Source organism: Capsicum annuum, chromosome 4, assembly GCF_002878395.1.
Source record: "Capsicum annuum cultivar UCD-10X-F1 chromosome 4, UCD10Xv1.1, whole genome shotgun sequence".
Lineage (NCBI taxonomy): Eukaryota > Viridiplantae > Streptophyta > Magnoliopsida > Solanales > Solanaceae > Capsicum > Capsicum annuum.
In genome coordinates this window covers 90,888,845-90,993,857 of record NC_061114.1, presented here as the reverse complement: position 1 = coordinate 90,993,857, position 105,013 = coordinate 90,888,845, and the positions used below count along the sequence as shown (strand labels likewise).

At 35.1% G+C, this 105,013-nt stretch overlaps 1 protein-coding gene across 1 annotated transcript; it reads right to left on the bottom strand.

The window, feature by feature from the left end:
* Window positions 1-7,568: 7,568 nt before the first annotated feature.
* On the bottom strand, window positions 7,569-76,698 carry LOC107867875 (protein PIR). Its single transcript, XM_016714342.2, has 30 exons — window positions 76,437-76,698; window positions 76,265-76,337; window positions 75,666-75,730; window positions 75,506-75,583; window positions 71,711-71,830; window positions 71,547-71,617; window positions 70,712-70,804; window positions 69,581-69,650; window positions 69,423-69,487; window positions 65,422-65,617; window positions 65,117-65,268; window positions 64,189-64,282; window positions 55,065-55,280; window positions 54,641-54,852; window positions 48,779-48,926; window positions 47,948-48,116; window positions 47,584-47,660; window positions 47,101-47,271; window positions 46,701-46,777; window positions 46,517-46,619; window positions 40,280-40,399; window positions 40,042-40,185; window positions 37,806-37,955; window positions 34,968-35,111; window positions 34,647-34,734; window positions 27,828-27,958; window positions 23,042-23,249; window positions 17,897-18,069; window positions 17,306-17,512; window positions 7,569-7,995 (listed from the first exon to the last, which is right to left on the bottom strand). Exons 1-30 carry the CDS (start codon window positions 76,488-76,490, stop codon window positions 7,801-7,803), a joined length of 3,864 nt encoding a protein of 1,287 aa, XP_016569828.1. The 5' UTR covers window positions 76,491-76,698; the 3' UTR covers window positions 7,569-7,800.
* Window positions 76,699-105,013: the final 28,315 nt, after the last annotated feature.

The window sequence follows — 105,013 nt, the reverse complement described above, 5'->3', positions numbered from 1 at the left end:
TCATCTCAAAATATAAAAAAAATGATTATAGGATAAGTAGATCAATGTGGTATAATTTAAACAATTAAGAAATAAACTTACTAACACACATTTTTAGGATGATTCTCATTTTCTTGCATTAGTAAATATGATTTATCTTAATTAGTAAATCAGAATTTTTCATACGCCTGAAAAAGTTATTTATATTTCGACATCAAGCAATATTTAAGACTAATATATATTTTCACTAGAAGATTACTGCCTACTCTTTACATAATTATTGCTTTAACTTAACAAAAGTTGCAGAGATATAACGGATCAAAACTTCAAAGGTGTTATTTTCTTTAAAACTATTTTAATTTATAATTCAACATCGCATGCAAGTTTAAATGCATTTTTGTGTAGTCTATTCAAGTCATCAATCTCGTCATCTTCAAATGTAGTCATAAATACAAAGAAAATGTAACAAAAATAAATTAACTTATTAATATAAGTATATTTTTCTTAAGAAAAAACTTAATATGATAAGAATTAAAGAGATCAAATATACGTAATCATCTTCCCATACGGAATAAAAGATGAAAATGGATGATTTATAATTTTGAAAAAGAATGATAAAGTTTTGAAATTATTAATTTTGTACGAATTGATCTTAATTAATTTTTAAAATTTTAAAAGGTATAGTTTTTAAAATATTAAGTTAATGAGAACTCATTTCAACTCAGAGTGATCGATCGATGACTCGGGTTGGGACCAACATCATGCAATTGCAAAGACTCAATTGAAGTTGTAGTTGACCCTATGAGCTCATTCATCCCTAGTTACACCTAAATCAATTAAGGTACTATCTTAACATTAAGTTAATGAGAACTCATTTCAACTCAGAGTGATCGATCGACGATTCGAATCGGGATGAACGCAATACCAACACCATGCAATTGCAAAGACTCAATTGAAGTTGTAGTTGACCCTGTGAACTCATTCATCCCTAGTTCCACCTAAATCAATTAAGGTTCTATCTTAACATTAAGTTAATGAAAACTCATTTCAACTCAGAGTGATCAATTGATGACTCAGGTCGGGATGAACACAATACCAACACCATGCAATTGCAAAGACTTAATTGAAGTTGTAGTTGACCCTATGAACTCATTCATTCATCCCTAGTTCCACCTAAATCAATTGCAATGAAGTCTATTGCAACAAACGACTGAGTTGTTGGAAATTTTCAAACAGATATTCATATTTGTTGCAACAGATGACATATCTGATTTAATTATCAAATAGACATTTGCATCTGTTGTGACAAATGACTGAGCTGTTGGGATTTTTCAAACAAATATTTCTATCTGTTGCAATAGATGACATATCTGTTTGAATTTTTTTTCCTTTTAATTTTAAAGCAAGCTTCTGTCCGAGTAGATAAAATAGTACTACTAAAGGCGGTAAAAACGTTTCTTGGATAACTCAAAAATGAGTTCATTGAGTAGTCTTATCTTGTCTTTTCAATGTCACCCGTCTTCCTCGTGCCCCTCAAATTATTAATGATTATTCATTAATGGATATTGAAACCCATGTCTACGTACACATACATCTAGAATTATCTCATCTCTCTTTCATCTTCAGCCTTAAATTTATTTTGTTCATCTCTCTTTTTTCTTCTCTTTCTTATAAAGATCCTTTCGGATCTAAACTGGTCCATATCTTTTTTCGACTGAAATTGTTGTTTTGATCCCCTTTTGACATTGAGGTATGGTTCACTATTGCTCTTTCATTCTCGTCTTCTTCTTTGCAAGTTATTTACATCTGTTTTTTATTTAATTATCATTTACACATATCATATTTATTTAAAAAATTTGAAGGAACCTTTAAGTGTTGAATAAATGAACTGAGAATTTTTATTACAATATGTGAAAAAAGTTATTTGTTGGGAGAAGTTTAAAAGCCTTGTTGGCAATATCATTTTTTTTGTATGTATTTTATTTGTTTCTTAGTTGTTGATGTTGTTGGTGGGTTTGGCGTTGTTGAAACTTGTGGTGTGGTGTTGTTGATGGTGTTGGAATAAATGATATTACTTCTTTGTTGTTGATGTTGTTGGAACAAATGATGTTGTTTCATTGTTGTTAACGTTTTTTATTTGTTGTTTCTTTGTAGTTTATGCTGTTGTTGAGGTTGCAACAGATGGAGCAACTGTTGGAATAAATCAAACCATTAGCAAGGCTGGTTTGATGTATTCTAACAAACTCCATATATGTTGCAACAGACGCCACATCTGTTGCAACAAATTTCACATCTTTTGCAACAGACTTCAAATTTGATGCAACAGACTCTACATCTGATGCAACAGATGGATAATGTTCTTTCTGTGACAACGATTTTTTCTTTTTTTTTTTTTGTAGATATAAGGAACTGAAAGTTGATCAACCTTTGCCCGACCAACATAAGAAGCTGCAGTAAAGATGAGTTTGGAGGAATAAGCTGTATGCAGATGGAACCACTTCATATGTGGGAGGTATGTATTACTGATAATGTTTTCGTGGAAACACACATAGAGTACACTGATTTTGTAATGCTGTTTTTACCGATTAATCATTGATCATTCAAACAAAATACCTGCAATTTTACAGTTAAGTTTGGTAGGTCCGAACTGATAAGGCTGAGGGACCATGAATATGATTTTGATACCCTGTTAAGATTTAATGTTGGTTGTTGCTCGTGTTTATGTGTCAAGCATTGTGAAGGGATCTAGTTTTGGTGGCATTGTAAAGAGATTCAATAGCGATTGTACTAACTTTTAGGGTGCATTGGACCCTTAGAGGGACTTCGAAGCCTCCCACTGCTTCAACCAAGAACGAAATCAGTATAGTTATTGCCCTAGTCCAAATTTATATTGTTGAGTTATTCGGGGTGATGATTATACGCCAGAAAATGCGGTAGGAGAATGCCTTCGAGGAAAAATGGGTGGTTGATGAAAGACTATATCATCTGAGAGCTAAATGAAGAGGATACATAGGGTAGAAAATAACCTCTAGCGATCTGACCGATGAAACTATCTTAGAACATGAGAAATCTGTATCAAGTGCAAATATGAAATAGTATCCGGTAATGAAAAATCCGTCTGTTATTTCTCTAAAAGAAAAATAGTGCAGATGATCTCTTTGCTAGGGAGCTGTATCTAGGTAGCGTGGTTGGAATTATCACCTAGATAGAAAATAGTAGAAGACCAAGAAAGCAGTCTTACGGGTATCGAGGGTTGCAATGGTGTACAGTAAGTCTAGAAAACTTGCGCCAACAGCAACTGCAGTTAAAATAAGGAATCTAAACGAAGGGGACAATTTTTGAATTTTAAATTGCAGCCCATGCCTTTTTGCCTTCTTGTTTGTGGTTCCAATTAGGTCCACTGTTGTTGACCTGATTGGAACTACAAACGAGATTGAAAGACAGTTTGAGTGTCATTACTTCCTTAGCAATATAGTTATAGTTGATTGTGTTTTCTAGCCTTAGCATGCTTTCAACATATCTTAGAGAAGATTAAAGACTTGCTGTAGTATGTGAATTTCGATAATTTTCAAGCTTGCCTCCAGCTTGCTGATTTGGTATTCAAGCTTGTCGTTGCCGTCTTTGAAGTTGGTATAAAGTTCTTGATCTTTTGTGAGCTCGACCACAAACACTATCTTCGAAGTTGTGGCATTCAAGAAGCCCTTCAAAATACTTTCTTCAGAAGCCTTAAATGATACATGTGAGGTCGATGCGTATGTTTTTAGGTCAAAATGTGTTGATGCACAGTCAAGATGTGGAACCAACCATTGAATAGCTCATGTTTATCGAGTGTTGCTCAATGTATCTTACTCAACCAACCTTCAAGGGATTTGATAAATTAATAAGCAAGGAGTTACGTAATGTTTAATCTAAACTGACTCTACCAAGTCTATCAAACTTAACGTAACTCCAGGCTCATTGCCTTATAAAAAACTTTGCCCGAGTTAGTACACAAATCAAACGAGCTCAATCTCTCAACCTTTTTGCTGATCGTTCTTCTCCTATATAGAGGACAAGATATCCGTCATGCAAAAGTCTACATCATCTCCAGAAATTCTTGACAGGGCGCAAGTCTTCAGAAGACATCAATAGATTATCTCTCAATATCAAGTGATATTGAGAGATTCCTTGTCATGTCTTCTAAAGACTTTCGCTATGGAAAGAATTTCTGCTGATGACAAGATATCCGCCATGCAAAAATCTATACCGTCATCAGAAATTCTTGTCAGTCCAAAAGTATTTACTTTTGTTTTTACGTTTTTTGTCAATTCATATGTGTTCTAGATATGGTTGATTCAGTGTGGGACATTGCTTTTCTTTAAGACACCGTGAATGAACTTTGGATGCAGGTTCGTGACCTGCAATGGAATCTGAAAGCAGTTAGAGCAAGGACGCTTCGTGAGATTCGCAGTCTGAGGAGGGTTTTGCTGCTACCGATTGAAGATTGGCCAGTTGACAATAATAATAATAATGCTAATGATAATAATTATTAGATTATTTTTTTATTTTAGTCTATATATATGTATTTTTATTTATTTTTGTTTGATAAAAAAATTATGTTTGATCAACTTTGACGTTTTAATTCATATTTAATTGTTATTATGTCTATTATCTTCTCAACAAATAAGTCGACGATTGGACATAAGGAATACTTTTGAATCTAGTAGCAATAGCAAGAGTTGAACATATTGGTTATCTATTGGATTTGTGGCAGGGGCTAATTTGTGTTGTTCCAAATAGATTACTCATATGTTACAATAGATAACCAGTCTGATGCAATAGATAATCAGTCTAATGCAATAGATAACTAGTCTGTTGCATGATTTTGACGTTTTAAGTCATACTCCCTCCGTCTCAAATTACCCGTCCTAAATTGAGATTACACGTCGATTAAGAAAAATAATTAATAACATGCCTAGTTTGCCATGATATCCCTATTAAATGATATTTATATTTTAATTTGAAGAAAAAGTAATTAATGCAAAGGGTAAAACATAAAATTTTTTTATCTCTTCTTGATTAATGAAAAAAGACAAGTAAAATGAGAAATCAAATTAGAAAATTTGGGATGGTTAATTTGATACAGAAGGAGTATTTAATTTTCATTCTGTCTATTATCTTCTCAACAAACATGTCGACCATTAGATGTAAGGAATAATTTTATCCAATAGCAATAGCAAGAGTTTAAACAATATTGGTTATCTGTTGGGTTTGTGGCAGGGGCTGATTTGTGTTGTTCCAAATAGATTAATCATCTGTTTCAATAGATAACTAGTCGGATGCAATAGATAATCAGTTTGATACAACAAATAACTAGTATGTTGCAACAGATAAATCTTCTGTTGCAACAGATTACTCATCTGTTCGATTCATGTTACGGGCACTATAGAAGAATAAACATAAATCCAACATATGAATCTTTCGTTGCAACAAATTACTCATCTGATGCACCAGATGAGTGATCTGTTTAAATTGTGGACACTTATGTTAGATTCATGATCGGGTTCTATCCATTTTTGAAAAAAACAACAGTAACTGTGTACCCAGATGACAAATTCAAATAAAAATCATAATTTTACTTACCAAAGTCGCTTATGAAGTAATGCCAAAGTGGAAAGTGATGTAGGAAACAAAATTTGACCTCAGAAATTGGTCAGATAGCAGCAGCAACAGTAACAACAACAACAATGATCGACAAGAAGAAGATGAAGATGATAATGAAGTAGAAGATGATGAATAAAGCAGCATCAACAATGAACAACAATAATCGTGAATAGAGAGAAAATAGCAACGGATGAGAAGAGAAAGAGACACGTCTTTTTTTCTCTCTCTTTCCTATTATATTAACTAACATTTAGATCAAAGTATAAATTAAAAAACTTGTGAGTTATTTTCAAACTTCCCCAACTTTCTTAATCCATAATAAAGTAATTGTCATCCCCACTCAATAATTAAGACTTGTGTCACCTATACCTCATTTTAAAACTCTTTTGTCACCTACAGCCCAAACCCCCCACTAACTTCTTGCAAACACACATGCACGATTATACAATTAATACAAATATATAGGATTAATTTTACATTTTAAATCATTCAAATACTAATTCAACAATTAAAATATTATTCAAATTTAAGAAAATAAGTAGATTACCTATAAAATAAAATGTTGAGTATTAATTTGAAGATAAAAGTACAAAAGAATAAGATACATCAATTTAAATTATTTTCTTTCTTATAGTTATTTTTGCATTATCATTTCTTTATTGAAAATAACAATTATATTTCCATATCTCAAAATAGTAGAAAAATGTAAAATATCTAATTAAAACTTAAAATGTAAATGTAAAATTATAAGTAGAACTCCTAACTCACCCCAAAAAGAAGTTTTTTAAAATTAATAGATTGAATTTAAAAAATAACTATTTGAATTTGATTTTTATGCATCCTAATTAGTAAAACAATTATATAATTCCAAGGATAAAAATATTTGGATAGTAAAATAAATTATTTGAGTTTTGATTGAAAAATAAACATATTTATTAAACACAAGTTTACAACCCTATTTTATCTTTAACGCGGGGGATAAGAAGAGCAAAAATAAGACACGTTCTTACCCTTTTCCCCACTAAACATACATATACACGGCTTTACCCAAAAATAAGAACTTGGCTCCTTATTTGTAGCAAAATACTAGCTACAAGTTTCTCTCTCTTTTCACTTTATTTTAAAATTTTAGCTTATTTTAAATTTTTTAATGTATCTATCTATCAAATTAATATTGTAAGAACCAAAAAAACTAAAATTAAAAATATAAAAATAGCAGATACATGAGTTTTTGAATTTAATTTAAAAAAAGAATTGAAAATCAACTGGATGACCAACTTATATCCTATTTCTTATGATATAGAGGTTAAAGGATTCAAAAACTGTCAAAAAATTAAAATTAATTTTTTTAATATTTATTTAAGAAAACTGCCATAAAGAACTCATTATAATAATTTATTTTACTTTGTATATTATTTATTTCTTGATCAAATCATATCACAAATGACATATTGAATTAGATAGTTCATTGATAAATACATGAAACTTTGAATATACAATTATTTTAAATAGCAATCAAAAAAAAATTGCAGATGGTTAACATCATTTTTTGGGATAAATTAGCACATAACATTATGCTTTTTTTTTTGTTGTTTTTGTACGAAGTAAGTTTCTTATGTTTGGCATGTTTTTTTATACAATTTTTAATTTTTAATAAGAAATTAATAAGGACACAAATTGACTAATATAACTTTATTAAATTTACATTAAATATTATCATTATTTATTAAAGTTAATTATTCTTTAATTAAATTATTAAGGAAAACTTTAAAAAAATGTTTAATTAGTTCTTAATTATTTAAACATTTCAATTATTTTGAATACAAAACTTCTTAACAAATATGTCACTAATATGAGAGATTTTATACTAATATTTAAACTAACTTCCCACAATTACTCCTATATTTTATACTAAACTAGGAAACTAACTCCCCACACGTGAATCATTAGATAAAGTTCAGTTCTTATTTGAATTAGCTGGATTTACCATTCTGTTGCCTGCCTCAACATCTATTTCAATGAACTCGTTTTACTTAATGTTACAATGTGTATATTTATACCACCACTGAACAAGTAGTGTTTTCATTGTCCGTGTAATAAGTACAACAAACACATATTACATGCACAATAACATGGGTCGTACATGCAAGCTCCTGCAATAAAAATAGAAGCAAGATCTCAGGCACCTTTCTGTGGCAATGTTTCAAAAGCGGACACAGTATTCTCAAATTTTGCCCGATGCAATGGTGCACCACTTTGCTTGATGGCACAAGCCTGTTTATCTTCCAATGGGCAGCGCGCTTTCAACATTGAAAACACGTGATTGTTTAGTCTCCGTGCTTTTTTCATAGCTTCCAGCAAACCTTCAATCCCCTATAGATAGAAAGTAACGTTAGATGTCAAATACATGATATTCTACTATCAACGGAGAGTAACCAATAGTGATAAAGAGAACTGAAGAGGATGTGAAATGGACATTAGTTTGTTGAAATAAGCAATAGGCATTATTAAGATCTGTTCCTTGTTGATGAACTTACATAAGATTTGGTGAATTGTGTTATTTTCAATGTTTTCGGGTACAAGAGTATTTAGGCACATCAACTTCAACACAAGTTCAAGTGTAAAACCAAGAACACCTATGAAGTTACTTAACACCTTCAACACAAGATTAGGAATAATCTATCCAAGAAGTGTGTTAAACTTCAGAAATAAGATGGAAAAGAAATTTAAAGCTAAGTCCCCCAACTTCACGGAGTGTCCTTAAGGAATAATTTCCCTCACTGTACTCGAGGTTATAGAATTTTTCACTCATTAAAATGGTTTTCAATCCAACAATAGCGGTACCTCAAATTGTTTGATTCGTTGAACTCACTCAACAGCTAATGATCACAACAAGTTTTTGAAGATATGAAGAGTGTTTTTGCTGTCAAAAATCATGTTAATACCTGAGGAATATGTCAGGTATTTATAGCCTTAATGTGTCCTTTTGGAAATGATGCATTGATTCAGCAAAAAGGTACCTATTTAGTATAGTCGCATCACCTGCGCCTTGCTGGATCTGCTGCCGCAGGTGACACTATCCGAATTCCAATAAGTACTTGCGCTTCACCTGTGCCCAATCTGTGCTGGATCTGCGGCCGCAGGTGACACTGTCTGAATTCCAATAAGTACCTGCGCTTCACCTACGCCCGCAGGTTATCGAAGTGCGCGCGCAGATCGCCCAACAGCGCGAAACAGTGTGCCTTTTACCTCGAAGGGAGTATGCGTTTGCATGGCGGCATCCGAAATGCACCCGCACATGGAGAAAAATCCAAATCCAAATCCGAGCTGAGCACCGCCGCCCCGAGGCACCACCTTGTTCTTGCCTCACTATCCAAGGGGAGTAAGTGTTCCTTATTATAAACACTTAAAAGTTTCTTTCTCCCACCAATGTGGGAGAATTAGTGAATTTTCCATTAAAAGAGTATACTTTTCATTTTAATGACTCTATTTGGCAAAATGACCTTTTGGATCCCTGTACTATGTCGGTTTTGTAAGTTGGACACTTCTACTTACATGTTTGTCATCTGGACCCCTGAACCCACTAAAAAGCAACATTTTAAACACTTTTTGGGTAAGTGTAACACACTCTGCCACATCAGCTGTCATGTGTGCCACGTCATCTTCCATGTCATTTTTATATATAAAAAATATTACATATTAAAATAAATAAATAAAAAGAACCCCCTCCCCTCTTCTTCCTCTCTCCTCCCCCATTTCTTTCTATTTGTTGTTCATCTTTCTCCATTCCCTTTCCCCATTTCTTTCTTTTTGCTGTTTTTCTTTCTTCATTTCTTCTTCGTTTTTTTTTTCTTACAAACGAACTTTTTCCATGGTCACTCTCAATACACACCATCACACACACTCACAATGAGCTTCCAACAATCATCTTCCACAGATTTTACACCCATACAATAAAAACGCACACACATAGAGATCCATGGCTTCCTGATATAAAGAAAACAATACAAACACACCCAGCTACCGAGAAAAACACACATACTCAACTCACACACACCACACACTCTTCACTGATATCACGCACACACACAGATCTGAGAGATTGAGCAAGAGAGAGCTGAACAACGAGAGAGAGAACGAAGCAGAGGGGGGCGTGAGAGTTGAGGAAACGACCAAACGAACAGTCATTTGATAACCAAAATGGAAATGGGACAAATTCTCAAACCAACTAGACAACTCAAATGAAATGGATTATGTTGGCGGCTCACTCGTAGCTCACCGGTGATGGTATTTCGCGAGTGATTTCGACTGCTGGTGACAGGTTTTCCTACGATGGCAAGTTCTGAGTCGTTTTTCGGTGGATATGGTCGATTCTTGTGCAGAGCTTGGTCACCGGTTTTAATGGGTTATCTTCGCACCTCGTTGGAATTCGATCACACTCTCTCCGCTTTTCTCTCAATCTCTCCCGTTCTTGCGCTTTCCTTTATTATTTTCTTACTCTCAATTTCTCCCTTGATCTCTCTCCGTGTGTGTCTTTTTCAGTAAGGGGTAGTTGCGGAACAAAGGAAGATGGTGAGTGTATCGTATATTGATGATGACGGGTGGAGAATTGTTGTTATGTAGTTGCTAATCCATAAATAAAAGAGGTTTTGTGTGGGTGTGTGTTAAGTGAATATGATGTGCGATTGTGTTTTGGTGTATGAGAATGGTGAGGGTGGGGGGCGTTAATGGTGGTGGTGGACGGGGGGTGGGGTGAGGGGGTTGGGGTCGACGGGGGAGGGGAGGGGATGGATGGCTGGATGGGGGAGGGGGCTGGGGAAGGGGGGATTTTTAATTTTTTTTTTCTAAATTTATTATTTTTTAATTTTTAAAAATATTTTTAAATTTAAAAAATTGAAAAAAAAGTTGAGTGGCCTTTTTAATTTTTTTTAAATTATTTTAATATAAAATTGACTAAAAATTGATCCCCACTCGCACCTTAGGCGAGTGCCTTCACGCTCTTCGTCCTACTCAGCAATTTCAATGGCACGTAGGCTCAGTCAACGGTCAAAGGATGCAAAATATAGCTTTTTAATGGGTTCATGGGTCCAGATGACAAACATGTAAGTAAAAGTGTCCAACTTACAAAACCGACATAGTACAAAGGTCCATTGAACCATTTTGCCACACTATTTCCCTCCACTATTTTTTTTCCCTCCATTTTCCATTCATACATACACCTTGAACCCAACAGAATGTTGGTAGTCTTTTTAGTAGACTTACATATGCCACGTCTAAAGAAGTATAAATTTTAGATAACCCTTAATTAGTCTTGAAAGAAAGATTATCAAAAACTGGAATGAATCAGGCAAATAGAGTCGAATACATATAGAAGATTCATCATGTGCGTAGCCACAACTAGCTCAGGATTAAAGTATAGTTGTTGTCGTTGTTTTATATCTTACATAAACAGCTTTCAGGAGCATAACTGCATCCCTTACACATATATCTTTCTTAAGATCTTTGATTCTGCTTAATCTCATTTGATAGGTTTACCAACGTTCCTATAGTGATTGCTTCAAATGTATACAGATCAAAGCTAAGGTCCTGGCACTATTGAGTTATATAATGGTTTTATATGAGTTGTGCAGGACTTCAAAAAGGGTTTATCAAGACCTTGGTTATTACACCAATTTCCCTTAGGCTTACAGTTATATGCTCTGATTTTTCACATGATATCGAAGCACATAGATTCTAAGTTCAAGTCTTACTATCATCAATCAACATAAATATTTCTTTTGGATATGTGACCAGTCCCATCTTAAAGCGTAGGCTTCAGTCGTGGCTGTTGTACTCAGCTTAAAGCTTACACTGTTAGAGATGAGAGATTTTATTTAATTGATTTTAGGCTTGCAACACGCTCATTAAATGTTGGTTCAACTCTTTTTCATGGTCAACTATGTGAAAATTATTTCTTATAATAGTGACCGAGACTTGAACCCAGGACATGTTCGCTCTAATCCCATGTGTCTAAAAACTTAAAATAAGTAAATAAGTAAATAAAAGATTGTCCCCTATCAAACAGTTAGTAAATAAAAGCTCATTAAATGTTGGTTCAACTCTTTTTCATGGCCAACTATGTGAAAATTATTTCTTATAATAGTGACCGAGACTTGAACCCAGGACCTGTTCGCTCTAATCCCATGTGTGACGATTTTATCTAAAAACTTAAAATATTGGAGAGGAGAGAATTTATTTATTTTTATCTTAGGTTTGCAACAATTTTTCTATATCTTTTAAGCCTTGGCCCAAAAAAAGAAACAAGTCTGACCTAAAATAAGTAAATAAAAGATTGTCCCCTATCAAACAGTTAGCTAATTGCGACAATCAACATAGGATCTGAGTTAATCTTTTTCATCAGCTCTGTTAGAATATGAGTAGGAATAGGAATAATATATATAATCCTACTTGGAAAAGGATTGCAATGTAGTGTCTTATTACGAAAAGGATTGGAATATAGTGTCCATAAATACGGTTTCAATGTAATAATGTAGTTGTAACAATTCAATAATATTCTTCTCATACTTACCTTCTCAAAAAAAAAAAAAATATTCTTCTCATACTTCTCGCATGGTATCAGAGCCTCTACGATCTTGGTAGAGAATCAAAGAGCTTCCAATGCCGGCGGACGGCTATAACCCATATACGCCGGCCGTCCAGCCAATGATCATGTTAGCAAAACTTAGGCCACCACACTTCTTTTCCCTACTTTCCCATATCTAATTTGCGTAGTACCGTGCATCTTTTCGGACTACTTTCGCATATCTGAGTTGTATAGCACCGTGCGTCTTTTCGGTGACTCCTTAGATCTAATTTGTGTAGTTCCATGCGTCTTTATAGTGACTCCTCATATCTGATTTGCATAGGGTCATGCCATTATTCCGACCCTACCCATATAAGTTCTCGTTTTCAGTAGGATTGTGTTGTCATTCTGACCCTACCTATATAATTTCCCTTTTTCAAGGTCGTGTCGTTATTCCGACCATACCCATATAATTTCTATTTTTCAATAGGATCATGTCATCATTCAGACTCTACCCATATAATTTTTATTCCTCAGTAGGGTCGTGTCATCATTCCGACCCTACTATATAAATTTTTGTCAAATGGTGACCACTTTTCAGCGATCAAATCTAATAATCCGGCGCGTGAGTATGTTCCGGCCAGTTCTTCGGTGACTATCTTGTTCAAGATCTACTCATCTCTTAATTTCAAGATGACCCTTATATTTTATACCAGTTTCTGGCAATTTTCCAATGATACATTCTTTCCGGCGATGTTTACTACTTTTCAGATCACTTTTTCAGTTTGTTCCGTTTTAGTTGAGGTCTCCCAGACGTCCAAAGCAGTCCTTATCAGTTTTCTTGCAGATATCTTTACCAAGTCCCTCATCAATCCTCGTATTAGTTACATCCATAATAAGTTTGGTACATATGTCTTCTATACACCAGCTTGGGGAGAGTGTTAGAATATGAGTAGGAATAGGAATAACATATATAATCCTACTTGAAAAGGGATTGCAATGTAGTATCCTATTAGAAAAAGGATTGAAATGTAGTGTCTATAAATATAGTCTCAATGTAATAATGTAGTTATAACAATTCAATAATATTCTTCTCATACTTCTCACAAGCTCATTTTCACTCATAAGTTCGAATTGACGTTCATACGGGAATCCCAAAATTGGTTTACATGTGCGAGAGGAAGTTGAGTTATATAGTTATCACATATAAGTAATATAAGGGTTCCACAACATGTGCACATAAGTTGACATTAAGTTTACGTGTGGACTCCATAATCCGACTCCACGTACGAAGATGTGTAGAGTCATAAAGTTATCATACGAGTTATGTAAGAGTTTCCAGGTGAATGAATTTACAATATCACTGACTAATTCATCCACTTCCTTAAGGTTTCGATTTGAAGGGGAGCCTTGGAGCATCTAGTAAAGTTGTTGCTGTGTGAACAAGAGGTCACAAATTCAAGCCTTGAAAACAGCTCCTTGTAGAAACGCAAGGTAAGGCTGCATGCAATAGACCCTTGTGGTCGGGCCATTCCCCAGATCCTGAGCTTTAGTGCTCTGAGATACCCTTTTTATGACCCAAGTTCAAGTCTTACCGTCGGCATTTCTACCTGTTTCACAAAAGAGATCCAATCGTCTATGCAAATGGGACCTCGTATGTACACCAAAAGGAAACTAGAGCCAACATTACTCCCCAATTTTACAAAATCTTGCTCCACCCCTTCAAATGCCCTCCTATTTCTCTTTCGAAATAACCCACATGATTGCTAAAGGGGCAACACTCTATGCCTTTGAGCTTCTCTTCCCTCTCGTATATACACCAAAAGGAAACTAGAGACAACATTACTCCCCAATTTTAAAAAATCTTGCTCCACCCCTTCAAATGCCCTCTTATTTCTCTTCCAAATTGACCCACATGATCGCTAAATGCGCACATTTTATGCCATTGAGCTTCTCTTCCCTCTCCTATGAGTCCAACTTTGTAAAGCCTCCTTCACTGTGCCCAACATCACCCATTGCGTAACAAGTTGAGGGTCGCCCTTCAGAACTGATTAGCCACATTACAGTGCAATAGAGATTATCTACATTTTCACCTGCACTCTTACACCTAAAGCACCAACTAACATAGGTGATCTTCATCAACCTCAGATTTTCTGTTGTTAAGATCACACCCCTCGCCACCAACCATACACAGAAACAAACTTTCGTCGGAGCTTTACGAATCCAAATAAAACCATGGGGAAAGCACCTTCCCCTCTCACTAGTTATCTCTTGGGGTCTGTTTGGAAAGCTACATGATAATTGAAATTGGTGCAGTTACTAGTATGATGACCTGTTTGTTTGCCGCAATGCAATTACAAGTGTATTGTTTGGTTGTACAAGTGTAATTATATGGTTATATTAATTTTAAAATAAAAGTTAATTATCAAAAACTAAAAATTTATAGTAGACAAATAAGGGCCTTTATAAATGATATTAAATTAAATATTTAAGATATATATATTGCCTATTGAAATATATTAATTAATAAACATATGTTCTTAACTAATACTATAGAAAACAATTAATTTATATTTTTCAAATTAGTATATTTTAATCAAATAAATCATAAAAACTAAAAGTACATGATTTTTAAGAACATCATGAAATGCATGTATGACAAAAAAATTAATATTATAAATATAATTTCATAAAATTATTATAACATTTGACAAAAAGATAATCTATCAATTCTAACTAAAAAATGAATGACTTGCAATGTGAAATATTAAGTCAATACTAGTAAAACGAATAAATTGACACTGAAAATATAATACAAGTTCAAAATTCAAAACAAAAAAGTTAATACTCTTATGTCAAATATCAACATAACTTACATAAATATGACTCAAAAGAAAAGAAAAACACAAGTCTATAACCTTATTCAACAATGAATTCTACATTAATTTAAAAATCAGAATACTAACAACATTATGCTAAATGAAAAAAATAAACATAAAATAAATAAAAGACAGATAGTATGAACAGGTGTCCATAGGTAGGGGCAGCTAGTCAGGGAGTTTGGGTATGGAGGGTGTCTTTGGTCTATGAGTGTATGTTTACTACTATGTGGGTGTCTTATTTCTTATTTCTTATTTATCTTATTTCTTATTTCTCTTATTTCTATTTTTGTTATTTCTTATTTCTTATCTTTGTTATGCGATCCATCCTGTTTCAATGTTCCATTACGACCTTGTTTACTATTTTTTATCTTAAGCCGGGGGTCTATCGGAAATATCCTCTCTACTTCTTCGTAGATAGAGGTATGAACTGCGTACATTTTACCCTCCCTAGACCCCACTTTGAGCAATACACTGGGTTTTTTGTTGTTGTAAATAGTATGAACAACGGCATGGAATCACAAGAAGTAAAGGTTGAAAAATGAGAAGGAAATGAAGTATAAATAATATAAAATAAAAAATATATATTTTTTAAAATACTAAAATAATAAAAATAAAAAATAACTTAAAATAATAGAAATGGAAAAAAATAAAACGAAAAAAGATAAAAATAGAAATAAAAGGAAGTTATTAAAAAGTAACCAACTTGTAATTTCACAACTTCCCCCGGTGAATTGGAGAGTGTAATTAATTGGAGTGTAATTACCCCTTTCCAATTACACCCATTACCTCATGACCAAGTAATTACATGGCCAACCAAATATGTCAAACTGTGAAATTACACCCAATTACACCAAATCCAATTTTCAGGGTGGCTTTCCAAACAGACCCTTATAATAAGAGCTAACAGTGAATAGTTCATCTCCACTTTCTCGCCAACTCCATACACCCGATAAATTATTAGGAATGGCTAGCCCACACAAAAGCACAAACCGATTGTGAGTTTCTTCCATCTCCCAATCTTGTAGGTTTCTTTTTAATCTTGAGTCTCAGCGAATAAGCCCTCGTGAGACCCATGAATTTGTTGGACTATCATCCCTCTTTCGCAAGGTACACGTTCTATATTAGGGAAGACTTCCCTCAACTCGTTCTTCCACACTACTTATGCACCCAGAAACTAATTATGCTTTCGTCCCTAACCTTTAAGGAAATATGTCCGCAAAAATTTGTTCACTCCTTCATAATACTCCACAAACCACACCTACAGGGAGTACTAATGTTTCTAGTCCTCCATCCCACTTCCAAAGTACCATATTTTCCCACTACCACCCACAAAAATTTATTGAACACCTTGAGGTCTTTCACATCGAGTCCTCACCAATCCCTTGGAGAAGTGACAACTTCCTAGTTTACGAGATGATGCTTCCTAGTGCCGTCTGTTGTTTCCCATAAAAAGTTGTGTCTGACGCTCAACCTTTCAGTTAATTTGTCAGGGCCTACAAAAGTCACATGAAATACGTAAGAATGTTGGACAGAGTGCCTTACACACACACACACACACACACCGACAAGTACCTCTTTTTCCATCCCGCTAGCCGTTTCTCCACTCTCTCGATCACCGGATTCCACACTGCTTTGCTAGAAGCACCCAAAGGTAGACCCAGATAAGAAATAGGTAGAGTACCAACCCACCTTGCAATTCAGCGACCATGCTATCTCCTCAATATTATTCATTACTCCCACTGGACTGTTTCCTTTTCCCGAACAGTACTGTATTTACTCTTTTGGGCGCTCATGACTCATCTCACCATTTCTTGGGGGTTGTTTATTTCTGCACATTTGACTTTATAACTCTGCTTTGGTTAAATATCTGCTTTCAAAGCTTATCATTGTCTTTCATAATTGCAAAAGGACTTTGCATGATAATGGGTTCACCAAACGGGTTGGGGTTAGATGTCATTGTGGCTCAGGCAAAATAGATCGTGACAAAAGCATGATGCAGAAAACCCATTTAAATGTCTTTCAGCATATCACCTAAAAGCACAACTCCCAGTTTGCTTTCTCAAAATTACATGAAACGAGAAGTCGGTGTGCGTGTGTGTTTAAGGGGGGGGATTATACTCTTAAGTGAACTGAGCCATCATGAAGAGGAGTACATGCAGTAGAGTTTTCTTACAGATGCAGTTCCACAAGTTCAGAATAACTCAAAACATTATTTATTTGGTTAATTTGCAAATCATACCTGGAGGAAATTAGGATTCTTCTGGGTTGGGGATATTGCTACAGACTCCACCTCAGCAACATTGAGGACTTGATGGGAAAAATCAAACAATTCAAAATGCAATTGTTGGCCAAGCAGGTAGATTATTGTACATCCACCCCAGGCAACTGAATCACCCAGCATTTCATATGTGTTGGATTGTAGCTGAACAGATTCCTCCAGGTATTCCTACGGTCGACAACTAAATCAGATCAACAGTTTACACCAAAGATGACTCAACTATCTCTGACTATCAGATTGCTAAACAAAGTTATATAACATACGAACATTTTTCCAACATTCAACACTTGACTCTCTAATAGACGAAAGCAGGAAAAAGGTCAAACAAAAGGGACAGAGATATTCTTTTCTCAATCAGAAAGAGGTACACAGTTCAGCTGATAGTTCTTGCTGATGTATTAATCAGGTAAATTTGTAACCACAGACAACATGACATGTCCACAACAAATTTGCTATATTGAAGACATCATTAGTGTTCAAAACAATGAAAATGGCAGTAAAAAATGAAATGAAAACTTAAAAAATAAATGAAGCAAATGTTTTGTATCTTACAATTTGGAGTCCACTGAAAATTCGGTAGAAGTCCTTTGAAGTAGTAATATCAATAAAACCCGTCTTTGGGGCTGTACTCCATTTACTGCAGTATTTATCTAATGCAGCACTTGTAAAAGCAAGGGCATATTCCAACACACTTCCAGTGTTAATATTGGCTTTGTACAACAAATCTGAAACAAAATGGAAAATGGAAATGCTTAAATTAAATGATACTACAAGAAAAAAGCTGAAGCATATGCCACAGAAGAGAAGACTTCTTTATATTTCTATATATTTTTACATCCCATGAGAAGGGGTAGTTATACAATGAATCCTATAACAATATGGAAAGACAATCAATTACAATAAAGAAAAATTATCTTTCTACTATAATTATGCTAGAAAAGTCTCTAGATTAACACAAACAACACTCCCCCATAATCACTCAGGGATCGTTTGGTTGGTTCGAGATGAGTTATTCATGTATTAAAATTAGCATAACTTTTATACTAGTTTATGCATCACTCTCTTCAGCCTCTCTATGAGAATCTTGGATATCAGCTTGCATATGCTCCCTATTAAGCTAATAGGTTTGAAGTCTTTCAATTCCTTGGCCCCATTCTTTTTAGAAATAAGAGTTATATAAGTTGCATTGAAACTCTTCTCAAAAACTTCCTAGGAATGAAAGTTATGTATTGTATCCATCACATCACCCTTTAGGACCTCTTAACACTGGACAAAGAATCCCATAGTGTATCCATACTGCACATGCCTTAAGCCCTTCCAAAACTTCTCTTTCCTCAAAAGGTCTTTGTAATTCCAGATGGTCTTCTGTGTTGATGCTGGGACATTGATTTGTGTTATACAAGGGTCTCCACTTCTCAATTTCAAAATAAAGCTTCTGATAGAAGAAAATGATCTGCTTTTTGATATTCTCTGCCTCCTCAATTACCTCTCCTTCCACTAGCAGCTGATCAATATGATTATTCCTTTTGTGAGCATTGGCAATTCTCTGAAAAAACTATGTATTTTTATCTCCCTGTTTGATCCACAATGCTCTTGACCTTTGCCTCCATGCCATCTCTTCTTTTCTTGTAAAATCCTCAAATTCCATGTATAGATCAACTTTCTAGATGGCCTTTTCTTCAGTCAAGGATTTGGTCTGTTGAATACTGTCGATAAATGCAATCTTGCTCAAGATCAAATCTTTGTTTTTCTCCAAGCTCCCAAAAGTACTTGAATTCCATTCTTCCACCTTGGTCTTCAGAGCTATTAGTTTTGCTGCAAGGATAAAGTCAGGCCTGCCTACTATTTCAAAAGAGCCCCACCAATCCTTTATTTTGTCATTGAAGCCTTCGGCTTCCAGCCACCATGCTTGAAACTTGAAATAGGACTTCGTGTACTCCCAACTGACACTCTGAAGTAAAACGGGCGTATGATCACTGATTAGAACATATTCTAGGTAGAATCTTTTACTTGACATTGTTAAATTTTTCTTCCCACTCATTAAGAGTATAAAATCCTATCAATTCTGGAGGAGGTTTCCAGATTGTTCCCTCTGGTCTCCAAGTATAATTTCCCATGCAATTGTGGATCAATCAGCTCCATATCCTCAATAAAATTAGAGAACTCAGCCATGTATCCAGAATGTTTAGAACAATTCTTCCTCTCCGAAGCTTATTTGACTATGTTGAAATCTCCCCCAACTACCAATGGCCCTGTGAATAGACCCCTCCTAGCTCCCATTTCCCACCACGCTTCTTGTCTTTCCTTATTGCAGCTTGGTGCATAAACCCCTGTCATGTGCCAACTAAAATCGTTGGTGTTGAACTTGAAGCTACACGTCCAACACCAAGCTACATGTAACAAGCTAGGTACATATGATTTGTATGCATTAGCTTGAGGGAGAGTGTTACAATATGAGTAGGAATAGGAATAGTATACAAAATCCTACATGAAAAAGGATAGTAATGTAGTGTCTATAAATAGGATCTTAATGTAATAATTTAGATACACAATTCAATAATATTTTTCTCCATTATTTCTCACAAGTACGATGATGACTGTTCTGCTGAGCCCGAGCCCTTTAATTGTAACAACTAAGATGTACCTACCATACTTATTGAACTTTTCAGTGCAATATATATGGGTGGTTATGTCTTTACATCTCCAAGTCTTAAAACTCTTTCCTCTGTTTGTTGAAGCTTCATGAAATCTTTTGCATTATCACCCTGCTCAAGGAGAGTTTACAACTCTCCACCCTATCAAACCATACCCCCGACGCCATAGAAGAAGCTGCAATGTCGTAGGACTTCCCACTAGACACCTACGTAACAAAGCATTGTCAGCCGAGTGCAATTTCTTGTGCGGTCGAGGTTATTATCTCTACCTCGATCACCTCGTGGCTCCACTTGCTTTTTGAGAAAGCTTCTTTGTAGTTTCCTTCCCCTATAAATGGTTTACTACATTCCCATGATGTAATAAATGCACTCTGTGTGCTTGAGAATGTATTAATGAAATCTTCAATTCTAACTACTAACCCCTTCCATCCTTCATTAAATTTATTCTTCGATACGATGATGACTGTTCTGCTGAGCCCTTCAACTGTAATAACTGAGATGTATTGACCATACTTGTTGAACTTTTGAGCGCATTGTATATGGGTGGTGATGTCTTTGCATCTCAAGTCTTAAAACTCTTTCCTCTGTTTGCTGAAGCTTCATGAAATCTTCTGCATAGCCAAAGCAAAGCTCCTCTGCTGAGAATTGCCCTGCTCAAAAAGATTTTAGAACTCTCCACCCAATCAAACCATACCCCCGGTCTCAGACTAGGAAAAAAACAAGGAAAAAAACAAGGAAAAAAGGAGAAAGGAATGGAAGGCGGATCTCCGATGGTGTAAGACCACCGGATGAGATTTAGAAACCCGAAAGGGACTGCTAACTTTCAACCTTGGAAATCGTGCCTGAGAGCATTCTCATTTGTTTTCTCTCTTGGATTTTAAAGTATCCCATTTCTTTATTCATATATTTATCCTTCATACTTAGAATTATTAATCTTGGACTAAAAATACATACTTGAATTTTTTCTTCCTTTGCACCGTTTTTCATTAAATCCTGCATTTTATTTGTGACTTGTGCTTCAAGCTTCAGCGAACCTTAGAGCTTTTCTGCAGTTTTTGCTTCTGATAACACTGCACAGAACCTCCATGAGGACTTTGTCGTGAGCACCTTTTCTAGGTCACCATGTGCAAGTCCTTCCTCTCCCTATACTGCTCCACCAATCTCCTTATAAGATGAATGGCTAATGTAGTCGAGCGTCCCATCCAAACTAGTTCTCGGAAATAGTCATGCCCCTCCCCTCCCTCATCTCCATTACCCTCTCTCAAACCTTCATAGTGTGGTTTAACAACTTGATACTCCTATAGTTGTTGCAATTCTGAATATCACCCTTGTTCTTGTACAATAGAATCATCGTACTCTATCTCCATACTTTGGCATCTTTGCTGTGTTGAAAACAATATTAAACAACACAGTCAACCACTCCATGCCCGACTCACTTGTATTACCTGTATTCTTCCAATAAGGGAGAAAATATTTCTTTTTAAGTATGGAACTTCAACTTGTTTCCTACTTTTAAATAGGTATATGTACTATTCAAATACCCAAAATCTTAAAGGTAATGATCAACCAATACATTCTCTAGTCTTCCTCGTTTGTACTTCTCATTTCTAACATGGTATCAAAGAAGAAAGAGGTCCTAGGTTTGAGACTCCCCAACATTATTATCAAAAAATATTTCAATGTGGTTGGGACAGGAAAAAGAATCAAGCTCGTATGTGAGGGTTCATGTTAAAGACATAATTAAATAAACAAAAGTATGGTATCTTTAACAACTTCGGCTTTTAGATGAGATGGTTACACTTCAACACAATTGATGATCTCCATCACAATACCATTTCCATCTGCAATCTTCTAGGAAATCCATAGTTACATGTTGCCAAATCACGTTAGTGACGCATAAAGGTTGGACAAAGTCGGAATATGGCACATTCTCTGTATTGTATTGCAGACATGCCATTCTATTACCTCACCATCTTTTTCATTATATCTTGGTGATACCAAGAAAACTATGATAAACCTCTGTTATATTGCTTGGATATGGAGTAACCCCCAAGAGATGACGAATAGATCACATTAACTAGTAGCCACATCCTTAGTCCACCCTTACTCCCTATCCATATTTTATCACGGTAATACGATAGCGTTTAAAGAGTACTATTTCCCCTTATGTCATAATTGTCTATTGCCTCATTCACCTAATCAGGTTGTAGAAGAGTGATGGAAGTGCATTAGCACTGGTGTTCAAATTTCTTTGACAAAGCCTCGGCTGCCAAATCGCTGGTCCCTTTTCTATATTGAACTTTATAGATCAAAACTAGCAAATCAAATATTTGTACTGTGAAGCATTTGTAATCCTCTTCTCCTTGTGGAACTTGAATGCATCAAAATTTTCCATTCTTAAGTCCTAAAAAAAATTGGAAGCGACAAAAGATACAATACAAGGGAGTATATCTACCAACTATAGAGTTTGCAACTTGACTATATTTAATATTTTACCTAGAGACACTACGAGAATCAATCCAGTTTTCTCCTTTAATCTTAAAAGCAAATGGCTTCAAACTAGTGAAGTATGGCAATGGAAATGATACCAAAATACTAATAAAGACAAGGTATGGCAAGTTTGTAGCGTCTTTCTGGGTCCATCTTTGGCTCCCAATAATCTAATAAACCTTTTAGAAAGTCGCAAATATTCTAGGATGTAATACTAAAATAGAGAAACATGGGCGGTGAGTATTCATCTAGATGAACCTAACTTGTTTGGTACTGAGGCATTATTATTGTTGATTCTTGAACGTCTATCTACTAGACTTTCTTGTGCATTAAGTTAAATTCCTCTTCTTCAACAGGAAAAGGAGGACACTGCAAGCATCATGGTACTATGCATCACAATGACATAGTCCAATGAGAAATGTGCCAGAGAGACTTGGACCAACGAAGATTTCTACGATGTCAGACTTTAGATGCGATAACAAGTTGTCTAACATTTCTGAAATCAATATATTGACGAGTTTATTAAAAGGTTGGATATTGAACAGGTACCTACCAGCAGCTTCTGCTTGTCTTGATATAGTGTGAAATGATGTTGGACTTGTGCAGTTAGGGTCGGACATGGTTGCAGTAGTTGCAGATTTAAACAAAGTGACCATAGGGCTATCTCCCTCTTCTTGAGAGTGCAATATTTGCCCGTCAGCACCAGGAATCAAGCCCAACCAAGGAGCAGTTTGCATAAAATGGCGGGTATCAACTTCTCTCTGTTAAATGCATAATAAAATAGATATTAAAAATTCCTCTTTATGGAATATTGTGTCACTATCTCAACAGTAAATACAATCATGTTCATGCAAAATAAGGTAATAACTGAAAAGAATCTTAAGATCATTGTAATTCAATGGTCCAAGATAATTTACTTCATTACACAGAAGGAAATAAATGGAGGACACGATGTCAAAAAAAAGGGGGCAACAATGGGAAACAGTTATTTAGGCATTCCAATTCCCTTTTGCAGGAATCCTCCTTTAGGGCACATAGGAAGAGATCGAATATTGGAGAAACTTCTGCCTTCAGGGAATTGCAAGCACAAGCTCCAAGTAAAAAACTTTTATCCGGGTGAGCAGCAGGATTAGAAACATTAGAGCATCCACTTCAGAGAAGGAAACTTTGTGGAAAGAAGTAATCAGTGAGAAATACAGATGAGAGTGCTTTTGTACTACTAGGACAGTGACTATCACATATGGGGTGGGTGTATGGAGAAACATTAGAGGGTTATGGCAATAGTTTGCGTGCAACATTGAGTTCAAAGTAGGAGATGGAAGGAAAATAGTTTTTTGGAATAATAATTGAATAGGGCATGCTGCTTTGAAAGAGCAATTTCCAGCTCTTTATACACTTGGGGTTTGGTATGGAGGAAATGTTTCAAATTTTCCAACGTTTGGTTGGACAAAATGTTTTGCAACACATATTCTCTTGGAAAACAAGTTCATTAAAAATCAGGAAAAAGACTTCTTTCATGAGAGTAGGGAAAACAAGTTCCATAAGTAACATTTCAAACCGACTGTCCCCTCCCCACTCCTGAACACCCCATCAACCCCCACACCACCCCCCGCCTACTCCTCCCTAGTGTTTTCCTGGATGATATATAAATGCTCTTGGGATCATATTTCTGATTACTTACCAAACACCAGAAATAAGTAAGAAAATCACTTATTTTGTAGGAAAAATTTTCTGTCATACCAAACGCACCTTAGTTTGTTGCCAGAGTCCAATGTGGCATCCGTTAGAATGAGGATTGGAATTTTAACTTTCAAAGACACTTGAACTACTGGCAGTTGGAGATACTTTTGAGTTTTTAATGGTCCTGGAACCTTTTCAAGGTCTGGTACATGGTCAGGAAAGATTATTTGGAAAGCTCACAGTTAAAGGTGTTTTCACAGTAAATTCATCTTGTGTTTCTATGGATCTGGGGACCAACGGGGTAAATGTTGGCCTTGGAAACAAGACCGGAAAACAAGTGATCCCTACAAAGTGATGTGCTTTCGTGGCTGATGGCCATAAATGCTTGCTTAACCCAGGATAGTTTATAAAGAAGAGAGATCCAATTGTGTTATAGGCGCTTCTTGTGTGGGGATAAACCTGAAACTGTGAATCACCTTTTTCTTTTTACATGTACTGGTCTATTTAGGCAGACTCCTCAAAATGGAAGGACTCAAATATGTCATGCTAGAGGCACTGGTGACCTACAAAAGTGCTGGAATATCAGAGGAGAGACAACAGGGCATAAAAAAATGATGGCAGCACTTTCTTGGTGCTATTTAATTAAACACTTGCCATTTTTAAAAAAAATTAGTTTTCACATTTGTTGTAAAATTAAAAACTATTGTCCTGATATGCATCAAAATTTTCATTTTTAATACAATTATCTGTTTCGCCATTATTCCTTATCCATGTATTTTACAAATAAAAATTTAAGTTGCAAAGAAGAGAGATCCAGTTGTGTTATAAGGTATTCTTATGTGGGATAAACCTGAGGGTGTGAATCGCCTTTTTTTTTCATCATCACCTACTGATCAAATATGGAGCTATTCCTCAACATGTTGGGACTCAAATTCATCATGCAATGAGACACTGCTGATCCACCGAAATGCTGGAATATCAGAGGAAGAGAGGCAAAAGAACTGGTGGTACACCATTCCAGTGCATTTAGCTAGCTCATGATGGGAGGATCTCCCAATCCCAAATCCATATAAGGAGACCAATTACCCACTCCTTTTCCGATGTGGGACTCTTAACAAGTCGCTTTGAAGAAAGAGGCGACTCCATATGGTGGAATGTCTGGAGGAAGAGAAAAGTAAGATGTATAAAGAAATGGATCTTGGGCCCAACTCAACCCCAAAAGCTAGCTCATGAGGGGAGGATTGCCCAAGTCTATATAAGGAGACCAATTACCCATTCCTTTTCCGATGTGGGACTCTTAACAAGATGCTTTGAAGAAAGAGGCGACTCCATTCAGAAGATCAAATGAACTACTTACCTTTTATTTTAATTTTTATTTTTTGTAGGGAGGTGGGGGTGATAAAACTTTTTAGGTGATACTGAAGCAGTATAGAAGTGAAAGACTCCCTGAAAGATTACCAGGACTGTACTTTTGGTTTATGACTTTTACATTTATTGCAAGGATAGAGAGCTTTTGTCCGGATATTCATCAATTTTCATCTTTTAATAAAAATTTTGTTTACCTAGTATTCCTTATCCATGTATACTACAAAATGAAATATTAAGGTTCAGATCAATGATAACATACAAATAAAAGGAAATGAAAAGAACTTTAGGAAGAAATAATTTAACGAAGAAAAGAACTTCAAACAAAGTTGTTGAACCTTAATAGAAGGAAAACTAAGAAGTGGTTGATGATAGAAGAGGCCGACCACAACATGGGGAAAAGGGAGGAAGTCATAACACGGGATGGTTAGGGAACTTGGAGGACTATGCTGGAGTATGTGGGAGAGAAGAGCAACACATTTGTTGAGAGGTGAGAGCAACAACTTGGTCATGGAAGGTGGAGTTCATAGTTTGGAACCTGGGGAAGTCAAAAAGATGAGAAAGTGTAAAATCCTGTAGCACCCCATACTTTCGAGCTAGGATTGAGTTCACTTAATGTGGGTAATTAGGCCCAAACCCTGGATTATTAGGATGTGCCAAGGAAAAAAAAAAAATCAAAATCCTAGCATGAACTGGTTGTGATTAGACAGGACAGGACATGACTCACTTGCAACTTTTTTTTTTCTTTTTGATAAAGGTAACGTTGTATTCCTCAGCATTAAGGAGATGCTGGCTACCATCAGAACAGCTGGCTCAAAGCTAGAACTAAAACTTGCTACACCAAATAAAAACTATAGGGATTTTACAAAATCTAAAATTTGTCGAGCATCCTCTATGCCCTCCTCTTTACACCAAAAAAAGAAAGTCCTCATGCAGTTCCATTTATTTTTCTGAACTGATTCAGCAGTATTCTCCACGCATCTCTTATTTCTTTCTTTCCAAATTGTCCACCATATGCAAGGGGGATCATATTCCACCATTTCTTCTGACTTTAACTCCACCCTCTCCTAATCTAGCAGCTTAGAAGATCAGTAGTATGTTCTGGCATGGTCCACCTAGTTTATGTCAAGTCCAAGAATAATCCCCACAACTGGGAAGTTATTTTGAAATGTAGAAACAAATGACTATTTGTCTCATTTGTTTCATTACAAAGGGAGCACCAAGAGACTATATGGAAGCCTCTTCTTTGGAGCTTTTCATGGGTGAGACAGGCCCTTCTAGCGACTAGCCATGAAAAACATCTAACCTTAAATGGTACCTTGTTCTTCCAAATCTTCCCCCAAGGGCCACTTGCAACTTACCAAGGACATAACCCTAGATAGGAGGATATGGAGGTCGTGTACTGTCTAGTTTTCCTTATCAGTATTGTTTTTATTATTACTCTCTAGTGTCTTATTCTTTGAATCTATAATTTCCTGTTGTTTCCTTGGCTTCGGTTATCGTAGTATTTGTTGTTGCTACTGTTCTCTGCTCCATTATGTTTTAGTATGACTGCTTCACTATTGTGTTTCCTTTCCGCACTTGATGTTGTCTTTAACTGAGCCGAGGGTCAATCAGCAACAGTCTCTCTACCTTCACAATACCTTCACAAGGACGGAGTAAGACTGCGTACACACCACCGTCCCCATACCCACTTTTAGGATTGCACTAGGTATGTTGTTGTATAGCAGTTTTCTGAAACCTAATCACATCTTCACATTATTTTCAGACTTCAGTACAATGGCAGATCACTAATCCAACATGCATCCTGTCTCAACATGTAAGCTTTTCCTGCATTGACCCTTAACCTTATCCCTTATTTGGCTAACCAACTACCTGTTACTTTGTCCGAGAGGATAATTTACTTAGTGATCCAGACATGTCTTCAATAGTGTTAGAATATGAGTAGGAATAGGAATAGCATATAGAATCCTACTTGGAAAGGAATTATAATGTAGTGTCCTATTAGGAAAAGGATTGGAATGTAGTGTTTATAAATAGGGCCTCAATGTAATAATGTAGTTACAACAATTCAATAATATTTTTCTCTTATATTTTCTCACAAATAGCAATTACAGAGTTGTCAAAGAGGATATAAGGAAAACAAAAGTAATAAGGCTATACGAAATATATTTGTTTGAAGAGTGTCAGACTCAGATCAACATGTCCAGTCGGTGCTTCCACCAACCAATACTGTAATCTGTCATTACTCATTTCTCCCTGTATATTTAGAGTTAGTAGCTCACGGAACTTACCAATACAATATCAAGAAGTCCCATCCAATACAATACACTACCAATCTCCTTGATTCCACAAAGGACTTCAGCTTTGAGTTCAGACTTTGAATGCCAGCAGCTAAGATGCTCCTTGGCAAGCCTCATGCAGCCTAAGCATCAGAAAAAACAGTCACATTACCTTTAGATCTTGAACAACAATAACCACTTAACAAGGGGGAAAGCAGAGATTACAAGATATTATATTTTTTGGGATGTTTTAATTATTTATTGATGTGATTGGAATTCCTTGGTATGGTAGACCAGTTCAGTGGTTTAGAGACAGGGCATGACAAACTACAATGATTGGGGAATAGCAAAGCGACTTTCAAAGTGAAGGCAGCTACAGTATGATGAACCACCCAAATATCAGCCACTTAAATGGCTTTGGGAACACGTCTGAAAAAACAGAATTCCATACAAAGTGGCCTGTTTTGTATGTGTTAGAAGCTTATGAATATTCTAGAGCATATTTAAATATAGTAAGTAGCTTGATTTACTGCTATTATAATTAGGTATTAATTAGATATTGATTAGTATTGATTAGGTATTTATTTGTATTGATTTCCTTTCCTTTTAGGACATGTAAACTTAGCTATTTAAACCCCAATAGCTTGAGGGAATAATCAAACTGAGCTCCCTCTTATTTCTGTACCATTTCACATGGTATCAAGAGACTGGTTACTGCCAGCAACATTGGGAGAGAAATTTCAAACTCATTTTTTTCCATCTATTTTTCATGGTTGTCCGAGCAGATCTCTATTTTCGGAGGAGTTGTGATCAAACCAAAACCACCACGAGACTCGGATCACTGGCGTGAGAAAAACACAGTCAGCTCCGCCACCACCAGCCATCTCACGCACCAATCGGAGTTGTCAAATTCCGATAGACAAATCTGATTTTTTTCAGATTCCTGTAGACAGACTGTCCAGTCAATTGTTTGCTTCAAGATTCCTACGCTTGCAGTTTTTTTTGTTCCCACATTCGGATTCCAGTCAACTTTTTGCTTCCAGATTCCTGTGACTGCAGATTTTTCCAGATTTGGGTAACATCTAACATCTACGTTATGTCCCTCAATTCATGTATTTTCAATAAACGTGTGGTTTCCAGCAACCTAACCACTCCATCACCATCGAACCCTCGATAGGTAGTGCGAACTACTTATCTTGGTCTTCCTCTGTTCAGCTATGGTGCAAAGGACAAGGGGTTCAGGACCACTTGGTTAAACAGATTAAAAAGAGAAAGGCGAGCAGGAGAAGATTAACGCTCAATTGTGTAGTCTATTAAGAAAATCTATTGATTCAAAGTTGATGCCGTTGTTCCAGTCATTCCAAACTTGCTTCTTGGCTTGGGAAAAGGCTCGTGGGCTATATACAAATGACGTCTCTCGTTTTTGTAATGTTATTTCTCGGTTGACTAATCTTAAAAAGCAAGATTTGGATATGTCTACGTATCTTGGACAGGTTCAGGAGATTATGGAAGAGTTCACTGAGTTGATGCCCGCAACTCCAAGTGTTGACAAACAATTGGAACAACGTGCGAAAATGTTTTAGTTGTTACACTTGTTGGACTTCCATTTGATCTTGACTTGGTGCGAATTTTGGCAAGCACCACTATTCCTGCAATGGATGACCTATTAGCTCAATTGTTGCAATTGGCGCACCACCTATGTCGTCTAGTCACCCCGTGACACCTGCAGAGTCTTCTGTTCTAGCATGTCAAACTGGAAATCGGCATGGAAGCCGCTCCGTGAAACCTCAACCAAGGTGTAGCTATTGTAACAAATTGGGTCATACCCGTGATCTTTGTTATTTTCTCCATGGTAGACCAAAGAATGTTCATGTTGCACAGATTAAACCCCCGGTAATCCAACTAATCAACTTTCCTCAATATGTGAAGTAGAGTACAATGACTTTCTTCAGTAAGCAGACATCTCCATAAATAGTTTTTGCTGCTCAGACTGGCATATTGTTGCTTGTATCTCACAATCCACCACACTTGGCCCTTGGGTAATGGACTCGGGCACTCCTGACCACATTTCTAATAACAAACCTTTGTTGACTAATATTATTAATTCTCGATCCATTCCCATTGTTACCTTAGCTAATGGTTCTCAGACTACGGCAATTGGAGTTGGTCGAGCCAATCCCTTACTTCCATTGACTCTAAATAATGTTCTTTTTGTCCCTAGTTATCCTTTAGCCTTCTGTCAATCAGTCGTCTGGCTAAGCCTTTAAATTGTTTTGTCTCATTCTTTAGTGACTTCTTTGATATACAGGACTTCAATACGAGAAGGATAATTGGCGAAGGGCGTGAGTTTGATAGGCTTTATTACCCTAATTTCCACAAGTCAACTACAGTATGTTTGGTCTCCGACTCTCTAATAGATCGAGACTTGTAGCTTGATTCTTTACTCATTCCATACTGTAAAGAATTGCAGGAAATCATTCGATAACACTTCTTCTTATTTCTTTCTCAATGATATCCAACGATCAACATAATTCCCGTGAAACTCTTTCAAAAAGAAGAGAAAAGAGAAAAGGGGCAAGGGCGGCAAGACCAGAGAAGGAGCTAAGACTGCTTAGGCCTTTTACTAATGCCCCCACACCTCTTTCTATTGATATTGACTTGATGTGATGCTCTCTTCTTTCGCCCGTAAACCATAGGAAACATCCACAGTAGACATCTTCAAAAAAGCTGGTTGGAGTTTGGGCAGTTGGCCGGAAAGTACCTAGTTCAGTAACGCCTATTGCCTTCGTCTTATTCAAACGTTATTGGCAGAATGCCTTCAATCTAACAGACAATTGGGACATCCTAGTTTATCCAAACTTCATAAGATGGTACCTACCTTGTCTAAATTGTCTAAGCTAGATTGTGAGTCATGTCAATTAGGGAAGCACACCCAAGCTACTTTTCCCGACAGCCCTATAATTGTGCAATCTTTTATTCATTTAGTTCATTTTGATATTTGGGGTCATAGTAGAGTTAGCTCTACACGAGGTTTTAAGTATTTTGTTACTTTCATTGATGACTACTCAAGGTGTACTTGGAATTTCTTTATGAAAGATTGTTCTGAATTATTTTCCATATTTCAAAATTTGTGCTGAAATATAAAAGTAGTTTGGTGTTTCTATTCACATTTTTCGTAGTGATAATGCAAGTGAATATTTATCATATTTATCATCTCAATTTCAACAGTTCGTGTCTTCCCTTGGCATTTTTCATCAGATATCTTGTTGTCCTTATATTGCACAACAAAATGGGGTAGCGGAAAGAAAAAATAGGCATATTGTTGAGACTGGGCGCACCCTTCTCATATAAGCAAATGTTCCATTGCGTTTTTGGAAAGATGCAGTGCTCAGCTCTAGTTATCTCTTGTTATCTGATTAACCGTATGTCTTTCTCTGCTATTCAAAATCAGGTTCCACACTCTGATTTGTTTCCCAAGTCAACCCTATTATCTCTTCCAGCACATGTCTTTAGAAGCACATGCTTTGTCCATATCCTCACTCCAGGAAATAACATATTGGCTACTCGTGCTTTTAAATGTGTCTTTCTCGATTATTCAAAGGTATAGAAGGGATATCAATGCTTCTCACCTCCAGCAATACCTTATACCTTATGTCCGCTGATGTTACTTTCTTTGAAGGTCAACCCTACTTTACATCCTCTCCTGGTGAACAATTAGGCATTTCTGAGGTTCTACCAGTTCCATCTTTTGGGGATTCTGTCATAGTCTATCCTTCTGCAGCTCCATCTTCCACCGTTTTTGACTTATCATCGTCGTCCACATCCAAATGATTCACGCCCACCACCAGAATCCTTGCTTGTTGAGGACTTGTCTACACAGAGTCCTTCCATCGCCACTCGAAAAGGCAATAGCTTTACTCGTGACTCTCACCAATCCTATCTATACTAGTTTGAGTTATCATTGTTTGTCACCGACCCATTCTGCTTTTGTATCATCAGTATCATTTGTGTCTATTCCTAAGACTACAGGAGAAGCTCTTTCTCATCCAGGCTGGCTATATATGGCAACAAGCTTATTGAGGAGATTTGCCTTGCACTCTAGTGGTACTTGAGATCTTGTTCCTCTACCTCCTGGTAAGTCTACAGTTAGTTGTCGTTGGATATACACAATAAAGGTTGGTCCAAATAGAAAGATTGAACGCCTAAAGGCTCGACTAATGGCCAAGGGTTACCCAGATTTTTGGTTCAGTTCATCTCTTTTTATCCATGGTTGTTGTTCGCCATTGTCACTCTACCAGTTGGATATTAAAAATGACTTTGCTCATGGAGACCTCGAAGATGAGGTATATATGGAGCAACCGCCTCGTTTTGTTGCTCAGGGAGAGTCTAGTAACAAAGTGTGCAAGCTACGACGAGCACTCTATGGCCTGAAGCAGTCTCCTCGAGCATAGTTAGGAAAGTTTAGTATGGTTATTTAGGAGTTTAGCCTGGTGCAAAGTGAAGCTGATCATTCTTTTTTTTTATTATCACTCTGCACCAGGTTTATATTTGTATTTGGTAGTGTACATTGATGACATAGTTATTATAAGTAATGATGATGAGGGAATTACCAAATTGAAACATCACCTTTTCCAGCACTTTCAGATTAAGGATTTTGATTGATTAAAGTACTTCTTGGGCATTGATCGCTCAATTTAAATCAGGAATTGTCATTTCATAGAGAAAGTATGCACTTGATATTCTTGAGGAGATAGGGATGACAGATTGTAAGCCTATTGATTCTTCAATGGATTCAAATGTTAAGCTCCTACCAGGTCAGGGAGAGCCTCTTAGCGATCCTAGAAGATATAAAAGACTAGTAGGAAAGTTGAATTATTTGGCAGTGACTCAACCAGATATTACCTTCACGGTTAGTGTTGTAAGTCAGTTTTTGAATTCTCCTACTGACAATCACTGGAATGCAGTTATTCACATTCTTCAATACATAAAATCTTCTCCGAGGAAAGGACTACTTTACGAAGATAGAGGACATGAGAAAATTGTTGGATATTCAGATGCAGATTTAGCAAGGTCACCCCCGACAGACGATCCACATCAGGATATGTGTTCTAGTTAGGGAAATTTGCTCTCTTGGAAAAGTAAGAAACAAAGTGTGGTTGCTAGATCTAGTGCAGAAGCAGAATATCGAGTTGTGCAGGTAGCAACATGTGAAATCATATGGATCAAACAACTACTGAAGTAGTTGAAATTTGGAGATACTAAAGAAATGAAACTCGTGTGCGCTAATGAAGTTGCATTTCACATTGCATCGAATACGGTGTTTCACGAGAGGACCAAACACATAGAGATTGATTGTCATTTTGTCAGAGAAAAGTTACTCCTAGGAGACATCGTCACAAGGTTCGTGCGGTCAAGTGATCAGCTTGCGGACATATTCACGTCCCTAGCCGATCCTAGAACGAGTTATTATGTAACAAGCATGGTACATATAATTTGTATGCACCGGCTTGAGGGGGAGTGTTAGAATCTTATGAATATTCTATAGCATATGCAAATATAGTAGGTAGCTTGATTTACTCCTATTATAATTAGGTATTAATTAGCTATTGATTTGTATTGATTAGGTATTTATTTGAACTGATTTCCTTCCCTTTTAGGACATGTAAACTCAGCCATTTAAACCCCAATAGATTGAGGGAATAATCAAGATGAGTTCTCTCTTATCTCTCTTCCATTTCACTGTATGGTTACTGGCCAAAGAAGCTGTGTTGACTCAGGAAACTTGATGAAGAAGGGATCCCTTTGTGCTCAGGATGTTTTTTTTGTGGGGAAACTACTGAAACAGTTAATCACCTGTTTATCCACTGCAAGATCACTGGTCAGTTGTAGAGATTATTCCTAAGGCTCAAGAACATCTCTTGGACCATGCCCGGAAGAATCACAGAGGTTGTATACAGTTGGGAAGAAGCAGGAGTACATGCAAAGAACATAAACAACTGGAGAATCATTCCGGCAACCATATGCTGGACAATCATGAAAGAGAGGAATCTTAAAGTTGAGAATAGGGAGAATAGTATGCAGCAAGTCAAGTTGAATTGTATTTTGACTTTTGTGTTTTTGGTGTAACCAGATTTACTCTAATGATACTGTCTCTATCGTTGATGTCTTAAGACTCATTATAGAGATAGACAGTAGATTGTGAGTCCCACTTTGTGAATATGGTTTCAGTACAACCTATGTACTGCTTTACAGAAACAGATACCGTTACCAATTTCAAAAAAAAAAAAAAAAATGCCGCGCATATATGATGCATACAAAGAGAGTAGAAAATTCCACACAACATGATTCTCCAAAAGAAAGCCTTTCTATTAATGTTTTTATAATTCCCCATTATTTGATTCATTCATCCGATAATTGAGTTCGAAGGACAGTGATTATGGTTTAACCCAAAACTCTGGTATAGTACACAAACAGTCTCAATCAGAGAGATGGCCCCTGACTGAAGAAATCCAAGGCGTGGGATGTTGCTCCACTACCACTTGTGTGGACCATATAGAGAGAGAAATAGGAAAGTTTTGATGGAATAGAGAAGGATTTTGCACACAGTGCGATATTTCCTTTTGGGGCACCCACGAGGTTCCATAGGTATAGAAGGTTGACTGTTGTTAATAGAAAACCATATCACTTTATAAGGTTTTCGGCTTTTGGATATAGTTCTTGTATACAGGTATATTTGGTCCTTTGATAATAAAGCATATTATCTGATTTTTTTTAAAAAAAAAAAAAATCCCTTTGGAGGTCATACTTTGCTTTTTAATGTAACAAACAAACCTGATATACCACCATCAAATGGAAGTAACCCTACAGACTTCGGCAAAGCTTCTTGCAGTCCAGTAATCATTGGTTCAACGGTAGTAATCTGGACAAGAATTTGGAATGCATTAGAATTTGAAACAGAGGTTCGTAATGATGATATGCCACAAACTGCAGACAGATGAATCTACAAATATTTTCATTTATTTGATCTCAAAGCAGCAGAATGATTATCAAATAAAGAAAAAATCATGATAAACCAATGGTTATGGAACAGTGACATGAATACTGAAATGATATTGCAGGGAAGAGACTAATAATTGTCGAAAATCTGTTTACCTTGTTCGATATATTATCCAAAAGGGCTCGGATAAGCCAAGGAAGTGACCTAGATCCCAAAAGCTTGACTAGAGAAAACATGTGAGACACACCAAAAAACCCGCAGTACAATCGAGCAAAGCTCTGGTAAGCAGAATTCAGATCCTACAGCAAGAACAATAAACAAGAGAAGGATTAATTATGCTATAAAATAATCCAAATATCATGGGAAGTAATTGCATCCAGTGTATTCAAGACACACTTAAAAATATGATAATACAACAGAACATACCCAATGTAATCCTATAAGTGGGGTCTGGGAAGGGTAGGAAGTCTAGACCTTACCTCTACCTTTGCGGGATAGAGAGGTTGTTCTGATAGATCCTAGGATCAAAAGAATGTAACCCACACAGGAAAGTAAGAAGAAAAAAAGAACAAAATAACAATGTACAAACAAGTGTAGAATCTACACGCTACGTAAATCATACTACTAGAAGTACGACAACACTCGACTACCTACTAACCGTTTACCCTAATCCTCGACGGCTCGACCTCTATACCTTCCTATCTAAGATCATGTCCTGAGTCAGCTAAAGTTGTGCCATGTACCGTCTAATCACCTCCCCCAAGTTCTTCTTCGCCTACCTCTACCTCTCCTAATTCTTGCTACAACCAACCTCTCACACCTCCACACTGGCACATCCTTGCACCTCCACTTCACATGCCCAAACCATCTTAGCCTCGCTCCCCCATTTTGTCCGCCATGGAGGCCACTCCACTTTCTCTTATATATTTTGTTCTTAATCTCCTAGTATGCCCACACATCCATCTGAGCATCCTCATCTCTTCTACCTTCATCTTCTGAATATGAGCATTCTTAACTGGCCAGCACTCTACCCCATACAATATTGCTGGTCTAATCACCACTTTGTAGAATTTACCTTTAAGCCTTGGCGACACATTCTGATCACAGAGTACTCCAAAGGCAAGCCTCTATTTCACCCACCCAGTTCCAATACAGTGTTCGGCATCATCGTCAATTGCCCCATCTGTTGTGGACCCAAGATACTTGAAGTTTTCTCTCTTGGGTATGACCAATACAAATATGACCATAAAGTTATTTCCATCTAAGTTGCTCGGACTCTCCAAAAATGTTGCCGCACCCGTGTCGGATCCTTCAAAAATACACTATTTTTGGAGGATCCGACACGCAGCCATAGACATATTTAAAGAGTCCGAGCAACTTAGATTTCCATAGCCCATATGAGAATTAACTTAAAGATTTGGATTCCGAGGTCCCAAGAAAGTTGTATTTCTCTTAGGTTGCAGCTAGAGGGGAGATTTTGACAGCCGAAAATTTTAGGAAGAAGAAGGTCGAGGGTTAGTTGGCATTTTATGTGCAAGGAAGCGGGTGAAGATATTAATCATCTCCTTCTACATTGCCGTTTTTCCTCGACTTTATGGTGGAAAATACTTAATTAGTTTGGCCTTCCATGGGTGATGCCAAGCACAGGAAAGGAGTTCATGTTTACCTGGAGTCGTGGAGTCGTGGTAGAAGGAGGAAAAGGTGCAAGGCTTGGACAGTTGCTTCACTGTTACTTATAGCACTTACGTGGGTATCTGGAGAGAGAGAAATAGGAGAGCATTTGCAGGGGCGGACATAAATTTTGTGGATTTGAAGAGTAGCCTCTTATCCTCTTATTTATTTTTGGTGCACCCATGATATTTCTTGCTGTATAAAAGACTGGATGTCTTTCCTAGAAAACCATATGTTTTTGTAGGTTTTCTATCTTTTGTATACTACTTGCATACGGGCATGTTTGGGGCAAGATTTAATGAAACTCGTTTACCTTATTAAAAAGAAAAAAAAGTAAATGAACCAGAGAGAGTGGCAGCAAATTACAGGCTCTCAGAAACTTTAAGTACTTCAAATTTCTCAATTTCACATTTATTGCTACACGGGCATACAATTGTCGAACTACACTAAAAGGACTCCTTACAAATACATAACTGCACAAAGAAGACTCCTTACAAATACATAACTGAGTGCAAGTGTAATTACAAAAGCTAAACCTTAGTACCACTAGTTGGTATCTTTTATATAGATCATTTGCTGCTATTGCATTCTGTCTCTAGTTAGTGCAATTGATTCACAGATTCAAAGAGATTATAGGTTTGATGAAACAACTTCAAACTACGTGAATGTAAATATAACTCATCTCCTTTTAGCACATTCAATTATAACAATGTCGCACCTATACCGAGGCATGTGGAGAGACACCTAGGACGTCACTAAACTATCATGGTTGACCTCTTCTTTTTCCTCTATGTTTTATTCTTTGATAAAGCATCAAGAAGATGCAAGAATTAGAAGATATAGCATTTGAGCTTACAAAATATCTCTGGCTGACTATACAGACTACCTATGCCAGAACTATTGAGTAGATAAAGTACTGAAGTTGTTCTGTATTAACAGCAGGATACAAGTTCGACCAAGTGAACAAATTGGTAATACACCTAGCCTTCAAAATGCCTAAAGCAGTTGACTCCATCAAAAGATCTCCTATCCTCTCTATGTGTTCTTCTTGCAACCTTATTTGAGCATTTTTAAGCTTTTTTTCTCAAATTGCACAAGTAAGATTCAGATATCATTTCTTCAGCTCAAAAAGCAATATTCATAATATACAACAGAGAAAACAATGAAAAACTGCAGGAAAAAGAATAAGAGAATAGTTGCAACTGAAGAAACTTAGTAGACCTATAGTTGCCTGAATATGATCACAGCAGAAAACACCATTTAAAGAGTAATACTGTAACAGAAAATTAAGTCAGGAGAGCATCAAGGAAATAGTTTCTTACAGGAGTACCACAGTAGAAGTTTGCCTTTGCATAAGGAATCGAAGGCTTCTGGACAGGAACCGGGGGCACTCGTGATGATCGGACAAAACGCTGAGTAGTATTGCAGAGGATGAAATTTGGCAAGAAGTCATTTTGCATTTCTGTCCAAATCTAGAGCACATCAAGAGCATGATAAGTATCTTGATTACATCAGTGAGATGTTCCGGCATTAACAACTTTCTTATTAGGACTCTTAATTAGAAAGTTTAACAGGAAAACAATTCGTCCAGGTGATGTATAATAATTCAGGAAGAACAACTAGCACATATCGGGAAATAAAATTAAGAGTATAGAATAGGCAGTTATCCACGTATGCAGGTTGATCATTCAAGTGTCCTGCACAAATGAAGACAACCAAGGATGATCTACTGTACTGATGATAAAACTAGCACTGTTCTAACGCACAGCACACTAATCTGGGTCTATAAACCCTTTTTTCACTTGATCAATGAACAAGTTGCAGCATTTCCTTTCCAGTGAGATTGTTAACCTTGCAGTAACCAAAATGATAGGCTATATTTCTGCATCTATGTGCCCTAGTAGGCATGTTAACCTACTATAGTTCAGGGCATTGTTATTTTCTTTTTTCTTTTTTTCTCATTTTTTTTCTGTTTTACCTTTTTTCTTTTCTTTGTGGGAGGACTGTTTTAAGTTTTTAGCTTGATCTCTTAGCTTAGCGTTTGATATTTCACAAATATTACTTCAGGAGAAAGTCCAGCATACTCGAGAAGTTACAGAGGATCTGGTATGAAACTTGGTGCAAAATTTCCACCTAGCAAGTGAAACTAAAAACTAGAGTAGCTGACATACTGCAAAATTAGGGTAGCTGACATACAGCATATCAGAAACATGTCGCTGCTCAAGACATTGATTCGAAAACTCAAGGTTATGCTGGTGTGCAGGAAGAGTTCTTTTGAGTTCCCTGTTTTAAGTTTTCCTTCTCAACCAAAACAAGAAAGGCAAAGAAAAGACTTGAGAAAGTCGTCTGCCCCTTTCTTGTTTCTTCCAATCAAAAAACAAGAAAGGTGAAGAAGCACTTTCTCAGTCTAGGAGGAAGAAATCAATCAATCAACTATGCCTCTCTAGGAGGGGAAAATTTTGAAAAATCTACCTCAATTTAATTTCGTTGCTCAAAAGAGCCAGCCTGTTATGCTGTGGTTTTATTCAATTGGAGAGACAATGATACTACTAAATAATATAGAACTGCTGGGTTCAAACACAATTTGAATTTCAGGCACCTTTCAGATAAATTCGTCAACCACATGTGCTAGTTCTCTGTTGTCTACTTCCTCTATTATACAGTGAAAGCCTTGCATATCCAATCATTTACTGTAAATGTACTCATCACTCGCTTGAATTGAATTAGAAACTGACATTTGTCATGCAGCCCAGTACCACTCTTTTCCATACCCACACAGAGTGTGTCAACCATCATCCCACCTCCTAATCACCTCCTCACTAATCAAAATCACCACTAATAACCGAAGAGAAGGTAACTTCAAGACTCTTGTGATCATATCTAACATTTCAGAAGCAAATAAAAAAAGGAAAAGCTAACATTTCAGAAGGTGCAATTTTTAACATTATGCAGATACAAGTAGATAAGGTGTTATTTCCTTACTTCTTTCCACATGTAGCTAGTGTACTAAGATACATTTTGGGGGTTCTACAACTTAATCATTGCACTCTCTGGGTGCTGTTCTTTAATAAAATTTTCATTAAGTTTTTTAAAAAATTTATGCAAAAATTATAGATATGAGCGGAAACCAAAAAGAAGAACTTCGAAAAGAAAACAAAATTGGGTAAGTAACTAATTTGCACCAATTATCATTAAGGTTTCAGAAGAAATGGTATCAAAATTAGGTACACCATTAACTTTAAAATCATAACTACTGCAAACGTGTCATTCTTTTCATTGGCTGTATAAGAAATACGTATAGGAAATCACTGAAGTTCATGACTATGTGATATACATATATATTATTCACAACCGACTAGAATTGCAGAGCTTAGACTATAGTAATTAGAGTCATAATTCACCAGTCACGAAGACTAGTTAAGATGGAGGCATGCAGCAGAAAAGTCACCGGTTTCAAAAAAAAAATGGAGCATGCAGCAAAAGATAACACAGAGAGAGATAAATACGAGTATCTGTCGTACCAAATTTCACACAGGATTGAGAAAGACATTGACAAACCTGAGAAGCCAGTCGACTAGAGTAAGAAACAAGGGATACATTCTCCTGCATCTCATTCAACATAAGATTGAAAGAATCTATTGTAAGGTCTTTCAAGAGTAATTCATGAGTAAGCTGCAAGATGTCCAGCAACATCTCCAGTTCCTGATATATGTACAGAGGGAGAGTGTATTTATATTTTCAAGAGATGAGAAATGTTCAGATTGGGTTAATCCAGGAGATACGTGATAGTATTTACCACAATAGCACATAAATCCTGTGATTCAAAGCGATCAAACAAGAATTCAAGATTATCTCTGAACATTTTGTTCAACCTATCAGCAATCAAACTTCTCAAGTTGATGGTCCTACCTAGAAGCTGCATGTTAAAGAAATTCTAGTTAGAAATGACTACCATAGGAGCGAACTAATGTAGGTAAATCAAGATTCTCATATACAACAAGTTTAGAATATAAACATTAGCATGATGTAGGAAGGGAGAATAAGTAACAAATGACCTGGTAAAGTAACAAATGACCTGGTATCTAAGTAAAAAAGCAACAACTGGTCAAAATGGATGGCACTGCTCTAAAATGAATGGTATCCCTAGTGTTATGTTTAAATTTTTGTAGACTAATGCAACATATATGTTTTTAAGTGGTCATTATATCCATGTCAGAGTTGCAGTCCGGCCTGCTATGTTGTATGGAGCGGAGTGTTGGTCGGTTAAGAATTCTCATATCCAAAAATTGAAGGTGGCGGAAATGAGGATGTTGCGTTGGATGTGTGGATTCACAGGGGCTGACAGGGTTAGGAATGAAATTATTCGGGAGAAGGTGGGAGTGGTGTCAGTGGAGGATAAAATGCAGGAAGTGAGGTTGAGATGGTTTGGTCATGTGATGAGGAGGGGCACGGATGCCCCAGTTTGTAGGTGTGAGAGGTTGGTCTTGGATGGTTTCAAGCGGGGTAGGGGTAGACCGAAGAAATATTGGAGAGAAGTGATTAAACGTGACAAATAGAGCAGTTACAGCTGACTGAGGACATGATCCTGGATAGGAAGATATGGAGAAAAAGCATTAGGATAGAGGGCTAAGGGTGTGGATGAGTAGTAGTCAGTAATTAGGTGGACTTCGGTGTCCTTTGTTTGGCAATGTAAAATTTTTTGTGGATGTCGTACCTATGTTATTTTATCACGATTCTATGCTTTGGATACTTCTGTATACTGCCTTTTATCTTGAGCCGGGGGTCTATCGGAAACAGCCTCTTGTAGTGGTATGGACTGCGTACACTATACCTTCCCCAGACCCCACTATGTGGGAATATACTGGGTTTGTTGTTGTTTGTTTGATTATATCCATGAACCTCTGGACATGAGGCATGACATATATAAATCACCTTCACTTTCTTCTGCTTCCACTCTCCCCACCCACCCACCCTCCAAGGGTAAACATGATGTTAATTGTGTTAGAACAATATATCCTTTCTTTTTTCTCTCTCCTTCTGGAGGTTATGTTGGAGAACTTCCTCTAGATAGGTTTGACTAAGAAGAAGTAACAAGTAATTAGACAAGTGAAAGATAGAGCAATAATGAACATCTGTTTTTAAAGGAAGATAATACACATTTTCTGTTGATTAATACGCATTTATATCTGTAAAGTAGAAAAGAATCTACGAAACAATTTGGTTTGATTATTTCCTTAAGCTATTGGATTTAAATAAAAATGTTCACATGTCCTAAAAAGAAAAGTATTTTAAACCTAATTACAATAGGAGTAAATTAAGTCACCTACTATATTTACCAATATTCTAGAATTTTCACACGGATTCTAAAATTCCCCTCAAATTGGTGCATACAAATTAGATGTACCAAGCTTGCTACACAAATAACTTATTTAGGAACCGGCTAGGGACTTGATGAACACATCTACAAGCTGATGACTTGACCGCACGAACTTTGTGACGATGTCTCCGAGAATACCTTCTCTCTGACAAATTAATTGGTCCTGTCATAAAACACCGAATTCAGTCCAATGTGAAGGGCAGCGTCATTATCCCACACAAGTTCCATTGCTTTATTCTCTCCAAATTTTAACTTCTTCAGTAGCTGCTTGATCCATATGAGTTCAGATGCAGCCACTACCATACCTTGATATTTTGCCTCTGCACTTGATCTAGCAACCTCGTTTTGTTTCTTGCTTTCCAAGAGACCAAATTTCTCCCAACTATAGCATAGTAGCCAGAAATGGATGGATCGACTGGCAGAGGGTGATCCTTCCCAATCTATATTTGTATATTAACACCCACATCCACATGCATGTCATGTCGACACGGGTTGCAGTAGGGATTTTTAAGAGTCTGAGGGTGATCGTGCCCAATCTATATTTGTATATCCACACCCACACTCATGTCGTGTTGACACGGGTTACAGAAGGGATTTTGAAGAGTTTGTGCAACATAGGCCTTTGTAAAATAATCATTTCCCTGCAACATATTGTACGTATCAAAGAATGAGAATAACTTCATTTCAGTGACTGTCAGAGGGAGGATACAAGAATTAACTTACAACACTAACAGGGAAGGCAATGTCAGGTCGAACTGACTTACAACACTAAGTCCTACTAGCCACCAACATCTTCCAGGATGACTAAGAGGCTCCCCTGACATGATAAAAGCTTAAATTTGGGTCGATTGATGGTAATTCCATCTTCATCATTACCTAACTATGGCATCGACGTAAACCACCAAGTAAATGTTGACAATAGAATGCAAAATGGTCAGGTTCACTTTGGACCCTGCCAAATTCCTAAATAGCCATGCTAAATTTTCCAAACCATGCTCAAGGAAAATGCTTCAAACCATAAAATGATCGTCGTAGTCTACACACCATGTTACTAAACTCCCCTTGAGCAACAAAACATGGGGTTGCTCCATATCTCTATTCTCTGGAATGGACGACACAAGGGCGCCAACTTGATATCAATTGATTGTCACTAGCTGAAAACTTCCAGCAACTATTTTCCAGAAAAAATGTAACGACCCTCCCGGTCGTTTGTGAAATTTTCTCATCTTCCTTACTTTAGCGCTCCCCGTAGTTTGTATACATGATTTATGACTTAAAGTGGTGAGTAGTATCGATATTTTTGAGTATTCGAAAGTAATTTAAGTCAATAACGGGGTTATTGAGTTTGAAAAAGTTAAACCCAATAATAGTCAACCTTTATCGAGACGGCCTCGGATTAGTGATGTAGTATTTTCAATGGGCCCGAAATGTACTTTCTAGTCAATTTACATATTTAGCTTATTTTTACGGGCTTTCAAATAAACTTTGAGGATATATTAAAAGTTTTGGATATTTTAAATAATTAGCTTAATTAGTGATTTAGTGGGTCAAATCGACAATTTATTTACTTATGTGGCTAGTACTAAAATAAATTTAAATTGAAAGGCTTTACCCTATATAGTAATAATATTAGAATCAAAAAGTGAAAAACGGTAGTGGTGGCTAATCAAGGGGTACGAAGTTAACTGAATCGCCATTGGCCGGATTTGAGAAAAGAATAATTTCCATAAAGCTCCAGGTTAGTATGTTGGAACATTACTGTTGGTGTTATATTAATAAGAAGCTATGAAGTAAAATGATTTTCTTTTTTTTTTTATGTCCAAGGCAGTGGTACGAATCTTGTAAGATTGAGAAATTTTGGGTACAACAATTTAACTTTTTATAATTTTGTTGTTTTGCTATTAACTTATTACTGGAATAATTTTTCTTAATAAGGACAAAAGGTAGTTATGAGTTAATGATTTGAGTAATAATGAATAGCAATAATAATGCTAAGTTAATGGCTAAATTTGGAGTGCTACAGTTTGTGGTTTTATGCTTTGGATTTTCGCACAGTCATCAACAGTTATGATTTCAATGAATTTAGGTATCCGATCGGGATTCGTACATTAGAAAAAAATATTCTTTTCGACATGCTAGTTTGAATTCTTATGGGGATTATATACTTGAACAGATTTGAAATATTCGAAAACTTTACGGAAGGGCAAAGTCCTTGCAAATTAGCTTGCATTTGGATTCTTCGGTTGAGGTAGGTTACGGTTTAATTGGAGTTTAGACTCGACTTAATTGTGTGTATGCTCCTAAATTGGATGTTTGTGGATTGGTATTCGGACATGCGTGAAATTGTTGATGTTTGGATTATTGATTCGTGTATAAATGTTTATTGAAAATTGACTTGATGGAATTGTCTTATGACTTTAAGTGTACTTGTAAACTTGACACATTGTGTTGTATGCTGTGAGGTGTAAATTGATATTGATAATACTTGTTTACGTTTATGTTGGATCGGATACCACGCCGATATGTTTATATTTATGTTGGATCGGGTACCACGCCGGTACGTTTATATTTATGTTGGATCGGGTACCACGCCGATACATTTATATTTATGTTGGATCGGGTACCACGCCGGTATGTTTAGATTTATGTTGGATCGGGTACCACGCCGGTATGGATATGTATATGTTGGATCGGGTATCACGCTGGTACGGTACATGAACATAGATTGTTCCCTGCAGGTCATGACTATTTGAGCAAAAATAAGTCTCATAGCATGTGTATACATACTTGTGTTGATTCTGTGGATGTTTACCGTATGGCTGATACTCTTGATAGTTATGTGGCTTGTTTGTGAGCACTGTTGACCTGCTGTATTGTTGATTCAATGAGAATTTGTTATTTGATGATGCCTGTCTACTTGTTTTTCTAATTATGTTGTGTACATCCTATTAAGTTGAGCTGGCCTATGATACCTACCAGTACATAGTGGTTTGTACTGATACTACCCTGTACTCTTCTTTTGTTGAGTGCAGAAAGTTTTCCAGAGGCTCAGACACGACCTCACCTCTAGGGTTGATAGCAGATCTTGATCCGAAGTGTGAGCATTCCCGTCTTCAAGCTGCCACGGGTCATATTATTTGTTATTGTCCATCTTTCGGGCAATGAAACATTCCTTATTTACTTTATTGGAGATTTCTTTAGACATGATTTGTTAGTAGTTCTTGTACGATGACTTTCGGGTCTTGGGGATTTTAGTAAGTATTTTATTTGACTTCCGCATTAATAACGAATAGTCCTGAATTATTATTATTATGTTGATTTTATGATATCATCATCTTAATATTGACTAAGTGCTTGGGTAAAGGTTCGGTTTAGATGGTTCTCCCATAGAAGGATTAGTGTGGGTGCCACTCATGGCCTTTTGGGCCGTGACAAAAAAACTTGTGGCTGGGGTCGGAAACAGGGTATTGGGAACTTCCAAATTATATGAAGGTGGCAGAAAATCGTTCAATAAAATATGAAGGTTGCAGAAAATTTTCCCAGACGCATTCAGTAGACTTGCCAGAACTGTGCTAGATCTGAATCTGGTTGTCCCAACTAGTTGGAATAGGTATGGTTCAGGTCGGGATAAGTAGGCGACCACGTAGAACAAGAATCCAACCCGAAACACACCAGGAAGAGTGCTCATGCGCTCGGTGCGTGGAGCAGACGCATTGCGGGAGAACTTCTTGTTGCTGATTGTGAGGGTGCATGAAAGGTTGGAGGCCGGAGGGGCTTGCTGGGATTTGCTCGCTTGAATTTTCCGGACCTCGCGGTAGTGTTAGTTTTCGCACAAAACTTGTAAAACAAGAGATAATGCAAATTAGCCCTTACAATCGCCTGAAATTGAAACACGGTGACCTGTGTGACTCAGTTTTCTTCTACAGATGTTCCTCACCAATACTCTAATACCACGTGAAGCGGAAGAGACAAGAGAGAAACCAGATTGATTATTCCCTCAAGAATTTACATGAGTAATTCAACCTAATTACAGTAGAAGTAAATTAAGCCACCTACTATATTAATATATATTCTAAAATATTCATAAAGATTCTAAAGTAAATTAAGCCACCTACTATTTTTATATATATGCTAAAATATTCACAAATATTCAAACAATATCCATGATTATTTTGGTCAGTGTTTGCAGAACCTTCCTTCTTTTTTTTTTTTCTTTTTCCTTTTTTCTTTGATAAGTAGGTTGTGGAACCTTTGCAGATACATCATTATTTTATTTTTTTGGTAGATACAATCTCATATCTTATTTTCCTTCTATTGAAAAGATTCAGTCAAATTATTAAAGCAACAGCATATTGTCCATGTCCTTAATTTGCCACCCTAATTTTGTTTTGGCAAAAAATTCTTGTCAAGACAAGTCACTTGTGTTGAACTGTATCTGTTATGCGAAACATTCCAAACCTGCACACCAATCGGGATATTTTCATAATCTTTGAAGAAAAGAAGCAAATGCAAGTTTGGAGAATTCCATAAACCAGAGAAAACGAGGTTGCTTGAATACTAGTTGAACCATACCACTGGACATAACAAAATCAGGAGATGAATTCTGGTAAAACAGATAAATTCATTACTAGATAAAGAATATAAGCTTATACTTACCTTCACTCTAGTCGTTTTCAAAAGAGCTACGAATCTCATTGGCTGGACAGCGAATTTTTCGCCGATGTCTATGGCAAAGAGAAATGATGGATCAAGTAGCTCACTGCAGAATAAGAGACCCTCAACTTCTTATAGACCGTCTAATTCAGTAAATGTGATACACAAAAGGTAAAGAAAGAGGTACCTGGCTGCCCAACTTTTGTAGTATGTAAAAATAGTCTCACACAACTTCAAGACAAATATATCAAAACAATTGTCCACCTACAGAAAATATGGAAAACAAAAGGTTCTGTGTAAGCCTTTTAAGTCACACAGGGAAGGTATAGTGCTTTCTATTGAGTCTACTAAACAAGATTTCCTAAAGCATTATCGATATTACAATATCTTAAACAAAACACATTTTAAGCATGATGTGAGCATATATTCAAAGGTGACAATAATGCTTAATATTCAAAAATAATAGAGTTCCTTATTTCATTAGAAGGAATTAAGAATGTTGTCACACCATAAGAATCTGCTGAATATAGAGATTGATGTACATATGTGAAGTTAGGAAGATGGAGTGATGATTCCAAAAGGGTTACCTCAGCTTCGATTTCATCGTATAGAAAACGTTGCTTGAGGATCACTAATGCTTGCTGAGCAGCATCATTATAGATGTCAAATGACATCAAGGCACTCTCCAGTAGACCAATAACTGGAGATTCGATCACATGATCCACCAGCATCCATGGAAGGGAGCATTCAACGGGGAACTGTAAATAGAAATGGACAAAATTCTTGAAATAGCCATGACAGCTTAAGAAGAACTAGGCAAAGTCTTTCCTGTAAATTTTTTTATTTTTTTTTTTTTTTTTAACACAACTTTTAAGATTTTAAGATTAGGGAGCGTCCCGATGTCAACTCATAAGAAAGGAATAAATGGATATTGATATGTATTGAGAAGGACCTCTTTAGCTTTTGAATTTGAAATCCATAGATATACATACCAACACCAAAAATTCTAGCAAGTAAGAATTTAACTACGCAAAAGAAATAGATCATCAAGCAAGTTCACACTCAAATACCTGTATAACACGAGAAGACTCCAGATAGAATTCTCTAAACCATAAAAAACCAAGATCTGTCAAAGTTCCTAGGGTAGCTGCAGGGAGCATGAAATTGGATTATGCAACGGAAGATATATTACAAAATAAACACTGTTATATGCTCAAAATAGTGTTAGAGGAGCCAGGTGGAGAAACATAAAGCAGTGGCATATGAAGAACAGAAAGATGACACAGAAGAACTCATATGCTCTTGTAGCAAATGACTTTAACTATATAAGTACAATATCACCAACAGTTCTACACCTAACTTGCATATTAATATGAAAGATCATGAATGTTTGTCTGCCTTAAAGGAGATAAATAACACAGTATAGAAAGATACCTGTGTAGTCTAATACATGTAAGAAAAAACCAAGCTTGTAGAAAAACGTCTCCAGCTGTTTCAAGTCATTGATAGGTATTTCAGAACCACTATTTCCAAAAATACCACCAGGCTTCCGCATGTTACCACCAGAAACCACCTCATATATGAGGAACTGCAAGCAATGGACCTGACAAAAGGGAAAAGTCAAGCATTGATATGAGTAACATAAGTATACCCGTTACCCAAGGTTACCCTTTTGATGTATTTCTCTTTTTGATATAATCACTTTCCATCAGAATCATTTGGCTTGTTGCTATCAATTTGGCAAGAGCTTATAGAGGAAAAAAAGCACTACACAACGAGATTCAAAGTTACAAGTTTGATTTCAAAATTAACTTCTATCTTGAGAAAAATTGAGTAATATAGTACTGAAAAAGATACTTCAGATCATGGATGTGAAACACTAAATGCAAATTAATCAAAGAATGGCGAAATAATTTATAATCCTGACTAGTAGAATTAAGTATTAGGTAAGCAACGGAATACTCCCATCCTCCATTACTTACATCATGACAATGCATGTATAAGGACAATGAAGCTTATAAAGAGAAATAGCAGTAAACTTTCACTTTGGCCACTTAAGTCACTTGTGTCACATGTCTCAAGTATTCAGATGAGATCAGAGACCACAAATTATTAAAGAAGCACTTCCACCAGAGCAGTATTTTGAGTTAATAAGAATATAGATACATCATTTATGCTTGTCATATGTTTTTCACCAATAATGAGAATTTGAACTTGAAATGTACTTCAGAACATTGAGATCCCAAATCACGAATATAAGGAAACCTGAGCAGACGTTGGTGCTACTGGCCTTGGATAAAAGAAGGTCCCTCTGCTTTCTTCACCACTATGCTGATATGACTGCATTTCAGTCTCTGGCTTACTAGTATTTGCCATCCAATCTGCTGAAAGTGTTCTCATATCAGAAAGAATCCTGACAACAATGGAAAAATGTGAAGCATTTAGAGATTAGACGGATTATAATTAGACCAAATCCAAGTATCCAAATCAGTTATGTATCTGGATATTCTAATAATAAGATCGAATCAATTCCTATTCGAAAAGAGGTAAGACAACAACGCATTCCAATTTAAAGAACTATTATGTATGCTGAGTTTGATGCTCGAGAAACAGTCTCTTTGGCTTCATGTAGAAAATTAAATGTTCCTCAATGAAAAAGCAATGCATAATCCTGAGGCATGGAATACCCAACACAAACAAAGTATACAGAGACCAAAAAGGACCAAGAACAAAATTTCTAATCCGACAAACCCCCATGGTCTTCTTACCCATTAGTAACCAAAATCACTTGTAAAATATAATCTTAACCACCCTACACGGTACAATTTCATTTTTTTTTCCTTTCTCTGTTTTTCCATGACTGACCCGAGCTTAAAGTTTGTGCAGTTCTTACATCACTCTGGCTTCCTTTTACTTTCTTGTAAATTTCACCCTTCAACCAACGTGTGTAGCTCCCTTGTTTTCCAATCATTTTCACAACGGAAAAGGGCCAAACATACTCTTCAAGTATTGGAAATGGTTCTAATATACCCTCCTTCCACCTTTGGGCTCTAAAATACCCTTCCCATCCATGTATAGGCTCTATACCCTTCTCATCCACCTATAGGCTCTATTTTACCCTTTTCCTTAACAGACACTTCAATAAATTAGTATTTTCATTTAATACGTGTCAATTTCTTATTGGTTGAAATTTTAATTAATTAAAAACTTGCTAATTCCCAAACCCAATCCCAGATCCCACTTAAATTTACCCGACCCAACAACCTGAATCCTAAGCTATCCATCATTTTGTCCATCATCTTCAGGACACTAAGCAATTTGACAATGGAGTTCCAGCTTGCACTTCTTCTCCGCAAAATTTGCTTTACTTGTTGCTGCTGCAGATCGAACAAACAGCTCTTCTTTCTTGCTCCGAATGGTATCACAAGCTTGCGGTGGCTTCTTAGGAACAAGTTTCTCACCTTTTCTCTTTTGAATGGTTTTATGTTGCACTAACTGCTCTTCCAGTGAACTTTGATGCTTAGGCTTTGTGACTATTTTAGCTGGTAATATTGATTTGACAATTCTTATCCTCAAGCAGCCTTGAATTCCTCCAAAGCAGCACACTTACAAGGAGTTTCTCTAAAGTAATTATTTTCACAATGCTTTGTATAGTCTAATTCTACTGTGATAAAGAGTTTGTTGCATATCATTTTAGTTTCAAACTTGAAATTTCCAAATCAAGGATAGCTTAGTGACTTGCAGATGATGGATAGCTTAGGATTCAGGTCACTGGGTTTGATTTGGGTCGCTGAGTCGGGTAATTTTTAAGTGGGATCTGGATTGGATTTGGGGGTTAATAAGTTTTTAATTAATTAAAATTCAAACCAATAAGAAACTGACACGTTTAAATGAACATACTAATTTAATTTTTTTAAAGTGTCTTTTATAGGAAAGGGTAAGATAGAGTCTATAGGGGATGAGAAGGGTATTTTAGAGCCTATAGGTTGATGGGAAGGGAGCCGAAAGGTCGAAGAAGGGTATATTAGAACCATTTCCAAAACTGAAGATAAGGCTGGCAACGAACTGGAATCGGTACCGCCGGACCGGTTTGACCGGAATCGGAACCGGTACCGGAACTGCCTTACCGAAATTGTCGCCGGAACCGGTGTTACCGGAATTTTTGCTTCCAACGCACCGGTCCGTTGGTTACCGGTGTGGAACTGGTTCGGACCGGAACGACACCGGAGCTATATCGGAAGAGATGCCGGAGTTGGTAAGTTATGAACCGTTCTTGACAATTTTTTTCTTTTTAATTTAAATTTTATATATATATATATATATATATATAAACTTATATAATTTATACAATAAATTAATATAATATTAATAAGTTAATATAATATTAATAAGTTTAAGTCATGTTTAAGTTATTATATTTATATATTAATATGTTAATATAATATTAATAAGTTTAAGTTAAGTTAAATTTATATAATAAGTTAATATAATATTAATAAGTTTAAGTTATTATACTATTTAAGTTTAAGTTATTATCCAAAATTCCAATTCCAAAATCCAAATGATAAAAATTTTAAAAAAAAAAAAAATAGTAACGGTTTTCAGTTTTCACATCGCCGGACCGGAACCGGTCAACCGGAACTGGAATTACCGGAATTTTTGGATGGTTCGCACCGGAACCGTATTCCGGACCATTGGGTATCAGTATACCGGTACCAACCGGCCCCGTTGTGTTACCGGTACCGGAACGTCACCGGAAACGGAGTAAACGGACCGGAACAGAATTTTCCGGTTCCGTTGCCAGCCTTAACTGAAGGGTATAATAGACCCTTTTCCATTTTCACAATACATCCCCAAACACTATGTGGAAACTTTACCCTTCTGAATCTAACAATTGATGTTTTTCTTCGCTTGCTTGTGTCTATTTCAACATTTCAAAGTAGAACCATATGCCGTTTCACCTTGAGCATAAAGTACTCAATTCTAAATTGTTATCCCGAAAAAACTTTATTTTAATCTTCTTCAAGGTCAACATCAGAATTTTATTCCTTATCGAGTTTCACCACTCAAAATTGTCCCTCCTCCTTCAAGAATAGCTTTCATAGTGATTAAGTGGAGTTCCATGGAATATTGCAATATATCAGTCAATTTATTTATCAGGGACTAACTTCGACCTTTCTTTGATTTTCTAATAAATGAAATTTTTTTTGGGGGGTCATCTCAAAATAAGTTTATAAGAAAATAGTTTTTCTAGAATTTTGGAAATGTAAAGATAAGACACCTGGGCCTAACTTGACCCCAAAGGCTAACTCATGAGGGGAGGATTGTCCAGGTCCATCCCCATTGGGGCTCCCAGTCCAAGCTCAGTTGGGCTTGGGCTTGAAGGGTGTTCAGGAAATTACATGCTATAGCCTTCATAGTGAGTGCTTTATTTCTTTGTCCCCCATAAGAAAATTCTTTAAAGATTAACCTTCCTTCCTATTTATATATAGTACAAGTAAATTTTTGTCCCTTTACACCTCAAATGTTTTTACACTTTTCATGATCATTTCTCTCTCAACTTCTATTTTTTTCTTTCTTCTTTTTTTTCTCTTTTTTGTTTTTCCTTAACTTTTGTTTTTCTTCTCTCTTTTTTTGCTTGTTTTAATTCATTTGTTTCAACAATTTTTTTCTCTTTTTTCTTTTTTCTCAAACATTATCTATTTCTTCATTTCTCTTTTTTTCCTTTTTTTAATTCATTTGTCTCAACCTTTATTTTTATTTTATTTTTTGTTTTTATCATTTCTCAATTTTTTCTTTTTTCTCAAACTTTATTTTTATTTTTTTCTTCTCATTTTTGTTTTTCTCAATCTTTATTTTTTTCTTTTTCCTTTTGGATTTTTTATTCTTCTCTTTTTTCTTAACCTTTATTTTTTTCTTCTCTTTTTTTTCCAATCTTTTTTTCTTCTCTTTTTTCTTTTTTCTCAACATATATTATATTTTGCTAATAAATAGAAAGTTGGATAATCCGCAAAGGGATATTCTTCTCTTTGAAATCAAAGTAAATTTAAGGACATGAAGTTATAGAATATCTCATAAATCAAGACACAATTGGTTAGTATCAACACTTGCCCATTAGGCGTAACTTGTGTTTTTGGGAAGTTCTTGGGTTAAGACTTGTCTTAGAGGCAAGACTAATAGAGCATCTCATAAATCAAGACACAATGTGGTAGTGGCAACTCTTGTCCATACGGCATAACTTGTGGTTTAAGTCTTGTCTCTAAGGCAGGAGTTATAGAACATATCATAAATCAAGAGACAATAACTCTTGCCCATGAGGCGTAACTTGTTGTTTGAAAGTCCTTGGATTAAGACTCTCAAAGGATAAAGTTATAGAACATCTCATAAATCAAGCATAATGTTGTAGTGTGAACCCTTACCCAAGGGGCATAACTTGTTGTTTGAAAGTCCTTGATTTATAAAACATCTCGTAAATTAAGACACAATGTGGTAGTGTCAACTATTGTCAATAGGGCGTAACTTGTTGTTTAAAAGTCTTTGAGCTAAGTCTTGCCTCTTAGGCCAGAGTTATAGCGCATCTCATAAATCAAAACATAATGTGGCAGTGTCAACTCTTGCCCATAGGACTAACTTGTTGTTTGGAAGTCCTTAAGTTACGTCTTGCCTCTAAGGCAAAAGTTATAGAACATCTCATAAATCATAACACAATGTGGCAGTGTCAACTCTTACCCATGAGACGTAACTTGTTGTTTGAAGTCCTTGGGTTAAGTCATGCCTCTAAGGCAAGAGTTATAGAACATCTCATACATCAAAACACAACGTGGTAGTGTCAACGCCTACTCATGGGGCGTAACTTGTTGCTTGAAAGCCCTTGAACTAAGTCTTGCCTCTAAAGAAAGAGTTTTAGAGCATCTCATAAATCAATACACAATGTAGTAGTGTCAACTCTTGCCCATGGGGCATACCTTGCTATTTGATGGTCCTTGGGCTAAGTCTTGCCTCTAAGGCAAAAGTTATAAGTATTTCATAAGTAAATAATACAATATGATAGTGTTGACTCTTGCCCAATGTACGTAACTTGTTATTTAAAAATCTTTGGGATAAATCGTGCCTCTAATGCAAGAGTTGTAGAACATCTCAGAAGTTAATACATAATGTGGTAGTGTCAACTCTTGCCCGTGGGGTATAACTTGTTGTTTGAAAGTCTTTGGGCTGAGTCTCGCCTCTAATGTAAGAGTTATAAAACATCTCCTAAATCAAAACACAATGTGGTAGTGTCAACTCTTGTCATGAAATGTAACTTGGTGTTTGAAAGTCCTTAAGTCTTGCCTATAAGGCAAGATTTATAGAACATATCATAAATCAAGATACAATATAGTAGTGTCAACTCTTGCCCATTAGGCATAACTTGTTGTTCAGAAAAAATCGAAGAAAAGAAAAATAATCAAAGTTGCGAAAAAGGAAAAAATGAAGAAATATATCAAAAAAAAAAAATAAAAAAGAGAAAGAAAATATAGAAATTGAAAGGAGAAAAGGAAAAAAATAATGGTTGAGAAAATAGGGGAAAAAAAAAAGAGACAACACAAAAATAAAGGATGAGAAAAATTGAAAAAGAAAAAAATGAACCAAAGAAAAAATAAAAAGAGAAAATAATCTTTAAAAAAATAAAAGTTGATAGGAGAAAAACTAAAAAAAATAGAGTAAAATAAAAAAGAGAAAAGAATAAAAAAAAAAAAAATTTGAGAGGACAAAAGGAAAAAAAATTAAGGGTTGAGAAAAACTAAAAAAAAGAAGTCAAAGAAAAATAAAAAAGAAAAAAAATATAAGTGGAAAGATAAATAAGTGTGGAGTTGTTTAGAAATATTTGAAATATGGAGGCAAATAAGTATTTGCCTATATATAAAAAAGAAGGAAGACTAGTTTTATAGGATTTTTTGTTGAACTTTGGGAACAAATTTTGCTTTAAAGATAAGCTGATCAACAAAGGAAATTTGTATCCTAGTCCACTCAAGACATGCATTCAAAGTTTGACCAGGATGAACGTACTTATGTTTTCATTGACCTAATAAAAGAAAAGAGGATAACACGAACTTTCAAAAACAAAAAAAGAGAGGACATGGTTCCCACCTAGAAAGGTCTTTCTTCTTCCGAAAGGTAGTCCGCAACATTGTCGCCAGCGTATTTTGTACAAAATCTTGCACCTCTGCATGGATTGTCTCCCACAAGGCGTCGGTCACTGAAGTGTCAACCTTCTGCATCATTGACCCAATACTCTTGATGTAGCTCACAAGTTCAACCAGAGCCTTCCTTTCTTCAGCACTATAATTGTACCGTACTACCTTCATTTCAATTTAAGAAATATTAAATTCACAGAAATCATGTCAGAGGCATTAAAAGAGGAAGTAGCTCTCTTCAATCCTTTTCTTTTTCTTTTTCCTTCTTTTTTGTGTTGGGGGGTGGGAGGGGGGCAAAAGAGAATGAGAATTTTTCACGGAGATGCACTATTACAAAAGTAAGAGGGAAATTAGCTACATAAAAATTAAAATGAAACCTTTTCATAGTCGGAAAATGATGCAGGCATGTCATGTGACTCTACTGGAACAGGATCCTTGCATGGGCGAGAAAATTTCCAAGCACATTGTTCCCAAACTCGTGCAGTCCATCTGCTTAAGAGTTGAAAACCTTCAACAACCATGTCATAAATATTTCCTTTGATTTCCTTAACCCACTCAACATCCACGCCATCAATTGATTTTAGCAAGACAAGCTGCAAAGGAGGTCGAGAAATAACATGATCAGGGACATGCACTACAACAACAACATCCTAGTATATTCCCACTTGTACCAAGTCGGATCTGGGAGGGTAAGTGTAAGCAGTCCATACCACTACCTCACAACCTCACAGATGAGATAGAGAAGTTGTTTCCGATAGAAACCCGGCTCAAGATAAAACAATCTAGAAAAGGAATAGTAAAAGGACAAGATACAATAGAAATTACCACACTCAATAACACCATAAGCAAGACTCACCGAGTAATACAACAACGATTCATCATTCTAAAATAATACTAGTATTATAGCTAAACAAAGTCCTCCTACCCACTAGTGACGCACTCGTTCCTACTATCCTTCGACCCCAATCCGCCTCCTCCACACCTTCCTATCTAGGGCCATGTCCTCGATAAGCTGAAGCTGCTCCACGTCATGTCTAATCACCTCCCTCCAATACTTCTCCAGACTACCTCTACCTCAATTGAATCCATCCCTAGTCGACCTCTCACACCTTTGCATTGGAGCATCCATGCCCCTCCTCATTATATGTCCGAACCATCTCAACCTCTTTAACCCACTCAACATCCACACCATCAATTGATTTTAGCAAGACAAGCTGCAAAGGAGGTCGAGAAATAATATGATCAGGGACATGCACTACAACAACAACATCCCAGTATATTCCCACTTGTACCAAGTTGGATCTGGGGAGAGTAAGTGTAAGAAGTCCATACCACTACCTCAGAGATAAGAAAGAGAAGTTTCTGATAGAACCTCGGCTCAAGATAAAACAATCTAGAAAAGGAATAGTAAAAGGACAAAGATATAATAGAATTACCACACTCAATAACACCATAAGCAAGACTCACCAAGTAATACAACAAACAATACGCCATTCTAAAATAATACTAGTACTATAGCTACGAACACGGATAACAAAGTCTTCCTACCTACTAGTGACGCACTTGTTCCTACTATCCTTCGACCCTAGTCCACCTCCTCCACACCTTCCTATCTAGGGTCATGTCCTCGATAAGCTGAAGTTGCTCCATGTCATGTCTAATCACCTCCCTCCAATACTTCTCATGTCTACCTCTACCTCGCTTGAATCCTAGTCGACCTCTCACACCTCCGCATTGGAGCATCCATGCCCCTCCTCATCACATGTCCGAACCATCTCAACCTCACTTCTCTCATCTTTGCTTTCACCGAAGCCACTCCTATCTTATCTCGAATAACCTCATTTCTAATCCTTTCCTAATCCACCCACACGTCCACTGTAGCATTCTCATCTCCGCCACCTCCATCTTTTGGATTTGAGGCTTCTTGGCGGGCCAACACTTCGCCCATTAGGGACATGCACTAATGAGATATTGATGCAACATAGCCTGGGTATTCACAAAATACTAGTTTACTGAATTTTCGATATTCAAATCTTATGCAAAAAGGTAAATTGAAAAGGGAGCTTAGTTAGGTTTCCTTGTTAAGTTATTTAGGTAATTTCTTCCGGCCGAAATTATTTTTTTTGATAACCCCGATCTCCGAGAGACAACGGTGCACGATTTGGAACTCAATGGAAAATGGTTGCATCCCTCTTCTCATTCTCAAAATGTGCATGCCCCTCTACCCTTCTCCGCTTATATAAGAGGATTTTGTTTGCGGCAGCGTTCGAACCCGTGAGATGTGCCTAACCTGCACATCATGGATTACACTCTTACCACTAGAATAAAGCAGCGAGTGCCAAAGTTTAGTTCTTTTTCAGTTACAGTTCTTTGGAAACAAGAATTTTCCCCACAAAACTTTTTTTTTCATTTGCCACTTATGTTTGGTGCAACTTCCTAATTGCATGCCCATTCTCTGCCTCTTCCCCTGCCCAAATACCAAAATACAACTACTATGCATGTCTCAAACAAGTTGGGACTGTTTGCCCCAACACCATAATAAAAGAACAAAAAGAAGAATGTTGACAGCCAGAACACTACTCCAAACATTTTTAAAAGAAAAGCAAAGAAACAAAAGATAAGAAAAGAAAGATAAGAAGTGACGGTTGCCATGCCAATGCTCAAGAGTAGAATACTTTTCTACTTTCCCATTTCTTTCCTTTTCCCCCATATGTTTATAACAAATAAATCCATCCATGTGAATTCGACAAAATTTCTGTATCTCCAAATCTCTCAAAAATTAGTTTTAACTTGAAATTTAGATTCAATTGTACACCTGCTGTAGCAATGAAATACTCATTATTTGAAAGGAAAATTCACATTTGAAGTAAAGGACTGATAATATTAGCTACGTGAAAAACTAAATCAAATTAAGAAGTTCAATAATTCTGAAATTAATATTTCCATCATACTATTAACTATCTTTATTTACCTCTTGTTACTAGTTGTTACAGTTGACTAAGGACATGACCCTGGATAGGAAGGTATGGAGGAAAAACATTAGGATAGAGGATTAAGGTGGGTGGATGAGTTGTAGTCAATAGGTGGGAGGGCTTGGGTGTCTTTTGTTTGGCAGTGTTGCATATTTTTGTGGATGGCGTATCTATGTTTTTTATCGTGTTCCATGTTTTTGATGTTTTTATATACTGTCCTTTGTCTTGAGCCGGGGGTCTATCGGAAACAGCCTCTCTACTTCGTTAGAGGTAGTGGTATGGTCTGCGTACACTCTACCCTCCCCAGACCCCACGATGTGGGAATCTATTGGGTTTGTTGTTGTTGTTGTTGTTACTAGTTGTTACAATTTGACTAAGTCTGATGTTTGGAGCATATTTAGGAATAGTTAGCTTCAGTTAGTTAGTTGTAGATAATGTGCAGATAGTGGAAAAAGAGTTTAAAGTTAGGGCACCTCCTATAACTACACCACCAAGACCCCGTAACAGAACACGAGGAGTTAGCAAATAGTTAGGTTTAGTTATTTAGCTGTAGATAATGTGCAGATAGTGGCCTGCACTTTAGGTCCAGTTAGTTGTATATTGTGTATTTAAAAGCTTGCTACCAGAGTTAATAAAATTATCCTTTTGATCTCCTTCTCTGAATCTTTATATGGTATCAGAAGCCCCATAAGCTCCACCGAGTCAGATCCATTTCATTCTCCTTAATCTTTCTCATCTATGGCTCAAGTAAATGATGTCACTGATGTCAGTGGTTCTGCATTTTCTACCACTACTCATGTGGTACAGTTTAATCCCGTTGCTCAGTTACTTATTAAACTACAAGGTAATCTCAACTTCTAAACATGGAAAGCACAACTTGTAATGCTACTAAATGGGCATCAACTCATGGGACATCTTAATGGAACCACAATTGCTCCATCACCTACTATTACCCAAAATGGTCTTACTGCACCAAATCCCAGTTATCAGATCTGGTTCTCTCAGGATCAATTGATCCAAAAAGCAATGATGGCATCGGTCGATCCTACAATTGCTCCAACTGTTGCAGCAGCACTATCTGCTAACAAAGCGTGGGAACTCCTTCACACAGCCTATGCCAACAAAAGCCATACTCGCATCTTCAGCTTGCGAGATCAACTGCAAAACACCAAGAAGACTTCCAAAACCATTGCAGAATACTTGCAGGAGGTCGTTCCCTCTCTGATGCTCTTAAAGTTGTTGGTTCACCTGTCAATGATGATGAACTTATTGTCAAAATTTTAAGTGGCCTTGGCCCCGAGTATTGTGAAACCTTTGCTGCAATACGAGCATGAGACTCTCCTTTGAGCTTTGAAGAATTATTTCACAAGCTCACAAATCATGAGCTTTTCCTAAAACATCAAGATCTGGAAAAACCATCTATGATCATAGTTGTTGTTGCTCAGAAGTCCAACACGCCTCTGCAATTCAACAGGAACAATCCTCGCTTCAACAATCAGCCATGGAAACCATCGCAGTCTCGACAATGGAATTCTAATAATCAGCAATCAAATTCCAACAATCAGCAAAACAGGCGACCACCTAAGCAATCTGTCAAATGTCAATTGTGCCAAAAGTTTGGTCACACGGCAGATATTTGTCGCTCCAAGTCGCACAATCATTTTGAAGCTAAGGCTACCTTTGCATCTGGGCAGCAATCATCTGGAAACTCTTGGGTTTTAGACTCTGGAGCAACTCACCATGTCACCGTCGAACCTCACAACCTTAAGAGTATACAGGAACTGAAGAAATCTCTATGGCTGACGGTAAAACAATTCCCATCACTCATACTGGTTCAACTCTAATTCAGGCATCTAAATCTGCTTTTAAGCTTTCTGACACACTTTGTGCTCCATTAATCAAAAAGAATCTCATCTCTGTTGCTAAGTTTTGTCAAGATAACCTCACGTCTATTGAATTTTTCCCTTTTACTTTTGTTGTGAAGGACTTGCATACTCTGAAGTCGTTGGTACAAGATTGGAACAAAAATAGAATGTATGAGTGGCCATGTTTGCCATCCATGAAGCCCTCCATTCACCTTGCCTCCACAAAAGCCCCACTTCAACGTTAGCATTATCGATTGGGTCATCCCCACTCTAGAATTTTAAATTTTATTTTGAGGAAATTTTCTTTACCTGTTGTTGCTAGTAAAGAAAAGTTTAAACTTTGTAATGCTTGTTCTTCTAATAAAGTGCATCGTTTGTCATTCCAACAACTCACTTTGTCCAGTAATTTTCCTCTCCAGGTTATCTTTAGTGATTTATGGGGACCATCACCCATTTTATCGCTCGACAAAAAGTAATATTATTGCATTTTTGTTGATCAGTATACCAAATACACTTGGTTGTATACACTTAAAAATAAAAGTGAGGTTGCGTCAATATTTTCAAAGTTTCATCCTTTAGTAGAAAATTTCTTCAAAACAAAAAATTTCTTCAATTTATATAGATGGAGGGGTGAGTTCATAGGTCTTCAGCCGTATCTTCAAAAACATGGCATTGAACACTTAATTTCTCCTCCCTACACACCACAATGTGTTGCTATAGCTGAACGTCGCGTCATATTCTTGAAACTGCTAAAACCTTCTTCATGAAGCATCCTTACCCTCTAAACTTGGTCTTTTGCCTGTCAATATGCAGTCTACCTTATTAATCGACTTCCCACTCCCATCCTCAATAATGAGTCACCCTACCAAAAATTATTTGGTCGATCTCCTAACTATCACACACTAAAAGTTTTTGGTTGTCTTTGTTACCCATGGCTTAAACCTTATACCAAAAATAAACTTGAACCCTGATCCACCCCATGTGTGTATTTAGGTATCTCTCACACTCACCATGCTCACATGTGCTTTGACCCTGTCCAGTCCAAAATTTTCATAAGTCGCGATGTTCAATTTTTTGAAAAAGAATTTCCTTTTAAACAATTATTCATCCATTTACAAAAATATACTTCCCAATTAAGTTGGGAAGTTATTGACTCCAAAGAGAACAGTCCAACAACAATTCAAACTACTCCTCTCTCTATTCCATCCCTTATCCCAGTCCATGTAGAGTCCAACTCCAACAATAACACCTATTCCCCTGGCAATGCTCACTCCAACAGCAGTGACCAAGTACCAGCAGCTTCAGAGATATCAGGTAATACACATCTCCCTGTTCCTTCTTCTAATCAACTTCCTGCTCTTTCTCCTCTTGCGCATGACACTGCTACACCTAAGCCTTTGCTCACATGCCATCGACGAAAAACCACAAACCTGCAATCCCACCTACCAATCCCAACCACCAGTGAAGCCACTCCTCCACCCCTGCCACCCCAACAAAGTTCAATACCTGTTGCCCAATTCCACCACCATCTTCAAATCGTATTATAACTCGGTCCCAAAATAATCTCTTGAAGCCTAAAAGAAAACTTTCTTTTTTGACCCATTTGACACCCACGACTGTAACCTTCAAATAGGCTTATAAACATAAAGAGTGGAGACAAGCGATGAAAGTAGAATATGATGCTCTAATAAAAAATCAAACTTGGGAACTCGTGCCGCAAAACATGTCAACCAATGTTGTCGATTGCAAATGGTTTTATAGGATCAAGAGAAAAGCAGATGGTTCTATAGATCGTTTCAAAGCTCATCTAGTTGCAAAAGGGTTTACGCAGAGTCCTGGCTTAGATTTTCATGAGACATTCAGTCCTGTTGTCAAACCGACAACCGTAAGATTGGTGCTATCTATAGCTGTGCAACACAATTGGCCAATCCATCAATTTGATGTCAATAATGCTTTCCTAGAAGGAAAATTGGATGAAAAAGTTTTTATGTTGCAACCCCGAGGCTTTATTAATCCTCAATTTCCAACTCATGTCTGCAGACTGAAGAAGGCTATCTATGGCCTCAAACAAGCTCCCCGGACTTTGTATAATGCTCTACGTGAACATTTGCTGAAACTGCGCTTTGTCAGAACAGAATCTGACACCTCTTTATTTTTATGGAAGCATTTGGCTGTAACCATTTATGTGCTTGTCTATGTTGACGACATTTTAATCACTGGAAACCATTCACACATGATTAAATTTGTCATCAGTTCCAAAGGCACAAAGATTTTCATTGAAGGATCTTGGCTATCTAAACTACTTCTTAGGTGTTGATGTTAAGCAAGTACCAGATGGTCTCATTCTTTCTCAATCAAAATACACTTTGAAAATTCTTTCTGAACTAGATATGGACAATTGTAAAGGTGTTTCCACTCCCATGTGTGCCAGTGTACCCCTTCGGGTAGCTGATGGTTCGCCACCAATTGATGCCACGCGCTACCGGCGTACCCTTGGCAAATTGCAATATCTGTCCCTCACTCGGCCTGACATATCTTATGCAGTCAATAAATTGTCACAATTTATGCATACTCCAACTGATGAACATTGGAAAGCAACTAAACGAGTACTACGGTATCTCAAAGAAACCGCAAGTTCAGGACTTCGCATCCTTCGCAGCTCTGACTCCAATTTGTATATGTATGCTGATGTTGACTGGGCTGGCGATCCAAATGACAGAATCTCTTCATCAAGTAAATACTTTTCTTTGGACCAAATCCAGTTAGTTGGTCGTCCAGAAAGCAACGTGCAGTGGCTCGCTCCTCCACTGAGGCAGAGTACAAATCAATAGTCAATGCACTTGCAGAGATCACATGGGTGCGAAGTAATCATGAGTTACATGTCACCATTCCGAAGACGCCAACAATCTACTGTGACAATGTTGGAGTAACTTATGCATCTCACAACCCAGTGTTCCATACCCGTATGAAACATGTTGTTGTAGATTTTGCATATGTCCATGATCAGGTTCATGCTCATCGAGTTCATGTTACTCATACTCATGCTTGTGATCAACTTGCTAATACCTTCACCAAGCCACTGCCTAAATCAGCCTTTATTAGGTGTCGTTCCAAGTTAGGCATTGTTGCACCTTACCTAACTTGAGGAGGTGTATTAACTATCTTTATTTACCTCTTGTTACTAGTTGTTACAATTTGACTAAGTCTCTGATGTTTGGAGCATATTTAGGAATAATTAGCTTCAGTTAGTTAGTTGTAGATAATGTGCAGATAGTGGAGTTAGCAAATAGTTAGCTTTAGTTAGTTAGCTGTAGATAATGTGCAGATAGTGGTCAGCACTTTAGGTCCAGTTAGTTGTATATTGTGTATTTAAAAGCTTGCTGCCAGAGTTAATAAAATTATCCTTTTGATCTCCTTCTCTGAATCTTTATACATACACCTCTAAGCTATAGATCAATGTTACATAGGTGTTCCATTTCTCTTGATGTACTCTTGACAGACGATGGGACATGAGTATGGGTGCTTCATGGGAATGTCTTAAAATACAGCAAAAACTGGTAAAAAATGTGTACCCTTACAGATATTCACAGACACCTGTGTTGATACGTACCTGTAAACGAGTCTGTGTAACATTGCTGAAATTTTTCTTTTATGCGTTGAAATCAATCTAATTAAGTTTTTTAACTGTGAATCTAAATTATTATTAATTTATTTTTGAGATTCTAAGTGAGAATTTATTTTGTAGCATCAAAAGTCAAACGTGTAATGTATAATTATCATAATATTCAAACTCTTCTTAGTTATATAATAGTTTTAATTTCTAACTCAAAATAGTTAAAACAAATGATAATTACATTTTGACAAGCTAATCACTAGAATTTAAAGGTAACCACAATAAGCTTTTGGGTATAACCAAAACCAACGATGTGCCCACACATGGTGTAAAAGATGGAAAAAGGTATCTATTTTCTCAAAGCCTCAAATATAATAATATAATTTGGATAAGTAAGAAAAATTCAATTAACCAAAAGAGAAAAGCAGGTATCCTAAGAGGTTATTATAAGTAAGAAAAATTCAATTAACCAAAAGAGAAAAGCAGGCATCCGAAGTCATTATCATCTGTGGCCTCCTTTACATATAACTATCAAAAAGTACATCCAGTCATGCATATAAATCTCTTTGGTACTCCAAAAACATAAGAGAATTAACAAAAGATTGATAGAATGGTCTTCTCGAAAAAAAAAAAGGGCGGGGGAGGAACCGGTACACTAAAGCTCCCACTATGCATGGTGTCAGGGAAGTCCGAACCACAAAGGTCTATTGTACGCAGCCTCACCATAAATTTCTACAATGGAATGTTTCAAAGCACTTAGATTTCTCTCTCTAAACAGTCACATGTGGATTGCGAAATGATGATACAAATCTTCGTTTCAAAATTTTCAATTTAAGCCACTCCACTAATCATTTTTCATAACACTGTTAATCAGTCCAGATCAAAAATATTGCTAATCCATATGTGTGCACTTGACTTGTTATCAACTCTAGTACTCTACAAGCTGTATTATTACAAACTCGTAGAACCATCACACACATTGAAAACAAGAAAGGAGAAGAAATCATATATATATATATATATATATATATATATATTGAGAGAGAGTCACCTGACTCATGGCTGAAGCAAAACGAATAGTGAAGTCGTCATGCTCAGCACGGATCGCCCCAATATGGTTGACAATCAGATATTGTCGCTGATAAGTAAATGGCGTTAAGAAATTACTTACAGTAACCCATTGGAAATTTTCTAGTGGATAGTAGAATAAGTTTATTAGACAAAACAGAGGAAACAAAAGTAAAGTATTGAGAAATAACTTATAAGCTAAAATACAAATTAAACCTAATCAAAAAAATAAAAGAAGCTAAAATAGAAGTTAAACTCCTATAACTTGTACTTTTCAAAGAACTAAGGCATTTAAACTCAGAATAATTGAATGTGAACTGCCTGATATATTTCAAAGAAACAAGAATACTTGCTTCAGTAGTAAAAACATTTTAAAAACGGTTTACCGTATTTTAGTACTAAAAAGGAAATAATATCTCCATTCAAAGGCCAAATGAGTTTCACCGATAGGGAGTTCAAGAAATGAGTACAATGTTAAACCACTTCAAATAAGGACAATATTCTCCTTGGCTGTGGAACCTCAGAGTGATAATGTTCATAGAGAAAAGTAATAATTTGGGACTATTGGTGAAGAAGAGAGGGAAAAGGTTAAAATAAAAAGAAGCAACTAGACATTGTAAGCTTTCTTTAACTTTTTCCGATAAAAAGAAGGAAGTAGACACCGTAAGCTTTGTTTAACTTTTTCCTACCAAAAAAAAAAAAGATTTTCGGTTGATAAGATTCAATTGGAATACGGAAAGGAAAAGCAATGTACTAAAGTTCTATACTGTTTCAAGAGAATCTGTTTTCAAGTTATCAGCAGTAATAAAAAGTAAATTTTGGAAAACCAAATCTGACTCACATGAACCTAATATTGAACAGCATCAAAAGCAACAAAGGAAGATTAAAAGTCAGAAACAGAGAAAGGATATTCTTGTGCCTCACGCAGTGGCAGCTCATGAGGTGCTGGAAGAGTGAGAAGCCTAGTTTGTGCAGAAAATTTAGGGAAGTATGTTGATAACTCTTTTAAAATTGCAGCAGGAGACAGGTGAAGATCTGGGAAAGCAGGTACCACAGGATCATTCTGCATAAAGAGAAAGGTACAAAGATCATTTTCCAAGGTCTCGAGAGTATGCAGTAGTAAAGTTTATATCATAATAAGAAACAGAACATTAAAAAACAATTACTGCACTCGAAGGTTCAGTTAAAAAATTTGCACAATACCAAATGAACATACCTTAAATATGTTGATAAGTCTATTGATTTTCACCCTTTTGTACAATGATTCACTATCTTTCACTGATGATGCTGCTAGGACAACAAGGACAGGCAAAACACGAAGAAGTGTGTGCCTCTCCAGAAATAGAAGCGCAAAATTCAACTCCAACGACTCGACTATAAAGACGATGAGAACTTGAAGAATGTCTTCAACACTATAAAAAGTCAAGGAGTTCAGGCAAAAGTAGTGCACAGAAAATGAGCACACTAATTTCACACACATGAAAATAATTTACCATCAAAGTAAAATGACATCTCGACAAAAACAAATTGTGAAATGCAGAAATAGTGGTCAAACAACAGACATCCTAAAGAGAGAGACAATTGTTGGCTTCATCAAAAGTGTCACTTTTCCATCATTTGTGCTATACTCAATCAAAGTAGCTTAGTATAAAAAGGTACTTCAGACACTTCGAATGCAAGCTGAATGAACTGACCAGTGATATCAAGGTTGGAATATTTATTACCTTTCTAATCCTCTCAAACGGATCCTATTAAGTACCAATGGTTAAACCAATCTAACAAGAAATCCCAAGTTGGCTACATCAAGAAATGGTTATTGATCCTACTTTTATATAGCTGTCAGGTGCTCTCTCATAGTTTTCTTTTTTTTTTTTTAATCAAGTAAATGTATTTTCATCCATAAACATGGCCAAAACCTGACCATATACAAGGGTATACCAAAAGGTAAAGCATCTACAAAAAGATAGATTCTCTACAAACTCCACCAATCTTCTACCTAACAAGGAACTCCATGGGTGCACCAAAAGAAAATAAGGGACTGGAGACAACTCAACTCAGTAGGCGTTTGGCCCTGAAAACTAAGATTTTTGGAGTTGGAGTTGGAATTGGAGTTGAAGTTGTGTTTGTCCATGAATATAAATTGGAGTTGTTTTTTGAATTTTTGTGAGAGAAGTGGAAGTGAAAAAAGTGAAAACAAGTTTTACTTGTCTTCACTTTTCCAAATACAACTCCAAGTTGTATTTGGAATTCTCATGGCCAAACACCAACTTGGAGTTGTATTTGGAATAAAGTGAGTAAAATTTCCAGAAAAAGGAAAAAATTCTCATGGCCAAACGGGCACCGAATAAAAACTCAGACTCTACCCCTCTATGTTTTGCCTACACCACCTTTTTCCAAAGGGTTTGATCCTTCTGTGAGTACCTCCATGGCCATTTCATATGCATATTTTCATTGTGGGTCATGAGATATTTGATTCCCAAGCCACCTAGGGACTTTGGCTATTGTTATTGCTTTCCATTTTACCAAAATGAAATTTGGGAGTTCTAGTGCTTCCTTCCCAAAAATTCCGTTTAACTGATTTTTTGATAGATGTGGTTTTCAAGCTGGCGTGCGCGCACCTTGACTAATTCAATAGGATAAATGTCATCTCCCACTGGCAACAGGTACCAGGTAACTCTATCTACCAAAGCTAGGACAAAATATTTCTTTTATCCATTAGTTCAGCACCTTTCATGGGATAAGGAATGCGGACAGAATACGGGTGGGTAAACTATCTAGGACATTGTTGATGAGTGTCAGTCTGCCCCCTGTGGATAGATATTGCATTTTCCAGCTGGCCAATCTTTTTTAAACCTTTTCTATAACTCCATTCCATATCTCAGATGGTCTGGATTTGGCACATCATAAACCGGATAGATAATGCTTTTCGGCATATTAATATGTCGAGCACCCAAGGGTATGGCCTAGTGGTTCAATGAAGTTGGGATGAACACCATGAGGTCTCAGGTTCAATTCCCAACAGAGACAAACACTAGGTGTTTTCTTCCCATCTGTTCTAGCCTTGGTGGACAAAGTTGCCTGGTACCTGTTGCTGGTGGTAGGTGGCAGGTATCCCGTGGATTTAGTCGAGGTGCGCGCAAGCTGGCCCGGACACCACGGTTATCAAAAGAAAAAAAAAATATGTCGATCTGAAAGAGCTCAAAAATAAGAATGTTAGATTTAAATGATGCACTGGGATTCTTCTGCCCCACAGAAGATGAGGGTGTCATCTGCATATAGCAGATGTTAGATTGTTACTACCTTCCCAGTAATAGTACCCACTTCAAAAACTTTGATCTATTGCAAATTTCTAGCTTCATCTAGCATGTTACTAAGACCATCCATTGATATGATGAAGAATGGTGATAAAGGGTCCCCCTGTATAAGCCCCTCTCGACGGAAAAAGAAGACAGTTGGGCTTGAGTTAATCAATATAGAATACTTAACACTAGTGGTGCAGAATTTGATCCACTTAATCCATTTGCTACCAAATTTCAGTTGTCTCAGGCTCAGCATAATGGAAAGAAAATTCTAGAGCAACTTCTGTTTTTGAGTCAGAATTGAAGTTAGGATTACCACTGACTGTATAGTCTTGCCACCCCCTTTAATTTTGTCTAGAAACCCACCAACTTGTAGCCACATGTTCTCAAATTTGAACTTATAAGAATGAGAGGTTTTTTCTCAATCTCCACTTTCTAGCATTATGGGTTTATGATGTGAGAAAACATTTGGGAGAACCATATATGTAACCTTCCGTAAGGTGTTGCTCCATTCGTTAGCTATTAGAAACCTGTCTATCCTTGATGCTTGAAGTGTGTTTTCACCCCCTAGATTAGGTAAAGGCTGCACCTTGTAATGGCAAGTCTATGAGGCACAGATCTTCAATTGTTTCTGAGGATGCTCTCATTGCCTTTGATCTTCTGGTGCAGTTCAACCACTCGCTCTCATATCTGCAAAACTAAAATCACCCCTTATTCCCCACTGGTCACTCCATAGTCCTCTGATTACGGCAAGTTCATCCCAAAGTTTCTCTCTTTCAGAATTTGTGTGAAGGCCATAAACCCCTGTGAAACACCACCTAAAATCCTCCTGGACACTTTCCAGCATACAAGAAATTGCATAGGATCCCTGTTGCACTCCTATACAGCTCCAACTTCTCTTGTCCCATAGGTTTATCCCCCCACCACTACAGCCACTAGATTGTAATTCAGCTCATTCAATCCATCTAGTTCCAAACACCTGTTGTGAAAAGCTAGATGTCCATTCCTTAATTTCTCTTGAAGGCATACAGTATCTTCCACTTGCAATAAGCTACTTGTCAATTCCTCAATTTTGGTTTCTTGAAGGCATTGTATAGCAGCTTTCCACTTGTGGAATAAAGATTACGGAGTTCCCCCTTTTATTGCTTTCATTTAACCTCGCACATCCCCCTCTTTCATAGTTTTTACCCCATCATAATTGACCAAAAATTTTAACTTCTCCAACTCTACATCCTTATTTGATCTCTTTTTCTTTGTTTGTTTGCATGCTAATTTTTTTCTGTCGTAGATGCAGCTACCGCCTTTGCTCCATAAGCTGGATAATGTCAAGAAATCCATGCTCGAACCAAGACATATTGACACCGAAAGGCTTGCATGCCTTTACCATTACAATTTTTGTCCACCTCAAAGTCACTATACAGATGGGTTTTGAATTGTGTGGGAGTTCTGACCTACTTGATTCAATAGGTAGGGGAGGTGAGAGGAGAAGTCAGAGTAAGGTTGACTAACCAGTGGTCTCTCTGGTACTGGAATCACACTTCTGATTAGTGTTCGCAACACAATTTCAAGGTCGGGCCCATCATCTGCATCGAACTGGTCATAGTATTTAGTTTCAGCTGAGAGAATTAGTGGAAAGGCACCAATGTCGTGCAGGGAACTAATTTCATCAGATAGCGAGGTCGGGTCTAGCATCCGATATAAGAATGGTAAATCAGTTGGCACAAGGATCTAAAGTTAAAAAGGCTCACTTATCTCCGATAGGATTTAGTTTTTTTCTTCATTCGGGCTTTATTCTTTGGGAGAAGCCACCAATAACATGAGATTATCATGACAGATCTTTACATACATACGTACGTACATTACGTACATAACAAATTTCACTCAGTGCAGCAATATCGATTCACTGAGTGAAGGATACTTGTTCACCCGGAACATCTCAACATGCAAGTTTAACAGAATAGCCCACCTCGTGCTCAAGAAGATCTGCAAGTATGTAACAATCCAAGTTCAGCCCATACAAATACATGCAAGTTCACATGATTCAAAAAATTAACGTAACAAGAAGTAGATATGCACCTGCAGATCATCTAACTCCTCCCTCATTGAATCTGTATCTTGCCATTGCACACTAACTTGTGTGAATGTCCTGGCATAGGAAGTTCTATTAAATGGATGGTGCATTGAAATTCCTGGTGTTGGGAAAAGTACAAAAAGAGGGGAAAAGGAGAACAATCACGTAATAGATTTCATTAAGCCGCTTCATTCAATCTATCAACTGAGCTCAATCCTAACTAGTCTGGTGGACAATATGAATCCTTTGCATTTATTGAGCTCTACTCAGGCTCATTTCATTCCAAATTTAGGCTACTTCATTATAAACATAAAATTTGTTGATAAATACTTCAGTAGATACAAATTTTTTTCTTGAATGCAAGCATCCAGCACAAACAAACAATTAAATAAAATGTTGTGGAACCTTTGGCTTTTAACGTTTCTTCTTGGTCATTGTTTTCTCTGTTGCACCGTGAGGGGAACACCAAGATTTGGCCCCTTCATCCTGACAGACTGGCAATTCAAAATTCAAAATTGCTCCTCCAGGCTCCTGCCTTTTCCAAACCCTTTGATACTCTGGGGACAGGTGTTGGGGTTACCTCTAGTTTTTGGTGGTTACACAATTTTTTAGGTGGCACAACAGATCCTATGTTTTCAAGAACTCTTTCAAATTGAAATCAGAACAAAAATTTGGAGCAAAGAGTGACCATACTCGGTATTCACTGAACAAGAATATACAACACCTTAGAAGATATCACCCCTAAAATATAGTTTGCTACTAAGAGAGTTCAATCAAATATGCAAATAAGAAGTTCTTGATTGCAATCAACTTAAGGAAGACTTGGCAATGAATTAACACCAAACATGAGGTTGTCGTGAAAATGAAAGAACTTTTACCATCACTTTTACCATCAGTTACATTGTTTTTTTTCTTTTAAATGGTCACTTTGTTCAAATACTTCCCTTGTTTTGTTTTGTTTTTGGATGAGTTGTTTTTTGATTGTTGAACCCTACCAAAACTGATAAAAGCATTACTATTTTTAAGTAATCAACTTAAAACATGTTAAGCCTTTGTGCAACCAATTATCCTAAACGGCAAGAATGGAAAAGTTGAGCATTCATGAAAAACAAACAACCAAGACACACATATTTTACCTTTTGTACCAAGAGAAGTCATTAGGTATACTAGCTTTTGCATTTTTAAGATGATCAAGCTGGATCAGGACATCAAGTAATTTCAGCATGGACCTGCAATAAGAACATTGAAATTTATGCCTTGGTGATCATTGAAAAGTTAGACATGCATGGGCATTATAGAATACTAAGAAAATACACCAAGCATAAGCTCAATAAAACGGAACAGATAAACTAAATGAACTAGTCAAGGTGTGTGAGCTCATTTTCACGCTATCAAGTCACAATAAAACTTCAGCTGTTCTCAACTGCATGCTTTTTCGTCATCATCATCATCAAATCAAATTTTCAGCAGCCGAACCAAGTACTAAACATTGCGTGTATCTCCACTTATCCAAATTTGTCTTTGACGCCTATCTGAATTTTTGAAAATAAACTCTGCTTCGTAAATAAAGCAATTTCTAACGTGCATTAATGTAAAGAAAAGACCTATAACAGAATATTGACAAATTTCTGAAGATCTTTTTTTTAGATTTGGTAAACCTTAACCCAGAAAACACCCATACCCATACCCAGGATAGCTGGATTTTTTTTCCACTTTGCTACATTGGTGACTCAACCCCCAACCTTGTGATTGGAGGTGGAGGGCCCTTTCCAGTAGGCTTTCCCTCCTGTCAACATTTTCCAAGATTATACACACCCTAAAAGAAGAAACAACCATCTATGACGTGAATATGAAATAGTAACATGAAAGCTTAACCCATCAATATATCATCATAATTCAGAATAAAGAGAATAGCCTAATCTATTTTAGAAGTATAAGAGAATAGACTAATGAAAAGAAACGTGTACAGACCAAAGATGAGTTACTGTGGGACCATTAATACGACGCTCAGGTCTGGAAAAACGTTGCATGTCAGCTGCCAGCTGCATTGAGACAGATCGAGCAGAAAAGCTTGGGTGAGAAGAAACTGCTACCACTAGTATAGGTTATAGATAATGAGAATTGCCAGCTCAAACCTTAGATGCAGCGGATGCTTGCCATCTCTGAATTTCACGCAGACGGCTCATTTCCAAATCCAAAACTTGATAAGTTTCAAGATACAGGTCAGCCTGGCTTTGCTTCATAGAATCTGGAAGCTGCAATATTATCTCTTTAACTATTACAAGGTTTTAAAAAAAAAAAGTAGGACAGTGGCAAAAAAAGGTGCAAACATCAAATAAATATGTACAAAGAAGAAGGATTAACAACTTCAGTCTGCCATTAATTTGTCTAAATAATTGACCAAGGAACTTAATCTCTCAAAAATATTAGATTTTGGCACCAGTTCTCTTGCAAGGGCTTCATATTTCATATACCCATTTAAATACATAATAAACATCCAAATAAAGTTAAAACAAAATGAAAAACAAGACAAAATACATTTTTTTATAACCGATATATCCCCAAGCCCCAACTACCACACGGTTTTAAATTTGATGGATAATGGGCTCACCCCTCTACCCTTCTCCACTTAAATACCAGATTTTTTTCCTCATAGCAAGGCTCACTTTTGAAGTGCGCCTAATTGACACATCAAGAGATGAGCTCTTACCACTGAACCGAAGCCCGGGAGTAGATGAAATACTTAATATATCGACAACAATATAGCTCAAGAATTTTAAAAGCGAAAAGCGCAAAAAAAAAGGTTCATGAGGCTTAAAGCAAAAGACGTGATGTGATGAGGATGCTACAATGTGAAGTGCAACTTACAGAAAATTAAATAATACCAACATATATGAATTTATTACAATAATATAAATTACGATTAAAATAACTAATTTTAGCATTCAATATACAATAATTTTGATATTAACCTAACTCTTTAAAGTTGAGATTCAAGGAACTGATTAAGTCATTTTGGGATAACTTTGTGCAGCACGTTTGAAGCGCACACTTTTTTTAATGGGTAATGTTTGAAGCAAACACCTCTCTAAAGCGCATGACTTCACCCATGATGCGATAAACCCTCCTTTCACATCACTTTAAGAAACAATATAATGAATTTTAATAACACAGATATAACTTGTCATCACATTGAAGAAGTGGTTGCATATCCATGTAGACTTGAACCAATTTTACAAACACTAATACATTCAAGAATCGGTACATGGATTTTTTTGACTTTGAGAGGAATTGTATATTTATTCCCTTTCTAGTTTAAGGTCTGAAGTCATCAAAGATGAAAGCAATTACTACTGGAGTCGATTAAATGGTTTGCATTTTCACTGAAGTCAACTATCCAAGGGATACATGCCTGGATCTCCTTATACATGGACCGGAGGTAGCACGATGGGTGCACTTTGGTTTAAAGAGAAGCTACCTTATGAGCTTTATGCTCATGTGTTGATTAGTAGAGAACTTTGGAGTCCTTCCTCATTTGATTAAGTTTAGTGACCTCGGTTAAGCTTTTTTTATAAGGTCTCTATTAATAGACTATCAAGATGATACAGGAAATACAAGAAATAAAAAACTCCAACCACCAGACAATCAAGTGACCCATCCTAACAAACTTAAGAAGTCCATGTACTGATCCAGATTATCTAGTATACAACTATCACACCAGGAGTATAAACTAGTAAACAAGTACTCTTAATTTTAGAATGCATCCTTTTTCTTCAAAGCAAGCGTTGTTCCTTTCCAGCAATATGGTCCAGAAAATGCATATGGGAGTTGTTCCCGAAATCTGCTTCAAGTTTTTAGGCATCCTTTGACTTGGCTAGGATTCCAGTAAACTCCTAAACTTCAGAGGCATTACCATGAAACACCAATCACTTTAAGAAGCAGCTCCCAACATTCTCTGGATACTATACAATGCAAGAAAAAATGTTCCACTGACTCCTGATCCTCTTCACGCATTTAGCATTTATTTACTACTTAAAGCAAAACCCTGTTCTGTAAATTATTATGAGTTAGACAAAGCTTACCAAGTGACAATCCATCCAAAACAAGCTACATTTAACAACAGTTTTAGTTTCCAGATAGTGTCAAGTAGATAGCCCCTGACCTGTAAGCTTTTTTTGTTTTTTTTGGGAACCAAAAATTAAAAAACATCTAGCCGTGTTATGCACGGTTAGCCCCTGACCTGTAAGCTTAGCAGCATACCGTAGCAATTTTAACATAGAACATTCTATCCGTGTTATTCACCCAGAACAAAACACCACCTTATTCTGAATAATTGAGATTTACTCCAGTTGTTGTATAAGTTAGACAAAAAATCTCCAGCTCCCAGTCATTTAAATTCCTCTAGAATTCTAATTTTCTTTCTGAGGTTGAATGAAAATCAGCTACATAGCCCTCCTTAATCACAAAGCATCTAAATAAGTCAAGAAATCTGCTTCTCAAACTCCTCCTGTCCTGCTCATCTATGTGGAACTTTGCCTCCAACCATCCATCCTTCCATAAATATCATCTATAAGCCTTGTAAGATTTCATCACCACCACTAATGTATCTCCAAGGCCATTTAAATAGCAAGTTTTTGGTTTGAAATTTCAAGTTCCTCATTCCCAGGCTGAAAGCCATTTGACTGTAAGGAAAGGGGAGGGGTTGAAAGCCAAAACCACTAAACTGTGACCTCCTTCTTTCTTATCATTTCTTCCTTTTAGCAGCATTACCATTCCATAAAAAATAATTTATTATAAAATTCCTCTTCTTCTCTATTGTTGTAGACATAGAAAATAGAAACATTGTATATGTTGGCATTCCATCAAGCAAGCTACTAATTAGGATAAGTCTTCCCCCAAAAGGCAGAGATTGATTCTTCTAACGGGCTAACTTGTCTGTACATCTAGCAATTATTCATTGTGAAATGCTTTTGTCCTTCTTCTTCATCCCTAATGAAAACCCAAATATACTGTAGGAAATTTGTTTACTTCAAACCCAAATAAACTGCAGGAAGCTTGTTTACTTCAAACCCAAATATACTGTAGGAAACTTGTTTACTTCACACCCCAAAATATCAGCTAATTCCTCAATGCGACATTCTGCATTAATGCTAAATATACTGCTTTAGACAGATAGACTTTCAGCCCAGAAGTTGCTTGAGAACTTAGTAAAAAAATCTCTTAAATGATCTTCTTCTGCCTCACAACAAAGTAAAGTCTCATTTGCATATAGAATATGACCACTTCTTCCTCTCCATTCCTACCAATGCATAGGCCCTTAAACCATCCCAAACTCTGTGCCTTTTTGAACATTGAGTTTAGGTTTTCCATCACCAATACAAAGAGATAGCGGATAAAGGATCACCATGCCTTAAACCCCAACCAAAATTGAAGAAACCTTAAGGATCACCATCTATCAATATGGAAAATCTTACTGCAGAAATTGATCCACTCTGTCCACTTCAACAACAATGACAACATGCCCAGTATACTCCCACAAAGTGGAGACTCTGTTCACTTATTACCAAAAATTCGTTAGCCTCAATACATCTAGCAAACAAGACCACCTGACATGGTCATATGCCTTGTGCGCGCAGTTATAAGGAAATTTTACTAGTCAGTTGATTAATAAGGTTATGCTCTTTGTTCTAGCTAAACTTTAAAAACTAAATTGAGGTTGCTCATTGTTTCTGCTCTAACAGAGCTGCCACAGATATATCGATATACAACAATATTCTGCAATAAACTACAAACCACCACCACATATGGTATCATTTTCTCAAAAGGAAAAAAAGAACTCAGAAGCAGAGTAGAAGATCCCAATAATGTAAGACCTAATCTCATTAAGAAATCAAAACCTTTTCCGTTAGAAGCTGAAATTCTTTACAAACCTGGGGAAGCGCTTTAACGCAACTTCTATATGTGTAGAGCACGGAACCCATTTCCTTCCCCTCTTGTATAAGTATGTTCTGCAAGCAACTTCGACATTACATCAAGGAAAATGAATGCAATTTCAGCAGCAGAAAACTGATACAATTTCTTAACACATACCAACTGGTGAATAGCTTTAGTGTCTTCCGATAAAGACAGCCTATATGCAGCCACGTCACTATACTCTGCCAAAATCATTTGAAACGTTAAAAAATAGAAAGTAAAAATAAACACTTTTTAAAGATAATACTTGAGGCAACTTGATTTAATGGGTGGGCTATAATTCCATAAAGGAAGACCTACAAGTTACATTCACAAAAAATCGCTTGAAATTCCAGAAATAACAATAAGACGAACACTAAAGCACGATAGAAATAAATAAGAAAAAAGATTTACGCTTCTAACAATATTTGAAGGCAATTTTGGCACCCAAGGGTGTGGCCTAGTGGTCAATGAAGTGGTTGAGTCATGAGGTCTCAGGATCAAATTCCAACGGAGACAAAAACACCATGGTCATATATATATATATATATATATATGGCAAATTTATTTATGCTTACAACCGAAAGAAGACCAAGAAATGACATTCGCAGTGAATGGGAAAAAGTAAATAACAAAAATTAGAATAATAACATTGCTAACTACAATATCAAGTAGAAGTAATAAAACTGATAACTCAGTAGTGAAAACCTAAAAGAAACAAAAAAACGAAGCGTTACCGATTGGACTAATAGTTGCACCTCCTTCAGCTGAAACCCAAAACCCCGGCCCTTGTACTTCTGGTTGATCATCCTATAATTTTAATGACAAAGGAACAAATTAAGCGCCTGCTAAAGAAAATCCAATTCTCAAGTATAGTAATAGACATTATAACATTATTATTATTAGTACCTCTAAAGAAAATGTGGATAGTGCCGCTATGGCTTCTTCAATTGGAACACCCATTTGATGTGACAAGAGACTAATATTTTCTAGTCTAGCAGAAAAGATAGTTCATTTGGCTGAAATAGAGGAAGAAACTGTATAAGTTTACCAGCTCTCTCTCTCTTTTTCTAGTCTGGGGTCTGTTTAATGTTGTTGGATCTGCGAGGACAATTACGGCAATTGAACAAGCAGGTGGAAATTCTCCACTGTGGCAAAGTCACAAAGTGTTGGAAAAATGCCATGAAAATATCTACTACTACAAGGTAATTAGACATACTCCGGGTAACATAATTCTTACTAGTCGGCTTACACAGTATATTCATCCTTAAAAATTTTATATTATATATAATTCTATCATTTAATTAAAAAATTTATTAGTTTGGTTGATAAATTTTAAATTAGACATATATTATTATATTTAAATTAAGGCAATTTGTATTATAATATTTTAAATTGTTCAAAATTTTATGGCATTGATAGTTAAATATATTTTTTAAATAATTTAAATTTTTAATTATTATAATTTATACTATTTTTTTCTTCTATTCTACTAATTGGAAGTGATATAGTAAAATTATTATAACAAAAACTTGTAAATTTTTTAAAATGGTCTCATATAAGACGTTAAGTTAATTTAAAACATCAAAAAATAATTTATCATTTTATGCCTATTTTATCTTTTTAATTAAATATTATTAATTTTTTAATACTTAAATAAGTTATAAAAATATCAAAAAAAATATTATTGTATATCTATTTTATTTTTTATTAAATGTTATTAATTTTTTAATACTTAAATAACCTATAATAATTAATTATGATTAATATAGTAAAATCTCGGTTGAAGCAGCTAAAGCAGTCATGTCATAAATGTCTATTTTAAATTTTTTTAGTTTTTTTAATACGTAAATAACTTATAATAATTAATAAGGGATAATATAGTAAAATCACAATTGAAACAGTTGAAGCAGACATGTCGACCATGAGCAACCTGTTTTAGCTGCTTATTGTTTTTTATTAAATATTATTAATTTTAAATATTTAAATGACTTATAATAATTAATTATGAGTGATATAATAAAATCACGGTTAAAGCATCTGAAACAGTCATATCATAAATGTCTATTTTAAATTTTTTTTATTAAATTTTTTAGTTTTTTAATACGTAAATGACTTATAATAATTAATTAGGGTAATATAGTAAAATCACGGTTGAATCAGCTGAAGCATGCATGTCGACCATGAGCAGCTTAAATTGCTATAAAAATTACTTGTGAAAAATTTAAGTGAACCTCATATAAGGTATCAAGTTAATTTAAAACATTAATAGTTAATTTATCATTTTATATCTATTTTTTAAAATTAAATATTATTAATTTTTAATGCTTAGATGATGTATAACAATTAATTAGGTGATCTAGTAAAATTACGGTTGAAACAGCTAAAACAGACATTTCATAAATGTTTATTTTACTTTTTTTATTAAATATTATTAATTTTTTAATACGTCAATGACATATAATAATTAATTAAGAGTGATATAGTAAAATTACAGAGGAAGCAATTACGTCGGGTGGCTGCTTCTTCACGCTTCTGCATATGTATAGTATAATATAGTATAATATAATATAATATATTATATAATATAATATAATATAATATAATTAAGATTATTAAATCTCTGGCAGGCCCCATGTTTGGGTAAAAAAATCCATACAGTCATTAAATTATTTAGGTGTAACATGCGAATCTGCAGAATTATATATAATATAATATAATTATTGAACAGAAATTATAAATCGTGTTCCCAATGATCTAATATCATAAAATCCTAGTAAGTTGAAAACAGATTTGAATTACGGAGAACTGAAAATCGAAATAAAAATAAATTTCAAGGTATGAAATTAGATGTGCCAGAAAGTAAATATACTCCTAGTACAAATACAACAAATAAATTTGAAATTCAAAAGTATCTACAGAATAACAATTATGTCTACAGAATAACAATTATGTCACTTTAATTCAAAAAAATAAAATTTTACTATATAAATTTTCAGTGCTTATATTATTTTAATTAAATTTATTTTAAATTAATATTAGATAAAATAAAAGGTAGTGAAAGTTATTTATAGTTTTTTTACTGAGATAATACATAAATATGATCCTAAACTTGACATCAAATTATAACTTTGACGGTGCACAAATATAACCTTAACTATTCAAAACTGTACAAATATGATCGTCGATCCTACGTGGCAAAACGCGTGTTCAACATGCAAAACTGGACGCGTCCAGCTTAAAATCTAAGGGTATAATACATAAATATGACCTTAAACTTTGACAGTGCACAAATATGACCTTTAACTATTCAAAACTGCACAAGTATGACCTTTAAATGACTTTTCACTAGTATTTTTCATTATTTTCTGCTCAAAGATGAAAATGGCATCTAATTTCTTTTGTCATTGCGGAAAAAGAGCAATATTAAAAATTTATTAATTAGGTGGGTCAGACTCATACGAAAAAAATCACGCGAGAATGTATATATATTATAAAGCAGAGGGCGAATTTAAGTTATATAATTTATTTAAATATTAAATTAAAGATGAAACTATACTAATAATAAAAAAAAAATATAGTTTAAATAAAATGTTATTAAATTAACGTTATTAAGGGTAGTAGTAGTATATTAAATTAACGTTATCAAATTAACGTTATTACAATGTTATTAAATTAATGTTATTAAAACGTTATTAAATTAACGCAAGGGCGGACCTACGTGGTTGCCATGGGGTTCACTCGACCCCCTCGGTAAAAAAATTACGTTATATATATAAGGTAGAAAATCTTTATTTATGTACACATATTAATGTTGAACCACATGAAACAAGGCACTTAGATAGCCCAGTGGTGTTATTTGCTCTTCTTGGGTGTTTCCTTCAGCCTACTGCGCGGGTTCGATTTTTTAATTAAAAAAAAAGTTAGGTGTTGCTGCTATAGAAATAAATAAATAAAATAATAATTTAAAAAAAAATGACGTCGTTTTAACACAAAAAGTAAAATTTTGACAGTGCACAAATATGACCTTTAATTATTCAAAACTGCACAAATATGACCTCCCTTCAAGTCAGCCCTTTTAACGACGTGGCATCATGTGATTGGATTACCTTTCCACGTAGGCACGAGAGAAACTCACACATGGGGTTGCAAAATTGAAGGTCGTATTTGTTCGGGTTTTGAATAGTTAAAGATCATATTTGTGCACTATCAAAGTTTAAGGTCAAAGTTATAATTTGGTGTCAAGTTTAGGGTCATATTTATGTATTATCTCTTTTTTACATATGTATGGCTAAATTCTGAAAAGCTAAACAACGCATAGGAGATTCATATATTCTTACTAAAGATTTAAGATATCAGTTCTAAGTAATAAAAAGAGAAAATGATCAAAAGTCCCCACCCCACCCCAACTTTTATCCCAAATTTCAATTACATACTTATATTTTGCGGGGATCCATGCCCCCTAAATTATTTTAAAGTAGAATTATTACTCCTCCCTTCAAAAACTGACACAGTGAAAGAGTGAAAACGTAAATTATTTATTAAAAAATTATTTTTAATATTTTTTATTTTCTCTATTCATTTTTAATTATTCTTTTTCTTTATTCATTCTTTTTCCTTCTTCTTTCTTCTTCTCCTTCTTCTTCTTCTTTCTCACAAACAAAAAACTTCAAGAACTCATCAATGACATCCAAGATTAATTTAGCATCTTTCTCATCTCCAAACACAAAATCAATTGGTTCTGACTTCAAGTTCGTCGGAAATTTCAAAATGGGTATTGTTCCTTATTTTCAACTTCAAGGTCGTCGAAAATTTCAAAATCGATATTATCCATTATTTCCGACTTCAAGGTCATTGTAAATTTTAAAATGAGTATTGCCCATTATTTCGGACTTCAAGGTCGTCGAAAATTTCAAAATTCTCTATTGTTTCTAACTTTAAGGTCATCGAAAATTTTAAATTTGGTATTGTTCATTGTTTCCGGCTTCAAAGTCATCGAAAATTTTGAAATTGATATTGTTCGTTGTTTTCGGATTTAAGATCGTCAGAAATTTAATAATTGATATTGTTCATTGTTTTCCACTTCAAGGTTGTCGGAAATTTTAAATTCGATGTCGTTTATTATTTCTGACTTTAAGATCGTCGGAATTTTCAAAATCGATATTGTTTATTATTTTCGATTTCAAGGTCGTCGTAAATTTTAAAATGAGTATTGCCCATTATTTTCGACTTCAAGGTCGTCGAAAATTTTAAAATTTCTCTATTGTTTCCGACTTTAAGGTCATCGAAAAATTTAAATTTGGTATTGTCGTTTCCAGCTTCAAGGTCATCGAAAATTTTGAAATTGGCATTGTTCGTTGTTTTCGAATTTAAGATCGTCGAAAATTTAATAATGATATTGTTCATTGTTTTCCACTTCAAGGTTGTCGGAAATTTCAAATTCGATATTGTTTATTATTTCCAACTACAAAATCATTGAAAATTTTAAATTCAGTATTATCCACTATTTTCCACTTCAAGTTCATCGAAAAATTGTTTAAGTTTGAAAAAGGAAATAAGATGAAAACTAATGGTGAAAAAATGATGAAAAGAGATAAAAAATGGAGAATAAAGTAAATAAAAACTAATTTTAAACTGAAAAAACACATGTAAAAAGGCCGTTGGCGCGTGCGTCACACCATATTCCAAATGACTGGTTGTCAATTTTCGGGGGGTAATAATTCCACTTTAAAATAATTCAGGGGGTCATAGGATCCCTGCAAAGTATAAGTGTGTAGTTGGGATTTGGGATAAAGGTTGGGGGCTTTTGGACTTTTTCTCTAATAAAAAGGACAATATGTGAATTTGATTAATCATCGATCCTTAAAATAATTCTGCAGTTTATAAATTTAAATTAGTTAACTTTTAATTTAAAAGGCTAAATCACATATAATAACAATAACATACTCAGTGTATTTTCATAAAGTAATCTGAAGGATAAAGTGTATGAAGTCCATATCACTAGTTATTTCATTAAATACCAAATATTCAATAAATATAAAAATAAAGAATCTGATAAAGATCTATAAATATTCTCTTATTATATAAGAGGGAGTTGGGCGGCTGAAGCAGGCTACTCTCCGTTGACATGTATGCTTTAGTTGTTTGCTTCGTATTTTGCTATATCACCTATAATTAATTATTATAAGCTATTTACATATTAAAAAATTAATAATATCTAATAAAAAAAGTAAAATGGACATTTATGACATGTCTGCTTCAACTGCTTCAATCGTAATTTTACTAAATATCACCTTAATTAGCTATTATAAGTCATCTAAATATTAAAAAAAAAGTATATAAAATGACAAGTTAACTCTTGATATCTTAAATTAACTTCACGTCTTATATAAGACTCACTTAATTTTTTTTCACAAGTATTTTTTATAGTAATTTTTGTTATATCACTTCTCGTTAGTTGTTATGAGTTATTTAAGACATTTCTGCTCTGCTACTTCGTTGCTTCAATAGTGATTTTGTTATATCACCTCTAATTAATTATTATGGTTATCTAATCATTATGCCACTTAAATTGGAATAAAAGAAAAAGTTTTATAATCACAATAATTAAAAACTAAAATATTTAAAAAATATACATATAATTGACTATCAATGACACAAAAATTTGAACAAGGAAAATAACATATATTATTTAAAAATTACAAATTTTATTTGTGTCGCATAAATTGAAACAAAAAAATAACATATATTTAGTTCGTGTTATCTGAAAAACAGTTTATAGACCCATTGAATTTTATTTTCCACACTCTTTATTAATTTATACATTTGTAGAGTTTAATTTTGAACATAAATTAATTTTTTGAAACAAATTTATATATTTAAATAATAAATCACAATAATTAATAATTTAAAATATTTTAAGAATATATGCAAAACTTACCCTGAAAAATAAATTTATTTAAATTTCAAAATAAAAAAAATGTTGCGTTAATTGATATGGTTATTATTATAATATTAATTTAGAATAGATATTGGGTCTGTGCTTTGCATGAACTTCTTTTAACTAGTTCTAATATATAGAAAAGCAAAGGTAAGCTGGGCAGGGTTGTCCTGCTAGCTTGCCGCCTTTCACCCACTTCAATTGTGATTTTACTGTATCACCTCTAATTAATTATTATAAGTCATTATATATTAAAAAAATTAATATATCACTTCTAATTAATTATTATAAATTATTCAAGTTTTAAAAAATTAATAATATTCAATAAAAAAATGAAATAGACATAAAATGATAAATTAACTTTTATATTTTAAATTGACTTGACATATTATATAAAACTAACTTAAATTTTTTTCACAAGTATTTTTTTATATAGTAATTTTGTTATATCACTTTAAGCCCACTTAATTTTTTTCATAAGTATTTTTATAGTAATTTTGTGACATCACTTCTAATTAGTTATTATAAATCATTTAAGACATATTTGTTTCGCTGCTTTAATCGTGATTTTACTATATCACCCATAATTAATTAGTATGATTATCTAAGCATTAAAAAACTAATTATATATCATAAAAAGGATAAAATAAACAGAAAATGATATGTCAATATAAAAAATTTGATTGACTATTGAAATTATATTAATGTCCTATGGTTTGGGATGAGACAGAGGAAGACATAAAATAACATATGTTATTTGAAAATGAGACAAAAAGTATTGTAAATCACAATAATTTTAAAACTTAAAAAATATATATTAAAAAAATTTCATTGACTGTCGAAATTTTATCTGTGTCACATAAATTAAAACAGAGAAAGTATTCATATCTTATTAAAAATTATGTAAAAAGCATTCGAATCACATAATTAACAATTAAAAATAAAATAAAATATAAAGTATTTATGTGACTTTCAAAATTATATCTAAATTCAAGAGTTTTTATTTTAATCCATCAAAGTAGAAGGACAGCGTGTTGTCTTCCCTTTGAAGACCAACTCCATTGAGATTCCTTTTCCTTGAAGAGAAATCCACCATTTATTTTTATTTTTTCCTTTTCTTCTCTTTCCATTCTTGTGTTTTCTTCTATTTCAGATTAAAAAGAAAAAAAACTTTATTTGCATCCGATATTTATATATATATTAGAAGAGTGACTTCAACACAACAGATTAATGTCATTGGACAAAAGATTGAGGGTGTTATGGTTTTTTATATAATTTACAAGATAAAATTGGTTGAATTAAGTTGTCTTTTTGTTTCTTTATTTGTACTCATGCAACAACTTTAATTAAGGGTGTGTTTGGTATGATGGAAAATGTTTTTCATGAAAAATGTTTTCTTGAAAAATATTTTTTTTCTACATATTTTCTCATGTTTGGTAGGTGAGTGGAAAATATTTTCTGAAAAATATTGTTTGGATGATGAATAGAAAATAATTTTCTGAAAAATATTTTTAGTTGTTTTCTCTTCGTAATTCTCCGTGCATTCGAAATTAATTTCATCTTCCAAGAATTTAATCTCCTTGTGACATTGTGCCCAGGTGGTGATACCAAGATAATCAAGAAACTTTTGGATTACAAAGGGGTCAGGCTCAAATTTTTTCTCAAATTGGTTCATAATCAAAATCACTCCCTTCACTGTTTCTTCGTCCTTCGGATTGAGCTCAATTTTTGCCCTCTGTGCTTAGTTAGCCACCATTAACAGCAACTCCTCAATTTCTCCAGAAACATTAAGAGAATCCAAAGGAAGAACATGAAAATATTGAATTCATTCATGAATGAACTCAGTGAAATACTCCTCTGTTGCCTTACATGGTTGGCAATTAGTATTGGATCAAGCTCACAATGATTTGAAGAAAATTTTGACCAAAATCGTAGAAAAAATTAATTATGAAACATAAAAGAAATTAATTATGAAACATACCTTGAGATTCGTGCAAAATCGCAGTGGAGAGAAAGAAATGAGAACCCTAAAATTGGGAGAAAATTGACAGTGAAGCACGCTTCTGAAGTTTGAGACATAAAAAATTAGTATTGTTGCGGTGGGGGATAGGGGTGGGGGAAATAACTGACGCCACAATTTTTTTTCCAGAAAATGACTTTCCTTGGACTACTAGAAAAGTCATTTTCCATCAAATGGTAGAAAATAAGCTGTCTTAGAAAATATTTTCCTTAACATTTTGTGACAACCAAACAAGGCGAAACCGAAAAATATTTTCCATCATACTAAACACACCCTAAAAGCTCATTCTTTCCCATCAAGTTACAAATCACACCATAATGAAATGCCCACCTTTTCCTACCAAATTACAGCTCATGCCTCTATGTCATTAAATTTAGTGGGGCCATTGAACTTTTTAAAATCTTTAAATGATTAAGTAATTACAAAAAACATGATTTGTATTAATAATTGTAATTATATTTTAAAACTAAATATATATATTTCTTTTTATTTAGATCTTATACTACAAATAAAATTTATTCATACTTATTTATTTTAGCAAATTAAGAAAAAAAATTATTTTCTTCTAATATTATATCAAATTTAGATTTTTTAAATTTATTAATAAAATTAATTTATTAAAATAAATTTCTAATACATATTTTTTGGACCCATGTCAAATCGACCTAGATCAAGTTACAAAACTAAAACAATATTTATTATGCCGGCTTAGATAACTAATAGATTTTGCCTATGCGTCCGGTAAATATAATTTATATCAAATATATATTAATAAAATTTATTAACATTAAAATGATATAAATTTATGATATGTTTGTTTTATTTTTTTTAATTAAGATGACATTTAAATAAAAGTAAGAGCACAAATACATATAATTACTTCTTTCATTTAGATTTATATCATGTACCTTAATTAAAAATATATCTTTTTATATTTAAATTTATATGATGTAAGTTGACTAAATATTGACATTCAATTTTTCACTCTTTGGTATCTTAAAGAATTATACTTAAAAGAAAAAAGTTTGTAAGGGTTAATTTGGGTCCACAATTAAAGAGTTCAACATGTAGTATCTTCATAAAATAAAATATTAAACTGTAATTATTTTAAAATATAAATATAGAAACTCTTTTTAAAAATTGAAGAATAATATACTATAAAATTAAATGAAAAACATAATAAATTGAACTTTTTACTCTTGAGAAAGAATCAACAGTAAAACATCTTTTGATATAAAATCTATTTGAAAAATAGTATAAATCACAGTAATTAATAATTTAAAATATTTAAAGAATATATATACAAATTTCGTTAACTCTCAAAATTATATTTATACCACATAAAATTAAGATAAAAGAATAACATACCACAGGAATAATAGCTTACTATACCACATTTTTGTTTGGTTTTAAAATTTTATTTGTGCCAGATAATTGAGACAAAAAGTGTAACACATGTTATACCATACAAAAAAAAATTGATTGACTTTTAAAATTCTATCAGCAACACATAAATTAAGACATGGTAAGTAACATATATTGTTTAAAAATGACATAAAAAGTATCATAAATTTCAATAATTAACAACTTAAAATATTTATCAGTATATAAAAAAATTGATTGATTCGCTAAATACTATCACACTCACATAAATTGGAACAGAGATAGTAACATATATTATTTGAAAATTAGTAGAAAGTACTGTAAATCAAAATAATTAACAACTAAAAATATGTAGGAATTATATATAAAAAAATTTAATTTACACTCTAAATTCTATCTGTATCGCGTGAATTGAAATAGATAGAGTAACATATATTATCTAAAAATTATGTAAAGTTATTATAAGTTACAACAACTAACAACTTAAAAATATTTTAAAACAATACAACAATCTAGAAATTATATTAAAAAAAATTGTTGGACTCTTCAAATTCTAATTTTAAAATAATACAACAATCTAAAAACAAATTGTTGAACTCTTCAAATTCTATCAGTGTCACATAAATTGAAACAACAAGAGTAACACATATTATCTAAAAAAAATTATAAAGTATCATACATCACAATAATTAACAACCTAAAATACCCTAAATAATTATTATAAGTAATTTACATACTAAACAAATAATAATATTTAATAAAAAATATAAAATAAATATTTATGACATGTCTACTTCACCTGCTTCAACCATGATTTTAATATATCATCTCTAATTAATTATTATAAATCATCTAAATATTAAAAAAATATTTAATAAAAAGGTAAAATAGATATAAAATGTTAAATTAACTATTGATGCTTTAAATTAACTTGACAACTTCTATGAGACTCACTTAATTTTTTTTCATAAGTATTTTTTTATAGTAATTTTGTTATATCAATTCTAATTAGTTATTATAAGTCATTTAAGACATGTTTGTTTCGCTACTTCAATATTTTAAATTAACTTGAAAACTTATATGGGACTCACTTAAATTTTTTTCATATGTAATTTTTATAGTAATTTTGTTATATCATTTCTAATTAGTTATTATAAGTCATTTAAGACATGTTTGTTTCGCTATTTCAATCGTGATTTTACAATATCACCCCTGATTAATTATTATGGTTATTTAAGCAATAAAAATTTAATAATATTTCATAAAAAGGATAAATTAGACAAAAAATGATATGTCAACATAAAATTTTAGTTGGCTATCGAAATTATATTAGTGTACATATATTGGAATGGAACAAAAAAATGACGTAAAATAACATATATTATTTAAAAATGAGATGAAAATTATTGTAAATCACAACAATTAAGAATATATATATTAACTGTCAAGATTTTATCTGTGCCACATAAACTGGGACGGAGAGAGAATTCATATTATTGAAAAAATATGTAAAAAATATTATAAATCACATAATTAACAACTTAAATTTTTTTAAAAATATAAAATATTTGGCTGATTCTCTAAATTATACCAGTGTCACTTAAATTGAATAAAAGAAAAAGTATTATAAATTACCATAATTAAGAATTTAAATTATTTTAATAATTAACTATCTAAGTTCTATTTGTATCACATAAATTAATATTTAAAAAATAACATATATTGGGCCCGTGCTAGCACGGCTAGTCGACATCTCATTTACATACATTCAATAAATATTTTACAATGGTTCAGATAGAGAGAGTCCCGCCTCTCTCTAACTTTTCACTTTTAGCTTTCTTCTTATTCACTTCCCAAATTTATCTACTTCCAACTCTTTAGCTTTATTTTTCTCCTTTCTTTCGACTTTTGTTTCATCTCTTCATCCATATGGACATCCCGATGGCTGAAAATCAACCTTTCTACCGAGATATCACAACGAATAAACTGTTAACCCCTCAATTCTTGTCGAAGACCTTTCGATCAACGCTATCATCGATCATCTCGATAATTCTATGGTCAATCTTAGTGACGAGGATAAGAATCGATTATACGTTCTTTGGCAATACTCAATCATTATCAAAACTTTCGGTGCTAAGTTCAACCATCAATACTTGAAAACAAAATTGGAGGCCCTTTGGTGTCTGTCTGAGCCACTATGCTTAATTGATTTAGGCCTAGATTTCAATATTGTTAAGTTTCAGAATCCAGAGAGTCAAGCCAAAATCTTACAAGGGGGTCCCTGGTTTATTGTAGGTAGTTTCCTCATGATTAGGAAATGGGGACCTAATTTTGTCCCAAGCAATTCCAAGATCCATGCCACCGTCGTTTGGGTACGTCTGTCGCAATTACCAACGGAGTTTCATTATCTCAACATTTTGGAATGAGTTAGCCGGAAGCTTCTTAAGGTAGACGCATGCACTTTTACAACAATCAGAGGGCGTTATGCACCGATCTGCATCCATATAGATCTTGGATGCCCAGTCAAAACTTTTGTCACTATCGAAAACCATAAGTAGAGCCTAATCTACGAAGGGAAGAAAATTCTCTGTAAAGCCTATGGCTTTCTCGGCCACACAACTCAACACTATGTCAATCAACAAGAAATCAAATCATCTACTTCCCAGCCCACCCAATCTACTTAATCGGCACATAATCCCGGTGAATGGCAAACAATATCCTTCAAGAAGATGAAAAGCCTACCTCGAGTCCATGTCAATTTGTCCAGGGAAACAGCCGGCTATGCTAGCGCCAGGTAAGTCCTTTTCTTCCTTTTCCTCGTCCATGACGAATGCTGCCATCCCCTCCAAGACTGGTGGATCTGATAAGCTAGGGTTTCCCTTCACAATTGGGCCTCAGCGGGTCGGTCCATCTCTTGGGCCAAACTCCATTGATTCGAAGGCCATCCCAAGCCCAATGGAGGCTACCTTAACCTCTATTTCTCCAGCTGGGCCTGATAAGAGGGATAACAAATATATGCTAAAGCCCAACAACTCAGATGGCCTAAATACTTTGGGGCACAAAATATCTATGGACTTAGACCTTCCCTTTACTACTGAGCCCCCTCTGGGTTTTATCAGCCTCTCCTCTCCCAATAGTAATTTAATTAACTTCTCTCATCTAATTAAGAAAAAAAGAATAAGAGAATGTCCCTCACATGGGTCCACCCCTAAGTCAGCTCATCATTACCCTCCTAAGCCTAGAGATATTTTTTACATCACACCGATGGAAATCCTCTCATTTTACCAAAGGGATTTAATGGTTACTATGCCCTACTCAGACGTAGCATTAAATTCCATTGCTACTCCCCAAGCTCCACCTGTTCATCTCCCCTTAGCTTCTGATTTAAAAGTTACCCCCTCCACCATGTAAATTGTTACCTGTCAAAATAAACATCCAACATCCTTCTCAAAAGACCTCATTGTTCTCAGAGTTTTCTCCAAACCAATAAACAACGTCATGGTTGGAAGTTTACCTCTCCAACCAATCAGTCCATCTCCATTTATAGTGGCAGGCTCATCACCTCACTTTCTACATCCAAGACCCACGTTATCTAGCCTAATTGGCAATGTTTTACCTCAACGAGGGTCATCAAAATTTTGGGTCAAATATTTGGTTGGCGACCCTGATTCATATATTCAGTCCCAACTTCCAGAAGGACCTAAACCCTCTGCTCATTTCAAAATTGATGACCCAAACCAGCATGACACTGCCCTTCTTCCCACCCCTAAAACCATCTCTCCTAACTCAGGGGCCTCATTTTATGAATCTTTTTGGGGACATCTCTCTACCACCATCTCAGTCCCTCTTCTCACTCCAAGCTTCTTGTCTCTACCACTGGAAATTCTAGAAAGATAAAATACCCTAGCTTCACTAAGGGAGAGCAACCGAGAAATGGAAAGGTTGTTAACCCAACTGAGAACATCGAAGATAGATATGCTCACTTTGGAAAATCCTGTAAGTCTAGAATTTATGGAGCCTCTTTATGAGATGGTAATTGTACTGCTACCATAGGTTTTAAACAAGCAAGAACTAAGAGTACGTTTGCCAAACCTTATGTTAGGAGACCCATTCAAAGTGTTAGTGACCCTTTTATCCAGGAAGAGAAAGATCATGTCTCCTCCAGTCCCATCCAACCCTCTAGGGAAAGGGAAATCAGTTATTGTGGAGACCCCAAACAATCAAACCAATAATGCAGAATTGCATGATATAAAATGCTAAGGGGGCCAACAATATAGAATTTCATAGACATTGTTAGTCTATGGTTGACATTCATCAACCTTCTATCCTAGCCCTTCTTGAAACTAGGATGGTTGATTATTCCAAGCTTGCTGATAAATTAGGTTTTTCTTGTTTCATTCAATCCAATGCCTCCGATCATTCTGGAGGCATCGTTATTCTCTAGAAGGATGATAATATCTTCATCACTAGAATCTCCATCTCCCCCAGACCATCCATGTAACTATTAAGGTTAGTATCCCATCTTCATGTTGTATTCTTACTGTTGTCTATGCCAGTAATGATTTTAATATTAGATGTAGTCTTTAAGATCAACTAAAGAGTATAGTTGATTCTTTGTACTCCCTTGATAGTCTTTCCTGGTTAGTAGGAGGGGACTTCAATGAGATTTTGAAAGCATTTGATAAGTTTGGTGGGAATAGTATTAACATGCATAGGGCTACTACTTTTTGGAACTGTATTAATTATTTTAGACTTATTGACTTGGGATTTAGGGGTAGTAAATACATTTGGTCCAATATGAGGTATAGAAATAGGCTTTGTCTCATTCTAGAAAGAATTGATAGGTGTTTGGCTAATGATAATTGGATCCACCTGTTTCCTAACTCTTCTGTCTTTCACCTTCCTAGAACTCATTCTGACCACTCCCCCTTATTGCTTCAACTCACTAGACCCCACCCTAATATCCAAAAACCTTTCAGAGTGGAATCTATGTAGTGCAATCATAGTGACTTTCCTAATCTGGTGAGTCATGCTTTCCCTGAGGGTTCTGACCTTACTAGTGTTATACTCGACTTTGAGAAAGGGATAGAGTGTGGAATAGAGAAGTGTTTGGTAATATCTTTCTTAGAAAGAAGCATATCCTGGCTAGGCTTGTGGAGTTCAGAACTCCCTCCTCCCTCACTATCCCACCATCTCTTTCCTTCACAACCTGGAACACCAGCTCATAGGAGAGTTTAGCTTATGGAGGGGGATGAAAACACTAAATTCTTCCATACCTCTACCCTCAATAGGAGATGGAGGAGCAATATTTAATCCCTAAATAAGAATGGGGTTTGGCTTTATAGCCAGGGAGATATCAATAATGCTATCTATTCTTTCTACACTTTTCTCTTTTGTACTGCCCTATCTACTGCCTTCCCTGCTTGCCAGTCCAATACCTATATCCATGGGTCCATTAACTCCTCATGTACCCTCTCTTAGGCTCCCTCCCACCTTAATTGAGGTCAGGAATACTGTCTTTTCCTTCAAATCCCTTAAGACTTTTGGGCCTGATGGATTCCACCCTTTCATGTATAAAAATACTTGGATACTCTAGGCCCCTTTCTCTTGGATTTCTTATTACATGATTTCTTCACCCATACTATGGATACCAGGGTTAATACTACTTATTGGCCCTATTGGCCCTTACAACACCCAATATAAAATCATTACCAAAATCATTGTTAATAGAGTTAAACCTTACCTTCAGACCCTTATTGGCCAAAACTAAGCCAACTTACTTTCCAAGAGAAGGGCCTCTGACAATGTTATCATTATTCAAGAGTACCTAAGACATTTAAAGAAGTTGAAAGGTAGGACCCACCACATGATTCTCAAGATTGACTTAGAAAAAACTTTTAACACACTTGAGTGGTCCTTTATTAGACAAGCCTTATTTTTCTTTAACTTTCTTCCCGGGTTGTCTAAGCTTATATGTCTTGCCTTTATTCCTCCTCCATCTCTATTCTAGTTAATGGTGGCAAAACCTCTGCCTTTCAGCCTTCTAGAGGCATCAGACAGGGGGATCCTATGTCCCTTTACTTGTTCATTCTCTGTATGAAACTTTTATCAAGACGAATCCACTATGAGGTGGACACCTATTCAAATATGTAGAAGGGCCCCCCATATCTTTCACCTTTTTTTTGTTGGTGACCTCACCCTTCTTGCTAAAGGTGATAGACCCAATTGCAACTGATAATTTTAGCAAGCATACTGGCCAAAAAGTTAACCTTCTTAAATCCAAGGTCACCTTTTCTAGTAATTGTGATTCTTTCACCCAACTTGACCTTTCATCCCTTTTGGGAATCAAAGCCAACACCTCTTTTGGTAAATGCTTGGGCTTCCTAATGTTTCAAGAGACCCCAAAGTTAACTCATTTTCAATTTATTTTGGATAATATGAATACCAGGCTTGTTGGGTGGAAAACCAAATTCCTCAACATGGCTGGTAAAACTACCCTTGCCAAGGCTTGCCTTAGTAGCATTCCAAATCATGTCATGCAATTCATCTGCCTTCCTAGTAAAATCCATAAACTCATTGACATAACTCAAAGGAATTTTATCTGGGGTACTACTACTGTTAAGAAAAAGATGGATATGGTTAGTTGGGACATTATCACTCAGCCTAAACATTAAGGTGGGTTAGGGATGCAATCTACTAGCCTTAAAAATGATACCCTTCTTTATAGTATTGCTTACAAACTTCACGCAAACCACTCCTCCTTATGGCTCAAGTCCTTACTAAGAAGTACCACTCTCAGCCTCATAGTAATTTCTACTTCCCCTCCCCTATTTGGAAAAATATCCAGAAGGGGTGAAACCTTTGTAAGGATGTTATCCATTGGTCTATCTATGATGGCAGTAAGGTGAATATACAGTAGGATTGATAGGTCCCTTTATTTTCTCTTATCTCCTCCATTATCCAAGGTTTTCTTCCCAGTTCCCCCAACTCTATGAAGTTGGTCTCTTACTGGCAAAATGGCACCTTGAACCTGGATCCCCTGCTTTTCCTTATTTCTAAGAATATAGAGGCTAGGATCAAGAACACTTTTTTTCCCGATCATTTCATCCACTCTGACTCCCCATGATGGATCTTCATTAGCAATAGAAAATTTACTTGCAGTTCTGCCTATCACCACCTTCTGACCAAGAGAACCAGCTTTCCCCGACCCAACTTTTGCTTGAATTGGGTCTGGAAAATAAAAGTTCCCAATAAACTTAAGCTTTTTCTTTGGCTTATCCACCACAAGAGCCCACCCACTGGGGCCACCCTTGTTCACAAAAGCATCAATATACCTTTCTCCTGTCCCAACTGTGCCTACCCTATAAAGGACAACAACCATCTTTTCTTTAACTATTGTCATGCTTCCTCCCTCTAGCCCAATCTTCTGCATGAATACACAAGAGAGTTTCCCATCACCCTCAATTCTTTTATTCTATCTAACTAGAGCAGCACTTGGAATTTTCTAAATAATTGCCATTATAACAACTTCACCACCTAGTTTACTCTTCTCTTTTTCTATTTATGGACCATTTGGAGATTTAAAATCTCAAATATTTTTTATAACAAGTCCTCACACCCTTCTTTTAGACAGGCTTACTCTGAGGCTGTTGAATTTTCCCTGCTTAAACACCTTCCTTACCCCCTCTTGCATCGCTATTTCTTTCTCCTGGGCTGCTCCTTCCAGAAACTGCTACAAACTTAACACTGATAGGTCTTGTTTAGGAAACCCCTACCATGGTGGAATAAGAGGAGTTGTTAGGAACTCCTATGAGGACTGGGTGGTCGGCTTCTCCTAGTATTTCTCCCATGCTACTAATAATTTAATGGAACTCTTAGCTCTCACTAAGGGCCTTAATTTAGTTTGAAAGCATCGGTTGTGGCCTATCAAGATTACATTGACTCAAAAGAGTTTATTTTAATGCTTAAGAATGAAAATCCTCTCTATAACCCTTTACTCCATGAATGCAGGTTGGGATGCCCACCAGTTCATCACTTTTATAGAGAGCAGGACATGGTAGTTGATCCATTAGCTAAACATAGTGCCAAGATGGAAGTTTTTGACAGCTGCAAATTTTTTGTAACCCCTTCCTCTTTTGCAGCACAACTTGTATGGGCAGATATAGTAGGAACTAGCCATCTTAGAAGTGTTCCTGTATTCTCTCATTGGCATAACCTAACTATTTTTGTTCTTGAGCCTGATTGAGCTCTTACTCTATAAATACCATTTTCTTTTAATGCATTTTTCAGTTAACCAAAAAAAAAAATTTGACATGTTTTATCTTATTTAATTATAATTATCAATACTTAACTATAGTTAACTATTATGTATAAGCACATATCTTAAATGGTTAACTTATGTATTTTCTAATTTCACCCCAAAATTCCTTCTAAAATTTGTAACGATACCATTTGTAGCTATGTTTTTAAATTATTATATAAAAAATTAGCTATCTTTAATCAAAAAGAAAATTATATAAACAGATTATAAGCTTTTTTATGAAAAAAAATTTTTTACTCATATTTTAACTACTCTGTTATAGTAATATATATTTTTTGAAGGTGAAACCAGATGGTAGTATATTGTTGTATTTTGTGTGGGCAAAATTTTTACATAGTTCCACTCCATAGCTTGCAACAATGAATTCTGCCATATTATTACTGTTATACTCGACATACACAATAAAGGTTATTGTTATCCCACCCTCTTCATCTCTGAGAATTCCTCCAATCCCAGCTCTTCCAGATTCATGTAAGTATAGATTCTTTCTTAATCAAAGGTCTTGAATTTGAGTCTTGGATATAAATTTATTTTGATAGAAAATGTTTTTTCCTAAATGAATCTTACGCAACATATGTCTTCTCCACGATCTCAGGGAAATGAAAATCAATTCTCAAAGATCCATAAACAAATCTGTAAAGTTGTCTATAAATGGTTCAACATTTTTCCAGTGCGGGTTTTACCTTTATTTGGTATACTCTTTCTCATGTCGTACAGCAGCTGCTACACCAAAACTAGGTGCAAAGAACCAACCAGACTGACCTAGTGGATAAATTAGAAATACAGAAACAAAAACAGCAATTGGACAGACCCCAAGCGGGCAGGGTGACAAGACTTTGATGCAGGGTTCGGCATGGTCTTTGAGTACAAGCCTGGGAGGATCAATTTGCCGACGCACTAAGTCAAATCCAAATTAGTCAGGTTCGACGTGAATATACCAAAAATGGTAATACGCACAAAGAAAAACATATTATATCTCTGTTCCTTTGTGAGTTTGGCTTTGAATGTGAACTTCCAATTATGTGGTATTCTTTGAGATTTACTAAAAGAATGTGAACTTCCAATTATGTGCGTGTTTTTTGAGATTAATGAAAAAGAGGTAAAACTTAGAAATTTTAAGTCACAGACAAGAAGAAGACGAAGAAAATTAAAGAAAGAAAAAGGCGTGATAGAAAGAAGTAGATTTCAATTCTAACAAGTCTTCTACTTCTAGCCATGGGTGTTTGGTCATGAGAATTGTTTACAAAAAAAAATAAATTTATATTAGTAAAAATTATTGTGCTTAGCTATAAGAATTTCAAATACAATTTGAAATTGTATTTGAAAAAGTGAAAATAAATTAAAGCCCCATTTGATCATGAAAATCATAATTTTTTGGAGTTGGAGTTGGAGTTGGAGTTGAAATTGAAGTTGGAGTAGGAGTTCTGTTTTGACAAGAATATAAATTAAAGTCATTTTTGAAATTTTGTGAGAGAAGTATGAGTGAAAAAAGTAAAAACAAGTTTCTCGTTTTCATTTTTTCAAAAACAATTCTGAAATTGTATTTGGAATTTTCATGGCCAAACGTATTTTGTTTTCACTTTTTTCACTAAAATGAAATAACTTTCCAGAAAAATATAAATATTTTTTTATGGCCAAACGTGATACGGGTCAAATGGCTGCCTTAGCTTTTGATGACATCATTCGAAGTCAGTACGTGGGGCATCAAGTTTTGATCGCATTGGGGACATAGGATCCTACATAGAGGGGCCGATTTGAGTACACCAAAGAGCAATCCCGCGTGTGGAAGAATGCTTAGAGCATTGAAGATTGAGGACTCATGGTTTGGGGCCCTTCATTAAGGGCATTTTGGTCACTTAGCCTTATCCAAGTAACACTCCATGGACGCCCCACCTCATTAAGGGTATTGGAGTTATTTTGTCTTCCATTATGTAATAAGGCTATATATAGTCTCTTTTAAGTCTTTTCTCTTTAGTTTTTGAATGATGAATATGTGAAAGATTTTTCTCTCTTTGAGAGTGTAACACCCTTAGTGTATGGCTTGGAAAATCCATTAGTGTAGGGCTTGAAAAAGTCATTATTGATATTTGCTTAGAAACAATGATTATAAGGTGGAGTTGATTCCCTTAGCAGTCACCGTAAGAAGATTGTGTTTGTTGTTGCGAGTTTAAGGGTCTTATCGTTCAATACAGAATTTGGTTCTTCTTTCTTCGTAACTTCTTATGTCATCTTATCTATTCCTTTATCTTATTGAATTTGTGTTTTGTGTCTTATCTTCTTATTCTTGGATTCTTTGTGTTGTTGTCCGTGCTTGTTTTGTATCTTGTTCTTGATTTTGTCTTAATATTCTTGGCTGATTTGTGTTTAGTATCGTGTCCCTTATTATTTGGTATCAGAGAGGATTGATTTCGTTCATACGGAATTAGTCTTGGGCTTGTTAACTCAAAAATTACAAAAAAAGGTGTTGAAAAATCAAAAATCCAAAAAGAAACATTCTGTCCCATTTTTAGTGTCTAGGCCAAAATTTGTATCTTAGATTTAGGATATTTTTATGTGTTTTGGTTGTTTCTAGTGTTAGCCCCTTCTTCACTAACACTAAAAGAGTCAAGATCCGAATTTTGAGCTATTTTTGAGTTGTTCTTGAACTTTGATGGTTGCTATTTTTTTAGGGTTGATGGCTTAAAAGTATGTTGTTGATGTTTGTTGTTGAGGATGTGGGTTTGAAATGTCTTGTTGTTGTCGTGTAGTTCAACGTGAGCTAAAAAAACAAAAATCATTCGATTTGGAGCTTATTTGGGTTGGTTTCCATTCTTTAATGTTCTTGTTGTTCTTCATGTATTGTTGAGCAAGAACATTTAAAAGGAAGTGGTTTAATCTAAAAGGGTGAAGAAAGGAGTGTGGTTTTATTTTTGTCTTGAAAGACACAATCCCAAGACATCCAAAAAGGAAAGGAGACAAAAGGGCTTTCAAAAGTCTTATTTACCAAAATGGAGTAAGGGCTTATTCCAAGACTAACAAAAGAGGAAAGAGCCAACAACCTTTCAAAAAAGTGTCTTGCCAAAAGGGTGCATGGAACTCAAACCTTTTTGAAATTAAAAAAAAGGCTCCAAGTCTTGTTGTTTCCAACCCAAAGTTGATTTTCACCGTTCCAAATTAAAATTTGACCTATCCAAATTGCAAACTACCACGTCACCATATTTCCACGTCATCAAAGTGCTACGTCATCACCCTCCAAAAACGACCTTAGGCTCAAAATTTTAGATTTCTAAGTTTCTTTTCTTTGTTTCCTTAGTTTCATTTCTTGAGTCTAGTACTAATCAACAACTAGTAATCACCTACTAGATTGTGAATTAGTTGTTTGAGTCCTATTTTTATGTGTGTTTTTATTCTTTGTGTGCTTTTCTCGTTTCGATTCATTGAACTTTTTTATTTCAGTTTTGTAAGTAGAATTTTCTATTTTGTGTCTTGAGTCGATCAAACAAGAATCTATTCTGGCCACTAAGTAGTGATTAACACCTTATTAACTATCGGAGTATAAGCAACTTTCAATATTCACCGCCCCGATTGTGAGAATCACAAAGATGAGTGTATATGAGTTTTGGAGAGGAGCTTTAACTTCTAATCTTATTTGTTCTTTTTGTAGGTTTACAAGGTGATATAATGGGAACATGTCTTTGATAGCTGGGGATTATTGTGACTACAACATGGGAGACTATTATTGTAGTGAGGGATTTTATGGCTACGAAGTTAAGGGATATTGTGGGGGCTATGAAAATAGCCAGGATAAAAACTTGGACAGATGTGAGGATCACAGTTTTAGGGGAGAAAATAAGGAGAATGAAGTTCCTAGCACTTGTGGGGAATATGAAGATGATGTAGGACCTCGTGATGGTTCTTGTGATAAAGTTGGGGCATGTGAGGAGTCTTACACTTTCCACTCCGAACTTAGATTTGGTGTTAGGTATAACCCTTTTATTTGCAAAGCTTATGAGAGTTACGATGAGAGTACATGTGAAGAGTTGAAAATTCATTTTCTTCACCTTGTAGTACTTCTTATAAAGATCGACATGGTGTGAATGGTTATCCTAGCCATAGTAGAGGTTGTCCTACGAGAAGAAGAGGATATGCATCTCCAAAACCAACGGGTAATCATGTGCCTTACAATGTTGATCCAAAAATGAGTGTACACTCCAGAAAGCTGACCATTTGTGGGATACCGGGCTGCCTCATTGTGTTAAATAATAGGTACTATAGAAACTACATCTTTCTATCCATGGTTGACTACGTGGGGTTGTTTCGAGAGCCTTTACTTATTCCATACTTCTTGGACGGGTTTAAGATTATCGAGAGGGTAAAAGTAGTATTCTCCCAATTTGATTACCATGAAGAGGTGTGGTGCGATATTTTTTCCATAACTTATGGTCATGTGAGCTTGGGTGCTGATTAGTTTGCATAACATAAAGTCTCAATGTGCAAAATTAGCCTAATATTGTAAGAGACCGATGGGAAAATTGCCTCATGATGTATATTCTGCTCGAGCCATAAAAAGAAGTGCTCAACTTCTCCAGTTCGAGTGATGATGTGAGACAAAAGATTGAGAGGAGTAAGAGTGTGCAAGGTGGTAATCCGAGAGTAGAAAAAAGAGAGGTTGTGTTGAACGAAGTGAGGGGATTGCCACCAAACCGAGCTAATATTGTTTGTCCTTTTATTTCTAAGGATATTTGTGTAGGTACTGACATGGCAAGTGAAGGAGAGCAATGCCAAAGTGAAGTTACTGTCCAAGCTTGTAAAGGACCTTCACAACATGGCAAATGAGAGTCTACTCAAGAACTTCAAGGTAAAATAGCTAACTCTTACATTTTTGTGCATGTGAATCATACTTGTGTGGCTAGTAGCCCATTGAGTGTGAGTAGTAGCTAACTTACTTGTGAGTATAATGATTCTTTGCCTCTTGTTGATGATATATATGTTGTGAGTGTGGATACACTAGTTGATCATATTGATGACCAAATTGACTTTTCTTGTAAGATCAATTTATGTCCACCTAGTGTTGAAGCCTATATGTTGAATGGAAGTACATCATCTTATGTAATTGGTGTTAATCAACTTATTTATGAAAATTGACCATCACTTAAGTATGTGTATGATGTGATTAATAGAACTCAAGTGAGTGAAGTACTTAAAAATATTGGTCAACAAAATGGGAGTGAATCCAAGAGCTATTCTTGGGATAATCTTGTACTTAAAACCTCTTTGAAACTTGATATTGATCTTTTCGAGAGTGAAGAACTTTCTTGTTCCAAATATACCCATGAGATAGATCATGGTTTCTTTGGGTATAATGTCCATTTTGAGGATGATATACACACTCCCAAGAACCTAGTGGAGAAAATGATGGTATAGATTGTCTTGAAGTCTATAGCCGATATACTAATCCACTATGGTGTGACAACATTCCTCCTAAAGATGGAGATCTCTTTTTGAAAGATGAGAGCACTCTTAAGGGTAAGAAATGTGTTGTCCTTCTTGAAAACCCAAGGCAAATGTGTCATTGAATCATTTGGGTAATGTTTCTAAATACGCATCCTTGCTTAACACACTTGTGTTTGAGTTATGTGAATATCAACTTATGAATGCCGAGTTGTTTATTTGTTTGAAAGAAGGAAAGTGTATGTGCTTAATTGGTTTGTCTTCATCCGTGTATGTCTCTACACTTGATTCCTTCCTATACTACCACTTTGCCTATGATGACGTCCATACTAGTTTTGGATTTGTTTTATGTAAAGGTAGCAAATTTGTTGGTAAGTCCACTTGTGTGAGTAATAGTGCTATATGGATCTCGTGAACTTTAGAACCAATTGAATTACCACCCTTGGTATGGTCTCTTAAAGAGATAAAAAGGCAATTGTGTCCTGCGGCTCATAAGATCCTAATTTTACCTTTTAGACCGAGTGATGCCATTAAGACCTTTGTAGCTTTCCTTATTTCTTGGTGATTCCCGTAACCAATTCCTTTATGCATTTTTCATTGAGCATTTAATATTTAGTTCAAAGGATCCTTGGTTATATTTTAAATATGTGCAACCTTGGCATATTGAGATGATTTGTCTTACTAACCCTAACCCTCATTCCATGAGGATTTTGTATTCGTTTGCTATTTCTTTGGTTTTATAAGGTTTTTATTCAAGGTCGAATCCTTTTCAAGAAGGGGAGGATGATACGGGTCAAATGGCTGCCTTAGCTTTCGATGACATCATTTGAAGTCCTTACGTGGGGCATTAAGCTTTGTCGCATTGAGGATACGGGATCCTACATGGAGGGGCCGATTTGAGTACACCAAAGAGCAATTTCGCGCGTGGAAGATTGCTTGAAACATTAAAGATTGAGGACTCTCGATTTTAGGGCCCTTCATTAAGGGCATTTTGGTCACTTAGCCTTATCCAAGTAACACTCTATGACTGCCCACTTCATTAAGGGTATTGGAGTTATTTGTCCTCCATTATGTAATAAGGCTAGATATAGTCTCTTTTAGGTCTTTTCTCTTTAGTTTTTGAATGATGAATAACACCCTTAGTGTAGGGCTTGGAAAAGCCATTATTGATTTTTGCTTAGAAATGGTGGTTGTAAAGTGGAGTTGATTCCCTTAGCGGTCATCGTAAGAAAATTGGTGTTTGTTGTTGCGAGTTTAATGGTCTTATCATTTAATACACGATTTGGTTCTTCTTTTTTTGTAACTTCTTATGTCATCTTATCTATCCCTTTATCTTATTGCATTTGTGTGTTTGTGTCTTATCTTCTTATTCTCGGATTCTTTCTGTTGCTACTCGTGCTTGTTCTGTATCTTGTTCTTGCTTTTCTCTTATTGTTCTTGGCAGGTTTGTGTTTAGTATCGTGTCCCTTATCAAAACGGCTACTAAGTAGCCGTTTGACTATGAAAACTAAATTTTTTTAAAGTTGGAGTTGAAGTTGGTGTTGTGTTTGGCCATGTCTTTTTGAAAGATTTTTTTAGACTTTTGAATTTTTTTTTTAAATATGATTTTATGCCCTTAACTTTTAGAAACTATCAAAATCACCCAACTTCTAATTTACCTACTAACATGCAACCAAATGTGGTTCTTATACATAGACACTTCCATTACTCGAACCAAGTTTGCATTATCAAAGAAAATTACACTCGAGAATAAAGATTGACAACTAATGACTCTCTTAACAAGCATCAGAACTACAGGAGATAGAATGATTGATTTGGATCATTTGTTAAGACGCATTGTTAGACGCATCACTTGTTTTTTTATCTGGATCTTCACTAGGTCCTCGCTTATTCTTAAATAACTTTTCTATTTTCTCAATTGCAAGAATTAACTCAAATTGTTGAAACAAAATTGAAGAAAGATAATGCAAAAATGTTCAATCAGTCGGAATGCAAAAATTGAAGAAAGATTGAGTTGAAACAAAATTGAAGAAAAATAATGCAAAAGTATCTCAGATGCAATCTCAGTCGAAACATGATGATATTTTTATATTAATCATTGTTCAATCAGCAATTATGAAAAAAAAAATCATCATTGATTACATCAATGACTATATCATTTAAAACTTTTAAACATTATGAGAACTTTGTGTAAAAATTTTAAAAATTGGGGTTACATGTAACAATAATAAAAGTTGAAATTGGAGTTGAAAAATAGTGAAAACAACAAAAATCTGTTTTCACTTATGAGAAAACAATTTTGGAATAATTTTTGAAATTTTCATGGCCAAACACCACCACTTTAATAAAGTGAAAAAAAATTCCAGAAAAAATAAAATATTTTTAATGGCCAAACGGCCTCTAAATTGGTTTTCACTTTTTTCACTTTTACTTCTCTCACAAAAAGTCAAAAACAGCTTCAATTTATACACATGTTCAAACACAGCTACAAATTTCAATTTCAACTCTAACTCCAATTCAACTCCAAAAGTTTTTAGATTTTCATGGTTAAACACCTACTAATTATTTTAGTTATTAGAACTTTACCTTCTTGTAGTTTAATTAAATTTACTTTGTTTTATGTGATTAACTCAATTTTAATAAGTGTAAACATTGGACGCGGGTAAGTTTTTGCCACTTCAGACTATCGATGTATTTGGTATGAAAAGAATATTTTTATTTATTTTATAAAATTTATTTCTTTATTCTGTTGGTAAGTAATAAAATTGTTCTAAAAATATTTGTATATAATGTAGACATTGGCATATACAAAAATTTTATAAGCACTGTTGATATTTAGAAAAATTGATTTAACAACATTGTATGAATAAAAAACTATTTAAAGTATACTAACAAAACATATATAAATAAAGTAAATTACTACTACTTTTCTCGACAAATTTATATTTTGAAATATTCAAATAGATTGATTGAAGAGTTATTTTTTCATTTTTAAGAAACTTAATTTTTCATAAATTTGACCAACTGAATACTGAAAAATGAAAATGAAAAATACTTTTCACCATCTTGAATATGTCGTACTTCAACTATTAATCTACCAAAATCACTAGGCAAAAATCGGGAGAAGATCACAAATGGTTGTGAAAGAGGTTGGTCTTAGAATTTTTTAATTCAATAAAAAAGTTCAATAAGAATAGCTTACATTAAGTTTAACGAAAATTAGTTGGATAAATTACCCTCCAAACAAAGAAAGAAATTGCTCGGGAGAAGTATGTCTCAGTAGCGAATATATTTACTCTAGCTACAGAAGTTTAACTCTTTTCTTTGAAATTCATTTGGTTTTGAACTTTAGAAATATATACGCCTCTACCCTATTTTCCCAGTAGTTATTTATGAACTACTAGAAATAGAATTGAAATACCAACATGGGTTGTAGTGTAGCGGATGAGGCTGCTCACTACTAGAAACGAAGGCTATGAGAACGCTTCTTTAGTGACGGTTCACAAATCGTGACTATAGATAACCTATGGCGATGGTTAAAACCGTCATGTAAATTTGTGTAGTCTATTAGCACAAAAATACAATCACAACCGTCGCAATATATATATAACCGTCGTTAAAGGGTACTCTATAGTAACGGTTTTCAGAACCGTCGCGAAAGATAATATTTTGCCACGATTTTTTTTTTAGGAAAAATATTATTTCCCGAGAATTTTTCCTCCAACATATTGAGATACCCGCTTATTTTAATCAAATTTATTAAAAAAATAAAATATTTCCAACTTTTTCCTTTAGGGTTAATTAGAAAGCCCCAAATACTTCTATACACTTTTTCATTCATACCCGTTCTTCCTTCTTCATTCATACCCGTTCTCTTCTTCACGTTAATACTCATCTTCCCATTGACAATTCTTCACGAAATTAGTTTGGTTTGAATCGGTTCAAGTAAAACATTTGAGAAAATCGTTATATTAATTTGTATTCGGTTTGGTTCAACCTCTCTTGTTCTACTCATCTTCTCCATTCAATTTGGCTTTCTCTTGTTCAACCTCGTATTTCCTACAACAGACTCTTTATCAAGGTCAGCAAAGAGATTTCTTACTTTATGTAAACTATAACTTTTTCAGGGTTAGTGTTCGAGTATTTAGGATGTTAGTTCTTGGAATTCAAGATCTTGTTGTTTAGTTTTTTTTAATCTGTATTCAGGACCTCTGGAAAAGAGAGTTGAATTCAAGACCTGTTTTGTTAGGATTTCAATGTTGAACTGTTATTATTGTTGTTGTAGGAACTCTTTTTTGCTATGATCTAAAGATTTTTTTAGTGGTTGAGCTTATATTTTTTAATGTGTATCTGGAAAGGGTACTAATTTGATTAGTTAATAGAAAAGGAGAGCTGAAACTTGTTCAATTTTACTGTTGGTTGATTTGATCCAGTATATTGAAACTTGTTCAAGATGTTGTTGTTTAATTTTTTAATCTGTATTCAGGACCTCTGGAAAATGTTTAATCTAGCTGAAGTTCTACTGCTATTATAATAATTGATTTTATGGGAATGTCTTTTATATATTGTGATGCCTTTGAATTTCAACACTGATTTGGAAGAAGCAAAAAAAAGGACCAATTTTGTAACTGAGTTGGTTTGGGTAGCCTCCATAGCGGGAGTGTTTGTACGTTGTAAATGTTGACATAAAATAGTAGGGTAATATTTACAAGGGAGGCTATTTAATTAGTAGTAATCAGGGAGTATGTTGTAAGTTTTTCATAGGACTAGATCTTATAATACTTGGGCTATGTATGTGTTTTTAGAACATTGACTTTTTACAGGCATAAAGGTTATGTAGCTATGACAGAAGTTTAATAAAATTCTATTTATGATTTTTTTATCACTGCAGTTAGTGGACTTCATTCATAATTTACATCAAGAACTGACTTGTACTTTTTTTGTTTGTCTTTCCTTATAAATGTAGTATGTATGGATTTGGTCCGCGGTGCTAAGGACAAGAGGCTCAGGGTCAAGGGACCTTTTCGAATTCCAACAAAGGTTCTAAACATTACTAGGAAGTCTCTCTGTGGAGAAGGTACTGGTTTTTTAATCAATTCTGAGCTTTTTTTTTATTGTATGATGATATGTTTAGGTTCAAGTATTTCTTTTTGTATTTGAATTTTTTTGGTGTTTTTTGGTGCTTAATTTGTTCTTAGTCCCTTTTTTGAAGTTTAATATGGTTGAATTGGTTAGTTGTACACACATTTTTTCCTGATTAATGGCACTACTGTGTCATATTCTTGACTCATTTGCTTAATGCAGAACATTGATTAATTCTAAAGTGCCTTTTTAAATGCCCAACAAGGTTCCTCACATTATCACTAAAAAATTTCTTATGGAGAAGGTCTATT

What these genes read in the sequence shown, in the direction of transcription:
- LOC107867875 (XM_016714342.2), bottom strand. Translation starts at nt 76,490, where the DNA reads ATGGGTGTTCCAATTGAAGAAGCCATAGCGGCACTATCCACATTTTCT. An exon ending in AAGAAGAAAGACCTTTCTAG is followed by an intron (nt 48,927 to 54,640) that starts GTGGGAACCATG and finishes CATTGTTGTCAG; the next exon opens with GATTCTTTCTGATATGAGAA. An exon ending in TGAAAACGACTAGAGTGAAG is followed by an intron (nt 40,400 to 46,516) that starts GTAAGTATAAGC and finishes TTTAACATGCAG; the next exon opens with CTTCTAGGTAGGACCATCAA.